The sequence below is a fragment of the Pelobates fuscus genome, chromosome 2 (assembly GCF_036172605.1).
Source record: "Pelobates fuscus isolate aPelFus1 chromosome 2, aPelFus1.pri, whole genome shotgun sequence".
Classification (NCBI taxonomy): domain Eukaryota; kingdom Metazoa; phylum Chordata; class Amphibia; order Anura; family Pelobatidae; genus Pelobates; species Pelobates fuscus.
Window position 1 is genome coordinate 289,569,973 of NC_086318.1, and position 121,896 is coordinate 289,691,868.

Sequence of the window (121,896 nt, forward strand, 5' to 3'; positions counted from 1 at the left end):
ATACATGACGTTTGGGAGGTAGGACTGTTTTAGTGTTTTTGGTCAATAAGATTTTGCAATTAGGCCCATCATAATCCCTGTTAGAAGTCCTGCAAACATGAGTTAGCAGTGAGGGTGTGAGCAGCGGACAGAAGGTCGTCACCGGCAGAGTAAAGAGATCAAGAAGGGGCCTACCTGTGAATCAGAAAGAAGAAGAAATGTAACAGGGGCTAAAGTTGTTTAGAGTTGTATAGGTAAGGTTTAGTATTTTGAATTGACACCTATAGTGTAACGAACTGTGTCCCCCGTAGAGCGCTCTCCCTAGTGCTACCCATGTGGAGACATCCACCAGGGAGAAGCGCGAGCCCTAGCCGACACTATGCAACTAGCAGGCGGCTTCACAACTGCAGAGACCATGATGACCAATGGGAGAAGCGCTACCATTGAAATTGGTTTTGCGCCCTTTCTCCCGGTTGGTCGGCAAAACACCTCCCCTTCCTAAATGCTAATTCGCCACTGCGTGTTCGTGCCCTTTCTCCTGATTGGCCGCCGCTTTCACGGGCATGTTTTCGGGTATTTACAGAGCCTCGAGTCCAGACTTTACATGATGATTTCTCGGGCTCTGTACACCCAATCACTCCGAAATTTGCAGGGAACATAGCTCGGACCAGGAGCTATCTAGCGATGTAGGGCATGCATTCCTGTGTTCTGTGTATTTTGTGGGTTTTTGTGTTGGCTTCCTGTGTCTTGGAGACACCATTATCTCCCAGACACAGCGACGCCGGGGCGGGCTTATGTTTTACATTACTGTGGATGGAGACCCCCTGTGGGGGTCTGTGCATAAATACTGTGTTTCTGGCCTTCAATAAACAGATCCCGTTGTACCCTTCAACAAGTCTAGGCTTGTATTTGGGTAACCAAGAGCTCTGATCACTGCTTTGCTTGGGAAATGAGAGAATCACAACAGATATACTCAATCTGAGTATAGGGGATAATTTACATATAGGATACAGGCAGGGATGGAGCGACAGCCATTTGGGCCCCAATGCAAAATTAGGTCCTGGGTCCTTTGAAGGCTAAAATACATGTATTTGATCATTTTATATATAACTTTCATATAATGTTGTGTATTACTTTTGATGCATTATGTTTATGAATGTGTGTTTGCATTTGAGCATTTAAAGGGACACTATAGTCACCAGAACAACTACAGCTTATTGAATTTGTTCTGTAGAGTAGAATCATTACCTTCAGGCTTTTTGCTGTAAACACTGTCTTTTCAGAGAAAATGCAATGTTTACATTACAGCCTAGTAATAACTTCACTGGCCACTCCTAAAATGCATCCACACATTCAGTATCTCCTCCCTCTGCATGCAGACATTGAACTTTCCTCATAGAGAAATAGAAAAGGAGACTACACCTAATGCACCAAAAATGACCTAATTTTTAACGCCTTATGTCCCTTTCACAAAGAAATTCAAATGATTAAACATTCTTCTATTGATCTGGAGTTCCATAAATTAATATAAAATATTGCTTTTTGTATTGGGTTTTCCCTTCTATTAAAGCATCTGCTTATGTAATTATGCTATTACAGCGAAATGTAATGTTATACTTTACTAGCTCTGCTTTCCAGAATCTTTACGTTTGCAATTTATAAGTGGAAATTCCTTAATATCCTAAAAGGAATATTAGACATGGTGTTGAATTTAGTTTCACATTAGCCAGGTAACAAGAGCTTGGCAACTAGCTGACAGATGCATATACAAGATGCCAGACAACCAATGTGTGACATAACTGATTCAAATGATTATGATTCGTAGTGAATAACTACTTATCACATTTTCTCCAAAGTAAATTTTTGAATTTTATCTTCAGTTTATAAAGTTTACCCCATCCCCTGGAAGTACATTTTTCCAATAATTATTTACTATGGTTCCTTTCATGTGGATTCTTTTAGACTACATCTTTTGCAAACTTTGGTTTATTAAACATTGTTTCAACTAATAGTATTAACAACAAATAATATGTACTATTCTATGAGAACCAGGTTGCTATAGGGTGTGCACAAATAATAAAAATCCTAAGCAAACAAAGAAATGGTAAACTAAACATTTGTGCTGATACCAAAATAAATCAATACGAAATGCTAAATATGTTTTGTACTATTCCTATAATACTAATAACAATAATACAATATAAATTCTGACAGAGCTATCAACTAAATGGGATAATATGAGAAATAATACACTAGTGTAACTCTCACGACAGATGTCTCATAATGTAAAAAAAAATAAAAATCTTTACTGACATGATCTGAACTAGATCCACCCAAATCATATTAGTGGTATATTCTGTTAAAGGAACCTTATAGTCACCAAGATCACTTCAGCTCAAAAAAGTTGTCTGGGTGCTGTGACCTGTCGTCGCAATCCTACAATGTAAAACACTGCAGTTTTTGAGAAACTGCAATGTTTACATTGCTCAGCTTAGTCTACTTCTAATGGCTATCAGTATGACAGCCATTAGAGGCGCTTTGCTACACTGACCAAGTAAAACTTGGTGACGTGTTGCGGAAGCCCCATAGGAAAGCATTGATTCATTGCTTTCCTGTGGCAAAGTTTAATGCATGTGCACCGCTTGCTGCACATGTGCATTATGCCCACAATGCTTCTCGATGAGGATCATTGGTTTAGACCCCCATGGAGGTATCCATGCCACCTCCATGACATTGTGGGAGGCAGAGAGGAGAGAGGTTTTGTTATTAATGTAGTCCAAAGTTGGAAGGGCTAATATGGAAGTTCACTTTTGCATTAGCTAAGTGTGGCTGGAAGCAAGGGGGAGCTCTGCTTCTTGTCGGGAACATACCTGAACATGTAGTAGCCCTGGTGGTCTCAGGAAGCCTGGCATATGATAGACTGACTGCACATTGAATAACCAGGTCAGTGGCATGGGCAAGAAATTAATGAACTCAAAAATGGTGCTTTCTGGGATTAAGTCTTTCCACAGAAGAATTGTGCCTCATATGTGTTTTTTGTTCTGCCTTATGTAACTTTTAATGACATTTCAATGAAGGAACAATTTATTAATGAATAAATACGATATAACCATAGGATTTACTATCAAGACACCTGAGTGCACAAAAATAAAATCAGTTGATGGAAAGTTGTAGTCACATTTTGAAATGGGTTTTCTAAATACTGCATAAGTTCCATGATCCCTGCTGGTGCTAAGTGATTCTGTAGCACTCCTGTTCTGGTGGTTTGGATCTTACAAGTCTTATAACTCGGATCAGGAACCATGGCTATGAAACAAAGAAAACAGAAAACTGCCAGGGTTGCAGAAAAAGTGATATATTATTTTCTTTGCGCTCGGAAATTATCACAGAAAAAAAACCCCTCAATATGTTTTTGCTTATTTTTAGCTCACATCTACCTAAACTTTTCCACAAAGAAAAACATTTGCTTATTTTTTTTTAACAGAATGTACCCAAGCACAGTTAATAAAAATAATATAAGTTCCTGTATATATGCCACAAGACAAAGTAAGTAAAAGTAAGAACATTTAAAAAGAAAACCAACTTTAAAATATGATCAACTATAAAGCAATAAAATCCCCAAACCTACAAATGCAAATCAATATCAGATCATATACATCACTTCTATTTACCGTATAAACTGGGAAAACTTATTGACTGGAGTATAAGACTAGGGTGGGAAATGCAGCAGCTACTGGTAAATTTCTAAATAAAATTAGATCCTAAAAAAATTATATTAATTGAATATTTATTTACAGTGTGTGTATATAATGAATGCAGTGTGTGTGTATTAGTGCAGTGTGTGTATGAATGCAGTGTGTGTGTATGAATGCAGTGTGTGTGTATGAGTGCAGTGTGTGTATGAATGCAGTGTGTGTGTGTATGAGTGCAGTGTGTGTATGAATGCAGTGTGTGTATGAATGCAGTGTGTGTATGAGTGCAGTGTGTGTATGAGTGCAGTGTGTGTATTAGTGCAGTGTGTGTATTAGTGCAGTGTGTATATGAATGCAGTGTATATATGAATGCAGTGTGTGTATGAGTGCAGTGTGTGTATATGAATGCAGTGTGTGTGTGTATGAATGCAGTGTGTGTGTGTATGAATGCAGTGTGTGTGTATGAGTGCAGTGTGTGTGTATGAGTGCAGTGTGTGTATGAATGCAGTGTGAGTGCGTGTGATGCAGGGTGTGTTTGTGTATGTGTTGCAGAGCCTTGGTCGGGGGTGGGGATTTTTATTATTATTTTTTTGAATTATTATTCTAATAATTTTTTTGTTATATTATTATTTTTTATTTTATTATTATTTTTTTAAATATTATTATTTTATTTTATTATTATTTATATATTTTTTCGGCCCCCCTCCCTGCTTGATACATGGCAGGGAGGGGGGCTCTCACTCCCTGGTGGTCCAGTGGCATGGGCTGTGTAGGAGGGGGCTGGCAGAGAGCGTTTAGTTACCTTTCCTGCAGCTCCTGTCAGCTCCCTTCTCCTCCGCGCCGGTGTAGCGGTACTTACCTTATCCGGGGGCCGGACGCGGTCCTCTCTTCAAGCCGCGCGCGGTCCTGCGGCTGCACGAGCCGCGCGCGGCTCGCCCGACTGTTCAGACAGGAAGGCGGGCAGTGACCGCGAGAAGCGGTCACGTGTCCCGCCTGCAGCTAAGAGCGCGCCGCGAATCTCGGGCGCGCTCTTAAAGAGACAGTGGGAGCCTAAATTGCAAAAAGGCTCCCATTGGCTCCTGTCATGCCAATCACCCCATACACTTACCTGTTGGGGGAGTGGAAGTGACAGGAGCCAATCACATTAGTTTGAAGGCTACTTATACTTACCCTTTTCCCTTAGTTCCTTGCCCTATCGTGGTTTCTGCTACAGTTCCCTTTAGTGCTTGTTGTGTTCAGTTGTGTTTCTCCGTATTTGACCTTGGCTTTGTATTCTGACTTCGTTTTCGCTTTATCCTATTCTGTACTGTTTGCCGGCTTGCTGATTCCTGTGTACCAGTCCCCGGCTAGTTTTCGTTTACGCTGTCTCTTTGTGCCCTTGACCTCGGATCGTTCCTGACTCTGTCTTATCCTATTACGTCGAGTCCGGCCACTCTAAGGTCCGGTAGACGCATCTCTCCTCTGTACTGTCTTCTGTTAGGCTGGATCCTGCGTGTAGGGGTATATACTCGTTACATTACGATAGGGCCATGGACCCCGCAGATTTAGCTCAACAGATGGCGACCCATGAGGCTAGATTTGTAGAGCAGGATCACCGTATGGATCAAATAGCTCAGGCTCTCCAGACGCTCTTAACTAGAACCATTCCAGCAACCGCACCTAACCCTCCTGCACCCCTGCTTCCTGAAGTATCGACTATGCCTAACGCTACAGCACATTTAACGCCTCCTCCTAGGTACGGAGGGGATTCTAAGACATGCAGAGGGTTCATTAACCAAATAGAGTTTCATTTTGAAATGTATCCACGTTCATTTCCCACAGAGAGGTCTAAAGTTGGATTCTTTATGCACCAACTTACCGACAAAGCACTTGAATGGGCAAACCCTATTTGGGAGGCTAATGGACCTATGGTGCATAACTTTCACAGTTTCCTAACAGCTTTTCGCAGAACTTTTGATACTATGAAAAGGTCTAAGAATGCCGCTAGAGCATTAATGAGGGTTAAACAGGGTTCTAGGTCTGTGGCTGATTACGCTATACAGTTTCGTACCCTTGCCTCACAGGTCGATTGGACCAATAATGGGTTAACTACGGCCTTCATGGAAGGTTTATCAGACTCTATATTGGATGAGGTAGCAGCTAAGGAGCTTCCTATTGCCTTAGAGGACCTTATTGACTACCTCATCGATATAGATAATAGGATTCGTGACAGGCTCTATACTAAGAACAGGAATAGACGTTTTGTTACACCTATTCAACCCAGAGTTAATATACCGGAGAGTGTTAAAGTACCTGAAGAGGAACCTATGCAATTAGGGGTTGCCAAACTCTCAGATACTGAGAAATTACATAGGAGAAGGGAGGGACTCTGCCTATATTGTGGTAAGAGAGACCATATGGTAAAGGAGTGTCCTCTGCTCCCGGAAAACTCTCGCACCTAAGACCTTATAGGGGACTGGCCTTGGGTGTGATTTCTAAGTCTCCTACATTGCCTCCTAACCGATTGCTTCTCCCTGTTTCTTTACATATGGGAGAGAGTTGTATAGTTGAAAACATAGACGCCCTGGTTGATTCTGGGGCAGCCGAGAACTTTATAGACTCTGGTTTTGTAAAGAGAAACAATATTCCCATCAGAGAGAAGGAGATACCCTTGGCCGTTGAGGCCATAGATGGTAGACCATTGATATCTCCTGTTGTTACTCACGAGACTGCACCGCTACACATGTACACAGGGGTTCTACACTATGAAACCATTCGGTTCCAGGTCATCACCTCTCCCTCTTCACAGTTGGTGTTAGGGTATCCATGGTTACGTGCCCACAATCCCATTTTTGACTGGGAGACAGGGCAGATAAAATCATGGAGTGAAGCCTGCCATGAGTCATGTACTATTGAAGTCACGCCTGTGAATTCTATTAACGTTCCTACTGTTCCTCCTTTATCTACGACAATACCCTCTCAGTATTTAACTTTAAAGACTGTCTTTGATAAAAGAGAAGCTGACAAATTACCGCCTCACAGACCCTACGATTGTGCTATTGATTTGTTGCCTGGTACTATACCTCCTAAGGGCAGGGTGTACCCCCTATCGGTTCAAGAAAACCGTGTCATGGAGGAATACATTAAAGAGTCATTAGACAAGGGATTTATTAGAAGATCCTCTTCTCCGGCTGGAGCGGGGTTCTTCTTTGTATCAAAGAAAGAAGGTGATTTAAGACCTTGCATTGATTATAGAGGTCTTAACAAGATCACCATCAAAAATGCTTACCCTATACCTCTAATAACAGAATTGTTTGACAGGCTCAAACATGCTACGGTATTCACCAAATTAGATCTTAGGGGAGCATACAATTTGATACGTATTAAAAAGGACCACGAATGGAAGACAGCCTTTAACACTCGGTCAGGTCATTATGAGTATACCGTCATGCCATTTGGGCTTTGCAATGCCCCAGCAGTGTTCCAAGAATTTATTAATGATGTCTTAAGGGACTTTATTCATTCATTTGTTATTGTGTACTTGGATGACATTTTAATATATTCTACAGACATTCACACTCATCACAGACATGTTACGACAGTTCTGAAGACCCTTCTTGCTAATGGTCTTTATTGCAAATTAGAAAAATGTCTATTCGACCAGTCCGAGGTCCAGTTTCTAGGGTATTTGATTTCCGCCGAGGGTTTTCGGATGGATCCCCAGAAGCTCGCTGCAGTCATAGAATGGCCTCTGCCGCAAGGTCTGAAAGCCATCCAGCGTTTTCTGGGTTTCTCTAATTATTATAGACGTTTTATCAAAGGTTTTTCGTCTATAGTAGCGCCTATTACTCGTATGACTAAAAAGGATGGCAATACACGTGTCTGGTCTACTGAGGCACTTCAGGCTTTTGACTTTCTTAAAACTACGTTCGCCTCTGCCCCTATTTTACAGCATCCTGTCCCCTCATTGCCATATATACTTGAGGTTGATGCTTCCGATATAGGGGTAGGTGCTGTCTTATCCCAAAGAGAGTCTCCTGACAAGCCATTGCATCCTTGTGGCTTCTTTTCTAAACAAATGTCCAAGGCAGAGAGGAATTATGATGTGGGTAATCGCGAACTCCTTGCTATCATTTTAGCACTCAAAGAATGGAGACATTTGCTAGAAGGAACTAAGGATCCTATTCTCATATTTACAGATCATAAGAACCTATCCTACCTTAGCGAAGCTAAAAGATTGTCTTCACGGCAGGCTAGGTGGTCACTGTTCTTGTCTCATTTTAATTATATAATCACCTATAGGCCAGGTGACCGGAACACCAAAGCGGACGCTCTGTCCAGACAATTCGAGACTATTGACAAACAGGAGATTGATGTCACTCCTGTCATTCCCCCAGACAGGATAATAGCAACTACTATATTGTCTATTTCCTCGTCCCTCTTGCAGGCCATACAAGCGAAACAAGGCATGGCACCCAGCGAGAGGCCTAATGATAAATTGTTCGTTGACATTCCCGAGAGACGGGATATTCTGTCACTTTATCACGATACTAAGACTGCTGGACATCCTGGTATTTCCAAAACAGTGTCAGCCGTTTCTCGGTATTTCTGGTGGGATACCTTACGTAAGGATGTTACTGACTATATAAGTGCTTGTACTACTTGTGCATGTATGAAAACTTCTCGTAGAGTTCCTTGTGGGCTGTTGCACCCGTTGCCCGTTCCCGAGAGACCTTGGTCTAATCTATCAATGGATTTTATTGTTGAATTACCCCCTTCGAATGGTAACACAGTCATCCTAATGATAGTAGATCGGTTTTCCAAAATGGCTCACTTTGTGTCTCTTCGCAAGTTGCCCACTTCCAAGGAATTGGCTCTTATCTTCGCTAGAGAAGTGTTTCGATTACATGGTATTCCCTTATCTATTGTATCCGATAGGGGTAGCCAATTTGTTTCCAGGTTCTGGAAAGCCTTTTGTTCGGAGATGGGTATTTCCCTCTCATTTTCTTCCGCTTACCATCCCCAGTCTAATGGAGCTGCTGAACGTGCCAACCAGTCTCTTGAGCAGTACCTCCGTTGTTTTGTGTCTCACCATCAGGACAATTGGTCTGACCTGCTTCCTTGGGCTGAATTTGCTCGGAATAATGCCACTCATGATTCTTCCGGCAAAAGCCCTTTTTACGTTGTCTATGGCCAGCATCCCGTTGTTCTTCCGGCTGCATTCTCCTCACAGGGCATGCCAGTTCTGGATGAGCATTTGGCTGGTTTGCGTAATACTTGGGAGCAGGTTCAGCGTTCTTTGGTGGACTCTGCTGCCCGCCAGAAGGCTCAGGCTGACAAGCATCGCAGAGCGGCTCCTTCCTATGTTGTGGGGGACAGGGTTTTGCTTTCCACACGGAATATTCGCCTCCGGGTGCCTTCTATGAAATTGGCTCCCCGCTTCATTGGTCCTTATCGCATTATACATAAGGTTAATCCCGTTTCTTATGCCTTGGGTCTGCCTAAGAATCTGCGTATACCCAATGTATTTCACACCTCTTTGTTGAAGCCTTACGTACGCAACCGCTATACCCGGCATACTCCCCCTCCCCCTCCTGTCTCTGTGGAGGGTCATGAGGAGTTCGAAGTATCTGCTGTTATTGACTCTCGTTTTCTCAGGGGTCGGCTTCAGTACTTGGTACATTGGAAGGGTTATGGGCCTGAGGAGCGCAGTTGGATTTCTGCGGATGCTGTTCATGCTCCCCGCCTTGTACGTTCTTTCCATTCGCGTTTTCCTGCCAGGCCTGGTCCTGCCCGCCCGGAGGGCGTGTCCTCAGGGGGGGGTACTGTAGCGGTACTTACCTTATCCGGGGGCCGGACGCGGTCCTCTCTTCAAGCCGCGCGCGGTCCTGCGGCTGCACGAGCCGCGCGCGGCTCGCCCGACTGTTCAGACAGGAAGGCGGGCAGTGACCGCGAGAAGCGGTCACGTGTCCCGCCTGCAGCTAAGAGCGCGCCGCGAATCTCGGGCGCGCTCTTAAAGAGACAGTGGGAGCCTAAATTGCAAAAAGGCTCCCATTGGCTCCTGTCATGCCAATCACCCCATACACTTACCTGTTGGGGGAGTGGAAGTGACAGGAGCCAATCACATTAGTTTGAAGGCTACTTATACTTACCCTTTTCCCTTAGTTCCTTGCCCTATCGTGGTTTCTGCTACAGTTCCCTTTAGTGCTTGTTGTGTTCAGTTGTGTTTCTCCGTATTTGACCTTGGCTTTGTATTCTGACTTCGTTTTCGCTTTATCCTATTCTGTACTGTTTGCCGGCTTGCTGATTCCTGTGTACCAGTCCCAGGCTAGTTTTCGTTTACGCTGTCTCTTTGTGCCCTTGACCTCGGATCGTTCCTGACTCTGTCTTATCCTATTACGTCGAGTCCGGCCACTCTAAGGTCCGGTAGACGCATCTCTCCTCTGTACTGTCTTCTGTTAGGCTGGATCCTGCGTGTAGGGGTATATACTCGTTACAGCCGGTCCGGACAGCTCCCTCTGCAAGTCCCAGTGTAAGTCTCAGGGCAACGCTCTGACCCCGCAGCTCTTGCGAGACTTACACTGGGAGCTGACAGGGGAGCTGACCAGACCGGCGCGGAGGAGAAGGGAGCTGACAGGAGCTGCAGGAGAGGTAAGTAAACGCTCTCTGCCAGCCCCCACAGCCCCTTGTCTGTATTATGGCAATAATGTGCCGAAAAACTTGACTTATACTCGAGTATATATGGTATATAACACAAGTTAATAATTAAAAGTAGTAAAAGAATCACTTATAGACAAAAACAAAAGACAAACATCCTTAATGGTCTTGTTACTGAATGGAAGCAAATCCCAGAAATAACGTCCCAAAATCTAGTTAAAAGTGTTATCAAAAGGCCAGAGGTTGTTATAGTAGCAAATGGAGCATGTTAATCTCTGTAAAATTTCAGTCAAGAACAGGTTTCCAAAAGTTTTGTCACTAAAGTGACAATTCAAGGTGAATTCAAAGTTTAAGGTTTAAAATGTAAGGTAAGAATAGCGAAACTAGAAAGATTCTCTTAGTCAGTTTTGCTTTAGCTTGGCTACTCCATTAAATGAACACCATAGTGTCAGAAACACACATGTGTTCCTGATACTATAGTGTTAAACCCACTATTTTGGTCCCCTGCCTCCCTGTTAGAGCAGTGAAAAAGTGTTTAACCCCTTCAGGACGGAGTCAATAGTGCACGTTCTGATCAAAACAAAACTTAAACAAAAACTAGAATTTGCGCTATATGTCTGTTCACCCGTAGTTCCCCTCTTTCATATCATATGTCCACACTTATTATATATCATTTTGTTCAGGAGAAACAGGGCTTTAATTTATTATTAACTATACATATATGGAACATAATTTATTATGAATAAAAAAATTTTAAAAATGTGAGAAAATAAGATTTTTTTTTAAATTTGCATTTCCGTCTGACATTTTAACTGTGATTGGCATAATACTGTTAGGTTTTACTGCAAAAAAATGCACATATTTGTAATCAGCGATGTGTCACGAGTACAACAGTACCCCCCATTAACAGGTTTTATGTTGTTTTGGAAAGTTACAGGGTCAAATATAGAACATTCCATTTTCAAATTGACATTTTCCAGATTAGTAATGTTACCTTTGAGACGGTGTGGTAGCCAGGAATGAGAATTACCCCCATAATGACATAGAATTTGAAAAAGTAGACAAGCCAAGGTATTGAAAGTGGGGTATGTTTAGTCTTTTTTAGTAGCCACTTAGTCACAAACACTGGCCAAAGTTAGCGTTTATATTTGTTTTTGTGTGAAAAAAGCAAAAAAACTAATATTTGGCCAGTGTTTGTGACTCAGTGGCTACTAAGAAAGACTGGACCTACCCCACTTGCAATACATCGGGTTGTCTACTTTTGCAAATGGTATGCCATCATGGGGGTAATTCTCATTCCTGGGCTACCATACGCTCTCAAAGGCAACATAACCAATCTGGCAAATTTCAATGTGAAAAAAATGAAATGCAAGCCTTATATGTGACTCTCTAACTTTCCAAAACACCATAAAACCTGTACATGGGGGGTACTGTTATTCTCGAGAGACTTCACTAAACACAAATATTAGTGTTTTAAAACAGTAAAACATATTACAACAATAATATAGACCATAAGAGTGGCGTTCGCTTGTAAAAAATGCGAAAAACGTCACTTTTACTTAAAATATAATCGTTGTAATACAATTTACCAGTTTGAAACACTAATATTTGAGTTCAGCGAAGTCTCCCGAGTAAAACAGTACCCCCTATGTACAGGTTTTATGGTGTCTTGGAGAGTTACAGGGTCAAATATAGTGCTTGCAAATTAAATTATCTGCACTTTCTCCCTGTGTTGTCAGGCATGTCAATCAAATTTTAATTAATCAACTCACATAATTACGTTAAAAGATTATTTAAATATACACGTAGAATTTTAATATATATGAATTTATAGGTATTAAAATTCTACGTGTATACTAATGTAATCTTTTATGTAATTATATGTATTTATCTATATATATACATTTGCGGTTATTTGTATTTTATATATAGAAAGATATATATAGAATGTCATTCTAAGTGTGTTTTGTTACCGATATATATATATTAATAACAAAATACAGTTAGAATGAAATTACATATGCATATATAATTTATATTAAATTTTGTTTCAATATTTTATTTATTTATTTTATTTATTTATTATTTTAATTATACGTATTTATATAAAATATAATATATATACATATTATATATATATGTAACGTCATTCTAAGTGTATTTTAATAATAATATATATATACTTATATTAATATTAAAATACACTTTGTATGACGTTACATATATATATATATTATATATACATATTATATATATATAAAAATATTTTAAATTTATTTTTACACGTTTAATATATTTTTTTTATACTTCCCACCAGCAGGGGGACTGTCTGATATTTCAAACAGTCCCCCTGCTGGCAGATCCATAGCTAGCTATAGGGGGCCATGTGATCGCTCTTTGAGAGCGATCACATGGCCCCCGGGGGCCTCATTTGCCGGAGGGGGGCTGCCTGGGCTGTCAGGCAGCCCCCCAGAAGAGGATCGCGGCGGAGGTGAGTACACCTCTCCAACAGGGGCTTAAAGCCGTTACGACGTACCATGCCGCCGCAACGGGTTTAAAGCCCATTTAAAGCAGGACGGCCTGGTACGTCGTAACGGCGTTAAGGGGTTAAACTCACTTTTTATCCCACAACAGACCAGTTTCGCCACGGCTGGTCCCATCTAGCTCCACCTCCCTGGCTCAGATTACTTAGAAAAGCATTAGGAGGCTATTGTGCATGTACGGTAAAATGCTGCTCTCCACCAATCAGCATTTCCTCATAGAGATGCATCGAACCAATGCATCTCTATAGGGAGCATCAACGCATGGAGACCCTGAATGCCAGTGCTGCACACTGTGCAGCACAGAAATAGGAAACACCTCTAGTGGTCGTCTCAAAGGCAGCACTCAGCCTCCAGGTACATGCTATAGACCCCTGAACCACTACATTAAATAGACATTATAGTCACCAGAACAACTACGGTTTAATGTAGTTGTTCTGGTGAGTATAATCATTACCCGCAGGCATTTTCATGCAGTGTTTATATTGCCTCCTAGGGACACCTACAGTGGCCACTCCTCAGATGGCCACTGCAGGTGCTTCCTGGGGCAGTGCTGCACATTGTGTTCTGCATGGAGACGCTGAATTTTCCTCATAGAGATGCATTGATTCAATGCATGTCTATGAGGAGGTGCTGATTGACCAAGCCGGTGTTTGGCCCTGTCTCCTTGCCAATTTCAGCCAATTTAATGTTTTCCCCATGGGAAAGCATTGGATTGGCTAAAAATCATAAATTCTGATGATGTCCGCAAGGAGATGGAAATAATGTATGTTTTAACCCCTGCTCAGGGGACTAAGGGGGGATAAGCCACCTAAATGGTTGTTTTAACACTTTAGGGTCAGGAACACATGTTTGTGTTTCTGACCCTACAGTGTTCCTTTAAATTGTAGTTGATTTGTTCACTTTAGTGTCCCTTTAAATTTTAAATCCACTTTGAATTCACCTTACATTCTCACTTCAATTAATACCTTGAGTACCTGGATATGACCAAACTCCTGGCTTTAGTACCACTCACCACCGCAAAAATCTTGGATTCACAAAACAAATATACGGTTGGAAAGCATCAAAGTTTGAAAAGTAGAAAGCACTTGAGTTTAATGTGACCAAGAGAATGTGGAAATTAAAATTATGGCCTGAGAAAAATATGTATGTTTCTCAAGCTGTTTCTTGAATTGGGAGCTATTATTTGATTGAGTGTGTCAGCACCGTAACTACTACAGCATGCTTATTTCTCCTGAAACTGACATTTTCTGTATTATTTAAAAATTTTAAAGCCACAAAATTAAACAAAATACTTTGGGAGATATTCAGCGAAATATTTAGCAAAGAAAAACAGGTGCTATTTTGGATACTAAATGTTGAGAATGTGGTATTCAATGGTGATTGCTCCTCATTTAGCACTTTGCCCTATACCAACATCAGTTTGAGCCTTGATAAATGTACCCCAATGTATTTTGTTTAGTTTTTGGCTAAACGGTGGGATGAACCAAAGGAAAAAAAGAAAAATCTCAAATGTGATGCATCTTTTTCAAATGCTTACATCAGAGAGGGGATACAATTATATAAACCTCTGTTAGTGTCTATAAAAGTAATCCCATTCATTTTATTTGTATTCTGAAAAGCATAATTTGGTAAACCAAAAACAAACTGTATATTCTTATAGATCAAAGTCTGCTGAAAATAGGTTATAGGATTTGCAAAATAGCCAACATATATTTTAGTTGGAGAAATTATCTAATTAACTTATTTTACTCCACTTGCATCCACAAGGCTGTCTAAAATAAAAACTATTGAAAATTGTGCTTTACTGAAGGCACTAAAAAGTGCTTACTCCTCTTTATCTCTGTACTGAGGCAAAGCTCGCAAACAATTGTCATATATAGAATTATAGTGAGTAAAGGGATACTATAGTGTTAGGAAAGCAAATCTGAACCTTTTGGTATCCCCCCCCCCCCCCCCCCCCCGCATCCCCCCAGCCGATAAACAGATTAAAAAAAACGTTATTTACTCACCCGATTCAAGTTCCCATGTCCCTCGGCGCTGGGTTAGAAACCAACTGCCTACGCTGACGTTATCTGACTGATTAATGTGTGGTGAATCAATGCTTTCCTATGGAGATTTTACTGTGACTGGATGTCCTCATGTAAAGCATGAGGACATCCATCGTTGTTTAAAGGACTCAGAGTCCCTTAGAATCCCGGAAGCACTTCTAGTGGTTGTCTCAGAAGCCGCATTGATTTACATTGCAGGACTAAGACATGGCCAATGCAATGAGATGAAGTGGTCTGGGTGCCTATAGTGTCCCTTAAATATGCCATCTGAACATCCCATGTTCACATAAAGGTTATTTTTTTTAAATGAAAAGAACTTGTTGTGAAGAGGTTTAAATATTTCATATTTACCAAGCCCTCAATTGTGGTGATTTCTATTTTTTAGATTGAAGGAAAGGGGTCCCATGAACTAGCAATCTGTCTCACTCAGTTTTAAAGAACCAATTTGGTCTCCCTCCATGTTTCCCCTCCCCAAAATAAGTAGGAGAATCAGTCAAAAGATAAAGAGAACGAGTTGGAAAGGAAGAATAGGCAAAGAATAGGAGAAATGATGCAAAAGTATAGGCAATAGGGTGTAGGATTTGAAATTAGTCAAAAGCACAGAAAAGAGAAAGAAACGGGTCAAAACTGGAGAATGGAAAGACTGCTTTTTAATGCAAAAGTTTTTGTTAAATCTAAAACATTTTAATGCATTGACATGATGGAAATTCTTACATTGACACTCCCACTCTTATGATTCACAGGCTCAAAGGGTGGCTAAGCATCAAGGGAATTGTAGTCCACAACATTTGGTTGTGCATGTGTTTATAGGCACTTAAAGTATGCTGGAATCTCAAGACATTCTCCATGCAAAACTTCTATAAGAACCGGTGTGAAAACACAAGTGTGTAAGTGTGCAGGGAAACATTTCAAAAACCCTTCCCTTTACAGAAGTTTCACTCAACCCCCACAATCTGCTTTCGTTAGAACTGTAACCTGATCTGTTTGCAGGAGTCAAGCCTTCACCCTGCAGTCTATTCCCGCCCTCAGTGCATTCATTAAAATAAAAGAAATGGAGACAATCCCTGAAAAGATGTGGGAAGCAAAGATCAGTCTGTGCTATTGTTACGTAAGTGATGTGAGCAAACACTGTCAACGGGAAGTGATAGTTAAATTAAAATAATATTAAAGAAAAAAACAATAATTGAAGTAGCCATTATAAAAACAGAGACATAGAATAAATAATGACTGCCTAGAGGTGAAAGGTGAATCATTGTTATGATTTTGTATTTATTTATACACATGATGCTACTCAGTTGTGCGTAGGGTGTATACAAAATGAAAAACTGAATTGTTTACCTTCAGTTACTTGATAAAAGGAGAAATCTGTAAACCATTTTAAAGTCATAAAGGAATTTATTTTCACAATTTGTAGCAAACTTGTAAATTGCTTCAAATTGGGATTTTCTAATTCTTTTGGATCAACAGCAGTAATCTGGAATTGTCAAATTCTGAACTTCATGGGCTTGAGCCATTTTAGCCTATATTATTATGTAATTATGTACATTTAAAAAGCTCATGTATTCCAGTAGAGCTGGGCCAATAATTGATGATACTGGGACACTAAAGTCACCCAGACCACTTCATCTAACAAAGGACAATGGCACTATAGAGCTAGGAATATAGTTTTGTATTCCTAACACCATAGTTTTCATTAAAAAAAAAGACATGTAGTTGTGAATTAACAACATCTGAAGACCAATGACAACACATGGCATGAACGAGCACATATGTAGTTTTCTTAGCAGATACTTGAATGCACATGACTGTCTTGGAGCATTATTGGGCTAATGTCGTCACTCTAGACAGGGAAATGTTTGCTGCCTGGCTACCCTACTATCTCTCTTCTAATACTCCACCCCTAATTCTTGGGGTCTTCAATATTCCCATTAACCCACCTTTGACCTCAGCAGCATCTAAACTACTTTCAATTACTTCCTCCATCGGGCTGTGGGCTAATTCTCCCACTAAAGTAGCTGGCAATACCCTCAACCTCATCTTCTCTTATGCATGTACAGTATCTAAAATCCGCAACACTCAATTTCCGCTCTCTGATCACCACCTCTTATCTTTTGCTCTCAAGTACCCCCTCACCCAACAACCTCAGCCTAACCCCCCTCAACTCAGGAGGAACCTTAATTCTATTGACCTCAAGCAGCTGTCAGCTGGTATTGATTCACAACTGCTATCCATCCCTTCCCTCTCCTGTCCCTCACTGGCCATCTCCACATATAACACTACCCTCACCTCTGCCTTGAACACTGCAGCCCCGCTCCAAACATGCACCTCAAAGAGTACTTGCCCCCAACTGTGGCATACTAAATCAACATGCAAAGATGTTCCCATTGTGCTGAATGCTCCTGGAGGAAGTATCGCACCCATTCAGACTTTCCCATTATAGATTCATATTGTGTTCATACAGCGCAGACCTTGCCCTCGCCAAAAAGTCATACTTTCCCTCTCTCATTAGTTCATGCTCACGTAATCCCAGGCATATCTTTGACACTCACCAAACTAACCTTACAGCCGATAGCTTTGCATGTTACTTTATTGACAAGACTGAACAGCTAAGGAAAGAATACTCCCCACCCTGCCTTTCTCTTTCTCAACCACACGTAGATAATGCCTTTCCTACCCTTCAGACTTTCTCCCCGGCTACTGAACAAGAGGTGGCTGCGCTTCTCCTTTCCTATTGCCACACCACTTGCCCGCTCGATCCTATCCCATCTCACCTTATCAGATCTCTCTCCCCTTGTCTTGTGCCTTCCTTAACACACGTCTTCAACTGCTCTCTCTCTTCTGGCATTGTCCCTGCTGACCTTAAACATGCCAGTGTAGTACCTATGCTGAAAAAAAAAACATCTCTAGACCTGTCCTCCCCCTCTAACTATTGTCCCATATCCCTGCTCCTTTTCTCTTCAAAGCTTCTGGAAAGACTTGTCTTTACCCGTATTTCTCACTTCCTCAATTTCAACTCTCTCCTTGATCCTCTTCAATCTGACTTCCACCCCCTTCACTCTACTGAAACTGCTCTTATCAAAGTTACTAACGACCTAATCGCAGCTAAATCCAAAGGCCACTACTCCATACTAATTCTTCTTGACCTCTCTGCTGCCTTTTACAGAGTTGATCATGCTCTCCTTCTTCAAACTCTTCAATCACTTGGTCTCTCTGACTCTGTCCTCTCGTGGTTTTCCTCTTATCTCTCCCAACGCTCATTCAGCATCTCCTTTTCTAATGATACCTCCTCCCCTTGTCATATCTTGGTTGGACTTCCCCAAGGCTCTGTCCTTGGTCTCCTTCTATTTTCTCTTTATACTGCCTCTCACGGCAACTTATTACCTCTTTTGGATTCCACTACCACCTGTACGCTGATGACACCCAGTGTGAGGAACTGACTCTGCTGGGTTTCGAACCCTGGTTTACATGCTGCTAAACCTCTTCCTTACCACTACACCACCCTGCCTTTTGCAAATGTACCTGAGATCTGGTAACCTTGACTCTATAAGCATTGGTATCAGTGACAAGTCTCTTCAGCTGTGTCTGGTCATGTGTCTGGTTCTTGGCCTATAAAAGCCACTTCCTGTCTCTGTACCTTTGCCAGATTATTGTGGTTCCTGTACTCTCTAATCAAGCTTGTTCCTGTTTCTCCTACCTGTTGCTGATTTTGGACCGTTTTGACTTTGCTGCTTCTCCTTCCCACTGACCTCGGCTTGCTTCACTACGATTATCATCTCTCTGTTCCAGTCTCCCATCTCTGCTTAAGACCAGAAGGCCACTCAAGGCTCAGGGGCTCAACCACCTGGGTAACGAGTGGCTACCTCTGGCAGAAAACATTGCTGATCTGGCTACTGGACTCCAAAACTTTGTAACATCAATATCATTACACCCAGATATATCTCTCCTCCCTGGACCTCTCCCCTGCGTCCTGCACTGCTTGCCTTTCTTCCATCTCTGACTGGATTTCCCCCCACTATCTGAAACTCAATCTCTGTAAAAATTAGCTCCTTGTCTTTCCTCCTCCTAATACTGATCCTCCTCTTTTGCTCTCCCTTCAAATTAGTGGTATCCACATAAGTTCATCTTTGCAAGCGCGCTGTCTTCGCATCATACTTGATTCTGGCCTCACCTTTGAGCCTCACATCCAGTATTTTGCCAAATCCTGTAGATTCCATCTTAAAAACATAGCCCGCATCCGCCCCTTTCTTACACAAGATGCTACCAAGGAGCTTGCTTATACATGCTCTTGTAATTTCCCGCATGAATTATTGTAAGCCTCTCCTAATTGGCCTTCTTAAAAGCCATATTGCTCGCTACAATCTGTAATGAATGCTGCCTCCAGACTGATTTTCCTCTCTAGTCGGTCCTCTCACACCTCACCCCTCTGTCATTCCTTACATTGGCTTCCTGTATCCTATAGGAGTCAATTCAAAGTGCTAACCCATACCAATAAAGCACTGAACAATTCTAGGCCCTCTAATTACTCTTCACAGATCCATAGGTATGCCCCTTCTCGGGCTCTCTGCTCTGCCCGTGACCTTCTCCTGTCCACTGCTCGCATCTGTACGGCCAAATCACGCATGCAGGACTTCTCGCGGGCGGTTCCCTTCCTATGGAATAGCCTGCCTATTGCCATCAGACTCTCCCCTAGTCTTCAGTTGTTTAACCCCTTAAGGACCAAACTTCTGAAATAAAAGGGAAACATGACATGTGTGACATGTCATGATTCCCTTTTATTTCAGAAGTTTGGTCCTTAAGGGGTTAAACAACTGAAACTGAAGTCCTTAAGGGGTTAAAAGTGCCCTTAAAACCCATCTCTTTAGGAAAGCTTATGGCCTCCCAGAGTAACCTCTACCTCACATACCTGTCTCTTGTACTTTCCTAAAGGGCAGCACTCCACTCTCTCCTCCAGCTCTGCTTCACTCCCACCTTATTTGATTGCTATTTTCTGTCCTTATGTGTTTTATACCCCATTTCTTGTAGACTGTAAGCTCGTTTGAGCAGGGTCCTCTTCAACCTATAGTTCCTGTAAGTTTTCTTGTAATTGTCCTATTTAAAGTTAAATCCCCCCTCTTATAATATTGTAAAGCACTACTAAATCTGTTGGCGCTATATAAATGGCAATTATAATAATAAAGGTACATACATGATGATTTTCATTTCATGATGAAAAGTCATGATTTTATGAAAGACAGGCAAGTGTAGTACATTGACACTCTTTGTCTTTACTCTCCAAGGCAGCAAAGCTAGATCAAGTGGAATCACAAATAACAAGTCATTATGATACAGCATAAAACCCTTAGGAAAGCCCACAAATTCCTCTTTCTTTGCTGAAACTACAAGGAAATCCAGTCAATCAATATGAAACTTCGGCGAAAGCAAACACATTGAAATTGCCCAGTAGAACAGGTGGAAACTCCAAACCAAGGAGGTGAATTCCACTGAAGGTATTGTCCATAGTGGCCAAAGATGGAACAAATGAATAGCCCCTAGTTCCAGGCTGCCACAAAACAAGACAAGTTGGAAGAAACATAAGAAACAAAGGGAACAAATTGGTCAAAGTGATAGTGGAATTCCAAATTGCAAGTACTATGGCAGATATGACATTAACACAACCATATAGAAAATATCCTGAAAAAAAAGTAGATTTCTGCCGAAATGCACAAGACATCGATAGGACAAGCGCCCGTTAAAATAATCTTGGAAACAGAGGCTCCACGAGAAGAATGCAATGATCCCCAAAACAGAATACATCCATTCTGGCCAGAGATATTACCCACTTGACACAACAAGCCAATTAGCAAATAGCAAAATTGTGTCATTTTATTTCAACACACGGAAGCTTCTATTGTGTAAGTTTCAAGCAGAAGAGAAAACTTGGGTAATAGATATGAAGTAGAATTCTTGGAAAGTAGATTCCAGCCGAAATGCATAAGACATCCACAGGACAAGCGCTAAAAGAATCTTGGAAGCCGAGGCTCCACGGAACAAAGTGACCAACTTAGTGAAGAGCTGGCAGAATGAAAAATTGTAATTGACTTGCCAAGACTTGAAAATGTTTAGAATAAAGTTAACATTACAAGTACATGAGTACCGAGCTCTATGGGGTATGGAATCTGTTGGCGCTATATGAATGGCAATAATAATAATAATAATAATAATAATGGGGTCTAGACATCAAAATCTATCAAAATCATATGATGAGCAGATGAGATAGCGGAATTATAAACATCCATAAAGGTGTATTTCCACCAGTGAGATGGTTCCGATTTTTGGACCCATTCTCACAGGTGGAATTCTCTTAGTTACATTAACAACAAAATTAAGCCTTATACTGAAAATCCCATGACTCCGAGCAGCAGCACTGACTATATTTGTAAACATCAGGCCCAATACATACAATAAAAAAAAAACCCTCAAAGTTCCTTGTGCACTATACCAAATCCTTTTGCAAATCTAAATAACTGAAGTTTTTTGTAGCATTACACCAATGGCCATTAAAGTGTAAGCTCACCTGCCCACCTGATAAACATTAACTGTCCAGTAGGCTCGATCATTGTCATACAGAAAAGTTAAAAAACCGCGGAATCTCATTTAGAAAGGCCGAAACAGGATCCAGGTTCCATGCCAAACAGCAACCTGCTCAAATTAACCAGGCAGAACAGTGGGATCTTCTAGGTTGGAAACCTGTGCATTTGACCATCAACTCACGAGTTGGAGCCAAACTACAAATACTTTTCAGGGTCCCCTGAAATCAACTACACCAGAATGGATAGGCTGCCATCCTTAAGCAGGGGTTACAGTCCTTCTGTGTTGCTCAGGAGTCTGGGTTCATCGATGAACAACTGCTGAGTTAAACAATCGATGGGTTCATCTGGGTTTATCGATGAATAACAATAGCTGAGGAAACCATGGATGAGTGGGCCAAAAGGGGGCCACCAGAACAATGGTGACCAGCTATTGACAGACCTGCCGGAACATGTGGGAAATCATGGAGAATGCCAATAATGCATAGTTGCTTGCTCTGCTCCAATCCTGAAGAAACATATCCACCAACACAACTTCCGTATTCATACTCCAACTGAAGAAGAGTGGAAGACAAGAATTCATATGGGATGCTAACAAGTTCAAATGAAGTTGACCCTACAACAAGAATAAGGAATAAAAAAATGAAGGGTTAAGTGTCCAATCACTGGGATCCAACAGGTTACGTGAGTTAAAGTTCTCACCCTGTCACATTGTTCAGGCTCGGGATGTACTCCACCAAAGTATTGCTTTCCAAGCAGAGTCTAAAAGTCTTTGGCCAGGGAAACCAAAAGTGCCAATCTCGTCCACCCAGGGTGATTAATGTAGCACAACACAGATATATTGTCCATGTGGAGCTTCATGCAGATGTTGACCTTAAGAGAGGCCCTTGCAAAGATGAGTAATCCTCATGCACTGCAGGTCCCAGTGGTGTTGAGGGCCTGGTTTGAAGAGGACAGCAGTCAAATCAATGTTGCTAATTGCTTGCTCATTGTGCATCACCAAGTTGGTGAAGCCTGTCGTGGCCTTGCTATGTGCCAGGGGTGTTCATCTGGTCATCTACATGGACGACCTTCTCATCTTATCTCATGATCACCAAACTCTTCCTTGACACATCTCCTGGACTTTGGATCTTCTCGCACATTTTTGATTCCTTATCAACTATGATAAGTCGCATCTCATCCCAATTAGGTGTCTAGAATTCCTTGACTTTGGGGTCAATATGCCTCGAAGGTTCGGGTGATCCACAAGGAGATTTGGCCAACTCAAAAATCTTAGCTAGGATTCAAGACCCTTGTGTAAGTTCCAGTCAACTTGGAAAGGATTAAGCATTTTAGGGTCCACCTAAAAAAACCTGGACCAGGACTAAGAGGTAAATGCATCTAATACTCAACTTGTTCCTGGTCCAACTTTTTCAGCAGATGTCAGACACTAATATGCATGTATTGAGCATTGTGGTCTGCTGGAAGTCGATGCGCAGAATGAGGGTGGTGTAGCTCATTTGGGTTAAAGAGCAGATCCCTGCAGGATCCAGAACCAAATATACCTGTGAGCGCAGGGTTCATTGTAAATGGCCGGTGAAAGGAAGACAGAAAGATTTCTCAAAATGCCTGCCAAGGATATTGGGGGTGGTCCTAAGGGTTTTATACTCTGTCTAACATAATGATTGATTATGTGTGAGTCAGTATACCTACCTTTTATTTCTTTGCTTTTGGAGAGTAAAGAATACGTTAAAGCACAATTGGTACATATTTGTCTTGAAATACAATTACATTTGTAATTTACCTCCATTACTTTAGTTTAACCAGTAAGTACTTAAATAGCATCTGTTCGCTAAAGGACTGAGGAACTTTCAGTTCCAGGTAAGTGACCATTCTGCATTAATGCTGGAATAGGAGTAGAGATTGATGACCGCATTAAATGTAAATGGATACTATAACTATAGCTCCTCAGACATCCCAACACGCAGAAATTCACCCCTCCAAGCCCCCCCACCCCCCTACAGCGGGCACCCACACTCAGTCACACAATACAAATGATGACTATTTACACACACTATTAACACACAGACACATGCACACAGATACACTGACACACACACATACACACACCTTGACATACAGGTACATGCAATGGCACATACACACAAATACATGCACTCAGAAACACACACTGGCACATACACAGAGATACACACACTGGCACATACACACAGATGCACACTGACACACATATACACACTGGCACATAGACTCAGATGCACACACTGGCACGTACACACAAATACACACACACAGATACACACACACAAAATCTGACATACATTGCAGCCACCTGTCAGCTTACCTTTTGGGGTTTGGGCTGAGGCTGAATGTAGCTGCTCAATACAGCCTTGCCATGCTGCCTGTAATGCTGCTGCCTCCTCCTCCCTCCCATGCGGCTGCCTTTTTAGCTGGGACCTTCTACCCCTTCCTCCCACCGGCTGGGGCCCAGTCAAACTCTAAAAGGGCCTAGGCACCCGACCGGGCCCCTGTTCAGAAATAACACCCATCAGGTGAGTATTCAGTAGGGGCAATTAAGTGAATTTATTGTGTGTAATAGCCTGTAAATCAAACACACACAATCTGACACACTTTGTATGTCAAATTATGTGTGTGATTTCCAGGATATTACATATGGTATGGGGGTGTCAAGGAGCCGCGTTAAATATACGGGAGTCTCCTGGACCTACTGGGACACTTGGGGTGCCTGGCTCCCTCTGCTTCATTGCTCCCTTACCCTCCCTTACCCTCCCTCCACAGTCATGAATAAAGGTTTAAAAGCTCTTTATTTACTCTCCTTTCCACAACCGATGTCCCTCCGACATCTTGCGATAAGCTGGTGCTAATGTGCGGCAAATGCTGCATGTGCATTAGACCTCCCTATAGGAAATTGATCAAGCGTCCGTTAGGAACCAGGAAGCGACTCCAGTGGCTGACTGGGAGATTTATCTTTCCATGATTTATCTCAGTGAATGTGGCATAGACCAGTTAAAGCTAACGTATGTTATGCCATCTGTTGTTTTCTAATGTTTTTTTCCAGGCACTTTGTGTGTTTTTGTCAGTCTCAGCCATTTGCTAGTGGAGCATGAGAATTGCGTAATGTGGTTCACAGGTGGTGAACCAAACTTTAACCATCTCTGATGCAGAGACATAATTCTCTCATGGCAAAGTAATGTTATATGAAGGGATGAGCACAGATCACATAAAATATGTACACACAATCGTATTTATAATGCACTTACAGATAAAAGTATGCACTAGTTGTTCCCTCTAAGTGATGAAAAGATGGCATTTAGATTAGAAACTAAAACATAAAACAATAATATCCTGTGATTTATACACATTAAAGCGAATGGGCCAGAATTATGAATAGACACTCTGGAGCTTGGATATAAAACAATTTATATTCCGAGAAGTGAAAATTGCATCCCAATACTGCTACAATTGTAACATGGTGTAACTCCTGCTTTAAAATATGTTTTACAACCCAAGCAAGTATACTTACATAGCCATTTTCCCCACATTACCTTCAAACTATCAGCCACTTTCCAGTTCCTCCACTTGGTTTTACCATATTTCTTATTTTTTATAATTCTTTATTTTTTGTTGTACATGAGTATGTCAAAGGTTGCACATTAAACATTGGTTAGCTTGCAATGAGAAGACATGTTAGGGCAAAATATGTGTATAAATACATCCGTACAATTTATTTTTTAAGGGAAAGAAAAGTGGGCAAACAAGGTGCAGCGCTATACAGTTGTTAAAGCAAATAGCGTAAGGGCTGTGTGCACCTAAATTGGTCTTCCTAGTTTAGACATTACTAAAATAAGAGGTAAGAATAAAATGAGTGGTAAACAAGGTTAAACTTGCTAGAGTGATTCCCCTAGGAGTAGCAGAAGTGGGTGATAGAGATAGCTTATGCCTTATGGTATTCAGGCATAACAACAAAAATGCATAGGTTAGCTGCCTTAAGTCCGGCATAAGGTGTTGTAAGATGTCGCCAGGTGCGTCAATCAGCCTATGCCCTCCAAGGGCCAGACACAGCCCCCCAAGATTATGTGGTTCTTCACGCTTTGTGACAGATATGTAGGCGGACAGGTCATGATCAGCTTTTTATCTCGTTTTGACAGACAGAAGTTGGCTACATGAGTTTTTGGTGGTACCTTGCCTGTCCTGCACTTCAAAGCCTGCTGCTGTGGTCTTAGCCAACTATTGCACCACGCTTGGATAATGGTAGGTGCTGGTTGGCATTCGCGATGCCGGGCTGCTTGTGGATGGTAGATAGGTGGTTTCCTCCAGGCGAGGTTGGTAAGGTGTAGAAGGGCAGTCATGTGTTCCAGCTTCCTCCAGAACGCCTCAAAGAGATCGTGTGCAGCGTCGTTTGGACCATCAGCATCTACCATCTTGGCTGAATTTCTGTGTGGTTTCTCTGCCCATGCAGGACCACTCCACGCTGCAGCATGCTTGAGATAGCTGCATTTGGGTGGACCAGGATCACACCCACCGGTCCAAAGGGGGTGGTGTAACGGGGCTGTAGGGACACCTCTGAGTCGGGGGAGCGGCAGCTTCTCCCACCCAATTGTACCAGGCCACAATGTCAGTCACAGTACCAGTGGGTCTCGGTCGAGTCATAGGACACCCCACGCTGCCATGATGGTTAGGTCCCGCCCGAGAGACACTTTCATTTTTAAAAGTGTGAGTGGACTATTTATGTATTTACACAAACTGATTTCTAAACACGTTGATTGCAGTTTAAAGACAAATTACTGTGAGTTTTATTGCTGTGGAGCTCTGTTGTACAGAGTTATACACCAGCAAAATGGAGCTCATGGAAACATACTTCCCAACTGTCCTGAATTTGGCAGGACAGTCACGATTTTTGGAACCTGTCCCATCGTCCCACCTTAGAAAAACTACCACAACAAGAGGACATAGTCTTAAATTAGAGGGAATAAGGTTTAAAAATAATATCAGGAAGTATTACTTTACTGAGAGGGTAGTGGATGCATGGAATAGCCTTCCAGCTGAAGTGGTAGAGGTTAACACAGTAAAGGAGTTTAAGCATGGGTGGGATAGGCATAAGGCTATCCTAACTATAAGATAAGGCCAGTGACTAATGATAATATTTAGAAAATTGTGCAGACTAGATGGGCTGAATGGTTCTTATCTGCCGTCACATTCTATGTTTCTATGTTTCTTAGTTTCCTGGTGTCCGGCTTTTGGATAATGGACAGGAAGAATGGTGTGCATTCATGCCATTACTTTGGGTGGACCAGCCCCTTTCAAGATGGGTGAGTGGAGCTAGTGATGCAATATATCTATCTATCTATCCTCATTTTGTGGGGCTGGGGGTGTGACAGTGCCTCTTTAATGCAGTAATGTAAATAATGGAATGAAACCTGAGTTAGATGGGTGATTACAAGCAACAATATCAGTTTATAGTTACCACAAGTGCATAAATATTATTTTTATCACGTATTCTAGATAGTTCTCTCAAACCATATCTCGATTCTCACTTTCCAATGAGTTACACATATTGTCAAAATGTAAGTATGAGCAAAACTGTCTCCTTTTATGAAACAAAATAGCAGTCTTACTTTCTACTATAAATAATTAGAATATCTTTTTGTTATTTAACTTTCTTCGAATACTATGAGTAATATAAAAGTGAAATTGTGATATCGTATCTAATATTGTAAAGCACTGTGGGATAAGTTGACGCTATATAAATACCAGTAATAATAAATATGGGTTCAGTACTAAAAAAGTATTTGTCTCGAAGACTGGACAAGAATGCAGCTGCTGACTGCTTGTGCAGCTGTTTCATTTATGTTTTCTGATGAATGGAACTGCTGCCAAGTGCTCAAATATAAATACCATTTTACTTGAATCTAATGAGCAGCTTTATTGGAAAATAAAGTTTCCAAAATGTGAATGCACATTAGATACGATGGCGCATTACATTCGGGGCAAAATCAAAATTGAATTTTTTTTTTGGCAAATACACACAGGCGAATTAAAACAGGTAAATTCAAATAGGCGAACTCACACAGGCGAACTCACACAGGCAAATTAAAACTGGTGAATTAAAACTTGTGAATTAAAACTGGTGAATTCATACAGGCGAATTCACACAGACAAATTTCGTTCCTGAAAGAGGGCTTAAAAACAATAGATTTAACATGTATCACTAAAATTTAAATACCACCAATGTTACTATGGTATATGGCAGGGGTACAATTCAGTGCGCCTGGGGATACGCAAAATAATTTTGGAAATGGCTGCCTCACGGGTTGAGAACCCAGCCTTCGGGAAAACCGGGCAAATGCCGGTTTGCCACGATGACCATGGGCCAACAGGGGAGATCACAGGATCTAGCAATATCCCAGCACCGACCCTGATGTGTGCCTTCATGGGCCGGTGGGGAAATCAAAGGCGGCCTGCAGGAGAGGGAGGAGCTGGGAGGCAGTAGATTCCTCCAGCGAGTTCATCAATTCGGAGCGTTGCCGAGGGTTACCACGGCAACACTCCACAGATCTCGCAGGAGGACTGAACTCTGCACACAGATGCACACCCTGACACACATGCAGATACACAGAAACACATTGACACACAGATACATATACTGACAAACATGCAGATACAAAGACACATATACACTGGCATACTTAATGATACATATCCCATGTTTCTTTGTGTCTGCACGTGTTTCAGGGTGTGTATCTGTGTGTCAGGATATGTATCTGCATGTGTGTCAGTGTATGTATCGCTGCGCATCTGTATATGTGTCTGTGTATCTGAGTGTGTATATGTTTGTCAGTGTGTCTGTGTGTCAGTGTATGTGTCTGTATGTGTGTCAGTGTATGTATATATGTGTCTTTGTATCTGCATGTGTATCAAGGTGTGTATCTGCATGTCAGGGTGTGTATCTGTGTGTCAGGGTGTGTATCTTTAAGTGTGTCAGTGTGTATCTATGTGTGTGTATCTGCTTGTGTGTCTGTGTATCTGCATGGGTGTCAGAGTGTGTATCTGTTGGTCAATGTGTCACTACAGTTTGCTGTTTTATCAATAAACCTATAAAGCATGGAAATCAGGAATTCAAATTGAATTTTAAAATTTTATCTAAAACAAACTGAAAACACAGTTGCATTTTATCAAGTTGTCTGTTGTGGCCTAAAATGTGAAAATCCACATTAAATTTACTTTGAATAACAACAATGTGCACTTTAGTGAATAATTCTAATTTGGGAGATTCTTCTGCAAAGAGCTTTGTATTTGTTTTTTGCATATAAATAATGATAATAATATGCATATAAATAATGATTTTTTTGTTTTTTTTAATAAAAAAAAAAAAAAAAAAATCAAAGTAGAAACAGACATTCCAAAATTCTAGTCAGTGTTCTAGTATTGTAAACATAAATCAGCTGAATAAGAAACCCAGCAGCATGCTGCCATAACATCACTGAACAAGGGGACGTTTTGAAGCATGGAAAGTGCACTGGGGTAATGAAAGCCTTCAGAGCACTGTTTGCATAGAGGGGAGGGATCAACGTGTGAAAATAAGAACTGAAAAGGCAGAGGAGGAACTTGGAGTCTAGAGAGGGCCGGGCAATGTGACAAAGGATAGAGTGTAGGTCTGGGTCTGACTGCTGGAGAAGCTCTCTCAATAGTATCAGGGAGGAGAGTCAGCTGCATGGAGGTGGATACTGGCTGGAAACAGGAGGGTCTAAACTGCTAGACAGAGAATACCAGGAGAGCAGCCTCACCTCCTGTGACTCTCAGACACATCAAGGGGACAGGTGACTGTATTTTTTTTTTTTTTTTTTGCATCTATGTGTGATCACAGCAAGGAGTGTGAGGCCCAGGAAATGGAGCAATGGGTACTTGAGTCTGGATACAATCTTTCAATATAAAACATCAGTTGATCAGAGGACGTGCTGCACTATAGGGCATCGAATCCCCCGGGAAATAATCTGTATTTTCTGGGAAGAAGAGGATATTGTATAAACCCCTATTGGACAAAATGGATCCTGTTACAAAGTGGACCCCAACTCAAGTAGTGGACTGGATGAAAGGTACGAGATGATATGCTTAACATTTTCTTATGTGTGTGTTTTTTTAAAATCTACTCAGTGATCTCATGGTTCTGTTAACCCCTTGCGTGCCAGACAGGGACGAGGTCGTGGGGAGGTGGGAGCGGGGGGAGGAGGTGATCAACCTGTGTATTGTCAGTGAAAGCGTTTCTAGCCTTGTTTAGCTCGCTATTCTGAAAGCTTGCTCCAAATGAGAGTTTTTGGGAGGTGCTTGCAACTTACTGGGAGAGCCACCTCAAGGTTACAGTGGAACCTGAATCTCAACTTAGACTGGGGACATCAATGTAATGTGTGCCCCTGTTCAGGCAGCCCTCACTTTATATACTGTTCTCTTTCCCCCAAACAAGCATGTAGGCCCCTTTACATCAACTTTATGTATCATATGTTTTACATTTTCATTGAATGTAGATAAAGCAACAGCTATTTACTTAAAGTCCACCATTTTACACTTGCTGTCCCTATTTAATTCATCTTTCACTCATTGGTATATCCTTGTCATTCTATGCCGGTGTGTTAATTTTATTGATTTACCCCTCTGTTTCCTAAAATCGATTTACCCGAAAACTAAGCATGCTGAAGAAACATGGAGACAACATAGGGTAAAAAAAAAAAACACATTAGGTTACAGATTGTGACAAATAAATTAAATAGTCATGATTAAACTAATGGTAATTAATATTAAAAAAGTTTACAAGGGTATTCAACAGGTCACCCTTACAGAGCCAGATGTGGAGTTTATCAATTTATAAATTAAATAATTTTTAAAAAAAAACATATTTCCAATAATAATCACACCAGTAAGATTTTATTGTTGTTATTATTATTATTTTTTTTTAAATTATATTTATTTAGGCTGGGATCATAGCAGCTAACTGAGCAGACTCGAACTCCAGTAATTTAAAAAAAGAAATTCAAGAAAGCTTATAATTTACTGTTACAATAGTCTGTGCATTTTAATTAGAAATTACAATATAACACATATTCATAATAGTATGTATTATCCTCTAGTAACCCTCATCCCCAGGCCTGCTCATGGTAAACACTGCATTGAATCTGGGTCCTGAAACATGCAGATTTGGGAGGCCTTTCTGTCCTAACTTGTCTGCCAAAGCTTCTCTCGCCAGCTGCTAGAGGTCTCTGTTTATACATGGAAAGCGTGCCTCTCTCTCTCTCTGCTAGTAACTTTACAAGCTACTTTTGTACTGACATTTCTTGATACATAGACGCTAAGTTGTTATTTAAAAAGCATTCATATTTTCTGCAAGCATTTCCATACACTAGAATGGGCTATATAGTTTCAGTACTAATCGAATCCCACTATGACATTTATAATTAATCTGTCACTTTTCAGTTTTCATGGATATATTCTTTATGAAATAATGACCAAGACTGCATTAGAATTTCATTGAAATTCCAACGCGATCGAAAGATACCATAAGACAAAAGCTTGAGGTTGACAATAGCTGACAAAAGGCTAGCTCCGCCATCAACTTTTGTCCAGTTCCAACAGTTGTCACAAATGATGGCGGTGGAATTCAGACTCTTTCTATGGAGGATCCCTTGCACTTATTGGATCTTCTGTAGACCTCAGTGTTGTACTCTTGTGCACTGTTTATGAGTGTTTCCTCACAAGAACTCTCTGCTATTTACTATTTTATTAAACTTGGTAATGTTTGTCCATGTCTATAGACTGTAAGCTCGTTTGAGCAGGGCCCTCTTCAACCTATCGTTTCTGTAAGTTTTCCTGTAATTGTCCTATTTATAGTTAAATCCCCCCTCTAATAATGTAAAGCGCTACGGAATCTGTTGGCGCTATATAAATGGCAATAATAATAATAATAATAATGTGTGAACATTCACAATGACACCATATTTTGTTTTGCCTAAATGGACACCATAGTCACCAGAACCATTACAGCTTAATGTAGTAGTTGTGCTGCCTGTAGCCTGACCCTGCAGGCTGAGCACTGTAAAGGCTGCCTTTTCAGAGAAAAGGCAGGTTTACATTGCTGCCTAGTAACATCTCTAGTGGCTGTCACTCAGACGGCCACTAGAGGTGCTTCCTGGGTGAGTGCTGAACAGTGTGCAGCACTGGCGTTCTCAGCGTCTCCACGCTCTGCATGATTCAATGCATCTCTATGAGGAGATGCTGAATGGCGTGGCGCTGCATGCGCAGTATATTGATGATTTCAGCCACAGAGGCAGAGCCAGGCGGGACCAGTCGCTGCAAGACCGGTGCGACATGGTAGAAAAGGTGTTTAAAGCTACTTTTAATTTCCAGAGAAAGGGGGATCAAATCCTGCATTCCAGCACTATAGTGTCAGGAAAACATGTTTGTACTTTAAAACTATTGTGTTCCTTTAAACATCTTAAATCTAAATACATTTTTAGAGTTCATTCTCTAAACAATAAGTTAATGAGGTCACAGCCATTACGAAGTTGTGGCTAGCTTGGCTAATTTAACTTATACTTTGCATTTGGTTATCCGGTCACCACAACTCTTTGTTTAGTGACTGCAGCTTTGTGCAGTTATTTTTAGAAACAGGGCCAGCAAAGTAAGTGAGGATTTTGCATGCTGCATGGCCTGTACTTATGAAATAACAATGGAAAATGTTCTCACTGTATAAAACTCATGTTAACTTAATTTAGCAATGAGATGACCAGATTAGATTGGAATCCTCAGTCTCCTAAGCCTTGTGGGAACTTTTCTTGCTGTAAAGATGTCTCCCACTCACTGGCTGTCAGCTGTCATGACTAGATGTGTTGTAAATAAAATCTTACGAATATTAGTTTTGCTACAGATGAACAAGGCAGGGTTGTAAATGTGTCTCATTGCCATTGGGTGATGTTTTAGTCACTATTACCATATCAGCATTTTTATGCTTAGAGAACATTCCATGCACAGATTATATCTGTCCTATGCGTATTGAAATCAGTTCATGGTAAAAATACATTTACACTATCTGCCACAACATTAAACCACTGACAAATGAAGACTGTCAAGGGGTGTGACATATTAGGCATCAGGTGAACATTCACTTCTTGAATTTCATGTGTTGGAAGCAGGACAAATGGGCAAGCATAAAGACCTGAGTGACTTTGACAAGGGCCAACTGGGTCAGCGCATCTCCATATGGCAAGTTTTGTGGGGATGTTCCAGGTATGCAGTGGTTAGTACCTACAAATAGTGGTGCAAAGAAGGACAAGTGGTGAAAAGGTGTCAGGGCTATGGTTGCCCAAGGCTCATTGATGCACATCTGGTCCAATCACATATAAGGGCTACCATTTCTTAAATTGCTGAAATACTTAATGCTAGTCATTATAGAAAGGTGTCAGAACACACCATGTATCGCAGTTTGCTGCATATGGGTCTGCATAGCTGCAGACCGGTCAGAGTGCCAATGATGACCACTGTTTACCCCTGTCGATCGCCAAAATCGCTTTTAGTATGAATGTGAGTGTCAAATGTGGACTATGGATCTAAGGTTGCTTGGTTTGATGTCACATTTTCTTTTAAAGCAGGTGAATAGATGGGTACATGTGCATTGTTTAGCTGAGGAAGAGATGGCAGCAGGATTCCACATTGGAAGAAGGCAGGCTTGTGGAGGCAGTGTTATGCCGGGGAAATGTTCTGCTGGGAAATCCATGTGGTTACTTTGACATGTACCACCTACCTAGAGATTGTTGCAGACCACATACACCCCTTCATGGCAATGGTGTTTCCTGATGGCAGTGGCCTCTCTAAGCAGGATAATGCACCTGCCACACTGCAAAAATTGTTCAGGAATGGTTTGAGGAACATGACAAAGAGTTCAAGGTTTTGCCTTGGCCTCCATATGCCTCAGATCTCAAATCAATTGAGCATCTCTAGGATGTGCTGAAATCAACGTGGAGGCCCCACCTCACAACTTGCAGGACGTAAGGAATCTGCTGCCAGTGGCAGAACTACCATGGTCGCAGGGGTCGCAGCTGAGACCATGCCAGTCACTCCAAGGGGCCCTACGGATCCCTGCGACCGCGGTGCCTGCTGGCTATGTAATGTGGTTCTGGCCCGGGCGGTAGAATCGCCGGGGCCGCTCGTTCAGGGGCCCATCGGGAAGAATTGTAGTCGCCAATGCTATGTATTTCCAGGGACTTTAACAGTGTACGGGCCCCCTTTGATGAGGTCAGAGGCTGGGAGGAAGTGACTTCCCCGGTCACTCCTCCCAGCTTGCACAGGGAGCCACGTGGGAGGAGGACGTAGAGGAGGGAGTCAGAGTGGGAACTCTGACTCCCATCAGGCTGAGCCACTGGACCCCAGGGAAAGTCACTCTCCTGCACCTAAAAGGTAGGAATCAAGAGGGGGACTAAACCATTTTCTGTGTGTTTGTATGCATATGTGTGTGTTTGTGTATGTATGTCTGTATGAATGTTTCTCTGTATGTGTGTGTGTGTGTGTGTATGTCTGTCTGTGTGTCTGTGTGTGTGTATGTCTGTCTTTGTGTCTGTATATATGTGTGTGTATGTCTGTCTGTATGTATATCTGTATGTATGTGTTTGTATGTATGTCTGTGTGTCTGTATATATGTGTCTCTGTGTGTGTTTGTGTGTGTGTGTGTGTGTTTGTATGTGTGTGTCTTTGTGTGTGTGTGTCTGCATTTGTATCTGTTTGCATGTGTGTGTGTGTGGGGGGGAGGGGACGTATGGGAAGGGGATGGTAGACATATGGGGGGAGGGTGGCGGGACAGTAGACCTATGGGGGGGTGCCCCAGGGCAGTTTTCGCACAGGGGACCCGTAGTTTCTAGTTACGCCTTTGTTTGCTGCTAATGTCTTGGTGTAAGATACTAAAGGACACATTCTGCACTATCCCCTATCCACAAATATAGTACAGCACTATACTCCCCACCACACATATTACTGCCTCTATACAGATACACATACAGACAGACTAGACTGCAAACAGTCCCATTTAAAACACACATTCAACCCTTACATGCAGACATCACCACAAGTAGCTTACCACACACACATAATACCACAAGCAACCTCTATACACATGTTCAAGTTCTTAAGCAAGGCTCTACAAATGGGCTGCCTTGGAAGGAGCATTGAGCTGACATGCCTCTTTGGGGTGCGTGTGTGCCAATGGTGACTTAGCATGCCTCCTCCTATTGGACTGTTCAGAATTTTTGCAAGCCCAGATTATCATATTCGCCATTTATAGTCTTCATCAGTAAGGTGTGGCTGAAACCCCCTACAGCCTAGGGCTAGGCAGAGAAAGGCGTGACCCTTTAGGCCTAAGGAAAGTCTAAGAATATGCAAATAAACCCAGAGAAAAATGTAAGAGACACTTAATGAAAATGGACAAAATTGTTCTTGTCTGCCCTCTGGGTATTCATTCAATTAGGTGGTCTGAAACATAGTTTGACTGGGGTTTTCATTAGGTAGTCAGCACCATCTCTGCATGACAGAGAGAGTCACCAAAGACAATTGTCTCCGCCTCCCACAGGCACCATCAATCAGGTAGGGCATTATGTTGGACTTAAATCCTTTTAACATGTAATTATTCATCCAACATTATGTATTCCAGTAGCAGATATTTATGCCGTTTTGCTGGCAATTATTTGATGAGCATGAAACAATGGTTCTCATTTAAAATCCTTTTATAGCGTAACAAGTTGCTGTTTGCACATTTTTTATCTTTACTGTCCTTACCCTGCCTCTGGCATAAACTCTATATCTATTTTAAAAACTTTCAGAACTGGAAAAAAAGTTTGAAACAGTACAGATATTGTTATTTGAATGCCAAAAAGCATTTTTTTTTCTTCCTATTTTTTAAAATGTCATCTAACCAAAATTTGAAAGGAGAAAAGTAAATGATTTTTGCCACGTTATGTTTTCCTTTGGAAAGCTGATAATGAAAACTTTGTTGTAGTGTTAAATAAGCATATACATGACAGAACATATTTATTTAACAATCATGACTGACAGTGTTAAAAAGTGCTGCTAACTTATAAAATGCTTTATTTTACCCTAACAATGTACTTGTTTTGTTGTCTTCTGCAACAGGCATCGTTTACATGTGGCATTCCATAACAGATGCATTTAACTCATAGACATATGCTTCTTAGTATTATTCTCTCTTACAAGGACAAGAACAGTAAAAATGCACAGTTTTAATTTGTTTCAGGCCTTCCATCCTCTGGGAAAAATTATATGTTAAAGGTATTCGAATTTTGGGAATGTAGAGTGTTGTACTCGGTCTGTCAGCCCACATTTTCATTATCCACGGTTATGTCACTGGGATTATAGGAAAGTTTGTTACTTATTCACTAAACAGTGATTTAGAAACAGACTTGCAAAACTAAAGGGACACTGTAGGCACTTTAACAACATAATCTTATTGAAGCTGATATAGTGCCTGCAGTCCCATTCAAACTCCCAATATTAAACTAAGTAGAAGGCTTGGAAGTGTGGCTGCAAGTGACGTCTCTTAGCGCTCTGGGTATGAGAACCGGGAATCTTAATTCACGTGCCATAGACAATCACTGAATACATCGATTCTGTATGGAGGAATTGTAGTCGCATCACGGCGAGTGCTCATTGCATTGGATTGGTTTGAGGTGGAGGTCAAAGCAGCACTGAGGTAGACTTGGCGAGTAATGTGTTTATTTATTTTTTTCTCAGATTTAAAAAAAATACATTTGTGCAGATGCAGACGATAAGAAAATATTAAGAGGCACCAGGACTGTAGCATTAGGAACACATATATATATTTCTAAAGCTACAGTTTTTCTTAAGGCTAAAATAACTATTTACAAATATTTGTTACTTTAGCCCAAATAGAATATTTTTTTTAGTTTGCCTAATTTGGCTTAAAATGTACTGCTTAGTTAATGAAACTTTAGACTTAGTGACTGTCCCCTTGCCATCAATCAACTTGTTCCCTTTGAGTTTATTTTTTTGGTAGCTTGGATGGAATTCCGAATCACAAATCAAAATGAACATGGCAGTCCATTGTGCCTTTCATTTGGTTTGTGATTTGGCTACATTTTGGTTCAAAGTTCGAAATTTGTACAATCAACTGATCAGCCCAAATTTGGACAAATTGCAAAAAAAAGAATCCCAGTCTAGTGCTGAGGTTTATTTTGAAATAGCAATGATATTAGGGCTTACAATTTAAAGCCCTATGTTACTACCAGGCCTTAGAAGTAATTTGCCACTGTAAGCCATAGCATACCCACCAGGGCAAAATTTTCACTCGCTAGTGGCAAGTGCAAATTTTGTTACCTAATTGAAATGACTTTTAGTGCAAGTGCATCTTTAAAGGGACACTATAAGCATCAAAACCTTTTCTCATACAATATAACATGCTGCCATTTCTGAGAAACAGCAATTGACTAGTTGAGATTGACTAGAGATGCTTCCTACTTACATCCTTTGATTTGAAAAGAACAGTTGGTGGATCAGGCTGAAGAGCAGAGTTTTTCTCGGCATTGGATTACGGCCAAACTATATTTTGCAGCTATATTATAAAGGAATACATCTCCCTTTAAAAAAAAAAAAAATATATATACATATATATATATATATATATATATATATATATATATATATATATATATTAGAGTGTTCCTTTAAATTTTAGAGGTAAGTTATTTTCTAACAAAATAAAAAATGGATTTGGGTAACATATTTTTTAGTAGTGCAATCTATGTTTGGATAAAGTGATTTATGTTCTTTCTCGGAATACTGCAAATTGTGCTTGTGCTAGTATGCACTCTGCACAGTATAAATAAAACCAGCTAACTAGTCACAATATCTGTTTTCTATCACCCTGCCTGGAATTTGTTTTGAACATAAAAACACATGACTAGCAAAAATCGAAATATTATCTGTGCTTCTCACTCATGCATCAATATATGTCTCAACTCTTAGGTTGGCAAATTCATCTTGAATTAAGAGTCCCGTCTCAGCTTACTGGCCACAAAGAGCACATCAGGAGTGTGCTCTTTGGGGGCAGTAAGCATTCCACTTCGTCTATTTAAAATGTTGAGATGTATGCATACGAGCCTCCTTTTCAGATCGCCATACACACCTCTGATCCCAACCCCCTAAAGCCCACCCATATCTCTTGTACCTCCCATGTTTTGAGGCATTCGTTAACACATCTGTAATTCATATAATTACTGGAACACACCAGTGAATAATTATCACACATTTTATGCCTAGTAGCAATATTGCTACATGAAAAAGCAAAACATTTTGAATGGGATATTTTAGCCACTCCTTGGTCTCTGATATGATGTTGTGTAAACCTGTTCTTATTCATTCCTCAGTACGGTGATGTAAATATTCCTGCATGAGCACTAGCACTTCCATTTTCCACTTGAAAAACAAAAAAACAATTAGAAGATCAACTTGTGCAATTGCATTGAAATCAGCAGTAGGGTATAAGGAAAATGTACAGGTGTGTGATTCTTGACTGGTGTCTCATCACTTCCAAATGGGGAATAGAGTCAAAGGGATGGAAATCACACACTCATTTACACATACATATTCACACACAATTGTATTCACTCAAACTCAAACATTAATTTAAATACATTGATACACATCCACACAGACTCGTACACAAACACAAATGTAAAAGAAAAAGACACAAAGATTCGTACACAAATGCAAACACTTTTTTTTTTTTTTTACCACAAAAGGGAGCTGGAATAAAACCTCCCTGGAATCTAGTGGTTCCCTTTTGTTATCTCTCAGTTGATTCCTCAGCTCTGAACTGTGCTCTGTGATGATTCTGGTCCTGGAGTGGCGTCACATCCTGGCTCCCAGTATCAATACAGAGCACTCGAGGGAGCTGGGTACTAAGTACAGAAGGATCCTTGGAGCCGGTGTTCTATCGTTGTGCTATACCCCATCAGATTTCTATACCCCCGTCACTTCAGGGGAGGGGAATCAGCTGGATCCTGTGCTGCACATGCGTGCTAGCACTCCTGCTACTCCTCCACAGCCAGGTCCTGGAAGGTAAGTAAAACTAGTTTTACACTTTCATTATAGTTAGTGCATTCACTAAGCTTAGGACATGGGACATTTAGGGTTAATGTTAGGGTTCAAATTATGGTTAGGATTAGGGACTTGTTCATATTTAGTGATATTTCACAATAGGGGAATATCACTAAATAGTGATTTCTCACACTTCATTTTAACCCTTACCCCAAGGGTTAGGGTAAGAATAGAGAGTTAGAGGTTAAAATCACTTACCTAACCCTAATTTGAACCCTCACTTAACCCTAAATGTCCCGTGTGCCTAAGCTTAGTGAATGCACTAACTATAATGAAAGTGTAAAACTAGTTTTACTTACCTTCCAGGACCTGGTTGTGGAGGAGTAGCAGGAGTGCTAGCACGCATGTGCAACACAGGATCCAGCTGATTCCCCTCCCTGGAAGTGACGAGGGTATAGAAATCTGACTGGGTATAGCACAATGATAGTACACCGGCCAATGTTGCCCACTTTACAGCCAAATAATATAACACCAGAGCACACACCTATCCCACCAGAAAAGCGCCGGTAGGCAGGTGCCTGGTCTGTCAAGAGGGGGTGCTCTGTGTACCCCACTGCTTCCTTTTACCTAGGGTGGACTTCCCCCTTAGCAGACTGTTGTACATCTGGAATTTTGTAATGCTATGTCTTAGGTGGGCTAGGATTACAAAAACATCTTCTGTTGAACACATGTGATGCATGGTTTGTCAAAAAGGCTGTATTTTTTATAACATGTTTTAAACCTGGGGAAAATAGCATTATACTAGAATCAATAACAGTTGTATACATGCTTGCAAAAAATAGGTTTGCAATGGTAAAATGAATATAGAGCAACAGGAGCTGTGCTACTGAGTTGTTGAGCCAGTTTTGCTAATAATTACCTTGTGTTAACCGTCTTGCCATTCTACACCAGCATGAATTTAAATAATGTTTTTAAGTTCTCACGGGACCCAGAGTGTTTTCCAAATAAACTCTGTATTGTTTGCTATAAATATATTTTTTTAATCAAAAATATTTCTCACTGTTGTAAAAACATTAATCGTTTTTTATATAAAACCAAATAAATTTGTTTAAACAACCAACATTCTGCATAACTGAGTAAAGTAAATTGTAAATTTTAGGCCAAAATAATAAAATTCTGTAACTTTTGTTTTCCCAATTCATCTAACTAAGGAATTCTTCTGTTAATTCTTCACAATTCCTTGTTTGTATTTTGGTAGTGAAAATTAGTTAATTTTTCCGTTATTAAATGTATTACATTGTGATGAGATTGGATTGGTTTTACTGGCAACCTATTAACCTATGGTTATCAAAACTGTTTGTGCTGTAAACCTGCACCCACAACACATGGACTATGGGGTATGTAACACCTGACACTTTCTCCCATGATTGACAGACAGTGCTGAGACACTAGTTGCGTTTCGGAGCAGCTGTCATGTTGACAGTTGCTCGTGTAAACAAGGCTACAAGGGCAGAGTTCATCCTAATCTTATTAATATATATGGTATACTGATTTCAACATTGAAAATCCATGTAACGTAAATTTCAAAGGTCCTTTTTAATGTCCTGATTCAATCCATATATTTTGCTAAATATTTTTTTAAGATTAATATTATTTTTTGCCCAAATCACAATATAATCCCTGAAGACTCAATGCCTGCATTGACTGCCTTCCATATTTAGAACTGGCAGCTTTATAGAGCCCTGCTGTTGTTTTATAAGTAGGGCATTCTATTTTTTAATAGGGTACAAAATTTTATAGCTGCATGGACTGACAATGGTTGCCATAAGTGGTTAAACATGCTTTATTGTATTCTTTTTATATTTATCTCTTTAGCACTAATGTCCCATTTATTAAAAGTACATATTTACATATTATCAGTAAAAAGCCCCAGTTTTGGGTCATTCTGGAACGTTATCTTATTGAGATAACAGGTCCGCTCAAATAAACCGTGATAAAAATAAATATAGTCCTTGTTAAAATTATTTTTACATTCACATCAGCGAGCATTTAGTGGTTTGTAACAATTATTATAGGGTTAATCCAACCTTGCTAGGAGTATGTATGTTTAGCGTTATTGCTGAACATACTGATATGTATTTATTTTTGTGGCGGGGCTAGTTGCACCCCCCCAACACATGTGACTTAGGCAGCCCAAAACTCTGTGCTGGGCTTCCTAATGTGAATTCTGTGCAAAAAATTAGTATGTTGTCATCTCTGCCCACTGGCAATATAATTGGTCAGCTTGCACCTTTGCAGGCAGTGCCTACAAGGGGAAGCTTCAATATGTCCTCCATTCCTGCCAGTCCTCCAACTGCCCCCTGTTTTTTATTGGTCTGTTTTTGGTTTTTACCCTTCCTTTCCTTGAACAAACACCTATTCCCTCTCTCTCTTAGCCGGGGAGAAAGGTCCAATCAAATGCTTCTCTATGAAAAGCATTTGATTGACACTCGAGAGGGAGGCAGTCACGTCAACAGGTCAGTGGAAACCAGTTTGGGGAGGTTTTCCTCATGCTGGATTCCAGGTAAGTTTATTCTTTATTTTTAAACTTTTATAAGGGAAGGGGAACTATTTGCTAATGCCCGATAGGTTATTTAGAATTTAAAAAAAAAATTATTGAGCAGGGAAACATTAGAGGAATGTTTACAAAAACTACTTCAAAAAGCTAAAGTTGTTTTGGTTACTATAGTGTCCCTTTAATGATAAAATAAACCGTTTGGCATGTTTTGGTGGCAGCAATTATAATGATTCATCATAGTGTGTTATATTCTGTTTACATGCACAGGGACCTTTCAGCCTGTGTTACACCTAATAAAGCTTGATGAATCGTTCCCGTATATATGTGAAAACTTGCAGGAGTGCAATATTTTTGAAAAACTTATTTCATGTAATTATTATTGGGGAAATATTAATGACCTATCTGACTAAATTGCTTTGTGCTTACTCTGAAACATGGCTATTGGCAACCATTTGCTGTAAGTGTGCAATTAAATAGTTATAATAAAAAATACAGAAGCTGTTTCTTTCTGAATGAATAGGAAAACACACTGTACTGTATGTGAGGAAATAACATACATTTCATGGGGCACACAACTCCTGCCATGACCTTCCTTCATATTAAAGGAACACGTCAATGAAGTTCTCTATGTGCAGTGACCTGTCATTTAAACTTTGCAATGAAAAACATTGCAGTTTTTTTTTAAACAAGTTTTTAGACTTTCTTCCTGACAGAATCTAGGGGAGCTTTCTCCAGCCCTGGTGATACCTGGTTTGGGAATAAAGTGCTGCTATTAGCAGAATTTGATTGGAGGAGTGCATGATTTGCCCTTGCACAGAGGCGTAACTAGAAACCACGGGGCCCCGGAGCGAAAATTGCCCTGGCCCACCCCGTACATCGACCTCCTACCCCACACACAAACATACTCATACGCACACTCAGACATATACACACGTACATACACACACTCACAGACACACACACACACACTCACTGACACACACACACACACACTCACAGATACATACACTTACAGACACACACACACTCACAGACACACACATACACACACTGAGACACTTTCAGACACACACGCTCACAGACAAACACATACACACACACTCACACACATATTCAGACACACTCACAGACACACACAAATTATTAATATTAAATGTCCACCCTGTCTCCCTACCTGGAGAGCTGGCGTGGATCTGTCCCTGGGGTCCAGTGGGACTTCAGTGCGGCGGGCAGTAGAGTTCCTGTCAGACGTGGTGAGGGAGCTGTGTTCTCTCTGCTCTGCTCCCTCACAGGCTGTCTACTGATGCCAGGAGCCAGAATATGACGTCATGCTCCCAGCATCAGCAAACGGCGCGCGAGGGAGCAGAGAGAACACAGCTCCCTCGCCGCGTCTGACAGGAACTCTGCTGCCCACTGGGGGGGGGGGGGGGGGGGGGGGGTGTCCATTAGGTGGCCAGTAGGAATTTGCCCTGAGCTCATCCAATGAGTCATCCCTCCCCCACCAGGGAAGGGGAGTGACATCACCAGCAGAGGTTTGGGCTGCTAGTAGAACTTGGCCTCGGGCATAGTATTGCAGGTACAGTTTTTGCATTTTTTCCCCTTCTTTTACATGCCAGCAAGGGTTACAGCAAGGGACCATACCAGCAATGGTTACTCCTTCCAAAAACAGTGTTTTCTTTTTGATTGGAGTATCCCTTTAAATTATCTAAAGCTAATATACCTAAACCCTTACATTTAAAGATATGAAACTGTCACTGTCAACGTAACTTATCAAATGTAATTATCCCTATCTGATTATACAAATGTTCCTTATCTTGTTTTTCTGTAGCTTGGTATCTGCACATGCTGTCTAACCAGTAGCAGCCTTTAAAATAATAAACAAGTTACATCTCCTCATTTGCAACAGATGGCAAATTAGTGACAGCTGATTTGCTTGTTAAGCCAAGTTGTTCTTCTTAATGTGTGAATGTTCAACATTATAAACCTAACAATTTACAGACAGGCACAGTTGGCAACATGAGTTATATGGACAGCAGTAAGAAATTGTCACTAACTCACTCAATGTTACAGTTTACATTAGAACTATCTTTTCATTTTAGAGTTAAGCGCCTTTTAAATGAGTGTCATTCAGTACTGTAATATAATAGATATGTGTTAAGCGTGCTACATGTTTGCAAACATGCATTTTGCCATTAAAATTTAGTTCATGTGTAAATGCCCATCATTATGGTGATGCTTTTGCTCTTGGTAGATACTTTAATCTCATATTGCATAGAAAACCATAGATACAGTATGTTCACATATTTCAGTTACACATCGAGTTGGGGAATTCCATGGTTATTGTTCCTTTGCAGCTGAGAACTATGTATAACAAAACATGCTTTTTGTTTTATTGTATTTTTAGCTAAGGGGAAAAGCATGATTGTTACATTGAATTTACTTAATCCGCTGCCCTAATGTTTAACATAATACATGGTGCAAGGGTACCACTCCTGGTTTACAAGGTAATTGTGATGATGGGATAAACACAACAAAGCAACCCACTGATTCAGTTACAATGACAAAAAAAAAAAAAACACGTAATGTATATATTTAAAAACCTGAATTAAATTGTTGTTTAGTTTTAAACTTCCAGGGCTGAACCAGTGCTTTACAAACAAAGGCATTACCAGATCTATTTGTTTTTACTAACTGTTAAACACCCTGCTGACAATGTTAAACCCAACCACATATTCCTTAGCTCAATGCCCATTCTTTTAATATTTTGGCCCCGTTTATTTTCTATCAATTTTTTTCCTTTTTGTTTTAATAGTCTGTATTTAGTGTCTTAATACTAAATATACATATCAACCCAGCATTATAGCACACTAAATTCCTATTTTAATTACTATAGGCTGTTATTGACTCATACTGTATTTTTTTTCTCAAACTTACCTATTACAATACAGTTCTGTTTTAATAAAGCCAAAATGATGTGGCAGCAATTAGTTGTAATTATAGACATTGAAACCAAAATGTTATATTGGGGTTATTCAAGTCCAAAACCATTCTGGATTAGCAAAATTCAAAATAAGATAAATACAACTTGTATTATTAATATATATAAACATATTTGATACATAAAAATCACCAACATTGCCTACATAATTGACTTCATAAAGACATAACTTTTATCTCACCTAAACTTAATATTATATTGGTGCCATAGTTGGCATATCAATTCTATATGATTTGCACTGCAACAAACACACACAGTATACACACTTACACTCAGTGATGCACACACACAGCTAAACATACTGTTAAGCACACAAACTTAGAAACAGTGTACACACAGTGCCATACATACACAATGCAACCCAGTCAGATGGAGCACACACAGTCTTTAGTGATGCTTTAGTGATTTAGGGAATTTTCACCTTCCAAATGTTTTTTTCTCTTATGTCACTACCTGTGATGTTAAGTAACATCCAGTGACATCATGTACTGTGATGTCACACATATATAATTATACAAATTAACATAATTAGTATATTTTTTTCCAAAAAGGGTGGCAACTCTACCCTACTTGTTTTTGTGTGGGGGACCTGCATAAAGCAGGTGTTGCCTGGACCTGCATAAAGCAGGTGTTTTTTTTTCAATCCACAACATGAATCTTTATTTTATTCATGTTTTTTAACAAAGCTTATGTTGAGACTAAAGGAGCCAGGTGTAGGGTGTTTACCAATAGATGTCATTGCGTGTTAGATTGATGGGAGCAAGGTTTGCCTTCATGCAGGGAAACAAAATTAAAATAAATACGACTTTTAATGTGTTCAGTTGTAGTCTACTAAATTAGAAAATATTACTGGCAAAATAAAGTTGCATTAACTTCATAAACCAGATAACTTGCACAGTTAAATTTTATGAAATTTAGAAATACTTTTTTGCAAATTAAATATAAACTAGTATATTTTTATGATTATATAGCTATGTAGATGGATGTGCGTAAAATGTATCCCAAAACGCTTTTCTTCTTGCATTATCCCGAATGGAGTCACAGTCATATTTGAATACCTTTGATGCATAATGATGTGTGCTTTGTGACATCACCCAGCTGGATTTATCCATTAGAACAGATGAATAGACTGTGGTTTAAACTGATTTAAATAAATATATATATATATATTTCACCTTCAGTACAAAGATTCAGTACAAAGTGGGTAAATAACTAATTCTAGCATTAATTCTCCAGTACATTGTAGGACTGGGTTACATGCCAACGTTGAGCTACATTAGGCATACCCAAGATATAAAGTTAAACCAAACTATATATAAAAGAACCTGGTGAGTAAACTGATGTTTGTGGTAGGATTCAGATTTTTGCATAGTTGAATAGTGTTACTAGGTTCAAATTTATTTTCAATCTTTCACTGCTCCTAATCGTTCCTTTCCAAAACCATCTCTTTTTTTTCTCATGATGTCTCATGAATATGCACACACATGTAATCTCCTTGCACTTTACAAACAAATACCCATATGTTGTCACTAACTCACCTGTGAACACACACAGCTCAAACATTAGTGATGCAGTGTGCACTTACTTCACTTTGTGGTGTGCACCATAATATTCTGAAGCATGCATGCTGGCTGGGATGTCGCATCCCAAACACAGAGACAATCCCAATAGGCAAGACTGAAAACTAGTAAAAATATATTGTATACAGTGTTGTTTCTCAGTGGCCTACACAAAACATTCCACTATCACTAATAATAGGCATGGGGGCAGGGGAAAAGATCTGGGAGCTGAACAAGTCCCACATTCGGGACTTCAGCTCTTATTGTTCCCCTAACAATGCCCATGTATAGCTAGTATAAATAGTCCAAATAGACCTTTTGAAGCCATGCTGTTTATTTCCAATTCCCATTAATTCCCTATTAAAATGTCTTACCAACTCATACATATCAGGAAATGTTTTTTTTCCCCAATCTTTATTTATTTTTGGTAATGTAGTGCCTACCAAAGCCTCATCTTCCTTTTTTGATTGTTTCAGAAGTGATGTCTGCTGGGGTGTATATGCTTCTTGCATTCACAAATACCTCCAACTGCTTCACTTGCAAAGAGTGATTATTTTAGTATTTGTGGCCTTTCCGTCTAGTCATTTCCTGTTGATATTTTTCTTTTAAAAGAGTTTTGTAGTGTGTGAAAATTCCAGTGGGTCAGCTGTTAGTGAGATGATCAGACCACCATGCTTGGCACCAAGAGTTACAGTATGGTCAAAGTTCATGTTTTTCCCATTGTAATGTTTGGTCAAAGAGCAACTAAACCTTTTGGTCGTGTCTGCATCCTTATGTATTGAGCTGCAGCTTTTCTATTTGCATTAGCAAGAAAGTGCTAATAATAAATAATAAAGTGTAGTGTATGTTTAATGGAAATGTTGATTTACCTGTGGAATATTATGCTTACCACACAATATGTAATTAATAAATTAATTTTTGCACAGTATTTTTTTTTTATTATTTTTGTTTATGTTTTTATTACAGCAAACACAAAATAAAAATGGTGATAATAGATATGAAATTACGTCACATAAAAGTAATATGTCACTGTTTATAACTGACACAAAACTAGACTGACTTAATTTGTGACTCCCTCTTATCTACCATACACTTTTGTTTTTTCCCCTTATTTGTGCCTCTTTGCCTCAACTCCAACACACTTTTGCCTCCTTTGGCACCACAGTGCCCTGCCCCTTTGTATTTCTCCATCCATCTCTCTTTACTTTTAGTCTGGAAGAGGGGTAGGCAACCTTCGGTATTCTGAATGTTGTGGACAACATCTCCCTTGATGCTTACCCATCATCATGGCTGTGAGAGCATTATGGGAGATGTCGTTCACAACATTGGGACTGCTGAAGGTTGCCTATCTTTGGTCTCTTTAGACCAGTGGTTCCCAAACCAGTCGTCCAGGATTTATGCATTTCCATGTTTTATTCCAATGAAGATACTGACAAACCTAGACTGTTGGTGGGTCTTGAAGACTGGTTTGGGAAACACTCCCCTAGACCATTGTCCCATCTATTTCATGATGTACATGATCTATTAAAGAAAGTGGAGGTATGTGACAACATTTCTGTTCCCAACCTTCCACAAAGTCAGGCACTGTCAGCACTCCAATGTAAAGAATGCGCTGAGGACGGTACATTCGTATGAGAGTTCTAGTTTGGCTGCACTACACAAGAAAAAAAGTAAAGGGATACTTTAGCTTAATGAAGTAGTTTTAGTGTACCGTTCATGCCTCTGCAGTCTCACTGCTCAAGTCTCTGCCATTTAGGAGCCTATAGTATCCCTTTACACTGCAAATACCCTTAGGGTCTAACAGCACCCCAAAAAGCCTTAAACTCCCCTTGTGTCGTGGTTTGAAAGTTTATATATTTCTCATTTCAATTCCCTACAAAAACAATGAAAGACATCTTCATGATCAAAAGTTTATTTTTCCCTCTGGCCCATGGCACTCATTAGTACACAGGATTACTGTGTTGCCATTCTATTGCTCATGAGAAAACAATCACTTTTTGCATTATTAGACATGTTTCTACTGGTCCTTATGAATAGGGCTTGTCAGAAACTCGCTAGACCCTATTTCTGTTACTTAAGCCCTGTGGGTTTGCAGGGTGTGTTGCGGATTATGTGAGTGAGAAGAATCAGTTTGTTGTGATGGTGACAATTTTGATCTTCATTCGTTTTTGACCATGTGAACCTATTGTTTGATTTCTTAGCTCAGATACAACAGCTGGTTGATGACAATGATATATCTTTATGTGGGAGTAGTAATGTTACTAGCTTTTCAAATATTTTGAGGCCAATTTCATTTCTCATATAGACATTGAACTATTCACCTTATCTCATTGATTTAGGCCTTATCCATTACATACCAAATTCAGAATGACACAGCCTCGGAAATAATACAATGCCATTGCATCACTGTATATTCTCCTCCTTACAGAAAAAAAAAACTGTTATATTACAAAGCAGTGCAATAGTGATCTATTTTGCTTTGAATGTTAACACATACCCTGGACATATTTGAAAACAAGAGAAATCTCAATCTATCCTTCCTGGTAAAATAATTTATAAATAAAGAAACATACAGAGTTAAATCTTTGATGTGATATAACACTCTTTGACATCACTGGCAAGGAGTAATTATAAAAATTGGTACTTTAGCTCTTAGTTTTGGGGCATTAGCAAGTGTTTTTACACAGGCGTGGGAAAATGTCACAAAACATCAAAGTTATTTTATTAGGTTTTGCAACATCAGTGAGTTCTCTAGTCTAGAATAGTTAGCATTCATATAGCCAGAGCAGCCAGACACCTGCAGTTAACTGGAGACAAGATTTAATACTTTGAACATTTAGGTGAAAAATATTCTAAGCGTACGTAAATAATAAGTAATTCAAGCTTTGTGCCTTGTGTTGATCCTGTGTCCCTTTGGTGTGCGTGCATGTTGTCTTTTTTTTCATCTGGGTCCCTTTGATTTCCAAATGATAACCTAATTTTAGTCACATAATAGCACATTTTTCCATGGTCGGAGGACTGTTTTTTCTTTCCTTCCAATTGTATTTGTGTCCAGTTTTATGAAATGACTTTACAGTGGCAAAACTTTAGTAAGGAGTAATACAGCACAGATGTGGCTACAATACAGAAATAAAGCACTTACAAATGGATTCCTAAGCAACAGCAGTGGGCACTAAAAGTATAGATGATTGAATGGAAAATACATTGTTTAGACCTCATGAATTTATAACTAAGGTTGGGGTACTACTAAACTTAAAGGGCATCTATAGTCCAAAAAAATATGGTTCCAGAGATCTAGACGTGCACCCGGTGCAGGTCTAGAGACACCACCGGAGCGCCAGTGCTTTCGGTGTCCCACCTCCTTGCCCAAAGGTAAGACATGTATACATATTTAAGTTATTTGATTATACACCCTTCACCACCCCTCCCCCCACAATACAGGCCCAAACACATTCACACACACTGCACCCCTCACAAACACTGGGAATAAAGTAATCAAATAAAATATATATACATACATATGTTAAGAAGACTCCTGTAGTAACAGCTGGGTGGTAACAGCTTTTCCAATCGGTAATGTTCTTGCTGCTGGCGATTTAAAAGTCCCTGTGTGTCTTCCGATTGGTGGTTTTCTTGAAATCCCACCAATCATGTTGTTTCCTTTCCGTGGGTGTGTGTTCGTCAGTTGTGCCTAGATTTGTGTTAGTTCACAGTTACCCGATGTACATCTTGAAAGTGGGCATGTTAAAAGTCCTCATGATAAATCAAGCAGGCATGAAACAAAAGTTCAAATTGAAAAAGATAGACAAATCAATACATATACTAAAATGTTATCTCATCTTTGAATAACTAAAATAGGCAAATTGATCATTTAAACATGTATAGTTGAGGTAATATTGCATTTTTAAAGGATGTATATAAAGATCTTAACAGAAATATATACTCTGTGTATATAGTCAGAGTGGATTTCTTATCAAAGGTAATTACGTATAAAGTAGTGATAAAGTGTATAATAGGTCTCACTGTGACTTTAAGTTGTTATCTAAAGTAAAAACTAACAATAAAATATAGAAAATAGTATATATAAAAAGTATAATATATATATATATATATATATATAGAATTATATAACATTATGGATATATAACATATAATATGGATATAAAATTATAAAATATATATCATATATATATATATATATATATATATATATATATGTGTGTGTGTGTGTAATAGAAAAAAATGAATTATAAAAATGACACAGCTCAAAATCATCATTGAGGCCATGTGGTTGCATGGTGTTGAGGTTGAATATCCATTGCATCTCTATTTGCCCAATTCTTTTAATAAAATTACCTCCTCTCCAATCTGTTGTTACTTTTTGGATGGCAAAAAAATGGGATCACTATTGTGTCTGGGATCACTATTATGTTCTTTTTTATGTAGGACGCACTACTAGAAACCTACACATAGGAATCCAAGAACATATAAGAAATTCTTTGTATTTACTCCCATACATGTACTGCACACTGTACTCAATCTGAGCAATTTGGACATCTATAACTACATATATCCTTAGATGGGGATTGTTCCTTCCAGGTGCTGATACAGCTGAGCTCTGAAATAGCTCAAGCAAATGTGAGTGTAATCACTATAGATCACACATCACTCATTGATTGTACATACTGTATTGCACTATTATTATTATTTTTTATTTTCTAGAGGTTCAAAGTGTATATAACCAATATATCTCTGTGTACGTATACCATTTTATTGATATTCTTTGGGCGCGGTTTCTTTCCATTTCTTATACGTCCTATATACACCTAGTGCTATGTTGCTTACTTTCTCTCCCATCCCTCTTCTTTTCCATATATGTATATGGGGATTATTTGCGTAAGAAAAGGTACAGTGTCACCTGAGTACACATAGGTGAAAGTGATCTGAGCCTATCCAGAGAGGCTCTTTTCCATGTGACCATTGCGACCATTCACAACACATTTTGTCACAAATGTACTAATTACAACTAGTGATGAATTGTGTATATATATATATAAGCTCTCTGTTGCTGTACGTCCAGTTGTCTGGTTACAATTACATGTCTGTTAGTCCACCCATTGTACAGCGGTATGGAATCTGATGGCGCTATATAAATAATAAAATAATAATAATAATAATAGGGGATGAGAGTTCCTATATGCATGTGGTAGCTGCTATTATTGTATTTGTTTTATCTTAAAACAGAACAGAAGCGCCTTTAGAGCACACAGCATTTTGCATTTCTTGATACATCCAGCTGATTTTATAAATGAAATCTCTGGGAGTATTTGTCTCTCCTCAATTTGGAGAGAAAACTTTAGGCACAGCTGTGCAAAGGCTTCCTTTTTTTCACCTAGGCTTGAAAAAGCATAATCCTGTGGTATGGGCTGACATTGTCATTTGTACTTTAAACTACATTTAAGTGACAATGCTGTGAGAAGATGAGGCAAGTTGGATAATTTACACTCCTGTGATATAAACTGTTGTCTGTATGTTCCTTTAATCACTGTTTTGTGGTTCTTTAAGAAATTAATTTTACCTGCTTGAACTTTCCTCTGTCATATTATATTTTAATAGATCAAGGTAGTAACCATTAAATATTGTACCAAATTAGATACACATACATTCTTTACATGTACAACTGGAGATTTTTGCTGCTCCACTGTATTTAGAGGGACACTCTGAACACTGTATCTTTGTATAACACTTGTATATCTTTGCAAAAATGATGGTGCCAAACTTATCCTGCTGTCTATGCATGTTCCTCTTTCCTGCTAAGCTACACTACACAATGCTGTAACTTGTGTCATTCTAGAGTCATGTCTGATGCTCCCTCCTTCTTGTGCGACTGTTCTGAAGCATGGCCTATCGCATCAACTGGTTTATCTATCATGTCACCTCATTAAGCCCACACCACCTCTAAGGACCTGTAATACTCTATTACCCTTTACATACTCTGTCTTTGTTTGGCTACACCTACACTTTTGTGGGCACACTCTATCCAGACACCGACACCAAGTTTCTCTGCAAAGGTTTATAACTGCATCTATTTTTCAAAACTGGCCCTGAATAATCTACTATAACATTCATCCTTTAAGCGTCACATCAGATAGTTATGCTTTACACTGTACTCGCTTGTTGTAGTGTAAATATTCTGAAAAATACAAAGACAATCATGTTGGGTACCCCAAGGACAAACTATTCCTCATTTACGTGTGTTTTCCTCTTCATGTTGGGAACCAGAAACACAAAATAGGTCAAATGTTTTGTAACATTTATTTTAATGTTATTCCTAAGACACTCAAATAATGGGTCACTGATATGAACGCACATCATTTGGATCCCTGTCCAAAATGATTTAAAGGGGCTGTTTCAACACCGTAGTTGCCAGTAACAATAGAAGGTATAGTGTTCCCAGTTCTGAATTTAACTATTTTAACCAAAACTGGGAGACACCGACGTAGCCACTTCTCTCATCCCTTTCTCTCACCAGATTGGACTTCTCTCTGGACTTCTCTCTGCCCTCACATACTTACTCTATTCAATACTGCTTCTTTGTGACTTACTGTGTCTTGCCCACAAAATGGCTGAAGAAGATAGAGACTGTGTATAACTGCAGATGATTGCAACTGGCAAGAAGGTCTGGCAAGAGCGAAATTAGCTTTAAAAACAAAAAACAAGATTAATAAGAGACAAAAAAATAATAATGCTGGGACAATTACAGTAAAAAAGTGGGGATAAAAAGAAACAAAGAGGCCATAACAGAGTCACTTTCAATCCCCTCCGCTCCACCCCCCCACCCACTTCTTCATGTTAGATGCCCTCTCCACTTTTATTTGTTCCCATGATTAAGGCTTGTGTTTACATTGCTAATTACCTGTACCTGAGTACAATGAAGCTTTGCTTTGAATTCTCCAAAAGGTCAATGACAGAACATTTAGATAAAGACAGAGCAAATACTCAACTGTTTCCATTTTATATGACTTTTGTCCCACAACTTTACTTGCTTGGATGTTAATAAAGGCATTATTATTATTTTATTATTTATATAGCGCCATCAGATTCCGTAGCGCTTTAATACAAAGGTAAAATTGTGTTATATTATATTATATATATATATATAATGCCAAAATACCACAGTGTTACAGTATGCAATGATACATTTTTTATTGGACTAACATAATATTTCAAAGACAAACTTTGGAAATTGTTCCTCTGTTTCTCAGGTCTGAAGCAATACTGATCAATCTGATAGAGTTTAACACTTAAAGCAACTGATGTTAGAGAAGGGGATGGAGAGGGGTGAGAGGGGTGTCAATCAGATTGATCAGCATTGCTTCAGACCTGAGGAACAGAGGAAAACTCTCGAAAGCTTGTATTTTAAATATTATGTTAGTCCAATAAAAACGGTATCATTGCATAATGCAATACTCTGGTATTTTGGCATTTTGTCTACTGGACTAATTCGGATAATCCAATCTACACTATATATTTACTAGTATATATATTTATATCATCTCAATGCAGCGGCCTCTATGTCGTGGTCCTTTAGTTTTACCTTACAATGTAAAACATGGCTGTTTAGTAGAAATTGTAATACTTACACTGCATGGTTAAAGGGACACTATAGTCACCCAGTCCACTATAGCTCATTGAAGTGGTCTCGGAGGAGTGTCTCTGACCCCCTTAGTCCCGCAATGTAAATCATTGCAGTTTTAGAGACAGCCACTAGAGGCACTTCCTGTTGGCTTGGTCGCCTAACTGAAGCTGGACGTACTCACCCTCTGCATGAGGACATTCAACGTTAGTTATATCCCCATAGGTAAGCATTGAGGCAATGCTTTCCTATTAGAAGGGGCTAATGTTTGCCCCATATGCCCACTAGCCTCCCCATCTGATGATGTCGGAAGAGATTGACTAAGGGAGATCAGCAGTGCAATCAGGTGAGTGTTACAAGGTTTTTGCAGAGGGAACTATAGTGTAAGCAATAAAGATTTAATATTCCTTAAACTATAGAATCCCTTTAAATACACCTGTAGTGGCAGTTATACTAATATACTTATTATACTAATTATGCTTGAGGCGCTTCTGCGGCACTGACTAAGTGAAACTTGGTCACCCAGTCACCTAAACATTTGTATTCCTAACACTATGGCATTCCTTTAACATTTGGAACAATGCATAAAACACCATACTCTGATACCAATATCATTATAGCTATACATGACACATAGAATTAGATTTCATGAGTTAGAGTTCATGCTAAGCACCTCTTCTTCAGAACTCCTTATGCATGAATGTCAGTATTTATAAGTAGCATTTATAATCATTTTCATTATACATCATAAATTGATTTATGTATATATGCCATTTCAGCTTACCTTAGTGGACTTAAATTTAAACATGTATTAACTTAGCCGAATAACCGAACCATAAACAATCGCAGAAAGACACACAAACAAGTTTGGAAGTTCAGTTAAATATGTTCACTATGTGCAGATTAAGAAAGAAAATAACAAATATTTTCCACCCAAACAAAACCAACTGAATATTATTTGACCTGCCCAATATCTGCCTAACTGCAACATAATCTTTCCGAATCCTGCTAGTAACAATGCATTTGATATGATTTTATAATATATTGACATTAATGCCTTTATTTTTAATACAGCTAGTTGAATAAGCAACATACTGCTGCACCGCGTACTGATTTATTTTTTATTCATTCTTTATTGTAAACAACAAGTCATCGGTCCATACCAACTGTTCAACAGTTAGAAAGGGAAGCTCATATTTTGGACCAAAATCCCTCTGTCCCTCTTTTCTGTTCTAATGTCCCTCTTTACTAGGAGCTCCATATTGTTGATGTGTCTGAGGGCATAAATCCACAGTAATAATACTCACAGTAATGTGTATTTAAAAAGTAAACAAATATGTTGAGAAATCAGTCTGTTAAAATACAATACAGTGTTCTTGTTTTAAAATACACTTTTGTTGCATAAATTGTGATTAGTAAGTCACCTAAGCTTTCTCAAAAGAAACCTGTTCCCTGGCACCCAAACGCCACCCTCCCAAAATGAAAGTGTCCCTCTTTGTCAATTTCAAATGTTGAGTATGTCCTTTTTAGGAATTTATATGATATTAGACTTGTAGTACGATATGTATATCTCAACTGTAAAGTGCGTTATGTGATAACTTTGAAACAATTTATACAAGATATTACAAAGATACAAAGATTTATATAATACATAATATAACAATACAGATATTTTGTATGACAAGAAATTGTATCATTCATGCAGAACTTTCTATAAAAAATTAAATAAAAATAATATATATATATATATATATATATATTAAATTCTTTATTTTCAGTGTGCATAGGTTATACAGGTATGCTTGCATCGTCACAACAGCTGGTGCAGGCGTTTCAGTAAACACAGAGAAACATTTATATAGCATACTTACAGTGCACTTTTTTTTTTAGTTCATACAGGATTATAGGAACAAGGCTATGGTTAGGAATGCAAACTGAGCTAAGAATCATTTTAGAATTCCCTATTAAGTATGTAATAAAAACCACTGGGTAAGCAATTAAACAGTAGAACGTAGATAGCCTGCATCTTGCAGTGTGTTTGCTACTACCTCATCCTATGCCTGACAGGTAATGACCCATTATCCAGAATGAGTGTTCACAGAAGGCGCACTTATATACTTCTCACCAGCTCAGGGCCAGAGTTCAGTTCATCCCAGCCGCCTCACACCACTCTTGTCAAGCCGCATACAGGACCTGGTTCTGAAGTCTGCTGTCGGACATCTGCATGTCATGCTGGGTAAGTGCCGTCTGCGGCTGTGAGCGGTATACTTTAAGATCTCTCTTTGGTGGCAATGCTGTTCTTAAGGCCTCTGCCTCAATGTTCTCCCCATCGGCACTGCGTTAGGGCCTCGCCCAGCATGTCTCGGCTGAATTTTGCTCTTTGTCAGGAAGCGTGGAGCGGTGCTGCAGAGACATACCCCTGCATTCTTTGTTGAGTTCTGACAGGTGAGGTAGGGGTATGAGAGCGGATGGCTATGCGGGTCCAGAAATTTCTGCACACCTTATCGAACCTAGCCTCGAATCGCTACTGTAACAGATGCCCTGTTCATTATGTTTTTTTTAACCTAGATCAGTATACGAACCCATCCGAACAGATTTGCCCCATCTGGTTCGTATACCGAATAATATACTGAAACATTGGACCACCCAAAGCAGTTGTGTGCCGCCAATTGAAAAGCTTGAAAAAGACCTCTGTGAAGGTCAAAACGTTGCTGCTCTTTTTGCTCCATTAAAATCTGCCTGCGGCTTTCACACTTGAGTGCCTGGATATTTCTTTTTTGGCCAATTGACCTTACTGACACTTCACTAACCGCAACTCTGAACGTTCTAAGTGGTTGTCGATTCGTATGCATGAACACGTGGTGGCAGCCATCTTGTTTTGTCAAATGCGTCCAGCGGTGTTTGGTCGTCGAGTGTATGGAACTATTTTCAGACACTCAACGGCCCGAACACCGCTGAGACTTCCAGGATCACTTAGGTTCATTCTAGACCATCCAAAAGAGGCGGCGTTCGGTGAAACCCAACTCCCAAACAAGAGACACATGACTAACTTTCCCACAAACCGTTCTTGGAGACTTTTCGTTATATTGGAAACCCACGAAAGAGACCAGCTGCATAGCCCAATTCTATGGACCTATTCTGGGCAGGAACCTCAGGTGCGGTTGGTCAGAAATAAGACTTACATAGAACTTTTGAAACCCGGAACCGATCTGGGTGATTTTTAGATATGTTGCTCTCCCAGATCAGGGCTATCAGGGTATATCATGTGTTTTGGGGTACTTTTTTTTTTTAAAGTGTTTTTTTCTGCCTGGACATTATTGGGTTAATACAGTATCTGACTCAATTATTTCCCAGGCAGAGGGGAGGGATTGTATGTCATGTGTGGGAATGTGCCTTACATTGTAACTATGTCATTATTGGTTTGTGAGTTTGTGTCACTGTCCCCAACAAGGTCGACATGGGTGTACCCCTAGCTTGGGGACTTGCATAAAAAGCCAGTGTGGCTACCATTAAAACAGACCAGTTTTACCCTCAACATAGAGCCTTGCCTCGTACTATACAAGCTATAACCAGTAGCTCTTGTAAGAGCTTCACAGCTATATCTACTTCTTCACTACTTGGATTGATGGTTGGGAATACTGCAGCGCTCTTTACTCTAGGGGGAAAAGGATATTTCTGGCGGCGGAAACCCCTCCACTTGCAGGGTGGCCATTACAGCTACCTCCAGTCTAGGCTCTCTACACTGTCTTGTTTCTGTGGGGGCTTCGGTACGGCGGCCATCTTAGACCATCCTAGAACCGTGTATTTCAGGTTATACAGGTTATTAGGTTGTCCAGTGGGGACTGGTAAAAACCCCAGGGGAAGGGGGTTAATGGGGCTTCTGTGGCTGCACTTCAGAATGCTTGAATTTGGGCGGGAAATCGTCCGCCCCCCAGCCGTTGGATCTGCAGTCTCAGTAGGCCGCAGGGCCTCAGTGTCCCTGTCGCTAGAGGTGTCTGTTAGGCTGTTTTGATGGTCTTTGCCTCTATTTTTATTTGCAATTTTAGTATCTGTAAAACTTGTACTGGAAAGAGCTCCTCCCTGAAAACACATCTGGCCTGCTTGCGAGTCAGGCCCCGCCCCCAAAAAATATTTAATATTTTACAAGCTATATTATTATCATTTTTTTTGTTTGTTTGTTTGAATGATGGATATTGGTTAAATCAGACCTGCAAATGAAATTATTCTATATGTTCTCTTGAGAAAACAACATGGGTTTTGCTCTAATGAAAATACATAGTTGGTAGTTGGAACTCCTTGACTTTTAGTATAAAACTGCAATTATTATTGTAACAAAAATATTGTAAATTGATTGTCATTGTAAAATATATATTGAATTTTGCTTTCAGGGCTTGATGATGCCTTGCAGCAATACGTGTCCAATTTGGAGAGGGAGAAAATAAATGGTGAACAGCTGCTGCAGATATCTCACCAGGATTTGGAAGAACTTGGAGTTACTCGAATTGGGCATCAGGAACTTGTTCTGGAGGCTGTGGATCTTCTATGTGCCTTGGTAAGTTTCCTACTAAGCACATACACTGTTGGTTTTCGAGGTGGAATTCTCTTGCAATTGTCTGAAAATCTGCCGCTCTGTGAATTTCCAGTTTGCATATAGAAAAACAAGCAGGGAATTGTAATCATGCAGGCAATTTTGAACTATAAATCATTTTCAACTAAATGTGGGCAAGTCGAAGAATTAGTTACCCCAGACAAGTCAAAGTAAATTCAAGTGTTGTGTTGTTCTATGTATCAAATCTTGCTCAGAGAATGTATTCTATTTTTTTTTTTTTTGGGGTTGAAGTTACCAATTTTGGGGGGATTTATCAAGAAGAAAACAGATTTATAACACAGCTATATAAGAAGTAATTACCATATAAAAATATGGACTCTTTCTCAAAATTAGTTCTTTGCATCTGTTTTTGCTTTGATAAATATACTTCTGAATCTAATAGCATCTTTAGTCAATCCTAACATAATTCTACATAACTACATAAAGAGAGTGCAAAAAACAATTACGGTAATAGTTAAAATAAATAAGCATAAACTAATGAAAAAAACCACAATATACAAGCAGCTAAGCACATAATAAAATACCCAGATTGTTGATTCTTTTACACACTTTTCTAACTGGCTATCTTGGCCTACATTTTGAAATTCAGTTTGAATTCCAGGTAATTTTCACTTGAATGAATATCTATGAAAGAGTTATTATCATATACGAACAGTACTAATCATTTTAATTATCTCCTATTTGCACTCTGTTAATCAACACCCTTGGAAAACTAGTAAAATATAAAACACATGTGAGGGAGTGTAACAGAGCAGACATTTAAAATGTGTTTTGTGATCCACACAGAGCTCTGGTACTGATTGAAGGATGTCCCACTAATTTCAGTTTTACAAGTAAAATGTTAGGAGAGGTTGATCTGTACACCACAGGGATTTAATTACAATACTGTGGAATGTGGTGAATTGAAAACTGAATGTGTGATGTCAAGTTTGAAACGTTTACAGATGAGCTAATTAGCCTTCATTTTTCTAATGGCTTAAGTTCACTGTAATTCACTGTTTAGTTTATAAACCCTCCTGCTGTTTTCACAGTGTACATGATAAGAGCCAGGGTAACCAAGCCAGATATGTATACAGTTACATCACTGAGCATGATGGGAAAGAATGTCTTGCAATTCCTCTCTCATTAGTAGTCTGCATTCCGTTTGTCTCATGACACTCGTTTTCATTGTGTCAGTTTCTTTTTCTTAAAATGGAAAGGTATTTTTTTCAATGTAAATTGGACTAGAACACCGCTTTCCTGTTTACAGTATTAAGATAATCTCTATTTGTTTAACTTTGCTGTCCAAGATGAAATTAATTATTGGTGGGTGGTAAGAATATCATTTTATTTTTTCAAGAGCAGCTTTTCAGTCTGCTTAAATTCTCATATGTCTCTTCTTAAATTGGAAATATTTGTATGTGAACTGTTTTGTGTGTTTGTGTGTGTTAGGTGATGACATGTGTCCTTGCACTGTTACACCCATAAAAAGGGAGGGAAAGACGATATACCTATCTGAAACGGTATCCTCCACAGTGTCTTTTTCCACTGAGATTTAACTCAATCTTAAACTCCTTGCAGATGGAGCTTACCAGGTCTCAAATCACCAATGCGAACTGGGGTCCATGGAAGATCTTGCCAATAATTTATTTTCCCATAAGTCCTTGCACAGCAGAGCCTTATGGGATTAATCGTTTATCCCCATGACAAGCTCCACAGGAGTGGAAGTGACCTGTGTAAACTGATAGCAACCATATCACAGCTACTGTCAGCTTACACATTGCATTCACCCATTCACTGTATAGTAAATGGAGCGATGCTAAACCCTAAGAAAGCCAGGACATGTGCAGTCCTTGCCTAGACTCTTTTTGCTGGAATGAGAGAGCTGAGACCTTTGAACTGTGGATAATTTTGATTGACAAGAGTCTGAGGGGGAATTACACAAAGTCAAATACCGTATTTACTCGAATCTAACGCACCGTTGAATCTAATGCGCACCTCAATTTTTGAAAACTGGAAGCTAAAAAATGTTTTTGCTGGCGAATGTAATGCGCATTTATACAAGAAGATACTACTATACAACATTATGCTACAACGAAAATGTTTATTGCCATATACCATAGTAACATTGATGGTATTTCTATTTTAATGTTACACGTTAAGTCTATTCTTTCTTAAGCCCTCTTTCAGGAACAAAATCCGCCTGTGTGAATTCACCTTGTTTGAGTTCGTCTGTTTGAATTCACTAGTTTTAATTCACCAGTTTGAATTCGCTGGAATGCAATTCGCCAGAATGTAAATCGCCGGAAAATGTTGAATGTTGCCCTGAATGTAATGCGCAATCGTATCTAATGCGCATTAAATTTTGGAAACTTTATTTTCAAAAAATGGTGTGCATTAGATCAAGTTAATACGACAATTAAAATATCTTAAGCTTGGCAGCATTTCTACCAGAAACTCAGCACAGATTTCGTCAATGTACTAACACCACTTCAGAAAAGTGTTTTGTTGCTTAGGAAAGCTCTTTAGGTTGATTAATAATGACTTTTGGTCTGCACGCTTATAAAGTTAAAGATTTTTTTTACTTACTGTTACATAAGTTTACAGGGTTATTCACTAGAGTGAGAATTCAAAGTGAATTTCAAATTTTAGGCCAAAGCAGCTGATCTGAAGGCGTAGCTGAATTAAGATAATTTTTCTCTTCAGCTATTTTTTTTTTTTTAATTCTTTATTTGTGACGTGCATGTTCAAAACACAATAGCAGACAGTGTCACAACAACAGCTATTTGCACGGTAAATGAAAACACAATATAACAGTATTGTGACAAACTGTAGTAGGCGGTAGCACAATTTTTAAATTTATCTTAATGAATACAAGAGCTAGAAGGAAATATATAACATGTTACGGTATGATAGGTAGTGTACCTTTGCCTGTGCCGCTTTTGGTGGCCGGAAACCTATGAGGTTATGTTAACAACTGTCCCTGTCCACCTTTGCTTGGGAGTAGGGTTTGGGACAAGCTCTAGGGACGTGTGTGCCATAGCGGCTAGAAGCAGTATTGGTTTGTGGCATGGTCTTACGGCTCCTGGACCCCGGAGTCTGGGGGGGGGGGGGGGGATATACCTTCCGCAAGGTAGATGTGTGGAGTGTGTGGCCTTAGCGTCACAGACTTAGTGACATCTCAAGTATTGTGGCATGGTAAAGTAGCTACATCTGATTATCACGATAAGATATTATTATAACAGTATAACAGTAAATAAACCAAGGCAAACAAAGAAAGAAAAAGAAACAATGCGTAGATGCGGAAGCCAAGCCCATCACTGCCCCACACGTATAAGCGTCAGGTTGGTGGATTCGGCTGCGGTATCTCACTATCCGACGGCTGCTCTGTCGGTTCAAGTGTCCCGGGGCTGCGCTGGCCCCTTTCCCTCCGACATTGCCTGTCTTGCAGGGGTAAAAGCTGGTATATTAGCTACATCCCACTTGTGTGGGGGTCTTGTCTCGGCTCCTGCTTTCTGTCGGATGCCCAGTGCCTGCAGAAACTGTGGAGCCTCCTCCGATGATGTCAATCTGTGGTTGTGTCCATCACGCGTGGCAATGAGAAGCCGTGGGTAGCCCCATTTATAGGATATATCCGCTGCTCTCAGTTGCGCCGTGGTGTCCTTCAGGGAAGCACGCCATTGTAACGTCTGGCGGCTGAGGTCTTGATAAAAGTTCAAGGAAATGTCCTCAAATGCAAACGGGGTCCGACCCCTGACGGCTCCGAGAAAGCTGTCCTTGTCTGAGCGTGATTTGAAGTTCAGTATAACATCCCTTGCTAAATCAGGTGTGTTCCTGGGATGTCCCGGAATGCGAAAAAGGCCGTCTAGGGTTATGCTCTTGGCCTGTTTAGGTGGTAGGGCGGCCTGAAACAGTCTCTTAATGAGGTGCGGTAGTTCCTCCGCTGTTACAGAGTTTGGGATCCCCCTCACCTTGAGGTTTCTTTGCCGTGCTGCATCCTCCAGCTGCCCCATTCTGGTATTCAGCTGTGTACACATGGCTGTTAGTTTCAGCGTTTGCGTTTGCGTGGCCGTAGCTTCCTCCGCAGTTTGTATGCGGCTAGTGAGCGTATTCCGCTCAGATTTGAGGCCCGCTAGTTCCGTCACGAAAAAGGCCTTTAGGTCTGTCACCATACCGGACAGGTCGACTTTAGTGGCTAGTTGGTGGTCTGGTTGCCGCGGAGGTGCATTCTGCTGTCTCCGTTGGGGTATCTGGGTTGGTATGTCTCCCAGGTATTCGTCGTCTGATGCTGAGAGTGACTCCAGGCCCATGTCGTGGTATGCGCCCGCCATTTTGGGCCTTCCAGCCTGGGACAAGAGCTGCCCGATATCGTGGGTATGACCCGTGGTCTGCACTCTGGGTTTTCGTGAGTGCTTCCCCATTGCTCTCTGTGTCCACCGTGAGTGTTTCTCCGGTCTGTGGAGGCTTTTTGGGTGAGCCTTGAGGCGTTGTTAGAGCAGCTATGTCGGAGCTCGGGAGCCATGCGTCTTGTCCGCTCAGCCGTTAGCTCCGCCCCCTCTCTTCAGCTATTTTAACCTTAAATTTGAAATTGGCTTTAAATTTACTTTGAATTCTTACTTTATTGAATAACCCTAAAAAAACATTTGTCATGCACATCATTTTTATGTTTTGATAATATTATCATGAAAGTTTTAAGAATTGTTTAAAGAATGCTGCTTGAAGAAAAAAAAAACATGGGAAAAGTCAAGTTTAGTCATCTTGACCTGAATTGGTTGAATAGTAGTTTGAATTCTTCAACAATTGAATGGGTGTCATATGACACCTGAGCAACGGAAGGCTATGGAAATTGTGAAAACGTTTATCTAACACAGTAGCAAAGATGTGCTATAGGAGAAAGCTGTAAAGCTTGCATTCTACATCTCCTGTATTGTCCCACATGTATTACCAGAAAATGAAATAAAGCTGGTTAAATGCCAGATCCTTAGGCTATATTATGTCTCCTACAATTTCCTACTCATTTCCTTTGAAAAGCAACGCTTCTGACCTCAGATCCGCTGGCTAATACTCTGTTTTTGTGTATTCTCCAGATTTCCATTATAAAGTTAAAAGTGAAAACAGCATTTGCAGCATTTCATCGAGCTGATGTAAAAAAAAAATATACATATATCTTTCATTATTTTTATACATCTGCAAATAGTTTAACCTACTCATCTAACAATCACTATAAGATCACTGAATACGTAAAGATTTTCAATATTTCATTATAATTCATTACTTGCTTACTGTTAATTTACAGGCTAGTTTGTAGCCTGTATAGCTTTTTTTTTTTTTTTGCTTTGTCACATGGGTGCTTATTCACTAAACTAGTGGCCTTTAATGGGTTATTCCAACAGTTTTTTTGTATGGGGGAGGGACATTTTTCAATTTAAAATTTGAACACTATTTATTAGTTTTCCGCTTCATTATTGCAGTAGACCTGCAAAAGCGTTTTTTTGCTTACCAGGAAATCAACGTAAGCCAAACACCTGGCACTGCCTTCTGCGGCTTTCTACATCTTTAGCAAGGTCCGCACGCAGTCAAATCACCGGCTCAGGGAGCTTGCTCACAATCTGGGCCGGCGAGGGTATTTACGGAAATTGGGAGGGAGAGAGGGTGTTAAATATTGCTTTAAAAAAAACAAAATTCTAAGCACTATTGATGGCATAGGGAGGTGGGAAGGACTCAACTTGGAGAAGGAGGGTGAGAAGCATGGGAGAGAAATGTTGGCATTCTTTTGCCTGCAAGGGAGAAGCCCAATATGTCCCTTGCCAGCATGCGATGCATGCTGAGATTGGATGTATTTTATGCACAAAATTGACATTAGGTAGCCTGGGACAGAGGAGGTGTAACTAGCTTGCGGAACAAAAATGCAGATTACTCTCTATGCGCAGCATTTCAAGCAGAATCACTGCACATACAGATTCCTGCCACCATAACCACTTTAAACCACTGAAGTGTTCATGATGATTGGAGTTACTCTTTAAAATTATTTTTTATACTTATTTCATTAGGATTTTGCCAAACCTCCTCCTGTGTTCATATAAAAAAAACGAGTAGCTGATAGAACACAGCCTCTTCCTTGCTGTTCTTCTGCTAATGTAAAAAGCACGGACGCTACAAAAACTGACATGTGCACTGCTCTCCCTGCCATTGGATGGAGTGGAAGCTTTCATGAATGCACAGACCAGTCAAAACAGCCTTTTTAGTGAATGCCTTGAAACTGCACAGTACATGTGGAGCCGTATGATAATAAATCTAATGGCAAAATATTATAATGTGGCTATAGCACCAACATATTCTGAGGCACTGTACAGCATAGCACAATGAGCATATTCTGATAAAAAAAAGAAACAGAAAAATGAGTTACAGTTTATCAAATGACGAACTTTTATACAAAGTATGTAGAAAGATTACTAAATATAATACATGCTCCCCAATGAGCATATTAGCACGAGCACCACATCTCAGATAAAATAAAAATAATGTTAGACACCAGGAAGAATAGATTTAGGATGAAACAATGTCACTTTCTTCAACATGTTCACATTGCTAGCATGCAAGAACAGCAACTTGTACTTTTTTCCCAAGGTCATCTACATTTCTCATGCTTGCTAATAAGAGACTGACATTTTTCAGAACCTGTTTTATCAGTTTTGTGGTCATTATTTATTTATGTTTTTATTATATATTGCAACAATGTGCCTTGTTTTGCATAAGCCATAATGAACACTAAAACGTTTATGAATATAAAAAATACAAGTATATGATACTTAATCTCCTTAGCCTCAAACCATGTTAAAACCCAGCTATATTCTAGTGTTATGTTGTGTTGTTTTGCCATAGGCTAATTTACAGAATTATCTTAAATGCATCTGATCAGTGATTTATCATGTAGAATTTATGTTAGGAATCTTACTTAGGGGATACTATTTTCAAGAGTGAACTGTTGTTAAAGGGACACTATAGTCACCAGAACAACTACAGATTATTGTATTTGTGCTGGTGAATACAATCAGTCCCAGTAGGCTTTTTGCAGGAAACACTGTCTTTTCAGAGAAAAGTCAGTGTTTACATTACAGCCGGGGGATACCTCCAGTGGCCACTCCTCAGATGACTACTCGAAGTGCCTCCTGGGGCAGTGCTGCACAGGGATTCACTGCATCTCTATGAGGAGATGCTGTTTGGCCAGGGCTGTGTTTGGTTTGTGCTGGCTCTGCCCCTGATCTGCCTCCTTGACAATCTCAGCCAAATCCAATGCTTTCCTATGGAAAAGCATTGTGATTGGCTGAGTTCACCGCTTCTGATGATGTCAGCAAAGGGAGGCCAATCAGGGGCAGAGTCACCACCAGCAGACTGAAATAAAGGTAAGATTTTACTATATTTTGTGGTGCAAGGGGAACAGGGGGGCTACATAGTGTTTTTAACACTATAGGGTCAGGAATACATTTGTGTTCCTGATCTTATAGTGTCCCTTTAGGGTATTGAGGAATGGTTGGTTTTATGTTAACCCTGTCATGCTGTGCATTTTTTTTCTCATTCTATTATCGTCTACTTATGATACCTCAATTTATTTTTGCAGATGTGTAAAAAATCTGAATTGAATTGATATTAACTTATGTCTGCTTATTTGATAGAAAGGAAGCTATAATTGGATGTGCTCAGAATATTGAATAGACAGCATGTACATTTTGTAAGACACATGTCATTTTTTATCATGCTCATACATTTTTAGTTCCCTCCTACAGCCAATCAGCACTGGTTGCTGTTGGTCACTGGAGTTGTAGATGCATGTAGATGCTTCTGCTCTTGTTCATTTTCTCCTAAACTCAATTAAACAGCTCTGTTAAAGAACAAGGACCAACATACAGTGCATGTTAAAGTGGCTTTCTCACCTCAAACATACATTTATCCTATTGTTTCCTCTTCTCTTCCTGTTTCATAATCTTTTTCTTCTTTTCTTTTATTTCTCCTTAAAGAAAATAAGACAAAGTAAGGACAATTTTTTTTCAACACTTGGCCAACTTGACAAAGGGAGGAGCTTTTGCCTCAAGCTTCACAGTTTTGTCACAATTGTCAAGAATAGGAAAATACATAAATACAAAATAGTCCATATTTTGTCTTATGTTTTAAAGAGAAACACTAAATTGTAGATATATATATAAATAAATTAGTACATCATTCACAAAAGTGAATATGGGCATCATTATACAGCTGCTTTTTATTTAAAAAAATTATTTCAAAATAACAAAATAGACACAACAGTCTATTCAATATTAAAAACAAATGAAGAGATTTTAAAGTTTAGTGACAATTTAATCTTCATACAATGGTTACAATTGTAAAATCGAAGAATACACTCAGGCCTTGATTTAATATTTTTGGATAAGCTTTTCAAATTATTTAATATTTATGGATAATCTTTTTAAATGATTTATTATTCTAAAAACTATTTTAATATATTTTGATATGTTGATATATTTTTATATTTGATATAAATATAGATATAAAATGCTAAATAATTTAACAAGCTTATCCAAAAATATTAAATATTAACATTATGGCTGAGAAACATAATGAAACTATTTAATAAAGCAACATTTTCGTTTGTTAACTAGTACAAGCAGCACAGAGTCAAAGCACTTCACAAAACGCTAAATACATATTACTCAGCAAAAATTATACTTGATTCAAAGGGTATCTTTAAATAAAGTGTATTTCAGATGTGGTTAAACAACCCATCCTTTCATCTTCAGGATGTTTTAGGCAATTAGAGTTGGGACAAATTGTTTCAAATTGTTATAAAATCTTTAAGGCTGAGTCTTCTTTTATTTATAGTTTAGTAATTTTTATCATGTACATACAACATTAACAGTAAAAGAGTTGAATTGACATGTTAGGAATGTAGCAAAAATAATAATAAAAAAGGATTAATACATAAAACATGTATACCAGACATGTATACGTGCAATCATCAATACATCACAGATATAGTATATTCACAGACATATTGAACACCAAAATCTCTGGTAATGCTGGGGCCCAACCAGGGCCAGACTGGGAAAAAAACAACGGGGCAGGACCAGAGAGGGGGTGTTTTGTCATCACTAATGACAAGCACGCCCCATCTCAAAGTGAGCATGTTGGTTTAATGTGCAGAGCCCAGCTGAAGAGTTCTAGCATGAGAAAAAGGATCTGCATTTGTTCTGCGCAGTGCAAGCAAATGTAATAACATGCTTGCACTGTGTTTGCTTTTAACTTGTCTCTGGAGTCTCCATAAATGGGATATCAGAGGACAAAAAGGCCAGGAAAGCGTATGGTGCATGTGTTTGTAGCCTGCTTGTGGGATTGCGTGTGTGTAGAGTGAGCTGATTGTGGTGTGGTATTATGTAAATAGGTTGATTTCATTCATGTTTGTGGTGTAGTATGTGTGGCTTTGGGCTGTAGAGAGTGTGTGTTTAGGGGGCATAGTGTGTATAGGGGATGTAGCGAGTGTGTGCATATGGGCTGTAATGTGTGTGTAGGGGTTGTAGAGTGTGTGTGTTTAGAGAATGTAGTATGTGTTTGCTTACAATGTAGTGTGTGCATAGGGGATTTAGAGTTTGTGTGTCAGGAATATAGTATGTTTAGGTGGTGCAGTGTGTGTGTGTGTAGGTGATCTAGTGTGTAAAGGACCCAGAGAGTATATAGGAGATCATGTTTGTGTGTGTTTAGAGGACCTAGTAAGTCTTTCTGTGGCAGTTGATACAGTTCCATGTCCACCCATTGCAACTCACCACAAGGAGCATGAAGTAAGACAGACATCGAGAGGATTGATGCTTTATAAAAGCAGGGATATAGGAATGAGATACGTTGTCAATGTTGTAATTTGATTGCTGACAATATGTGCCATGGAGAGACCTTGTGATTTCCTTGAGGAACTCATTTGAGGCTTATTGGTGTCTGTAACTCGTGGCCTTTCTCAGGATCCACGCCATTGTGTCTGACTAGCTTTGTAGGGCAATTTTGACTCTTGAAGTGCCTTTGTAATTAGTGCATTGTGTTTGAAAGCTGGGTAACATATTCACTCCGGGCATGCTACTCAATCTCCTCCAGGACACCTTGGATCCTTATATTATTGCAGCAGTTATGGCCCTCGTGATGCTCCATTTTGTTTTCTTTGGTCTCTAAGGCAGTGTAGACATTTGCCAATGTCTTGTGAGCTCCTATGAGCTCTTCAGCCTTCTCCTCTATTGCCCTGATGTCTTTTGACATCTTGGAGAAGTTAGCCTGGAAGGAGGATTTAAGGTCGAAAAGCATTCAGTGTACCAAGGGGGGAATGGATATAGATGTAATTTCGCTCTTCTCAAAGCCGAAAAAATGTGAGGTTTGGTTTTTAGCAACATCTTGGATATGCATTAGTGGAAGAGAGAATGCATGGTAATCAGATTTACAGGCAGACAATTGTAACATCACGGCAGCTTTAGATGCATAAACTTGACACATCATGGTAATCAGTTTTAGATGCATAAACTTGGCACATCATGGCGACATTAGGTGCATAAAATTGGCACACCATGGTAATCAGTTTAAGAGGCCTACAATTTGCACACCATGACAATCAGCTTTAGATGCATAAAATTGGCACACCATGGCAATCAGTTTTAGAGGCATGCAACTGGAACATCATGGCAATCAGCTTAAGATGCATAAATTTGGCACATCACGGCAACTTAAAATGCATAAACTTGGCACACCATGGCAATCAGCTTTAGATGCATAAACTTGGCACATTATGGCAATCATCTTTAGAAGCATACAATTGGCACACCATGGCAATCAGTTTTAATAACATACAATTGGCACACCACGGCAAACAGTCCTAGATGCATAAAGTTGGCACATCATGGCAGCTTTAGATGCATATAATTGGCACACCATGGCAATCAGTTTTAGAGGCATAATATTGGCATATCATGGCAGTTTTAGAGGCATAATTCTGGGATATCATGGCAGTTTAGAGGCATAATTTTGGGTATCATGGCAATTTTAGAGGCAGAAACTTGGCATATCATGGCAATCAGTTTTAGAGGCAATCAACTGCTTACTCACAGACTCAATCAGAAGTGCTGTGACCCACGCTTTCATCCAGGCACTCCCAGTGGTTGAACTAATGTAAAGAGGGCACTGATGCAAGTATTTTTTCTGGGCCCCCCTCAAGTGCAAGTGTGGCCAAAAAGTAGATCCCCATCTGTCAGAGAACTGTAAACTGGACATTTCAAGCATTTAAAATCCATTTTCACATGCATTCTAAAGCATAGAGAATTCTACCGGGACAGCAATGGGGACTATGTGTTGCTTCCTATAAGTGTTTTGGAGGTGTTAAGGCACAGATTAATTGTTTGGAATGGGCATAGAACACCAATAGGCCTCTTATATGTCAGATACAGATTTGTACCTACAGTGTCAAAGCTGCCTTTCGGGGGCAAATTGGGGGCAAATATGTATATGCCTTCCTTGCCACACGTGATAAATATGGCACTGGAAACGTCAGAGCTGCAGCAGAAAAAAAGTATAGAAAGTTAATTAAAAAAAAAAAGTAGCTTGTGCCTATTTCAATGTGTGTGCTCTAAACGTCATACTTTAATTGTCCCCACAATAATCTGGGCCTGGCTATCCCCTATTTTGCCAAATGCTGCATGCCCCCCAGTTTCTATGGGATGTAGGGGATATCCCTCTAATTTTGATTTACTGTACTCAGATTAATTGTGGGTAGTTCTTTGCTACTTTCTTTTTAAAGTAATTAAAGGGTTAGTTTAGTCAAAGCTAGGTGATCGGCACATGCTTATGAGGGCTTATAAGGTCGCTTGCTCCTCTCATTGAATGGATTATTTTTTCTTTGCCTATAGTTTACGTTTCTTTGGGTGAATATTGTAAAAGTGGGCAAGTGTTACCAGAAGTTTTCTCTTTTTATGTGTGATAATCAAAAAGAAAAAAAAGCAGCTGAATTACCATTGACATATAGAAGTGAAACACAACTGTTGAATGTAAACGGCTTTAAAGGAGCACACCAGTAATCTAAATAAAAGCCTTTAGATGTAATGCTGGATTGTATAAAACTGAATTTGGTTTGATAATATTGTAAAGCGCTACGGAATCTGTTGGCGCTACATAAATGGCAATAATAATAATAATAATAATAATAATAATCAGACCCCGTCGTGCCTTACTTACTTCTAAGCCAGCAGCAATGGAATCTCTCACCTATTTCCATTCTGTCTCTGTGATCTCATCAATACTGATAATCTCCCTGAAAATACTTCTCATAGTATTCGCCAATGCTTTTCATAAGAGAAATCCTAGCATTCACTTTGTGCTGAAAAATAAGGCTATGAGCCACCCTTCTGCCTGACAGATCGATAGCTGTCAAGGTGCGACACAGAAGCTTTATAAAACTGCTGATTTCTCCTTAATCACAAATTTTATTAAGTGAAAAAGACACTCTGTTAACCCCCTGTTAATATACGTGATATGTTATATATGTCTTACAACGTGCCCTTTAATTAATAAAGCTTCTTCTTGTTAATCGGGTAACACTGAGTTGTTTGAAATTCAAAGTCATTTCACAATGAATCTGAAATATTTGTTAAATGCCCTCTAATACCCAGATATTCTGCACACTCCAATCTGTTATATTGTTTGATTACTTTTACGTTGATCCACACCACCTACGCATACGTATGCGCAATCCCTTCTAAAGCTCTCATCACTCCCGGCTAGCAAAAAACAACAACAACCCACGCATTTCTCATTGCTAGCTTTAGCTGTAATTCATTTCTTTATAAATATGTTATAGTAACTATTACTTGTAATGACTGTAGATGTTTCAATGAATTGTGTTATCTTGAAAATGTAACAAAATGGTATGTTTACTGAACAAATACTGAAATACTGGAAACAGTTTTTTTCAAATCAAATATTTCCTTTTAGTTACGCCAAGGGACAGTGCCTCTCCTTCTTCCTTCCCAACAAATAAATCTATTGGAACCCCACTGAATACAATAATGAAAAGGGGTAACATTCTTTTTAGATCAAAGGTTGCCAAACTGCTTAGTCAGTTGTTTGTTTTTTTCCACAGTACATTTCTGCGGCTCATTGTTGCATGCCCTAAAGCACTCACAATAGCTTATGTCTAAATAGCTATTTAGGAGGTGGGTGTGGCAATGGGTGGAGGCAATTAGGTCTTAACATACTGTGCACTGTAATTCCAGTAACAGGTAAAACCCCTTTTAACATAATTACATTTATTTCACTTTTATTGGTATGTCATTTTATTGCAGCTTTTATATTATTTCTCCTTAAAGGTCTATTGTTTGTCAAGTTTTATAGTCATCTCCATGAAAGCAAGATGTGTAACCCTTCCAATGGTAGTATGGCTAACAATGCACTTTGATGGTTCTATTTCATGTATTTGTAGAAATAATTTGTTCACAGATGTATGTCTATGCATTTAAACAAATACATAAATATATGTGTATAGATAGGATACACCATAATTAAAAAAAAAAAAAAAAGAGATGGTATTATTTTTATTGGTTGAGTGAAGGCTAGATTTATTTCCTTTAATGTTTTGGCAATATCATGGAATATATCTCCTGCTCTTCCCAAGTTTGGTGGGAATTACAATTCCAGGGAACAGCTGCTGTTTGCACTGGAAAATTAGATGGGGAGAGGTAATTGACCTGTTTCTGTCTCCCCAGTTTTTATGCCAATATATCTATAATGAGAGAGGGAAATAATAATGTGCAGATCGTAATAGCCCTGAGATAAAGGATCTCAAAACTGCATTAGTGTCAGTTCTGCCATTCTACCACCATCAATGTTGTTTAGATGACATTCATCATTCCTTTTCTAATGTGTGTTCAAACAAAATGAAACCTATTGACCTTGTCTGCTTGCTTTTAATATAAGTGCAAACAGACAAACTTGTGTATGGCTGTATTTCAATGTGCAGGGAGGGGTACCTAATAAAATGGTCCCTTAGGGTATATTTATACACTCAGTATATAAATATATATTTCAAATGGTTACAATGCAAATTTGATGTGTGTGTATATACAACATAGAACTCCTAAAGGTAATATGTTTAAAAGTTAAACAGCAAAGAAAAGCCATCCAACACAAATATATTTGTAAATTGCTGGACCAATTACCTCCTCTTATAACATATACACTGATCAGCCACAATATTAAAACCATCTGCCTAATATTATGCAGGTCCCCCTCATTCTATCAAAATAGCTGATGCGTCAAGGCAAGAACTCCTCAAGACCTCTCAACATGTCCTTTAGTATCTGGCACCATGACATTAGCAGTGCGCGTTTCTTAAGTCCCGCAAGTTGCAAAGTGGGCCACCATGGAATAGATTTGTTGTTCCAGTACATCCCACAGATGCTAAATTGGAATAAGATCTGTGGAACTTGGAAGGCAAGGCAACATCTTTAATTCTTTGTCATGTTCCTCAAACTATGCCTGAATAAATTTTGCAATGTGACAGGGTGCATTATCCTGCTGAAAGAGGCCACTGCTATCAGGGTACAATATTGCCACAGGGATGTACGTGGTCTAGGTAGGTGTCATGTGTGAAGGTAACATCTACATGAATGCCAAGATCCAATGTTTCCCTGCAGAACATTGCCCAGAGCATAGCACTGCCTCCCCCTGGCTGTCTTCTTCCCATAGTGCATCCCGCTACTATCTCTTTCCTAGGTAAATAACGTTTACCATACCTGCCATCCACCTGATCTAAAAGAAAACATGATTAATCAGACCAGGCAAACTTCTTCCATTGCTCCATTGCTCCACATCCCCATTGAAGTAAAGACACTTTCGGTGGTGGACAAGGGTCATCATCTTCTGTGTGATCGGACCAGACAAGCTAGCCTTCAATCCCCATGTGCATCAATGAAACTTGGGCTCCCATGACCCTTATGCAGATTCACCGTTTGTCCTTCCTTGCACCATTTTTGGTAGCTCGTAACCACTGCATACTGGGAATACCCCATTTTGGAGATTCTATGACCCAGTCATCTAGCCATCACTATTTGGCCCATGTCAAAATATTGTGCCTAATCATTAAATTCATGAAGCACCAATATCCAAAAAGTAATAATCAATACCTAATAAGGTTTATAGCGATATTGGCGGGCACACAACCCAGTTCGGATAGAGTATATTGAGTTATAGGAAAGAGAAATCACACAAAGACCAAGTTGAATATAAGAATTCACACTACACTTTATTATCCACAAAGTGATCTAAGCAAAGTAAGTTTTGCTCTCATTTAAGTAGTTGCATGCATTTACTTCAAACAGCTTAGTATCTAGATATATCAGCTTAAGTATACATCACTATTAGAGAAGCTTGGTTGTCTCCTTGCCACACATGACTGGGGAGAACTCAGGCAGTTACTCGGAGAGACCCTCTTTTCTGGGAACAGCAGAAACCAGTAACACGCGTCCGCATTACAGGTGGGTAGTTCTCCAAGTGAGCGCAAGATTCCCTTAGTCTTATATACCTGTCTTCAAGGACAGACAGTAGTTCCTTATCAGTGCAGCCCAGCAAAAGACCTTGATACAAGCAGCTGGATGGACCTGGCAGTTGGCTAGACTGTTCAGGACCACCAGAACTTATGCGCCACCAGTCTTGTGCGGTTAATTATCGCTTATCTACAAGCTTTCTTTGTACTATTCTAGAGATGGCAACATAAGTTTTTGATGGCAACAGAAGTTTCTCAAACTGCTGAAGTGCTGTGTCAGCTTATAGTGCTGTGTCAGCGTAGTAAACAGCTGTAGTGCTGTGTCAGCTCTTAATAGCTGTGGCATAAGGCCTTCAAGCCTGCATCTAGTAATATGTGCTATGTGTGTTTATATGCTTACCGGTGCCATCTTAACTATCTATGAATGTTTGAGTTGCTCAATAGTGATCAATCAATCATACTTAATTAATATGAAATATTATTATCACACAAAGTCACTCAGATCTTTTAGTTTGCTTATTTTTCCTGCTTCCAACATATAAAATACAAGAACTGACTGCTCACTTTTTTATATATCCCACCCCTTGATAATAACATAATAGATGTTATTCAATTCACCTGTCACTGGTTTTAATAAGTACCTGTATCTAGCCCTAGGAACTCCAAAGAACTATGTATTGAATGAAGGCAGAATGAGAATTTTTATTACCAGTCAACACTACCTTTACTGAGCCCTTATAGCCCTTATCATGGAGTGAGTTATAAGAAATGAAAGCGTCCTGAGTAATCCCAGGACTACTAATTATCATTTTGTTAAAAATTCATACTTTTCTATATTAATATATATATAATTTTTTTTACATGGATCCAAATAATTAACGTGACAAAATATCTTATATGTCTTTAGCCCCTGCCTATAAAATAGACTCAATGGCCCATTCTTAAATCGCAATCCTTTTTATAACAAATGAATTCAACAAAATACCTTCAGTAGAATTCTCCCAATATCAAAAGGCTGTTGATTAAGACATTGCTTATATGGTTAACCCAATTATTATCTTCTGTTGCCTATGTTTTAACGAATCTATGAATATATTTGTTCATATCTGTTTGAACCAATTTGTTCTGCTGATATTCCATAGCACTCAATTTTGCCTCCGGAGTTAAAAAACACTGCTCTATATTCTCTGTGTTGTATAGAAAGTCCAGTGTGCTCCAGTCCAGTGTGCAGGGAGCTACTATACGTACTAACTTGCCATGTTCTTAGAATTCTATGTGCTAACTCATGGGTGTAATATGATCCAGAGCATAGGATATTATCTAATTCCAATAATTTGTAATAAGAATGATCAATTTCTCATCCCATTTAAACAATTTGAGATTTGAGGAATAAAGGTTAATTATATAAATTAATACTTGTTGTATTTGTTTATCCTGGACTTGCTTGATTCTTTTTTAATTTTATTGTATGATGTTACAACCCCTGGGCCACGTTTAAAAAAAATAATCTAAAAATCCTTGGATAGAATTTGTTCAGGAGTATATATAAAAATGCGCTGTCTTTAAGATTAGGTGGTTAACTTTTATATTTTTACATTTTGTTTACAATTGCATTACTGTTGACATTCTAGAGATGTAATATAATTTCTTATGAAAATAGTTGTTTTACATTATCTTGAAATTTTGAGGTAGACCATAGCAGCTTGGGACTTATATTTAAGAAGCACATGTCATTGCATTCAAAGCAAACATTTATTTAAAATATCCCTAAAAAACACACTGAGATTCATTCAAATTATTTTACTGAGTTCCATCCAGGAGTGCCAAAACAGATGTAAAATATAATTTTATTTTTGGGAAATGTCCTAAACCTCTGTTTATTCTGAAGTTGGCACGCCATGTGGTCACAGAAAAAAATGAATGATTTACTCAAGTGGAATGTACAGCTTTAATAAAAACCTAATGTCTTGTCCCTTATTATGAAAAGTTAATAAAGTTTTTGTGTATTCTCCAAACACTGTATAAATCTGATGAGAAAGCTGTTATTGAAAGAATTCTATTGTTAAAGGGGGACTGGAAATCATTCATTGACTTTTATTAACTCTTTGAAAGGCCAACGATGGTCTACGTCTGTCATAACAAACTGTTCTTTGAAGTTCCTATTCTGAAACAGAATGACCCAGTCATTTAACATACACATGGCTTGTTTGAGCTTCCAGAAGGTCTTTAGGTGCCAGATTTTGAGTTCTCCAAAGTATAGCATTTGGTATTTAAGGGGTTGAACACAATAGCAATATGTTTTAAATCAATAGTTTGAAAATGTGCTGAAACAGTAAAACCCTGGCCAATAAAAGGTAAACCAAGGTCAGATCTGTTATATACAACTTCTGCTAACCTACACACATTGTTGGGAGCATCTAACATGCATAGTTCTTAAAGTTAAAAAAAGAATCATGTATTGAAGCTTAATTTCTGCTTAAAATATAAGATATGTAATGTTTTTTTTAAAATAAGAAATAGGAAATATTTTTTTTCAGGCATATAACTGTATTTTAATATCAACCAAATCAATGCTACAGATACTACAACAACAACAGTTTAAAACAGGGCAGAACAGCATTGCTCTATACTTATTAAATGACTACTAAAGTCATCCAGACCACTTCATCTCAATGAAATGGTCTGGGAGCAGTGATCTTGTCATTTTAACCCGGTAATTTAAAATATAGCAGTTTGTAGAAAACGTAATGTTTACATTTCAGGGTTAAACACACACCTAGTTGCTGGCTTTCTGACAACCATAAAACACACTTCCTCCTTCAGAACTGAGTAAGACTCGATTCTGGAATCAAACTCTACTAATTCTCTATGAGAAGCAATGGATTGGAGGAGATTGCAGGTGATGTCAACTTGTATGCTGACATCACCAGAGGTGGAGCTGGAGTCTGCAGCTTAGTAGCCCCGGTGCAGGAAAGGAGGTGAATAAATGTTATTTTACTTAATAAGAAAAGGGAGGTGGACAAAATAGTGATTGTCATTTTTGGGACTATAGGTGCGTTTAAGCAAATGGGCCACAACCAGTCATGCCAGCTGAAAATGGAAACCTAAGATACCAAAACTGGATAAATGCAAACTGGAAACCATAATTCTTACTGAAGTATGCAAAGCACAGAGCTGGTGAATGGCTTTTTTTAGGTCCACCATATAACTCTTTATACTAGCTATCATTTACATCTTGTAGATAGTAAGTATAACTTTTCTTTATGCCCACTGTCTATCCTTTTCACAACTTCAGTTTATTCCCATGGTCAGAAAAGAACCAGATCTCCGTTTAATAGGGTGAGAATGTCAGAATGTAAGGGTGAATGAATTATACTTTGCACATCTAATTCATTACTAAAGAGACCACTTTATCATGGAGTTTAGCTTAGGAGGCATACATGGGGGATTTTACTTTCCTTACCAATATACAGGTAATGTGTAGATAATGGGCTTTTGCCACTCCTGGTTTTGTTATTAAAGGATACATAATTTTTATTTTTTTCCAGTAATTTGATAGCCCACTGGTTGTTAATTAAAAACTACCATATTATGAATTGCTTTGGTAGAAGAGAAGATAAAGTGAGAGCACACATGGATAACATCTCTAGCCTAGTCATAACACAAAGGCTCTGTAGGAAGGCAGAAAGGTATTTACCCCCTTTGGTAATTAGTGACGATTGTGAGGCACTTTATTTTTCATGGGCAGCAACACCTGCTGCAATCTGAGTAGAAGAGACGTGTGCTTCTTTCTGGTTAGTAGGTAAACCTGGGGACCATTTCTTGTGTTATTCATCTCTCCACTCTGCACTCTACACAGGTTGGCTGAAGTGAGAGGAGCTACTGCCAAATGTAAAATAGAATGGAACAAGGTTCAAGGCAGAGCATGTGATAAATTCACTAATGGGGCTACTGCCCAGGGCTGAAAGTGTTTCTCTGACCCTTGAAGAAAACACAGGAAGACTAGAACAGAAATATTTTTCCCTGTGTGTAGCCAAAGCAAAGATTGTGCTATAGCCAAGACCAGTAGTGGATGATGGAGCTGAATGGACTTTGTGTGTTACATTTTCCAGAAATGGAACGTAGGATTGCACTTTTAGATTATTGAATTAATATCAACAGGTGTTGGGTATACTCTCTCTTTAGCATTTTTTAGACTGTACTTTGAAGCATTGTAAAAAAAAAAGTAAAATGGACACTATAGTCACTAAAACAACTTTAGCTTAATCTTAATTAACCACTTTAATGTATAGATCATGCCCCTGCAGTCTCACTGCTCATTTCTCTGCCATTTAGGAGTTAAATCACTTTGTTTATGCACCTTAGTCACTCCTCCCTGCATGTGACTTGCACAGCCTTCCTAGACACTTCCTGTAAAGAGTCATTTAATGTTTATCCTTCCTTTATTGAAAGTTTCGTTTAATTTACATTTTTTTTATCCCCTGCTATGTTAATAGTTTGCTAGACCCTGCAAGAGCCTCCTGTGTGTAATTAAAGTTCAATTTACAGAGCAGGAGATAAAATCGTTTAAGGTACGTTACATCTGATTGAAAGTGAAACCATTTTTTTGTTTCATGGAGGCCGTGTCAATCATAGCCAGGGGAGGTGTGGCCAGGGCTGCATACACAGAAACAAAGTGATTTAACCCCTTCAGGACCGGCCTGTTTTTGCGATGTTTGTACGTTAAGGACCAGAGCAGTTTTAACACTTTTGTGGTGTTTGTGTTTAGCTGTAATTTTCCGCTCTCTCATTTACGGTTCCCATACAAGTTATATATTGTTTTTTTCACGACAAGAAGGGCTTTCTTTACATACCAGTATTTATATTATGTCATATATTGTATTTAAAAAAAATAATAAAATATGGTGAAAAATAAAAAAAAAAAACATGTTTTTGGACTTTTACTTGAAAAATCTTTTACTTATCTACAAAAGCTAATGAAAAAAACTGCTAAATAGATTCAAAATTTTGTCCCGAGTTTAAAAACACCCAGTGTTTACATGCTTTATTGCTTTTTTTTGCAAGTTATAGGCCTATAAATACAAGTAGGAAATTGCTGTTTCAATATATATATATTTTAAATGTATCAATAGTGACATTGTTACACCGTTATCTGTCATAAATCCCCGAAACACACCTAACATGTACATATTTTTTAAAGTAGACAACCCAGGGTATTCAAAATGGGGTATGTCCAGTCTTTTTTAGTAGCCACCTAGTCACAAACACTGGCCAAAGTTAGCATTTATATTTGTTTGTGTGTTAAAAATGCAAAAAACGCTAACTTTGGCCGGTGTTTGTGACTAAGTGGCTACTAAAAAAAGCTGAACATACCCCATTTGCAATACCTTGGGTTGTCTTCTTTTGCAAATGGTATGCCATCATGGGGCTAATTCTCATTCCTTGGCTACCATACGCTCTCAAAGGCAACCTAACCAATCTGACAAATTTCAATAAAAAAAAAAGTAAAATCAAGCCTTATATTTGACCCTGTAACTTTCACAAACACTATAAAACCTCTACATGTGGGGTACTGTTATACTCAGGAGACTTCGCTGAACACAAATATTAGTGTATCAGAACAGTAAAATATATCACAGCAATAATATCCTCAGTGAAAGAGCTGTTTGTGTGTGAAAAATGCAAAAAACGTCACTTTCACTGACAATATCATCGCTGTGATATGTTTTACTGTTTTGAAACACTAATATTTGTGTTCAGCGAAGTCTCCCGAGTAAAACAGTACCCCCATGTACAGGATTTAGGGTGTCATAGAAAGTTACAGGGTTAAACACAGTGCTAGCAAATTAAATTATCTGGACTTTTGGCCTGGGTTGGCAGGCAGGTCCCTCAAATTGCAATCATTAAAATTACTTAATTAGGTAAAAATATTACATAAATATGCACGTAGAATTTTAATATATATACATATGTATATATTTGACGTCTACGTGTATATTTATGAAATTATTTATGTAATTATGTATGTGGACATATGTATATTTCGTATTATTTTTATTTATTTATTTATTTATTCATAGATATATATATCATTACATTCTAAGTGTATTTTGATATAAATATATATATATCAATATCAAAATACTGTTAGAATAAAACTGAATATATATATATAATTTTTTTTTAATTATTAAAAATTATTTTTATTTTTTGTTATTTATTTTTATTAACATATTATTTGTATTTTATAATAATATATATATACCATATATATAGTTATTATATATATTGTATATATTCGTGTGTAATTTAAATATAAGTGTATTTTTATAATTATATACGTATATATAAATATAAAAATACACTTAGTGTGACATTATATATATATGATATATATACATATAATATATATAGGTATATATAGATATAATACATGTGTATATATAGCATATATATATACACATATTATTATTTTTTTCACACTTATTACTTTATTTTAAAACTTTATTTCTGATTTTTCACTTGCAGGGAGACTGCCTGTCAGCACAGACAGTCCCCCTGCAGGCAGATACACAGACCCCTATTGCGGTCATGTGATCGAGTGATCACATGGCCGTGGGGTCCTGATCTGCCGAGGGGGGGCTGCCCGGGCAGACAGGCAACCCCCCTGGACCGGGAGGAGAGCTGATCGCCGCCGTGGGACCGACGGCGATCAGGTAAGTAGCCCAAAACCGTTATGACGGTTCAGGACCGTCCGCGGTCCAAACGCACGTTTTACTGCTGACTGTCCTGAACCGTCAGCGGTCCTTAAGGGGTTAACTCCCAAATGGCAGTGAATTGAGCAGTGTAACATCAGAGGCATGATCTATACACTAAAACTGCTTCATTAAGCTAAAGTTTTTTAGGTGACTACAGAGTTCCATAAAGTGCAAAAAAAAAATGTTAAGTAAAAAGAGAAAAAATCCTGTATCTGATTTCACATTTATTTTAACACCAAGATTTATGTGTAAAATGGGCTTATATGTGTTCACATACATTGCGATAACAATAATTTCCAATGTTGAGGACTGCAAAATATATTGATGCTTTATAAATGAAAACCATTCTGGACTGCTATTTGAATGTATAAGGAGCAATGATTAACAGTGTTTTTGATCATACATTCAATTTATTCAAAAAGTGATGTGCTAAAGAAGCATTTTGACTGCTTCTGATTACACTATTTAATAGATGTAATTAAAGGAACACTATCGGCACTCAAACCAATTGATCTCAATTAAGTGGTCTGGGTGCCATGTGCCTCTTTTTTAGCCTGCAGCTGAAAAACACTGCTGTTCTGCAGGATTAACCTAAACTCCACTATTTCTATCAGATGGTCTGGGAGAGACCATCTGTATGGCGCATCACATTTTGCCACGCATACAAAAGAATTGGATTGACTGAGATCATCAATATTAATGATCTCAGCCAAAGAGTTGGAGCTTAACAGAGGAGACTGGCGCTTTGAAGGGGAGTACACAGGCTCATACTCAGCAAACTGCAACTGATTCTGACCCCGGTTCACCAGTTCTCTTTTCTAGAGCCACTTTTGGTAGGTACTAATCACTGTATACTTGGGACACCTCACAAGACACACTCAGATCTTTTTGCTTGACCATTTTTCCTGCTTCCAACACATGAACTGACTATTCACTTAATGCCTTATATATCCCACCCCTAGACAGGTGCCATTTTAACAATATTATCAATGTTATCCACTTCACCTGTCAATGGTTTTATTGCTGTGGATGATCAATGTATTTGAATTCCTAGTGCTGTGGATGTTCATTTAATTTAACACATGGGTCTCTCAGAAAATGAAGGCAAACCAGGAAACGATTGATTGACAAAACATACAATCAAATGGAATCCGATGCTAACTGATAGAAAAACAAAAGTAGATAGAATCCCCTTGTACAGTGCCGCGGAATTAGTTGGCACTTTATAAGTAATTTTAATAATAATAATAGAATAAAAAATATACTGGTGGGAAACAATTTTGAATTCGTAGAGTCTAAATGTTTCTCAATAATTAAGAGGGGCAGATAATATACTTTTTAAAACTTTTACTTAAAATCTAATAATTTTAGATTTTTCTTATACCAGTTTTTAAGTATAAAATACTAGCATTACATGGAGTTAATATGTATTTTAATATTCTAGTATATACATGAATATTGTATTTTCATATTGCATGAGCCTTTTTTTCCATGGAATAATTAACAAACATAAGCCCACTGCATTTTTCCTGGAAGAAGCAGCAACAAAAACTATTGACTTTTGATTTCAAACCATGTGTGCACAGGTGCTTAATAAGGTACAATATGCACTCTCTAGCATAAAAGACCGTTAATGTCCCTGGTCATTGTTCCTCTAGCTAGTAGCACATATGCCTGGACTTGACAGGTCTTGATAAACTTGTCAAGTAATGATTTAGATATAATTTATATACCTTATATGTATACACACACACGCACAAATATTCAAAAATCATGATTTGCCCAGTTCTTCAAACAAAAATGTGAGGCTGAATCTACCGTTAGGTGCTACTTTTTCCAAGGTATTTTATATTAATAGATATATCCAGGAAGCCTGCTGTTACTTTTACAAATATACAATTCCATGTTCAAATAAACAACAAGTTTCCCATATTTTCCAGCTCACGGGATATCCTTTGTTTGAAATATTTACAGATTTACAGTCTCAGTGTCTATGGTGACACTACACAGTACATGTAACAGAAAATAAACTAAACAAAGCAAGATTTCATAAAATGAGTAGAATCAGCCGGATGGGCAGTATGCCAGTGTAAATCTGGAAGGTATTTGAAGTTCTTCTTATGGCACCATTGTGTTGAGTGGTTTGAAGATATTTCCATATCCCTTACAGCTAGATGACATCTTAATGGAAAACTATATATATATATATATATATATATATATATATATATATATATATATATATATAAAAATTGAGTTTCATTTACATATAAAAAATAGCTTTGAATACCTAAAAGAAAAAAAACGTAAAAAATTTTGTAAACCTGTGATACAGTGTTGTAATACAGTGACAGATTTCTCACTGCAGTCCAAATCTCTTTTTGTGAGATCATCAGGTTCTATGGTCTGTGCCTAAATAGGAATGCATTGCTGACATTCAATGCATGCGTAGCATTCACTAAGAGTGACTTTTTACATTAAATATGGAATACATTGTAGTAATATATTTTAGAAGGTCATTGCTTTCTATAAAAAAATATACATTTGTGACCTGCTGCTTTTCCAGCTATCTAATATATATTGTGATGGTACATTCCTTTACTCCGTCAAGCATTCCCTTCTTCCCATAAAATAAAATCGCCAAGTAATCCACAGGGTAATAAATCGCTGGTATCACACAATTTATACAGTACATAACTCCTCCTCTGGGCCAGGCTAGATAATTGGGTTTAAGCACTTATCAAACTCAATTATCTAGTGGCCAGAAAAGTTAACATTTTTCACAATTATTAGAAACATACTTTATACATAACATATCAATATAAAATATCCCTGGGTAGCTGAGGGTGATGTGAGCAACATATCCAAATTTCGTGAGAATCTGTTCGGTAGTTTTGGAGTTATACCGTGTGGAAATTTGGACGGCTCGCCACGAGGTTGTAGCCGACTCAGAGTTCCATGAAATCAGTGGTGCAAGCCAGTCTCCGTTCGGATGAAAATTGCACGAAAACCCCCATAGATATAATGTAGCTGGTTACATGAGAGTGCTCCCCTCGTTCGGTAGATTGAAACTCACGAACGCCATTCATGTGCAATTCGTGTAAATGGGTCAGACGGGACTTCCATGGGGGACCGGGGATTGCTGGAGAGCCATGCAGAAATTAGTTCCAGGGGCTCGACGCCTAAGTCCAGCTGGCCGGCCGTTCGGGAGTTTAAGATGGCCACCATCCATTGTTCTCGCCACGTGTTCATGTCCTGAAATGGCGGCCACCCAGGAGCACTCAATTAGCTTGTGGTTTCGTGCAATAACACAGGATTCTACGTTCTAATTGCTACCCAGGGTGGTCCTCGTTCGGTAAAATAGCTATTTTGACGAAGAGAAAGTAACGAATGCATGGAGGGTGATTCTTCACATATATTACTGTGTGTGTGTATGTGTGTATATAAACTCTAGCTATTTTCTCTATATATCTACACCCTGCTGATGACAAATTGGCTGGGCAAGTGGCATGAAACCATGATGATCACTGGTGGTCCAGTGGGTTGAGCCTGTGGTGTCTCTCACCCAGTACTAGGTACTTCTCAGTGAGTCAGAACATTGCCATGGTTACCTGTGTATCACTCTAAATCACTTAATCACTTGTCAGTCTTGCGATGTTAAAGCACCCTACATGCCATGAATGGCACTTATGTCAAAGTTTGCAGACTCTGTACTTGACCTTTGTTACATATTCTCTCCTGTGAAACATATAGGCAATTCTTTTGATTAGTGTGCTTGGTTATTTCAGCGACATAACAGGAGCTCCCGTCAGAAAGTTAGGCTCACCTAGTCTTATGCATGCAAGCTCTCACATACTCACAGAGAAACAAACATTGCCATACATGTATAAAACAATACACATTCATAGGAACAAACAGAAATAGATATGAATCCCAGAGACACACACATGCATTGCCATACTTACATAGATACAGAGCCGGATTAAGATCCCATTGGGCCTGGTGCTGACAATTATGATGGCCTAATTACAGAATCTTATTGACAGAAAACCGCAAAACAGTTAAAACTCCCAAGCGTCATGTATCTAGTGGAGGTGGTGCTGGAGGGAAACTCACAGGAGATAGCTATCAGAAAACACATACCCTATGCTAATCTCTCACTTTCATCTTTCACGTAAATCCATACCCCTGAACAGCAGTGGGTGATGCAGGATTCAGTGGGTGGAGTAAAAGAGTGGGCCACTGATGTGAATCACTTAACCAGAACCGCCCAAAGGGACTTGCCCAAAATTCTGCATGAAGAATTCTATAGTCAGCCTGGTGTGAATGCACGTCAGGTTGCCTGCCAATCATGCAAGATGACCAACCAAGGGCATACTGTTCAGACAGCACCCTGCGCTTGGCATAAATGTGTCTAATGATGCGCTAGCTCTACACTTTCTAAGGACTGTCCCCTAGCACTTACTGGTCCACTCCTTTCCTAACTTTCTTACTAGCAGGCATATTTTTATATTTTTATTAGGGCTCGACCAATATAATTTTTCCAGAGCCGATGCTGATACAGATTATCAGTCGCCTTTTGGGCTGATTGGGGATATCTGTTGTTCATGTTAGCTTACCTTTTTGTCTGAGTGACAGCCACTACAGATATTTAAGCAGAACGTCAATGTTTTACACTGCAGGGACAAAAATACAGGGACATGGCACACTTTATTGACTACTTCATTAAGATGAAGTGGTCTAGGTGCATATTGTGTCCCTTTAACACAAGGTAAAGGTGATTTTCTGTGTTTTATTTAATGGTTTCGATTCCCGAGAAGTTATAGTTTTCCCTTTAAAGAAGGAAATTATGGCAATAGCAAAAACACTCAATTCATTTTCTTATCACAAATGGTTTTGAAACGTTTCACATGACTTTCTTGTACTGGTCTTTGTCTGGAGGCAAAACAAACTTCTGGAGCTTTGGTTAATCCCTCTACTTAGCACGGAATGGCTGTAAATAATGTTGTTCCTTCCCACACACTGTACAAAACTTGTATGACCAAGATAGTACAGGACTGCATGATGATAGCCTGGGGGTGAGGAGCAAGCTGGGAATGCTTGGGGCACATATTGCTGTTATGTCTGTAATTCTAAATCTAATGCAGATGCATAGTTTTACCATGAGCACGTACTCTGAAAATGTGTCAGTTATACTGACATTTTCACTATACAGTGTATTTTATGTACATATTTGTGTTTTGATTTACTGTATATTTTAAAATCTATATTTGCTTTTGCACTAATTCTCTAGCTCTTATGGAAGAATTGCAAGACAGGAGACACCATATGGTTTCTAATATTTTATACTCTCAAGCAATATGTGTTCAAAGGAAGAATAAATACATGTAAATACATTGTAAATCTACATTTGTTGTTGTCTCATATTCTTTCAATGTTACCTTTTTGTATTAATAATTTGTACAAGCTATGCATCCTATTTTTCAAATAACACCCTGAAAAAGAACAATGTAACAAAAGATTTTAATATCGAGGTAACCGGATATCCGAATAATGTATCAAAAATAAAGCTGCAACATAAAAGCTCATTAAATTCCAATATTTTGACTTGTTAATTGTTTTCGTTTCAATTTTTTATACCTAAGAATGTAAGCCAGCTTTTCTATCAGTTAGAAAACAATGGATTGAATTTTTTTAACATGGCCACTCCTGTTAGCTCAGTTCATCTAAATAGTCTTATTCCCTTGGGTTTCTTAAGTGTTTTTGTATATATTGTTATTTATAGTATGCATTTTCCTAGTGACATTTTCACATTTATGGTTAGTGTACTTTTTCAAATATGTTAATTTGTGTGTAATGGTATTTATTTCAAGATCTCTGTTTTATAACTTGATCGAGAGATGCCTATAACAAGCTAATATAGATCAAATATTTAATTTTACCATCTCTTCTTTTTTTTTATTTTATTTATCTTGGCAGAATTACGGTGTGGAAACTGACAACATGAAGAATCTGGTGCTAAAACTTCGATCTGCATCAAACAATCTTCAGAACTACATTAGCAATAGAAGAAAAAGTACATCATATGACGGAAATACTGCTCGCAAACCTCCCAATGAATTTTTGACTTCTGTGGTTGAACTTATAGGTTCTGCTAAAGCACTATTAGCATGGCTGGACAGGTAAGATAAATGGATGCCTTTTTGCATGCATATCAGATTAACTCGACAAAAATATACAAACATACTCAGAGACTGATGGATTTCCCATCTTGTGGGGTAGATGAGGGTCTCATAAAAATTGTTATAACCATAAGCACACCTCTCAGATTTCTCCTTTTTTTAATTTGATGTGTACTTACACCAAATGCAAGGATATCAAGTTCTATGCTGGAATGTAGTGTCAGTGTATATGCAGGACATTATGAGAGAATGTTAGTGCTGGTACCCAGAATTGTTGGTGAGGTAGCTGACTATAAAGCCTGTTCAAAAATGCAAGGTCACAGGTTCAAAACCAGAAAGGGTCAATAAAATGAGTGCCATCAATTGGGTACTAATAACATCTATTACTATTCAGCTGGTTAATTCCAAGCGCGTGCGCTGAAAAGCACTTTGAGTCCCACTGGGAGAAAGGTGCTATATAAATACTAGTTGTTATTATGCAAACAATGGTGAAATATTCAGTAGTTTCCATAAATTAGCAAACTGTTGTTCATTTGCATTCCAAGCTTTTTAGTTATAGAACAGCGCTGTGGAATTTGTTGGTGCTCTATACATAATAATAAGAGTAAAATATTTAAAATGCAGCTTGGATGAAGCTGTACTCAGAAAAATGGTAGATGCCAAGATCTTGAATGTAGCCTGAGAAACGGCCCAGGTCAGCCATTTTAATTGTTTTCTGCGCTCAAATTGAACTGGTTGTAGAGAGTGTGACATGTACTTGACTTTGTATATAAACAGCTAAAAAAAAAAATCTTTCTTTGCTGTAATAACAAATGAAAAGACATTTGGAGAAAACCCTGGCATGTCATCGAACAGAAACAATTTTATACAGTCTGTGACATCTTGATAAAAGACAGACTGTTATTATGTTAAGGAATTTTCACTTGGTGTTCTAAATATATATTTATTTCTTTAGCTCTTATTTAGCTCCCGAAACTGTGTAAGAGAGAGGAAACTGTTTTATAACTAGCAAAGATGTTCTTTGGCCTTATGACCTACGACCAAAATATGTGTAGTTTGCTTGCCAGCATGCTCTGTTCAAAGAGCTGGAAGTTGTCTTTGTTCAATCTGAGTTTTGTTTGGTTTCAGGACACCATTTGCAGGGATCACTGACTTCTCTTCAACAAAGAACAAAATCATTCAGCTATGCTTGGATCTCACGACCACAGTTCAACAGGTCAGTGGATTTTCTTGTGGTTTAAATGGAGTTTCTCATATTCATGCATAAAATAAACAAAATATGGAAAAGATAAACAGAAACAAAAATAATAAAAATGATGTCGTCCTTGTATCATTGTTTTTGTTTTTTTGCTCTTAACATTTTTCCTTCACTAATCCCACCCAAGTCATGGTAACCATTAACCTGCCAATGCTTGTGAATTACATTCCATGTGATTAACCAGCCTAAAGGGTAATACTGACTAAAACATTTTTAGATTCTTGGAAACACTTCCTTTAAAATGCATCTTTACACAGCTCCATGGGCAGATGTTTATTATACATTAATTATTATTAAAAACTGGGTCAGAATTGAAGTAGTGTCATTTATCAGTTTTGCAATGCATTGCTAACCCCTTTATATACAATTATATGGATAATGCCATATTGAAGTTACTTCCAGCTTCTGTACTCTCTCTGCTGTAATTTTTTTTTTTTTTTTTTTTAATTCTTTATTTTTGTAGTGCTTTGCAAATCTTACAGAGTAACAGAGACATTGCATTTGGTATCAGAAAATATTAACTGGTAGAGTACATTACATGTCTGATTCACTGCACTTTTTGTTTAAAACTACATTATAACATCAAGATATTCATGCTTATGAGACGTATGGTAGGTGATGGTAGGTTGCTAAACACTCGCTAAACATGCTGAGAAAGGTTGGAAAGGCCCTTCAGAGCATTTGCACATCTTGTTTCTAAATGCAAGCTTATCCTTCCTGTCTAACCATGGAGGTGGGAGGTCGCTTTAATATTCTCAGGTGCTAAAGGGCGCCCTTAAACTTGTAAACATGAAACATAATGAGGATTTATCTGCATAGTTAGCTGCGAAGAGAGGTAGTCTAGGCTGAAAATACACAACGCAATTTAAATGCTAAACAATACTGCTGTCCCTCTACTGGGTGCTGGCGGCCAGCTTTTGAGTTGGAAGTAGTTCTATGTGTCTCTACATGTTAACATTAGGAAGCTTATGGGTTATGAGTCTGGCTAGCAGGTAATACACGCATATGGGGCTCAGAGAGAACCCCCCCCCCCAAAAAAAAAAACAAAAAACATAAACTGATTTCCCATCCCCACTGTCGTTTGCAATTTAGGCGATTTTAAAGTACAGTCAGTATGAGACAGTAGTTTGCATTAAACAATGTATGGGGAAAAAGTAACATAAACATCATAAACGAAAACTATACGGTGTCTGCAACGGTCGTGGGAGCCAGTCTCTGAGTGAATCGTCTGGTGTCTCAGATTGGAGTTTAGTAGGCGACAAGGAAAGTAGAGGTACTGTAGAGTCAAAACATATATCTGAAAGTACGATCGCGTCCTTAATAGTAGGAGGTTTCTGACTCTGGTGCCTGAGGGTTGTGTGGATTCATCCGACTCCGACCTTCTGCATGCACCTCTCGTGGTTGGGAGATGTAGCTGTATCTCTTTGTTCCATCTGGAAGGACTGTGTTCGATGCTGGGTATCGTTTAGGTGAGTGCTGTGGTGAGCCATGCTGCTTGTTGTGAGTGAGGTACTCCCCTTGCCCCAGGCCTGTATCAGAGCCTGCACTATGGTGCCACGAACTTGGGTCCTCCTTGAGGCCAAATTCTTCGCAGCCGGGAGATTGTAGAGAGCTTTTCCGCGTTGAACGTGTCGTATTGTTCCCTTCTGCGAGTGTGGTTTGTGCTTGGGGGGTGGCCCCCGGTTGGCTCTAGGCCCAGGAGGGCGCAAGGTAACGAGTTGTGCTTTTAATGTGGTCGGGTTGCCTTTTGGGGGACTCTCGCGCCTCTTCTCGCTGAGTGTCTGCGTTCTCACCTGTGGCGACGTTGCAGGGGGCACTCTATACCTTCGCTTCATGAGGTTGGTCCAGAACTTATTAAAAGCTGCATCCAGTCGCGCTTCAAATTGGCCGATTGGGTCGGTGAGGTCGTCCCGAGGCTGCGTTGCTATTTGAGTTGTAGCCGCATCCGCCATCTTGGACGCTACTGCACTGCATTCTGATTTTCGTGCGGGTAGCTCACAATGATCTGGGAGGACCTCAGTGTGTGTCCCTGCGGGGGCCGGGATAACCCCCACTGGCCCAGGGGGGGGGTAAGCGAGACTCGGGCTGCCTGCGAGTCGAGTAGTGGGCAGGAGACCGGCCGCGTCTCCCGCCCGGTATCTATTGGTAGGCCGCAAAGCGCCCTCTTCACTACGGGCTTGATCCGCAATCTGGTTTTCACGCCCATTTGTTGCCTGTTTATGTTTGAGTATAGGTATGTCCTTGCTAGGCGACTTTTTGGGGTTTATTGCCCTTTTTGTACAGAAAAAGGCTGTAGGGTTGAGGAGCTCCATCACCCTGCGTCCTGTTCAGCCAGAAGCCAGGCCCCGCCCCCCTGCTGTAATTTTATTAAGTGATACCGAGATTGCGTACTTTTTTTTTGTTCAGACAGAAGAACTGTGAGTACCATACAGGAATATACAAAGGACACAAGGAGTTTAGACTAAAAGAAATGAGATTTAGTCTAAGTCAAAGGAAAGATTTTTTTTTTGTACAGTAAGAACAATAAGGATGTGGAATTCTCTGCCTGAAGAGGTGGTTTTATCAGATTCTGTACAGATGTTTAAACAGGAACTCGATGCATATGTGCATAAACATAATATTTAGAGAACTTATTTTTAAATTGTGGGATAATAGTTTCTTGATCCAACGATAAATCTTATGCCATGCTGGGGTCAAGAAGGATTTTTTCTCCTAGTTTGTTGCAAAATTGGAAGTGCTTCCAACTTTTTTTTCCCCTTCTTTTGGGTCAGTAGCAAAACAGATGTGAGAGGCTCAACAAAGAGGACACATTCCTCTTTTCAGCCTATGTATCTATGTAAAATATTAGAATGAGGCTGTGCAAAGAAATGTTTTCAAAAAGAACAGAAAGGGAAAAAATTAATAAATATTTTTTTTTAAATAAATGAATTAAAATAAAGAAATAAATACAATTTCAGTAAATAAATAATAAAAAAATAAATAAATAAGTGAATGGATAGATCTACCGTTGCTAGATATATGAAGTATTTCCTTAGGTGCATGATTAATAAAAGAGTAATTTAAAAGGAATTATTAAAAAGATATATACTATTTATTCATTGACATAAAATCTATAAAACACACATGTAACGTATCATAATCAGCTACTCTGAGGTAGCAGAAATAACAGCAGCAAATAAAGCAACAACAAGCACGGAACAAGAAGGATTCTTGTTGTTGCTTTATTTGCTACTGTTACTTCTGCTACCTCAGAGTTACTATTTGCTCAGTATGATACATGTTACATGTGTGTTTTATAGATTTTATGTCAATGAATAAATAGTATATATCTGTTTAATAATCCTTTTAAATTACTATTTTATTAATCATACTCGTATATCTAGTGAAAGTAGACCTATCCATTCACTTATTATGAATTTTTATTTATTTAATGTATTTAATTAATTGTATTCATTTCTTTTTTCTTCCCCTTTTCCTTCTTTTTTCTCATCTCTCTTTGCTCATCCTCATTCTAATATTTTGGATTTTTTATATATTTTTTTATATTCAGTAGGTTTTAGGTTTTCCTACCAAGGCTTTGCTGCCATCCGTTAATACACCCCCCCCCCCCACCACCACCACCACCTTTTTTGCTTTGTGCTTACACCTTACTCCTGCATTCCTATGTAACTATATCTTGGACTTAAAGTAGATACCAGCAGCCTTATATGTGCTAGCAGTCAGTATATAAAGCTACTTGTGAGCTGATAATAATACCTTCTAAAGAAGAACTCCGTGAAGTACCATCATGCATTGTTTTTCTCCCTGGAGCATCTTGAGAACCCCTACTGAGCAAAAAGTAGGCAGTGGCTACATCCAAGAAGGCTACTTAATTCATAGTCTAGCTGTGAAGGGAAGTGTATTTTTAAGGAGGTAGTTGAGCTGGTCCTGCATCAGTGATCATAGATGCTCCCAGTCCCATCATCTCACATTCTTTCCCTGTTTCCCAGGCTTTATAAAACTATTGTCATAGTGTTACTTCAAATCCTCAGTATATATAATAAACCATTTATATTTTTTTTCTTTTCTTTCCGTATTGTCCTTTTTTTTTGAATATAAACTACATTATGACAGACATTAAATTGTTCAATGGTACACTTGTAGCAAAAAGATGACTTTTTTTGAAAAGTGCTGCTGTCTACTGGCTGTAATTTTTGTCAAAAGCTTGAAATCTTGTTTGGAATCATGTAGCCGTTTAGAGAACAGACAGAACACTTTACCTAATTATACTTCACCAGACATCTTGTAAAAATATTGTTCTTGCTAGGAATTTTTGTTCCCCATGAGTGAGGTTTGGAATATGCTGCAATCATTTTTATTTATCCTCTTGAAGATAGGTGTCCTGTTGTGATTGTCACAAAAAAACTTCTCTTGAGGATGAGTGATAGTCAGTGTTGCCTTAAATAAAAAGCCAGTACTGAAATAGTTAGCATCAGTCCTTAGCATTTTTTGTATATTTTCATAGGGAAACACTCGAAATACAGAAGACAGCAACAGTAATTGGCTTGTAAATTTTATGAGATGGAGTATTGCAGTGATAAGAGAGACCTTTACTCTCAATTTCCAAAAACAGCTCTGCCATGAAACCTGAATTATAATGTGAATAGGGCCTACGAGTCCTATAGGCAACTTAGGCAGTTGCCTAGGGCGCACCAGCCTGGAGAGCACCAGATTTGGGTGACCTGGCAGGAGGGAAGCGCACAGCGCTCCTTCCTGCCAGTCACTCAGTGTAGCGTGGTCGGACAGCGCGGACCGCGGCACAGGAGCTTCTGTTTTCTGTACCCGGCCGCCGGCCAGACTGACAGGAAGTGCTCACTCAGTGAACACTTCCTGTCAGTCCGGCCGGGTACAGGAAACAGAAGCTCGTGTACCACGGTCCGAGCCGCCCGGCCACGATACAAAGCTAAGTAGGAGGCAAAACAGGGAGGGGAACACTAAGGGAGAAGAGCAGGGGGTAGAGGGAGGACCACTAAAGGGGGGGGAGGAGGAGAGGGAGGGCCACTAAGAGGGGGAGAGGAGAAGAGGGACGATCACTAAGAGGGGGGAGAGGACCACTAAGGGGGAGGGAGTGGAAGAGAAGAAGGACCACTAAGAGGGGTGGGGGAGGGAGGACCACTAAGGGGGTGGGGGAGAGGGAGGACCACTAAGGGGGGGAGAGATGGAGCACCACTAAGGGGGGTGAGGGGAGAGAGGACCACTAAGGGAGGAGAGGGGGAGTGGAGAGGACCACTAAGAGGTGGGGAGACCACTAAGGGACAGGGAGGGGAGTGGAACAATGAGAAACAGTGAAGAGAGGGGAGAAACCACTAAGGGACAGTGGGCAGGGGAGAGCTCTAAGGACAGAGGGGACATCTCTAAGGGGGGTGGAGGGGGAGTGGAGAGGACCACTAAGAGGTGGGGAGACCACTAAGGGACAGGGAGGGGAGTGGAACACTGAGAAACAGGGAAGAGAGGGGAGAAACCACTGAGGGATAGGGGGCAGGAGAGAGTACTAAGGGACAGAGGGGTCAGGAAGATCATTAAGGAAGAGGGGAGATCACTTGGGGACAGGAGGGATGGTGAGAGCACTAAGGGACAGGAAGGAGAGCTCTGAGGGACGGGTGGAGAGAGCAATAATGGACTGGAGGGGATATCACTAAGGGGTGGGGAGGGAAGGGAGAGCACTAAGGGACAGGAGGGGAGAGCACTAAAGGTCAGGGGGGAGGGGATAGCACTAAGGGACAGGAGGGGAGATCACTAATTGACAGGAAGGGAGCGCACTATAAAAAATAAAAATAAAGAGCTGCTCCCCTCTCAGTCCCTATTCTACCCCACAAATCCTCTCTTTCACGCTACACACATACACAATGCATCCTTACACATACACAGAAACACACAATGCATCCCTACACACACACAGAGAAACATACAATGCATCCTTACTCACACACAGACACACCAAAACACATAATGCATCCCTTACACACACACACACACACACACTGCTTCTCTTATACACACGCAGAAACAAAATGTATCTCTTTCACACACTCAATGCACCCTTTACAGACAAACACTGCATTACATGACATACACCGAAACACACCTTGCATTCCTTACACATACAAACACAGATTCACACAATGCATCCCTTACACACAAAAACACATACTGCATACGCTACATCCCTTACACAAATTGGTATCCCTATACACTACATTCTATAAGAACACACACACACAATACATCCTCTACAATAACACATCCCCTACACACATACACTCCACTCCCTGTGAGCAAACTCATGGGTGGGCCATGTAGGTGGACTTATGGGCAGGCCTTGTAGGCATACTCACAGTCAGTCCATGGGGGCCCAGACCTTGAGCTGTGTAAGGTGCCCCAAAAAATGGAGCTGCTTCCTGTTTGTTCATTTTTGTGAGCACTGTTACAGTCTCCAGAGAGCCTCTTTTACACCAGATCAGTGGAGCCAGACTGCAGCCTGAGCCCATCATCATCCTCTTGTCCTCATGTAGTGGTGAGTAGGCAATTCAGTATATTATTAGTGGAACTATTTTATCTCATATTAAAGAGCCCCTATATTCACCAGAACCACTACAGCTTAATGTAGTGGTTCTGGTTTCTATAGCTTGTCCCTGCAGGCTTTTTAATGTAAACACACTGCCTTTTCAGATAAAAGACACTGTGTGCAGAACTGTAGTTGGCCCATATGGCAGATCACATCACTGGCCGTAAATGTGAACATGCTGGCCACCAAGGAAAGAGCTTTAGGCGTAAGTTGAATTTTATGAATCGGTCAGATTGAGCCTTTAATTGAAATATGATTTAATCATATTAAGCAAGTATTTGTTTTTGTCCTGAGACCCATTTGTGCATTTTGCTAATGTTTTGTCTGTCAGTTTCATTCCAGCCCATCATTTTTTTGTCAATTGTTTGCATGTTTTTTTCATTATCTCAATTCGTTCTCCACCAAATGTATCCCTCCATTTCAAAGGCTGTATTGTAACAACCCTGATGGAATCATAGTTTTTTAAGAATCAATGTAATATTTAGTTTGAAGAATAGAGTAGTTTCTTGCAAACTGGTAAAACTTCAAGCAAACCTAACTTGCTTTAACCAAGTTAAGGTTGTGTCAACGGAAACTGAATGACAAAGTTTATAGTTATATTCCTTTAAGATAACTTGTATCATGAAGCTTTAAATAGCTAAGCAATGTCACCTTGTTTCACTGGAGTGGAACCACATTCCACCTTCTCTAGAGGCATGATCATTGCTATGATACTGAACTAACAATAGGATTTGTTAGCTCTAAATAATTTAAAGGGAAAGTATTAATTAGAAAGAAATGTTAGAATTGTGGGGTGAAATAGTTTGCCTGATTTTTCTCTGAATATATCTTCATTTTTATTCTGATCTAATCTTGCTCACTCTGTGTTGGGTTCGTAACCTTGATCTCTTAGAAATTATATAGCACGTGTCCATACAAGTGTGCTTGGGAACTCTTATCATGAATAGGAGGATTTCTTATGTAATAAATATGGAGATTTTTTGTTCTCTAGTTGTTACAACCATTTGTTTACCACAGTTGGACAAAAAGATACATACACATTTATATCAAGGTAATAAGAGATTGAAATACTACTTGGGTCTACACCATCCAACCCACATACTGGGATAGTGAGTAATAAGTGACTTCCTATTCTTAAGAATGCAGCAAGAATTAAGGAAAGCGAAAGGTCCCAACAATGGGTGGTATTTATCCAGAAGTCAATCCTGCTGGCCATTAATTGGCTGAGAGACTCTGCATGTACAAAATTCAGGCACTAAGACGACTTCAAAACACTGAAGTGGTTATGGTGCATGGAGAAACCCTGTTAGTATGGCTATAATTTCATTTAAACATCTTATATTTATATATTATAATTTTCTCATGTTCTTTTGCAAGTAATACTTCCCCTTTGTGTGTGGGGAAATACCATTATAGATTGTCATATTTCTGCAAAATGGGTATAGTTTTAAAATAAACTTCTATTTTCAAATATTCCCACAATAAAAATAAAAAAATGTAAGCGTTTAAAAAGTTTAAGGAGCATTGCTCCCTTTCAACTAATGCTTAAAGGGACTCTAAATGCACCCAGACCACTTCATCTCAATGAAGTGGTCTAGGTGCAGAGCTCCTGCTGTTTTAAATCTGCAATGTTTTTTTACGGTAATACTTTCAGTGTGGGTTAAACGCACCTCTACTAGCTATCTTCTTGACAGCTACTAGAGGGGCTTCTCAGGTTCTCAATCAAATGCTGCTTAAAAGAGCATTTGATTGGTGCAGCACAGCGTTTTGACAAGCATGTACACTAGCCTCCCAATGATTCCCTATGGGAATGGTGAGGGCAGAAAGGTGAGTAAAAAAATGTTTTTATCTTAAATGCGTAGGGGGGGGGGGTCACCGAAATAGTTCATAGGACACTATAGTGTTCCTTTAATTTGCCCCTGATGTTTAATTTGCCCCTGATGTTTAATTTGCCTCTGATGTTTTCTAGTCTGCTACTGCAGGCATTATAGTTTTATTTTTTTTGCTCAAGTATTTAAATACCAGCTGGACTGCAAATAATTAATCTGGACTTGTTCTGTTGTACAGTTCCTTTTCAAGTGTACACAGACATTCCTTTGGTTGCCTTTACTTTGGCTGCTACAAGAGCAACAATGAGTTACTTTAATCCTGTTAAGTAGGCCAGTTTCAGTGTTCGATGGCTTTTATACACGTGTATATATAATTCTTGCATACCATTCACTTCTTGTATTTTAATTTAAAGGGGCAATTTAAGCACCACAGTTGCTGCCTCTCATTGTAATAATTATGGCATTGTAAATTTATGAGTGCTATCCAAAATCATTTTGAAGCAACAACAAAAATGCAAGCTCTGCTTGACACCTATACTGTATAGATAGATAGATAGATAGATAGATTTACTTTCAATAAGTTTCAAATGATTTAATAGCAATTGTCATGTATTAGTTATTGACAGTAATTTGTCCAAACTTGTTGCATTAAATATCAAAGCTCCATAAACCATTGTTTCTCAATATGGCTCAGTGTGTACCTAGATATACAGCAATTAAATCAAATATATTAAGTCAGCAGGCTAAAACTGTAAAGCAATATTGGTTTGTAGTGATGTTGATGTTTAGCTGTGCTCTTTTCTGTCTTACAGGAATCTTCTGTCACAGAAATGGAAGATGCAGTGATTAATGTTGTAAGTATCTTTAGTTTGAACGAGATTTGCAAAAACCCTATTTAAAATGTAATTTATTAAGGGAACACTAAGGTTAAAAATCAATATATTTCTTTTTAAAGCGATAGAATAGGCATCAAAACAACTTTAGCAGTGTGGGTGTATAAATCATGCCTATACAATCTCACCACTCAATTCTCAGTCATTCAGGAGTTAAATCCACTTTGTTTCTGTCCATGCAGCCATTGCCACACCTCCCCTGGTTGTGACTGACACAGCATTCATGAAGAAAGTTTCATTTTTCAGCCAGATGTTAACTTGTTTTAGAAGTTTTTATCTTCTGGTCTGTAAATTAAACTTTAAAAACACATAGTATAGTATGCTGCTGCTGGGTATAGAAGGCTATTGACAGAGCAGGAGATAAGTAAAGTTTAATAATGCATTATGTCAATAAAGGAAGTGTAAACATTAGATCCATCTTTATAGTGTTTAGGAAGGTTTTGCAAGTCACATGCAGGAAGGTGTGCCTAGGGCTGCATAAAATACGTTATTTAGCTCCTAAATAGCAGAGAATTGAGCAGTGAGACTACAGGGGAATGATGTATACTTCAAAACTGCTTCATTAAGCTAAAGGTTTATTGGTGCCTATAGTATCACTTTAATGTTAGTGTCTTAGTGTGTTCCTTGCTCTCTTTAGATACAGGTACATTTTTTGTTTGTTTGATAACTTAATTAAAAACTTAAAATAGCCATAACATGTATTTGTAGTCCACTCCTTGCAGCAGCCTCTCTGCCTTCTCTGAAATCATCAGGAATAAATATCTGTGAGAAGTATTAGTGGTTTTCATGTTCAATAATGTCATGTTATGTGTGATGACATTTGATGTGAGAAACTTAAAAAAAGAAAAGGTTTTAAAGGGACACTCCACTGACTAAATATTAAAAAAAAATCACTGTATAGTAAATATACTCCAAACGAAAACATGCACGCATTTGTTTGAATTTTTTTTCTTTCATTCAGGTTATATGTCTGACGCCTTTGCAAACTCCCCCCTACTAACTCAGTCAATATGTTCTGTGTCTGTCCAATCACAGACTTTCTAATGCAGCTGAATGAGAAGTATTTTCAAGGCAGGTGCTCGGGGCAATTGACTTCCTCTTGAGTTTAGCTCCACTGAGCTAACCAAACCAGGAAGTAACAGGACCATGTGTCTAATTGACAGCCAGAGGGTGTAACAAGTTTACTTTATAAAAGTGCCAATTTCCATCAAAATCTGCACTTTTTGTAAAGTGGAAAAAACAGGACACACTCTTCTCATATAAAACTTTCCAGCAGCTAAAGTTCTTTAGGTGACTGGAGAGTCCCGTTAAGGAAGAAGTGCCTTTAGTGGCTTTGTACCTGCCAGTAATAAGTATTTTGTTATATCCACTGCTAACACGAACCATAATGGAGTCTGGGAAACAATATTTTAAGAATACACTTACAAAAACTTTGTATTGAAAAAAATGCTGTTCTTTTTAACAACTGTCCATTGCCAAACCAAAGTTGTGGTTTGTGACTCTTAAATGCACTTTATGCAAGGTAATATGTTTTTCAAACGTTAATAGAGTCAAAGATTTTCTTGTTAGATAAATCCTATTCAGTATCACTCAAAGTTGTTTTGGAAATATAGCATAGTTTGGCATATAGTGCAAAATAAAAAACGCATTTGGTTCCTATTTGACAGCCTGTCTGTGAAGTTAACTGCTGTTTACATAATTCATTCCTAAAGATTCTGAGATCCGATCTGCCCCATTGAGCACTGACATAGAATTGGATATATTTGTCCAGCCTGCTAAAATTTCATCGTAAAAGTGTTAAGGTAATTCCTATGTGGTAACTCTTTCCCCCCTATTTATAGTCTGCCATTTTCAAGTGCAGCTTTATTCCACTTTTGACTGTTGAAACATGACAAGGTGATCTTCATATCTTTTGTCAGCACTTAATCATGGCTTCCTGCTTTTCACTTCAGTGAAGTTGGACTCGGTAATAGCCTTCCTTTTGATGGACATGGAATTTAGCAAAATAGTTCAATTAATTAATTATTTCTTGGCTGAAAAATGCAATAGTTTTGCCAAGTAGAAAGGATTTCCCTTTGAATTTTTCCTCTAATGTTTTATAAGGGATACATCCTCTATGCTTTAGACTTGTAAAGGTCCCAAGTTCAGATGGTTGTTTTGAGAAATAATATAGATAGATGGATAATTAAATACATATGTATGTACTGGAATATTTAATTTTATTAGTAATACGGATGAATTTATACACAAAGTAACGATTAAAAAACAGGAGAGTGGGGCGTGGCCTAACCACCGAAGCGAACGGACGCAGGGCCTCAGAGCTCCGGCTAAAAACGGGAGAAAAAACCCTAAAACAGAGGTGATCCACAAATAACAAAGCGCCCTAAAGGCTCCCAACACTAACCTGATGGGCAAGAAAACTAAAAAGCTGAAGCCCGACCGACCCCAGCAGGGGAGAAGCATTGGGGACCTGTGGCGGCAGGCACATGGCACCCAGGAGTCTGCGATGGCGGCCCTCCATGGCGGCTGCTCCGATTTCTCTGATGGGATGTCGGAGGAAGACGGCGAAGGCCACGCGTTAGCAATGGTGCGGCAATCAGCAGCACGAGCAGCGCCTCCACAGGGCGACTCAGACGCCGCTCCAGTCACCCTAACGGCCATAAAGGAGATCATGGCAGATTTCCACAATAAAATCGCGGCGGACGTGGCCTTGATCAGGGAGGACCTGCGGGGCCTGACAGGCCGCCTGGGAGAGATAGAACACACAACTCAAACCCACACACAGCAAATTAAAGAGCTATCACATCAGGTGGCAGAGCTCCAGAAACAGAACACGAAGCATGAGAGCAGATCTGACACCCTGGAAGATAAGTGGAGACAGCAGAACATAAAACTCAGAGGGGTCGGGGAGACGGTGCCGCCAGAAGAACTCCCACACTTCGTGAGGCGCCTCCTGACAGCCATACTCCCGCAGAAGCAGGCAAAAACAATTTCACTGGAGAGCATATTCCGTCTCCCAAAGCCAATCAAGGCACCTACAGCAGCCTCCAGGGACATAATAATGCGGTTCCAGACCCTCAGAGACAAGACAGCAGTAATGGCAGCCATCAGGGGACAAACTCCCTATGATTTTGAAGGCATGTCTTTAACCTTCTTCGCTGACCTGTCCGGAGGAACCCTTGCATGGCGGAGGACACTCCAACCGCTCACCTCCCTCCTACGCAAGAAAACCATCAGCTATCGATGGAGCCAGTCTCGCTCACTGCTGATACCACGAGGCGACACCATCGTCACCATACGGGACCTGCCGGAAGCATCACGCCAATTACAGGCACTGGGCCTACCAACGGACTCGTTGGGCCCGACATATCCTCATGGCTGGGACCCCAGGGCTACCCGTGACTTCGTACCCAGGGACCAAGCGCTGACCGCTGGAGCTGGACCCACGACCTGACTACCCAAACGGTACAAACCCGAGGGTAAGGCAACTGGACTTCCATGCTTTCCCACCACCCTACCTCTTGTGGACTACCGCCTGCAAGAGAACCCGTAAGCAAAAAATCACAGAGGCCCACACCTAATATCCATGACACGAAGAACAGTACTTAAAACCACACTGCGGAACCCCGATCCGAGCACCCAGTTTCAGTGGATCGATGACATAAGCCCCTTCATAGCCATCGGATGGAGGACACTGCTAACATGCCCCATAGACCTGATAGCCTCACGGGTCGTTCCACATGCCGGACATGACTCTATCATCGTAACCACCGTATTGCTTGAACATTATTTTATTATTATTTTGCCTTTTAGCTTAACTTTGACGTATTTCTGCCTGGCCCTATGGCTTAATATGACATCTGTGTAACCCAACAATCTGTCAGGAGGGGGATTAGGTAGAAAGCAATATGTCCATGTAGCTGGTAGCAATTCCACACAAATAGCCAGGGTACTTTCCTTTTATCGCCTAGAGTATTACACCCGCGCCTCAAGGCGAACCTCTAACCTTTACCCCTCAATCTCTAGGCGACAGGCCTTTACCACGCAACTGTGTTACTAATGCAGAGGCAAGGCAACCAGTACCTGGGCACCTGACCCGGAAGAGTGAGTCCACCCAACACCGCATAGCATACACATTTTGACCGGTACGCCCAGATAACTAACCAGGCTCATGCACTCACTGTAAAGAAACCCCCTTATTGCCACCGACGTTTAAAATGTTGTTATAAGTTAAGTTAATTTTAAATTACGTTATTATAATGATGGAAATGCATTACCACCACGTGACAGCGTGCTCCGTAACATAGACGTAGGGTAACGTGTATAACCCTGTCACAATAGCTATACCAATCTAAATGTCTCATAACTTACCTGCCTATCATCTGTGTTTTTTACCGACATATCTGTCACACCAGTCTCATATGGGCCTCACCGCCCATACTCACACGTGAATGAATAGCGGGCTCTACCCACATCTGTTGCCTCGCTCTATACCTTAGATATATGTGAAAACCGCGTCTATTTCAGCTACCCTCATTTAACTTTCCACGGACTAATTAACTGTTTAATTATCTACTTAATATAAAAATGTGCAGTATACCATGCCACTGTCTAATCTGTGTAATACTTGGAATACGCTGTTGTGGCGTCTGTTGCCATGTTATGACCATCTGCACAACAAAAATAAAGAATATAAAAAAAAAAAAAAACAGGAGAGTATATACATTTTTAATGTGGCCTTAAATATTGGACAGTTTCAGTTACATGGAGGTGTCATTTTTTTTAATAAAATTCTACTTTGTCTGCTGTGTATTTCAAATTGCTTGTTTTCAGAGCATATCAAGATATTGATCTCATATTTTATTTATATACCGTAAAACACCCAACAGTTTATAAAAGATTATACACTAACATGATGATTCAAAGCGGATTTAGTGAGAACCTTAAATTTTGGGACATAGTAGCCTAACTGGAAGCAAAACTGACTGATTTTTCTTGTTCAGCTATTTAGGCTCAAAATCTTAAATTCATTTTGAATTCTCACTTGAGTGAATAACCCTGTTAGAAAAGTGTGTATTTACTCTCTGCAATGCTGGAATGAAGTTAAGTGGGTGAAATTAATTGTATTTGTTCACTGCTGTCTAATCACATTGTTTTTGCTTTGATGAAGGGATTCTATAGTGTTGGCAAAACAAAGTTCATTCTAACACTATAGAGCCCTCTGGCTCCCACCTTCCTTGAGCCCCCACTCCGGCAGATAAAGGGTAAAAAAAAAACTTTACTTATCGGACAAGGGAACCTAATGCATATATGCGTCGAATACCGCAAACACATTCGGACCTTCCTATAGGAAAGAAAATTGCCTCAATGCTTTCCTATGGGGATTTAACTGATGCTAGATGTCCTTATGCCGAGCTTTTGGACGTCCAGCGCCATTTAAGGGACCCAGAGTCCGGTAAACTCCAGGAAGTGCCTCTAGTGTCTGTATGGTTGAAAGCCACTAGAGGCTGTCTTAGTACTGCAATGTAAACATTGCAATTTCTCAAAACCTGCAATGTTTTACAGTGTAGGACTAAGAGGGACAGTGACAGTGCTTCCAGACCACTTCATTGAGATAATGTGATCTGGGTTTCTGTAGTGTCCATTTAAATGTGGACTTGTAGTGAATTGCAAAATTTGACTAAAACAGCAAAGTTGTTACTTTAGCTGAGTTGGAGAATCTTTTCATATTAGCATTTGTGACCAAAATTTCCAAATTTTGCAATATGGTTTTCAATTCATTACATATAAAACCCATTGTCTTGTGGGATTTAACGTGAAGACACCGCTATATAAATGAAAAACACAAAACCTCATATGAATTTATTAATAACTACTTTTTTTTTTTCAGTCCAAAGTGCTAAATGGAATATGTGACAAGACAATCAAATTTACCACAGACCCCCTCACAAGTCAAAGTGCCTGTCTAGAAGAAGTTCACCTGACCAATATTAAACCCGGGGAAGGTCTGGTAAGTCGCATTTCACATTAACCTTTCCTTTATCACTTCCTTTATATTTCCTTTTTATCATATATATAAAGTTATACTATATCTCTAAATATCTGTTTGTATATCTATTTATTATCTATCCATCCACCTATGGAAACGTGGAACCTTTCCTTTTTCCCTTCCTTCCTTTATTTAATTTTATTTAATTTGCTTATTATATATGCTACTGAGAATAAAATAGTTATACTATATCTGCCTGTCTATCCATCGACTCATCTATTCATTATGCAGAGGTAGTCCGAAGTTCACTCAGCTACTTGGAATTGGAAAGTCTCAAAAAGGTTAAAATAGACCTTTAGATATGTAACAGCTGTATTACAATGAATGCTTCCCTCTAGCGAATCTTCATGATTTAGCCATTTTTTTCTTGTCATCACTGACAATTTGCTCCAAGCATACAGAACTATATGTGTACATTATTTTAATCCTTTTTTTTCCTTACCCTAGGGAATGTATATCAAATCCACTTATGATGGACTTCATGTTATAACAGGCACTACAGAAAATGTAAGTAATCTACCATGTTCATTATTTTGCTTCTTGCTTTAACTAGTCTTTATGTCTCTAGGGTTAGTATGAATATACTTTTCAGGCACGTGTAATGCTCATTAATTTTACTAAATGGAACACTTGAGTAAGAAAGATTTGGTGAAACTAGATGAACATCATGCGTTTTAAATGTAAACATGAGAGTGATGCCATTATTGTAGTGAAAATCAAGGTTCAAAATTTAGACCAAGGGTGTGTTGATATCCTTGGAGCACCTATGTACGATTCCAATACTAGAGCCAATGATCATCCTTCAGTAATGTTTCGAGAACTGATGGTGTAAAGCAGGGATTCCCAAAAGCTAGGTCCCCAGATGTTTTAGAACTACAGCTTCCACGATGCTTTGTCAATATAAAGGCATTCTAAAAGCATGCAAAGCACTGAAGGAGTTGTAGTTCTACAACATCTGGGCATATACCTTTTGTGCACCCCGGTGTAAAGACTTTTACTTGAGGCAGCTGGATGAGTGGGCATTGTTCATTGACTATCTGCATGCAAGGGTCAAGTTGAATAATTTGGAAAAAGAAGGTTATAAAAGTTCTTTAACCCCTTAAGGACCAAACTTCTGGAATAAAAGGGTATCATGACATGTCACACATGTCATGTGTCCTTAAGGGGTTAAACTAATATAGCATTTTACACAACGCTATTATTCATACTAGCAGTCTCACACTATTGTACTGTGAAATGACAATCTATTACATTTTAGCAGCAGTAGAGAACCTAGCTTGAGCAAGAGAAACATTTTAGGGATATTCACTAAAGTGTGCATTTTCAGGAAGTCAAAGGAAATCCTACATTTTGATTCCAAACAGCCACATAGGAAACATTCTCACATATGTACCGTTTCGCTTTTTTGGCCTAACATTTGGAATGCAGTTTGAATTCATTATAAATTCCCAACAATTCACATTTTAGTAATTAACCATTTTTTCTTAGATTCTTTCTCTTTACTTTAACATAATCTTTATTGATTATCATAAATGCAAAATTTTATAAAACTACAGAACAAAGTAGTCATTAACGGAACTTTTCCAACACCATAGTCAAGGGGTGACCTTGTGTGGTTTTAGCTCAGTTTGACCTTAACCATTGTTCGTGAGAATGGTATATTTGAATGTAAGTTGCTTAGAAGAGCCATTGGCCTTGGCATTATGTGTTATTCAAATGTCAACTACACAAAAATTATCATATATGTACTGCATTAGTCGTAGTTGGTTTTGGAAAATAAAATCGTTTTAACAACATTGCTTTTTAGCTATTAGTGGATTTTGCTATATATTTTTCATTGTGAAATTACTAATCACCCTCGACGTTATTAAAAAATAAAGACAACAGTAGAACATTTCTCATGGAAATAGATTTTAATAATATATTGCTTTTGTTTTCAGTTTGAAAATTAAGGCAAAAACATACATTTAAAGGGGTTGGAAACAAAATAGTTTTACCTTAATGATGTCACATTATATTGTCAAGCAGTGTTATGTACCAAAACATTTTAGAACACAGTTGTGCCAGTTGTGGCATGATAATTTTATTGACGTACTATGGAAAATCTTAATCTTACTATTTAAAATTTAAAGACTTAAGGATTGATACTGTATCTAACTTAACTTCTCTCACAATCAAAGGAAACATGACTCTAAGGATACATTGCTCCATATGACTATTTACACAATGTAAGCATTTTGTTAATGGTATCTCGAAAACCACACCCTGTTAAAACCACATTACTAAGTTCTAAAGTTTCTCACACAGGTCGCATGCTAAAAAAATTACAATGGCTTATTGTATATACGATAAGTCACTATTCTCCTTTTATAGTTTCCTATCAAAATGCTAAGTAATTTCAATAATGAAAACTAATCACAAGTTAAAAGCAGTGTGAGAATCGGAATTCATTCCATTTTCTGATCACATATTAGTCCATCAATCAACTATACAGGTGTATCACTTTAAAACACACACTCACAAATGAACTTTACAACCATTAAAAGTTAATTTGGCTCATTCTGGCTACTTCACGGGGATCCATAATGGATAGGGACAGGGATATTTTTTACTGAATAACTAACGTAAGCTGTTATGAACTAACCTAAATATTCCTCTTCTTAAAGTTATAGTTGGCTGTCAAAAAAAAAAATCCAATCAGCATCCGGGGTTCTGATCTGAAATATCCATATAAAATAAGGAACAGCATTGCAGAGGCAGTGATATTAGGACACTGGTAGAATTTGTAGTAATATGCACAGCCATGTGCAATATTACTAACACGCATTAGCATGAAACATAAGCATGTGTTAAAGTAATAACTACTCTCTACTTTTCGCTAATTCCTTTACAGGCCTGCACCTGTGTGTATTCATGTAGTATGTAGAGTACATTAGTCATATAATTAAAGTTATTACAGTTGTATTAAATAGTCATTTAATTACATATTGATGGTATTTACCTAATTGTTTCCCTTCCTTCACAACTGTACCCTGATAACTGCTCCCACTCCTGCCTTTAAAATATTAAATGTTCTCACGCTGCTTGCAAACCCAGATCAAAATTTATTTATCTTCTCCCCATCACCTTAAAATTGCAACCTCTGGGCCATTCTTGTTCTTTCTTACAGTTTGATAAACACCCCCACTTCCAATTGTCTCATTCACTGTTTTCTGTCATTTCTCCCTTGGTCCATTACTTAAACCTTGGTCATGCTTAAAAAAAAGAAAATCACAATGCATTATAGGAAAATATTAGTAACGTTTCTCTCGTAACTTAGACTAATTAGAAAAACTCTATATCACCATCTATTGACCATCTACATTAGTTTTTTTAATATTGAAAATTGCTCTCATGCCTTTAATCACTAGGCCAGCATTACTATTGACAAATCCAGTTGACCATCCCTAATTTGATTAAGATATATCCGGGCCATTATTAGCCAAAAATCCATTGTTGTTGCTTCTGGCCCCCAAATCTGGATTATTTTATACAGAATTTTGAAAATTAAAGTTGTGCTGCATCTGTTTTATATAATTTGTATAGCACATTTTCTCATCATCCTATAAACATGCTAAATAATTTAGCAAAAAATATACTGCAAATCTTTACATAATGCTTGCTTTCAAGTGATAGGGTTGAGACACACTGGTAGAATGAATAAGAGCCTCATTCATATTCCTTACTCTTCTTTATCAAGCCAGCCTGCTCGTTCTTATGAATATTTTTTTCCTATGGAACATTCCTATAACCAACAAGTTTCCATTCATCCCATCCCAGCGCCCAAGTCTGCAGTTTAACAACTGGGCAGTTAAAGGCACAGTGTGCGAACGGAGAGTTTATTTTCTCCATGCCTTTAGAGACAAAGCGCATTGAGTGTGTTTAGGCAAAACTCCTGTTAAATGAGGCCTGCAATAAAAAGTGAAAGTCATTCCCAGTCAGCAGAGCACATGCTTTTTGATCGGATTACTAGGCCTATGCAAATAATCTTTTTTGTTCTGCTTTTCTTGTTAAGGCCTCAGCTATAGGCTTTGTCATTTTGACAGCAGGAATGTTTTTGTTGTTTCTACTTTTCTTTGTGTCCCCTATTGAGAATAGCTTGCACAATATTTGCTGCCTATTTAATTAATGTAAATGTATTCAGATATGTTGATGTCCTGTTGAAAATGTATTGCCAAGAGTGTGCTGCACATACCTCTTTTTTGATATCTGACATAGGTCATATTTGGACAATAACTCAAATCCACAAATGTTATGTTTTTTTCTTCTATTAAACAGTGACTTGTAGTAAAATTTTAATTGTCATTTTCTAAATTAAGACCCTGATAGCAATAGGCTGCTGTGTCTGAAATTCATCAAAGGCAGTTTTTATTTCACTACAATTCACTGTGCAGTAAATATCCTAAAACTGAAAAAACTGGATGATCCTTTGTTAATGTAATTTGGAAGTTTTACACAATAAAAAATGTTTTGTATTTATGAAAAGCATCAGTTATTGGGGCTGGTATAAAAAGTCTACTAAAGTCAAACAGGCATAAAAGCATTTACATTTTTTTTTTAAGTTTTTAAAAAAAATGCAATCTTATTTTACTTTTGCAGTAACATGATATCACTTTTATAGAACAAATTTTTTTGCACGATGTTTCATTTCGTTGCAACTGGCAAATATTATATTTGTATTTTAACAAGTTAATATTAATCAAGATTAGTCTCTAGACACAATACTGAACCTGCTTGAAGGTATAGGAAATAATAGAGAAGACAGGTCTGGACAACTCCCAATTGTTTTCATTATGCACTGTTCTCCTGTTTTAGTCTCCAGCCGATTCCTCCCGGAAGATTCATGCTGGTGATGAAGTGATACAAGTTAATCAGCAGACAGTGGTAAGATTGTTTGTATTAAGGCAAAAATATTTTCTTTTATTCAATAACTAGGTAAACCTTGAAAACATAAAAAAAAATAGGATACCTTATGGTGGGGCTAAACCCATTTAATGTGTTATATAGATAATATAAAATAATAAAACACAAAAGAGATGCTCATTAGAGATGTCGCGAACATAAAATTTTCCGTTCGCAAACAGCGAACGCGAATTTCCGCAATTGTTCGCGAACCGGGCGAACCTCCATAGACTTCAATAGGCAGGCAAACTTTAAAACCCACAGCGACTCTTTCTGGCCACAATAGTGATGGAAAAGTTGTTTCAAGGGGACTAACACCTGGACTGTGGCATGCCGTAGGGGGATCCATGGCAAAACTCCCATGGAAAATTACATTCCTAAATTGTTTGGAATAACGTGCTTTAAAACATCAGGTATGATGTTGTATCGATCAGGTAGTGTAAGGGTTACGCCCGCTTCACAGTGACAGACCAAACTCCCCGTTTAACGCACCGCAAACAACCGCAAACAGTCCATTTGCACAACCGCAAACTCCCCATTTGCACAAGGTTGGATACCAAGCTAGCCATGTCCCGTTCCTTGTCCTCACTGATGTCATTGAAGGTCTCTTCCTCCACCCAGTCACGTACAACACCAAGGGTCCCCGAAAGGTGACAACAAGCCCCCTGTATTTTTTTTTTAAATGTACACTACTGTTACACCAGATATGAGTTGCACTGGTGTGACACTGTGCCCTGGCAGGCCCTGAAACGCACACGTGTGAAGGAAACTGACTGTTATTATTTCACAGTAAAATGTATAGGTTTTTTTTTAATGTACACTACTGTTACACCAGATATGAGTTGCACTGGTGTGACACTGTGCCCTGACAGGCCCTGAAACGCACACGTGTGAAGGAAACTGACTGCTATTATATTACAGTCAAAAAAGTTTTGTTTTTTTTTAAATGCAAGCTATTGTGACACCAGATATGAGTGGTGGCACTGGGCAAGTGGGCACACAGAGCCTGACACACACGCTGGCAGGCAGGCAGGCAACTGCAATTAGATTAAAAAAAAAAAAAAGCAGACTGATGTTCTAGCCCTGAAAAGGGCTTTTTGGGGTGCTGTACTTACAGCAGAGATCAGATGAGTCCTTCAGGACTGTAGTGGACACTGAATCACTAGCCTAGCTATCGATTTCCCTATTAAATCAGCAACAGCTACACTGTCCCTCCTCTCACTAAGAATGCAGCTTCCGGGGGGCGGGGCCTAGCTATCATGGAGGAAAGAGGCACTTCGTGTGAGCTCCCTCAATATCTCACTTTAAGCAGCTATCAACAAGCGAATTTCACCCCAGAATGGGATGACCCAGCAATGTTGCTCCTACCTGACCGACCCGACATGCTTAATAGCGGTCAGCAACTCGACAGAGTCTTACTTACCTTCGCGTGGCAAGTGTGGCCTGGTGCTCACCGGGCGGGAGAGGCGGTTGATCTTCCGATCCTGGGATGCCCAGGAGCAGCTACTTCCCAGCAGGAGCTCCATTAGCCCCCCTCGGACCGGTGGGGGTTATCCCGGTCCACCCCTGAGAGGCTGTCTGGAGCTAATGGACGCACAAGCACAGCCGCCCTGGCTGACATACTCATCTGCGACTCTCCCAATATGGTGGCAGCCGCGTGTCCTCCGTACCAGCAAAGCATGGCAGGATATTGAGTCTAAGCTAAGCAGGCTCTTTAATCAATTTTAGAAGCAAATAACAAGCAGGAAGCCCCAACAAGCTCCACCACAGCCCCAACAAGCTCCACCACAGCTAAGCGAAGCAGTCCCCTTTAAAATCCACCAACGCAAAAGGCGTCGAAGACGGGACCGGAGGCACAAACAGAAATGCAGAGCCTGCCCCATGTCAAGCACTCACCTCCACCTTAAGCCACCACAATCCCGCACTGGACGTGAACCACCACCGGGACAGATCCAACCAACCGACAAAACAAGCTTCCACCAACAAGCAGCCAGAGACTTGCCTTTGTTGTTCCAGGTATCAGGGACTCCCAGGGACTCCCAGGGTCTGCACCTAGTGCCCAGAAGGGATCAGATATGAGCACAAGCAGTAAACAGCAGCCTGCCAAGCATGTCCCACTATAGCCGATCCTCCACACCATGCCTTTGATCACATGAACTGCTCTCTGCACATTAACTAATCGTAAAGTAGCAAGCGTTTAAACATGTCATTATTTCACCTCCTAAAGAGTTTATTGTCGTAGTTCCTTACATGCCTTTACCTTAACCCTTCATGTATTATGTTATTCACTAGTCTCATCTCATGGGGCGACTCACACTTGATTTATAACTAGTGGTGGAGCTGCTGATATAAATACACAGTTGATAATGTGCAAGCTACACCCTAAACATGACAGCCATCTTTCACAACAATGTACTGCTATATACTCATACCCTCAGTGCAACTAGCCATGATATACGCACGTTCAGCCTAGCATGCTCAAATATAACACACTTCTGTCTAAAAAAAAAAAAAGAATGCAGCTTCCGAATGAATCTAAAATGGATGCTGTCCAGGAGGTGGGAGGGTCTAGGAGGGAGGGTCTGCTGCTGATTGGCTGGAATGTGTCTGCTGACTGTGAGGTACAGGGTCAAAGTTTACTCAATGATGACGAATAGGGGGTGGACCGAACATCACATATGTTCGCCATCCGTGGCGAATGCGAACAAGCTATGTTCGCCAGGAACTATTCGCAGGCGAACTATTCGGGACATCTCTAATGCTCATCTTTCATGTTCCTGTGTTTGCTGAATCCCTTTGCCAGTCATCTACATCTCTTTGTCAGTGGGATCATTGAACTCCCAAGCGTAGTTTCATTCATAAAAACATGTAAATAGACCTATTGCACAGCAAAACCTTGTGGCAAAGATTGTTATGATGCTGTAGTGTTCCTTTCAGTTTGTTCACATTTCAGATTTATTCATCAATATGTTCATCAGAAGTTTTCTTATATTCTAATTTTATTACAATTCACAATAATGGGACTTTAATATAAAATCAAGGCAAGTCAATACAACACTAAAACTAAACAACATATGGATATGGAGTTATAAGCAATCTGTTCTTGAATGCAGATTATTATAGTTTAATAATATTTATTTATTTCATCAACAAACTTAATCCCACACAAATGCTATTCTATTATTAAGCAGTACGTGTTTTGTACCAGATGGCATCTTGTGATATAACGTGCTAATGTATATACAGCATAGTTTGAATCCTGCAATATTTGTTTATGAAAATCAGCGTTCGTTCTGCTGACCTGCTCGGTAACAAATTGTGTGTGCCGAAAGTCAAACATTCAGTTCGTATGTGATGTTTGCAGGTTGGGTGGCAATTAAAGAATCTTGTGGCTAGACTCAGAGAAAATGCTGGCGAAGTCACACTTGTCCTGAAAAAGAGACCTACAGGAACTTTTAATTTTACACCTGCACCTTTGAAGAACCTGCGATGGAGACCTCCACTTGTTCAGGTATGATATGCTGTTAATAATGATATCATTTTTATTTTATTTTCTGGAAATGTATACTTAACCATCTTTGTTTTTGAATTACAATTTAAAACCGACAAGGTATTGTATACAATTCTGCAATGTAGAGGTGCGTGCAAGTGGGTTTGGAGTGATGAGATTAGACTATTTTCAAAGAGCAAGAGGTTTTATTAATATAGCTGCCTGATTTGAAAAAGGCAATTGTTTTACTGGATGTGGCATTACAACCAGAAACATACATACGTTACATTTTGCTGTCATTTTCTACCCTCTACTACCAAATTACCAGAAGATGCTCTATAGATACCAATTTAGCTGGATATTTCAACACTTTTAGTTGTTAACACAGTGTCACACCTACTGTACATTACACAGTTGTTCTTGTTCTGAAACCATCTGAAGAGACAAAAAACGCCATGTAATCTGTAACAATATCTGCCTACATGCATGTTTACTAGTATGTAATATACTTTACTAATAAAGAATATTGATTGTCATTTTAGACAAGTCCTGCAAAAACTACAACACAATCACCAGAAAGCACGTTGGATAGTTCATTGAAAAAAGAGAAGCCTGCAATCCTAGATCTTTATATCCCCCCACCACCAAGTATCCCTTACTCTCCTCGGTAAGTAAAAAGAAATTCCAATGAATCCATTTTTCTGGAATATTTTTTGAATGCACTAATTAAAACTGCTCCTTCTGGCTAATAGTTAGATGTGTTCCTTTATTGCTTTAGAAAAAAAAAAAGTAAAATTAAAAAAATAATTAATTAAAAAACACCACTCACTATCATCAAATCATTTATTCTACCTCATTGGTCATACCTGTTCAGAATGATCCCTTTATCTATAACAATTACTAAATTTAGGCAGATTCATAAATTATTTCTGAATTACATATGGGATTATAAGAGGTCAAGGATCTCGATCTTACATGTAATGAAAAAGTCCAGTAAGGGTGGCCCGGCTGTCCCAAATCTTATCAAATATTACGAAGCCTCTAGGCTGTACCATCTGTGGAAATGGCAGGGCTCAACCACAATAGAAGAGCCTTGGTATAAAATTGAATCCTTTCTGTGTAATTCAAAAGATCTTTCTAATATGTTATGGATTGACGTTAGGGCTAGTGCAAAATTCATCTCCAACACAGAAACTTCATACATAAAAGATATTTGAAATTTGGGTAAAATACAGGAAAAGAAATCACATTTTAAATAAAATTTCTAACTATAGTCCAATCAAGACAACAGAATATAATATTAATGACCTCAATTTAGGTAATTGGATCAAATTTGGTTCAACTAAGATAGATTTATTAGAATTGAATAAAATAAGGTCTTTTTCATATCTTCAGTTAAGTTTTGACCTTAATTCAAGAGAGTTATTCTCATACCTAAGAATCAAAAATGATTTGGATAACCATCTGCTTTATGACAACACTAGAATAAATAAAAAATTAAATGATCTATTTCAAAATAATACTAAACGTAAATCGATATCTAGTTGGTATGAAATATTGAGAGAGGAAGAAAAAGAGTCTAAACCAAAAGCCTGGAAATACTGGGAACAAGAAAGTGGGTCCCCAATCGAGTTAGAGCAGTGGTATAGATCAATTCAAGAAGTTAAAACATTGTTGCATTGTTTAAATATCATAGAGCTCCATTACAACATTCTTCATCAATGGCATAAGGTACCAAAAATTCTAAATAGAATTAACCCTGATAATTCCAAACTTTGTTGGAGGTGTACTTGTGCTGAAGGTAGCTCTAAACATATCTGGTGGAGGTGTAAGCTTTTAAGACCTATATGAAATAAAGCATTGAGAGTTATATCAGATTAAGTGAGAGAAGATTTGGAAGATAACTCAATGGTTGCTCTTTTTCATTTTAATTTAAGAAGATTCTCAACTCAAAATAGATATCTAATAATCCAATTTATGATGGCCATAAAAATAGAAATGTCAAGATCTATGCTACAGAGAAATACTCCATCTTGGACCCAAGTGCTAACTAAATACCAATACGATATGGAAAGGGGAATATCTTTTCAATATGATAGAGAAAATTTGATGAGAAATGGTTACCTTGGCTAGATAATCTGATATAACTATATATTGTTGTGTTCTCTGTTATGAATATCCTTATATCCTGAAACCAAACATAAAATAGATGCAGAAACTAAAACAAAATTAGCCCGGAGATTCTAGTGGCATTTTCAGAACCTATGTTTAAAAAGTGGTATTGATTCACATGATTAAAATATAATTTTGCCTCTCCATAAATAAATGATGAGACCCCACCTTGAACAGATGTAGAGCCGTTGTTAAGTTAAATTTGTTTTACTCGCAACAAGTGTTTATTTTGGCTTGGATATGGTTTATGTATGTGAAAGCCCAACATAGGCTTTCAAGTAGCAGCATCAGTAAAGTCAAGAAGTAGTATCTCATAACAGAGAGGGTGCACACTGACTTGACTAATATATTTTCACTCCTTTTCCTTTTTAGAGATGAGAAGGCAACGTTCGGGTACAGTGGCGTATACAGAGACTCACGTCCTTTACCTGGATCAAAGGGTTCTGAGTCGCCTAACTCGTACCTTGATAAAGAGAGCCATAGGCGACGATTTACTATTGCTGACTCGGACCAACTTACCACATACCCAGTGGAAGTAAAAGTACAGCCTGCAAAACTTAGAGAAAAAACACCATTGTATGGTAAGCTAGGTTTCTCAAGTTTCTTAAAGCAATGAAAGAACAGAAAGGATATTATAATTATATAATGTCTAAATAATTATGGATACTCACAATAAAGGTTAAGTGTTTTGTGAATGTCTCCAGAAACCCGATATGACATTATTATTTCTAAACAATATGTAAAGATTTGGCTGCACTCACGGTCTTCTTGTAAAAAAATGTATTCCTTTATTTATCCATTAAGAAATTAACTCTACAATGCTGTGTGGCAACAGGTACAGGTAAAATGAGGTTGATGTTTCAGTCCCACTTGGGGACTTTCCTCAGGACCAATATTATTTTTTCTAATACATGTTTTACCAATGTGTATAATTTTTACTAAAATATTTTTCAAAAGGCAGCACATATATGTCCCTGGGCAGATTGTGATATCGCTGCTTTATTATGTCAGCCCTTTCTCTAGTGATAATGGTAAAAAGCAAATGTCAACAGAAAATTGCAGTCTTTTTCTCCCCAGCTCTTTTACCAGGTTATCAGTATAGGGAGAGGGACTGAATTAATGGCGGCAGCTTCAAATAACAGCCCAGGAGTGGCTCCAAAGCACATTAAGTACTCCAGGTTAAACCATGTCAGCCTCACTGTGCATTACGGATCGGGTCAGGTTTTCGTGCAAAGAAGTTACCCAACATGCATGGAATTTGAAATATGTTGCACTCGTTAAAATAACAAACAAAAAAATTATAATATTATACATGAAATTAGAAAGAAAATTATACTAACTTAACAGCCACCAATCATCATGAGCAAAGTTCAGAATGTGATTCTTTTTAGAATAAACAATTTAAAGTAGAGTGGCAGAATGAATGTAGATGTCTTAAAAAAGTGACTAGCAAAACTTTCCTATTACAATATGTCACCAAGAAAAAAATAATGTTACAAGATAGATAATATTTTTTTTTTTACTGCTTACAAATTCTCATAAAAGATCAACACAAGATGGTAATATCCTCTCCAAAGTTATTTTACAAAACAAAGCACAAGGTTTACCTGTAACAATTGATTCATGTACAGATTATTCAAACAAATCAAGATATGGGTAGATCAAAGTAGTATCAAACACACAACTGATCTTCCCTTCTACTTTTGTGTTGTTTTTTTGATGTGTTGACTAATTTTGACTTGTCTAGACAAGAGGGTCTCTATGCCCTGTCTTCAATAACCCCTATAGTGGATATTTCAAATCTTGCATAAATAGGGTTGAATTACGCATTCTGGCAGAGCCACCTGTATTAGTTAGGTTACCTGTCTAAATTTAAAAAGGATATTTAAAAGGTGACTGTTTTGCAGGTCTTCCATGTGCTCAAATCTTACTACTCTGACTTAATTGTCAGTCTTCACCTCTCACTGAAATCAATGGCAAAATCATGTACTGTCAATGCTTGGGACCTAGAGAGTATAACCACACATGTATAGCTATGTACCGTAACTTGGGGCTTACATTTGTATGGTTGTACCGTGCAAGCACAAGAAATGTCCAGTGTGCAATGGATTTGGTATGGAAAGTATTGTATGAGCTTAACATTAGGAGGGAAAATAATTTCTTTCTACTTCTATGGATTTCTAGCATACAGAATATTTTACACTAGACAAATGCATTTTTATTCAAATTCTCTATTTGACCCCATGAGGATTGGCAATGAGAATCTCTTACCCATATAAGTGGTTAGAAGTACAATTCCTCAAATCTATCAAACAATGCATATAGAGTCCATCTAGTTTCACTTAAAATGAATCCGTTAGTAAATTGAATATATTTAAGAAATGCATTTCTTAAATGTGAATAAGTGCATGTTGAATAGTTCCATTGTCATATTTTAGTATTACGTTATTTATATATATATATATATATATATATATATATATATATATATATATATATATATAAAACAAAAGATAAAACATACACTAGATATTTAGAATTACCAACTAGTTCTTTTCCTATGTAAGAAATTTGGAATTTTGCTTTCTTTGCACTAACCAAACTTGATAAACTAGTTTCTCCTGTATTTTTAAAAATGCCTATTTGGATTGGCCAAAAGCGGTTATATTCTCCTCCTGTTAACTTTCCCATCTTCATGAAGTATGTTGACTACTTTGTGAAAAATTCAAAATGTAATTTCCATGAGATCGAAAGATCACAAAGTTTTAAATCAGTTTCTAGCTTGGAACCAATAATGCTAAATTTATTGAATGTTCAAGTTGATAATTTTGTAATCATGAATCTATTTAAACCAGTATTTGAAATCAATACTTAATTGAATGCATTATAAACACATCTTTTATGGACTAATATCCAGGATGGCCAAAAGGTAGAACTACAACTTCCATGATGCTTTGCAATTTTAAAAGCTGTCAAAGCATCATGGCAGTTGTAATTCTACAATACCGGAGTATCTTACCTGTGGGCTTCCCTAGAAAGGTTTGTTGTTCTCAAGTTTAATTTATTTATAGATTTATTTGTTAATTTCCTATTAAGTACCCCTTTTCTTGCCAAATAAAGACAAAATGTGTGCATGTAATCAAAGCAATTGTAGACTATATGCATTAATTACAAACTAGCTTAATCCGTAAAATAAGTTTGATTACTGGAATGTATCATTCCATTTTAGTACATGTTTTACAAAAGTATTTATTTGTTGTTTTTTTGTCAGCTAAACATTTTTTCATTAAGAAACGTAAGGTTAATTTCCGCTTGTGAGTAAGAACTAATTGTCAATGTCAATTATTTTTACTTTGCATACTTGTATAAGTTGAATATAAGGATTATAAATAAAATTAAGGCAATAACTAAGAAAAGCAAAATTGAATTTATTTTATTTATGTATTTTTATTTTATTTAATTTTATGTTATTGTGTTTTATTATTGTTTAGAACTTATGTTGTTTTTTCTGTGTATGTAAGAAATAAAAATTAACAATGAAAAAAAAGAAAGGTAAGGTTAAACATTGATATTTTGTATTTGTCTACAGGCAAGCCTCGGCCTTTATCAATGCCCGCAGAAGCAAGCTGGATGGTGTCTGCAGAAACCTATTCAAGGCACAGGGTCGCAGGAAAGAAAGGTAACGAGATACTTGTAGGTCATTAAGGAAGGGTTGATGTTAAAATGTAAAACTTTGTTTGATAGTCCATAGTCTGTTGATTAACTCCTTAAGGAAAGAAGCACTTGTCCAAGTTTTGAAACAAAAACTAAATCTAGAATTTGAGCTACATGGCTGTTCAACCATAATTTACCTCTTTCATATTAAGTACATCCACACTTACTAAAAATCACTCTGTTCAGGAGAAATGGGGCTTTCATCAAATATTCAGATATGAAAACACATTAAATAAAAACTACAAAAGTGTGAGAAATTAGGACATTTTGATTTCCAAATTCTGCATGGTATTTTAACGGTTAGCTTTTACTGCAATAAAACAAACATATTTATATGCTGTGATGTCCCATGAGTACAACGCTGCTCCCATGTACAGGTTTCATGGTGTTTTGGAAAGTTGCAGGGTCAAATATGGGGCTGTCCTATCCTAGCAACCTAATGCCTGCTCTTATGAGATGAATCCTCTTATTTGGGAAATGCTTCCTCCTGAGAGTCTCTGCAGTGCAAGGTTAAACAGGGCCATTGCATGAGTCACCTGTGAGAGGGTCTTATTTAATCTTGCATATAATAGTCACAGCTTGGCTATTTTAGCCCACATTATGATGTTTGGTTTTTAACTGGTATTCAATATTAAGTGTCTTGAGTATAACGGTTTAATTTTGTGTATATTCTCCTAATAAATACTATCCTCAGCATCGTTGCTCCTCCTACTGGTCAAATAGTGTGTCCCTCTTCGTCATGACACTGACAGTGATAGAATGTCTAAATTAAGTGTGCATCATTCATGCAATCTACTTATAGTGCACATTTGTACACTGCATAAGGGAATTGCAAAGAAATTGGTCTTACCCATATACTTCATGGTAAGAAATATTTGCATGGCCAAATAGCCATATATGAGCAATATGTTCTTAAAAGCAGTCTAAACCTTACTCACATTTACTCTCTGCTTCCCCAATATCCTGCCTGGACCATAGGGGATCACAAGCAAACCATGCACAAAATAATGTCCTCTAGTATAAAGTCACATTTTTTACTTTTTATTAACCCTGGAAAGTATTGTTTTCAAATAGACCTATACACGTCAATATACAACAAATAATGGACTAGCAATTAAATAGATATTCTTAAATGTTTCTATTACCCTGAAAGCTTGCAACAAGTAGCTAAAACACTGTCTCGGTGCAAATGTTTCTTCAGAAATAAGCCACTTGTTGTTTAGTATTTTTTTTACCAAGACCCTTGACAGCCAGTTTTCCTACTACACTTTTGATTGTTCGGTGTTACAGAAAATCAGCTAAATTGAGCAGAGGGTTTCACAGAGACCCAACACTCCTTCTCCTTTCCTGTGCAATGTAGGAATCAATTTACATTTATCACTTTTAAATGGCAACGCCCAGTCCAATTAATGGGCCAATCAAAGACACTGCATGCTTGCACTAAGCAAATCAATCTGCTGAGTAGGATCTGTCCTATTAGTTTTGTACTATTAGCTATGTGAAAAACAATGCTTCTTCAAAATAATATAATACGGTTGAGTGGCATTTGAGAAAATGGCTGGGAATTCAATCATGAAATGCACAGTTGGCTGTAGTGGTTATGGCGACTTCAGTATTGTTTTAAGCTATTTGGATGATGAGCAAAATACAAATAAAAATCACAGTATACTTTTTGCTTTCCCTTCAAGGTGATGAGGCTCTGTCCAGATATTTCAGCAATGAACGAATAGCACCAATCATTGAAGAGAGTGTTAATTCTCGCAATTATTTCAGCCGATCGACTGACAGACAACTAGTGAGGGGCGCAGACTATATAAGGGGTAGCCGCGGCCTTTTGAATATGGACCTTCACAACAGTGCTACAATGCCATATCAGGAAGAAGGTGCTAAGAAGCACACTACGCCTTCATCTTCAAAGAATTCCACCACAGAACCATCAGCACTGGTTAGCTGGTTCACAAAGCTAAAACTTCTGACTCGCTGATTTTTTTTTTTTGATTTTTTTTTGGTTCTATGGACTGTCACCTCTCTGTGCCTTTGTTCCGTAAATGGCAGTATTATGTGCAGATGAATCTACACAGATGAACCGGGTACCTTTTAAATCCGCAAAATCAACACTTAAAACTGAAGATTGACTAACTTCTGAGTTCTAGCAGTTGGCAGCTGAGCAATATGCCTGAAATTGTTTTCTAAAGCAGTAAGGGCAGTTTCAAATAATTGGCATTCCAGCGAATGACAATAAAACTGTTTTCTTCTTTCTATGCACATTATATTATTATTATTTTTTTTTTTTACACAGATTCTAATTTTTTAAACCGAGACTTGTGCATGTAACTGTTACAATATTGTGCATTGGCTGCGTTGATCTATGCACAAAGTAAATAAATTATTTTCACCTACTATCAAGTACTTTGTCAGGCTTCTTACCAAAGGGTCTTCTATTTAAATTTATTGTAGTAAACGTTATTCAGTTTTTAGGATTAGGACCTGCATATGTGTGCTTTCTGAATTATCATCCACACCATTGATGATTAAACATTTCAGTTTCTATCTGTCAATTACCTAACTGCATTTTAAGGTGTGAAAAAGACAATGCAAAAATAATACATTTGTATTTAGTAAAAGAAAATACACATTTGATATCTGAACTTACAGTATATTGTAGAAACATGTTCCAGATGTCTAGAACAGCTGTTTATATGTAAATGTACCATTTTGTTGTTACTGTTATGCTTGGCTACAAATTGTTGCCTTTAGCACTGAGCACTATTAACTCAGTCAAGAAAACAGATGTGTTATATAGTCATTAATAATTTAAGTTGGAGTTTGAAAGCCATATATTGCACTACCAAGGATGTAAATATAATGTCTTGAAGACATTATAGCCTTTTTTTGCCTTTATTATCCAACAAAGTCTCTTTCTTCATTCTTCCCTACATACCTCTTTATTACCCTGTCTTCCACTAAATCAAGGGCGAAACATCAGCAGATCAGTAGTAATTTAAATATTTGTTTATTTTCCCCATCTAATTTCTGTGAATGGATATATTACATCTCCTATTTTTATTGACTACATTGAAATCAAGGCTGTCATCAATATTTTTATGTTCCACATCTTCCACAACTTCTGGGGTGTACTGTTTAGGACAAGTTGTTTGCTTTAACGTTATATAAACGTATATAGTGCTTGGTTGTGATTTCTTATTTTGAAGCAATGGAGGATCTCTTGCTCTTGTTGAATGGACAATACGTGCTTTGTGTGCAGCTGTCTTTTCAATGATCCACTGTAGACCACTTCTGTTTTACTAGAACACAATCATGATACTCCCAAAGTACTTAAGTGGGTTTTTAGCTAAGAATAGCTAAGGGACACTATCATAAGTAAAATGCTAAACATTTAAATAGTGTATTTACGTAAAAAAAAATTGACTTTTGGATTACATTGTTTATTTCATTGTTACCATTTTAGTTTGCTTGTGATAGACCTATATCTACTTCCTTTATATTTATAAAGCTTAAATAATAGTGGGATCATACTCGGCAAGCCTCTGAAACTTTGGTGTCCTGAGTCAGCCTTTCCAATTTTAAAGGAATACTCCAAGCACCATAACCACTGTAGCAGTGGTCTGGAGCTTAGTTCATTGACTGACAAAGAGCAACTGGAGCCAGGGAGCCATGTAAGAAGTCAGACTGTTACCAACTATTTGACTATTTTCATTGGGGGGAAGGTGAACACTGTAGCACTGTAGTCTGTAGTGGTTACAGTGCTTGAAATGATCCTTTAATGGCAATGCCGAATAGTGAGAGAAGTAGAATTGGTTGTTATGGTAAGATATATTAAGAACTCTAAACATGAGCAGTTTGACAAGCAAACTGCACTTAAGTTTCTATATTATGCTATTATTATAAAACCTATTTCACTTTATATTAATCTATTCTTCAAATAGAAAAACATGCCATGATATTGTTCCTATAAGGTAACTTCAAAGTATACAACATGGTGAAGTTTATAAGTTTATCTAAATAAGCACCTAACTGGAATAAAAGTAAAGGTCTTATACGGGCTCTTTTTAGAGTTCATTGGAGATGTGTTTTGGCCAAAGCAATGGGTTGGAGAAAGCAAATTTTATTATAAAATGTTTGTCTTAGCAGCATTTTGTTTTTTGAAGTACCTGGCCTGCACTACACTGGTTATTTGAATAAGTAAAGCATAATATGCTACAAATAATAATAATAATAATAACAATAGTTTTCCTTTAATAGTTTAAATAGTTTAATAGTTTATACTTTAAAAGTATTTCCGTTGTTACATTTTAGCAATAGGAAAATATTTCTTCATTTCTATGTAATTTGAATCTCTTAAAAGTTCTGCAATTGTAAAGATATTTCAAAAGATGTTTATGGTATATGTTTTAACAATTCATAGTATAATTCATATTTCTATTGTGCCGAGAGCATATTACGTACATATATATCTGATCACGCATGCAAACGGAAATAACAGAAAACCTCTATATAATATTAATT

General features: G+C 38.7%; 1 protein-coding gene across 1 annotated transcript; it reads left to right on the forward strand.

The window, feature by feature from the left end:
* The first annotated feature begins 29,117 nt into the window (after window positions 1-29,117).
* CNKSR3 (CNKSR family member 3) lies at window positions 29,118-121,566 on the forward strand. Its single transcript, XM_063443429.1, has 13 exons — window positions 29,118-29,578; window positions 57,727-57,890; window positions 86,217-86,419; window positions 87,548-87,635; window positions 96,923-96,964; window positions 102,894-103,013; window positions 103,500-103,559; window positions 107,907-107,975; window positions 111,358-111,504; window positions 112,026-112,150; window positions 114,028-114,236; window positions 117,245-117,334; window positions 119,058-121,566. Exons 1-13 carry the CDS (start codon window positions 29,527-29,529, stop codon window positions 119,351-119,353), a joined length of 1,665 nt encoding a protein of 554 aa, XP_063299499.1. The 5' UTR covers window positions 29,118-29,526; the 3' UTR covers window positions 119,354-121,566.
* The last annotated feature ends 330 nt before the right edge of the window (window positions 121,567-121,896 follow it).

Coding starts and splice junctions, on each gene's coding strand:
- CNKSR3 (XM_063443429.1), top strand. CDS start 29,527: ATGGATCCTGTTACAAAGTGGACCCCAACTCAAGTAGTGGACTGGATG. Junction 107,976..111,357: donor AAGTTAATCAGCAGACAGTG/GTAAGATTGTTT, acceptor TGATGTTTGCAG/GTTGGGTGGCAATTAAAGAA. Junction 111,505..112,025: donor GGAGACCTCCACTTGTTCAG/GTATGATATGCT, acceptor TTGTCATTTTAG/ACAAGTCCTGCAAAAACTAC.